This window comes from Petromyzon marinus, chromosome 10, assembly GCF_048934315.1.
Source record: "Petromyzon marinus isolate PM22_M1 ecotype Great Lakes invasive population chromosome 10, UKy_Petmar_22M1.pri1.0, whole genome shotgun sequence".
Classification (NCBI taxonomy): Eukaryota; Metazoa; Chordata; class Hyperoartia; order Petromyzontiformes; family Petromyzontidae; genus Petromyzon; species Petromyzon marinus.
In genome coordinates, this window is record NC_133676.1 from 11,471,812 (window position 1) to 11,615,990 (window position 144,179).

Consider the following 144,179-nt stretch of genomic DNA (forward strand, 5'->3'; position numbering starts at 1 on the left):
GACACAGGGAGATGGATGTGCTTTGTGAGGTTAAAGAGTGGCCCGGAGCTGCGACGCGTCGAGTTTATTGACAGAAGCGGGACTTCAGCTCCGCGGAGCAGCAGAAAGCGTCCCGGTTTCTGCGACGAGCGGAGACTTAACTTCAAGCCAGGGCTGTCCGAGTCGGCAACCTCTCACTGTGGGTGTGACGACTAGTCACGTGCCACCTACTGAGGTATACCAGCAGCCCGAAAAACTAGTTTTCGCACATGGCACACCACACCACATCGCATTACGGCAATGCCGGATTAAGCTCGTGCGGGGCCTGTAGCATATGCTGTAAAGGGGCCCTAAATAAATAAAAAACCCGCATTAATATTAAAACACAAATTGTTAACTTGCATAGTAAAGCAATTTTATTTTTCATTTTGCTTTACAGCCAGATAATACGACAAATCGTTAACCTTAAACACCCAGTCGTTCATAAAAGTTGAAGGCGGTATAGTACTATAGTAATAGAACAAGTGCAGAATCACTGAACCGAAATTGATAGCTTGAAAGCATTTAGCGCGGGGCCCTTGAAAGTGCGGGCCCGTAGCATCTGTAGCTACTTTTGCTACTAGGATAACACTATGTAACACATTTTTTGTTCCTGGGTAGTAAGTGTTATTTCGTAATTGCTTATGCCTAAAAAGTATAGAAAATGACTATTGTGGTAGTGTGACTTGGTGTCCCTGCTGTCCCAAAGGCAAAGATAGCAAGGGAAACTTGGTAAAACTGCCTTGGAGACCCATCAGGAAGTCTCCGATGACCTCCCAGCCATACTCATCATACTTTAAGGCGTCCAGCAAGGTCTTGGTGCTGTTGTAATCCTCTTTGAGATGCACCGAGTGAGCCAGGGGAAGAGACGGTCACTTGTTAGCATTATGGAGCAGCACGGCTTTGAGGCTCCTGGATGAGCTGTCAATGAAGAGGCGTCACTCATTCTGGTTACAGGCGATTCCGATTGCCCCCAACAGACTGCTCACATTGTGGCAGAAGCAGAACCCATCTTGACGGGTGAAGAAGCTGCAAAAAGGTTGGTGACGCTTCCTCTGATCTGCGATTTGCACACTTTCATCCAACAAGTTCCACTACTTGAGCCTAGACGTCAAAAGCTCGACATTGGACTTGGTGAGACCAAGATATCTGATCAAGTCGTTGAGGTCGTTTTGGTTGGAGTAGAATGGGTTTCTCTCCTCAGCTCCACCTCTGAAATTGTCATCTGGATCTACAACGTCTTCCTCGCTCTCTGACTTGCTGCTCTATTCTAAAGACGGCTACTCTCTCTCCGGAGGAGTGGGTATGGAGAGCTCATGGCAGCGTGGCACCGGGGCGATGGATGAAGGAAGGTCCGGATACGTGATAGCAGGTGCATTCTTGTCAGTCCGACGTTTTGGAAGGGTCCACCATGCAGAAGTAGCAGTTGCTTGAGTGGTCAGTGGGTTCCTGCCAAATTATTGGGATAGTGAACTTCATGGCTCTCTTTTCCCCTCTTTACCATCCTACAAAAATACATTTATTTCATCCATGACTAATGTGCAAGAAATTCTCGCAACATTTTTCATATATGATATATTTTTTCAATTACATTGAAAATTGTAAAACATTTTTAAATTATAAACTTTTACAATTTTAAAAATTGTAACACATTTTATAACATAAAATTCCGAGCAACAATTGTCCATCTTACCTTCCAGAGTTTTTTTGCATTGCTTGCAGGTGAAATGAGGTGTCCAGGGTTTCTCTTGATCTCCGACAGGCATGCCGAAATATGCCTTGTTGTAGGCCTCACACATCTTAGCAGATGCTCCCACAGAGTACTTTCTCGCTCTTGTCTTGATAAATTGGCCGCAGACATAGCAAAATGCGTCTGCCGGATGCTTGCAGCCTCTTGAAAATTGCAGATATGTAGCCACTTCGGCAGCTGTAACTAAACTGAACTGTTGGCCCCAGTATTTATACTACTATTTATATTCATGGAAAATCCTAGAATGTTCTTGAAGTTACTCCAAGTTTACTCAGCACTTAATCTATTTGGAATGTTCTGGAACATTTCTAAATATCACTGTCCTGATCACAAAAGCAAAGTTTGTGGGGAATAATAGGCATTCTCTGTACTTTTGAGGCATAAGCAATTAGGAAATAACACTTACCACCCAGGGACAAAAAAAAAATGTTACACAGTGTAATCCGGCACTGCATTACGGCTGTGGTGACTGGTCATGTGTCAAATGAGGATTACATCATGATGACGAGGATTCCAACTCCTCTCAAGTGCAGTTCTCCATCTTAAAGCAAGGCGCTATCCCACAATCACTTACATGGCAATGTACAGGTGTTAAGATGTCCATACACCAAATAGACATCTATTACAAGGCATCGTGTCTTCCAGCTCTGAGAATCATTGCTTATTATTATAATTATCATTTGATGAACAGTACTGGGTAGAGGCAGGTGGGGAATGTTGCCCCCTGCTGTGTAGAACAGAGGTCACTTAAAATTATTTCTTCGGTTACTCTGTGATATCCGATTCACAATGCGCTGGTCTATAACACGGACAGTTTTACCGCTCTACGAGAGATCTGAACGGATACTCCGTCGCACGGCAAGACGCCGACAGCGCTATCAGGATACAATTGGGGATATAAAAAAATTATTGTTGTCGCAAAAAATAAATTATTCTCATCTCACGAAGGAAGCGTCACACGCCTGTGTCATACACCTCAGGAAACCACAGATGAGACCGAACCTACATTTGTACAAGAGTTATTCGTCGCATTGGGTTGAATCATCATAACATCCTTTAGCCATTCTCACGATGATTGTATCTGCTGGAAGGATGCGGGGGCTTCACTCCATCAAACCCCAACGCAGTGCCCACACAATTACGCAGAGCAGCTTACAACCGTAAGATGTCAAAAACTACTTTTTCGTTATATGCATATTCTGCGAATAAACTGTACAATGCTTCTTTATCTTTTGAGTGGTTCATCATGCGTGCTGCACAAACAAGAAAAGCAGAACGTCATAGAACGAATCAGAGATCAAACATCAATTAAAGACATCACGTGGACTTGTGGAAAAGCTAAGAGGGTTTGGGCAGGACACGTCACGAGAAGGGATGATGGCCAAGGGTCGAGACTGACGATGGATTGGCAGCCTGAGGAGGCAACGTGCTCGAGATGGAGCTATGAGATGAGCTCGTGTGCTGGAGCAGGATGGATTCGTATACATCGCAGGCCCCTGCACGATGGGGATGCTTTGGAGCGACCTGCATTCAGCAGCGGATAGATCATGGCTGATGATATGATTCTTATTTTGAGAAATTATATGCAAATTTGCAATTCACTGCCGGTGTATTTAACATGCGGTTGTTGTCCGTGCTTTATTAATGATACAATGATTATCATGATGGTGGTGATTAAGACATGTGACACACATACATGATATGGTGTTTATGCTTCATACCGCAAGTGTTGCCCGAGTGCAATTTGGTGAGAAAGGGATTCAACCTTCAGTTGAGGACAAGGTGCGCAGGATGAGCGGAGGGAAATCTGGACAATTATTGAGGATAATTCTGGAAATTTGGTTGCCATGACACCGGCACATCGTAATCAAGTCTGGTTAACAATGATCATTATCGACATCCCACTGCTGGGATGAAGGCCTCCCCAAGCCGACACCATCTCGCACGGTCCCGTGATGCAACAATATATCAAGCGCCTACTGATGAGCTGATTTGCTAAAAATGTCATGTGTTTTTTTTCCTGTATCCATAATAACGCGTCCTCCGCAATGTCTTAAATTACAAACCTTTCTTTCAAGCGGCAATGCCCCCCCCCACATCAGTTTCAGTTTCATTCATTAGGTATAGCCGTGTGAGCCATGAGGCTCTTGACTTGGGTGCAACCGCAACAAACAAAAACACGAACAAAGAGCAGCTTAAAGTGACGACGCGCAACAGACAAATCCAGGAAAAAAACCAGTAAAATCTTCCAGAAAAAAGCACCGTATATCAACGCTGTGTGCAATAATCCTAGTGGGATGCAAGTCGAACAATAACAACCATAAGACAATTTAGATAAAGTGATCAACCCGCATTGACCTAGCATGGCGAAACACAGTCAACACACACCTGACTGCTACAGCTAACGAGACCCGACAAGTTGAAACCCATTGCAGAGTTTGCTCACTAGAACAAATGCTTCTACTTAACACAAGTCTGGAAGATCAATGAGCCAATCATCATCATCATAATCGGCCATGAGCAATCCACTGGTCAATGAAGGTATCTGCAAGCTGGAGGGACTAACATCTTCTACCATGTGGACATACGTAACAAAATGCAGGTGTATTTATTTGTTTATTATCAATTATTCCTGTTATATCTACCCATGCCCTCTTGCTGCTGTCGATATCCGTGACGCGCGGCGTGCGCGCGCGTGCTGATCGAGGGCGGCGCCGTCCATCGCTCGGAGCCGACAGCGAGCTCGAGGGCGATCTCCTCCTCCTCCCTCCTCCTCATCCTCATCCTCCATCTCTCAGCCACTGCACGGCACAGCGGGGTCACCGGATCGGCAGCAGCCAGGCAACTTAACAGCCGTCGTAATCCATTAGCGGCGAATGTCTCGAGTCGCGGGAGGTATTTCGTTTTTTTGCTCGGGAGCATCTCGCTCAGGATGATAGGCCAGTCAGTCGCTTTTTTTTGCGTAGGTTGTAACAGCTTGGCGTTACGCGGTGACGAAATAGCGCACTGCGCTACGAACCCGGTGCCTCGAGTACGATTCCCCGGCTCGCATCATTGGCGAGTGACATTTGAAGCAGTCCTATCCCTCCTCTCCATCAACCTGCATTGATCAGCGAGGTAAAATATTGCTACACACCACCAGCCTCGCAACCGACATGTGGCGTGGGGGGTTGGGAAGCCTCTGTCCAGCAGTGGATTTACAAAGGGTTGTAAATTATTAATATTATTATTCCACTATATATGTGTGTGTGTGTGCGCGCGGCTCGTTGAAGCGTTTTCCATTCTCGCTCCCGTACCCTTTGATGCGAACGCCACCCAAAGCTGCTCAAACGACCTCCCCGTGACCCTGAGGCCTCCAGAGTTAATAGCGTCATTAGTCTTGGCAAAATCGGGCTGAATTGGCCCGCGAATTGCCCACGCGGGCGACTAAAGAGCATGAAATGACACCCGGTAATCAAATTTGTTCAGGTCGGACGCAGGAGTGGGAGCGAGGGGCGCAATTTCACGGGCAGATTCACGCTGCACGGCTACGTTAAATGTCAGGGCAGCATAAGCCGGACTTATTTTATAAACAAGTCGATGGTGTTTTTACAAGTCTGGCGGCAGTTCTTTTTTTTAAGGGCTGTTAGCTAGGTATAGCCAGGGAATCTGTGGGTTGCGGAGGCTGAGTAGAGGCTAGATGTTACATACACATACCTGTGGGAAATGTCAAAGACTCGTTAGTACATGTGGCATACATTCATGCCAGACTTCCATTACTGCAATATCCCAACACAGGATCATCCTGAAAAAATGTACCTAACTATGGCTCCTCTGGATACAGGTCACTATGACTGAGATTAGATAAAAGGTTCGTGAAAATTTTATGAAAATAAGAAGTGACGCTTAATCCACAACTCAACATACCTGGGTTCTGATGATGACTTAAGATGAACACGATGTCACACAAAGGTTCGAGGATTTGCTCTGAAAGTCAAACACCGAGTGGCCGATGCTGAGATTCTAGGTTTGAATCTGGGTTATAGCAACCCATGATTATACCAGGCTGGGCAACCACACGATTTGTAAAACTCCTAAAACACACTGGGTTTGCGAGGAGACGAAAACATGACAGCACAGGAAATTTATTTGTGAACCTGTCTGTGCGGACCTTGGAGCATAACTCCCCCGTATGCCTGTCTTTTTCTTATAGCATTCCCGTTTCTTCCCACAGGGAATAAAACATTCCCGCAAAATGAATTTGCAAAGCATGTTAATGCATGCAGGCCTGTGTGGTAGGCAACAGAGGCGAACCAAAACATAATTATTGTGCTGTACTCTTATCATCCTGCATGGTCCTCCCCGCCAACCTGCACTGACTGACCTGGTGAAGTATGGCCGATACGACGTGGGAAGGGCTCCATGCAGCAGTTGATTAACAAAGAACTGTACGTGTAGGTTACTAAGAAAAAAGTTCTGATAGACTCAGGAAGGCTTTCCCGGATAAATAAATTACATTATTATTTTATTGCGGTGGGGCGCATCCCTGGAAGCCTAGCTACCCACACACATAAAACCGCACACACTTGTAGCCGCGTGCAACCCTTATGAGGCCACGGGGGTCCTATAAGTTTTGCAGAGTGCCCCCCACACCAAGCATCCGTCTCATCTCAGGACCCCCCCCCAGCAGAGGCAAGGTCTGAACACCTACCCTCTCATCCTCCACACATCTATTCCTCCCAGCACCCACGCAGGCGGTCCAGTCACAGTCCCTTTATAATGCAAAGACAAACTGCCGGCACTTGAAAAAGTCTACCCCTGAAAAACAAGACGTCTGCTGCAACCCTTTGGCAATCCACAGCCGACGAAGGTCTCCCGGGCCTGTTGTCGGTCGGTCACGGTAGATGTTTTACCAAATTTCACGTTGCTGGTCAGTGCAGGTTGATCAACGGAGAGCGCCCTGGACTGGTTCAGATATCATTCACCGCTGATGTTCACGCCGTTAACGGACAGCTCAAAATGTATTCAGACTGCCCGATAATTAATCTAGACCGCCTGAAAATGTCACACGGACCGGCTGACAATTCTGGCAGTCGCCATTCAGACTGCCTAATAATCTGAGCCGTCAATCTGAAATATTTTAATCATCTCTCAACCCATGAATCTTTATTTTGTTGAAAGAGTACATCACCTGATGAAGAGCAATGAGGTGGCTTCTCCGCTACAGGCGCTATACCACAACTAATGCGTGTGACTGGCAGTGGGTGGGTCGTCGCGACCTCTATGACATCCTATCACGCGCAGCTGATCATGCAACCTGGTGCACAACTGCCCAAGTCAGTACTGAACTGGTCAATAAATAACCAGGTGGCGTGGCTCAGACCACCGTTGGGCCTCTTCAAAGTTAGTGCTGGTCTGATTCCGTGGCACACTCCAATGGCCAGGCGAAGAACCAGGTCTGCTGCTACCCGATCATTCGTCCCGATGAACGAGTGACAACTACTCACAATCACAGTTCCAACGTCGGGAGGTGCTGCCCGCTTTGCCGTCGTTTCAATCACGATACGCACAAACCATCGCCATCCGAGGAATAATCGCTGACAACGCGCGTGGAAAGCGTGGAAGCTATCCAGTCTGTAGAGCATGAGCACGGCACGACAATATTTAATTATTACACTTCAACTGGCGTTTAATTGGCATTCGACGCAGGTGTGTGTTTGTGTAAACCAAGTTAAATTCCCCAACTGCGGATAACAACACTGGCTAATTGGGGATCAGGACGTGTCCTGGGCCTCCCCTCGGTTGAGTCAGCCTTAAGCGAGTACCTGATGCGTGGATCGCTGTGTGGGTGTGCGTTTTCAAAAAAGATATATTTGGTTCATGTAGTGTCGCGGTTATGGCGAAACCCACGATAATTATAGCAACTACGTTTGTATTAAAACGTCACGAGCATTCGGTTGGGAAAATCAGTGAGTGTCGTCTGTAGGGCGACTCGGTTGGAAAAATGAGCTCCCGGTGCGATGTCGCGAGTAGTGAGCCAGCACTCTCCACGGGGGAGACATCGTCAGCAAGGCACGGCGTGCTGTCGTTCCTAATAGGTGCTCGCACACGGCGTTCACTCTTGCCTACGACCGGGCCTAGAGAGGGTCACCGTTCCTAATTTGTGAGTGCCCACGCTTCACGTCTCCGGCTATATTTCTAATGCAGCGTTCACTTACGGCACTGCCTGCTTTGTGTCATTGAATGCGCCATTGAACGTTATAAGCGCCTTGCATAATAGACACGCGGCTGCACAATGTAGCCATTTGCATAGTTTACTCACTCAAAAGTGTGTGACAGCATTTTTTTGCAGCTGCTGCGTTGACATTTTCCCGTAGGTTTATGGAGAAAACAGCGAGCGGATTGAAAATTTGAGTGGGAATTGCAAATGAAATGCGGCCAGTGTCTTTTCGTCCACCGCCCAGCATGGTCAAAAAACAAAAAAACATTAAAACACGGCTCGTCTCACTCATCACGTCTCACCTTCCTTTCTTTCCAGAGACGTGAACTGTCCTACGCTGTAGCGAACACGTTGGACAAGGTCAGAGTACCCACACTTTACCCCGCCACGGGTAATGTCGCCGAACAGATTTGTTTCCGAGAAACATAACTTATTTAATGCTGCATTGGTCATCGACATCGGATGAAGAAAATTGGCCAATAAGCTTCGACTGCCATCACCAGAAAATTAACCCGGTACTTTTCAAGTCAGGTGCGTCGATTACAATCACTGCCCTTCACAAAATGGCTCTAGGGGAAAGGGACCAGACTAGATGGAATAAGTGAGATTGTATAAAAAGCAGGGTCACCTGTCAGATGTACGTATGTATGTTGAACTTCTGTCGCACCAATACATAGCCCATCGGAGGTGCGGAATCACAATTCGTGGAACTCTTTGCTAAATATAAACACAGAACTTAAACAGCTAAATCGGGGAATGTTGCCTACATCATTCTCCATTTCTAAGACGGAAGAGAAAACAAATTAGAATAATTACAGACCCGTTAGCTTCCTATCACATGTATGCTGTATAACCTTTTCGCGAAGACAGCGAGCTGGTATTAGAAAAAGGTTGTTGTCAACTCTGGCCACTCTTAATCATATTCTAGCAAAGATAAATGAATATCAGAAACCATCATGCCTGGCTTTTGTATTCCACCAAAAGGCATGCGATTCAGTGGTAACTTATCCAGTCACCAGAGGTCTCACAAACCGACAAACCGAGGCCTATACACAACCACACATACGTGGTTGTGTATAGGCAGCATATTAACGCCAACTGCCACGACAGAGATAATATCTAAAAGGTCCGACTGTCATCACCTAGAAACCGGTTTTGTCAAACCGGCTTTTTTCAGGTCAGGTGTTCTAACAGCGCCACATTTCACCACCGCAGTCGTTTCTCATCTTTACAGCATTTTGATTGAATTCGCTAGGTTAATTAATTATACAAATAAAACATTGCACATTATACCCCCAGTTCAACGGTCTATTTTTTAAATTTTAGTTTAAAAAAGGGCCGTCGGTTATTTAATTATAAAAAACCCCACTGTTGAATGATGTCCTCCCCCATGCCGTGTTTTTAACCTCGTGCCGTTTATCAATAATAAATCAAAATCAGCACTCTAATCCTCAACACTAGCCATTGGCTGGAACATCATCCTATGGTGCATTTGTTGTATTATAAGGCAGTGTTGATGACTCTTGTTTGTGAGCCACCGCCAACTCAGTGCCTTGATGTATGCATACCAATTATTTTGTTGCAGCGGAGCGGTGACGTGGTAATTAACATACTGGGCTATAAATCCTGCGACCATGATTTCGATTCCTGGCCACGACTAACATCAGTGGCGAAGTGACATCTGAACCTTTCCTGCCGACCACCCCCCATCCACCCCCAACTTCACCAACCCGCACTGAGCAGCTTGATGAAATATTGTCAAACGATCCCCATGATCAACGTGGCTTGGCGAGGCTTTCATCCAGCAGTGTAAATAATTAATCTAACTATCCACAACGCGCCGCTATAGCGCGCACTCGTTTTTGCCCAACAGATAATAACTACCTTCCCTTACATGTCACGCACAATTAACATGCCATTGTCCGGCAAATTTGCAGGCTCGCTTTGCCCTCTGGTGGGCTTATCAAGTTTGCGGCCAATTTACCAGAGCGGCAATTTGCACACCATTTAGATGCAAATGCGAGACCTTTAACTGCGCAAGTTCCCGTCAGTGGAAGTCGCCCAAGACATTGGAGCGAAGAAACCGCAGCTCCGCAAGGCTTCGTGGAGAAGTAATGCTGCGACGCAACAACAAAAAAAACATAATCTCGCGCTGCATCGGACTTGAGCGTCGACGGGTGACAGCGATGGAGAACGGGCATCAAGAGCGATGTACCCCGCTCGCTCTGCACACAGCGTAGCGTTGCTATGGATCTGTCATTTTGTCATCGCGTAAAATAGAACGGGGCTCGTAACGGTTTGTTTCGTACAATTCAATGACGGTTCTCTCTCTCTCTCTCTGGCGCATGCACTTTTCTCCCTTTTCGTTTCCGAGAGGTGCTGTTCTCCCTGTCATTGGTCTTCATCGATGACGACGATAATGGTGGTGATGGTGGTGCTGGTAGTGTTAGTGAATGTGATGCTGAAGATAAAGGCGGCCGGTGGTTGAGATGATGATTCTCACGTCGTGAGAATATTATTGTGTTATTTTATTTTATCAATTTATTATTTTATTATCATTCTACGTGACTTTACCGAAAGAACCAAAGAAGATGATGATAAGAATTGTGATGGTGGTGGTGGAGCAACTGGTTATGGTGTAATGATCATGGTAATGGTGGTAGTGTTGATATATATGAAGGTGGTGATGGTAATTATTGTGACAATAATGATAATGATGGATGTAGTACTGCATTGATAGTTGCGTTTTTAGCGATAATGATGTGACTTTACCGGAAGACCCAAATAATATGAATTTCTGCAGTCATGAATGCTTTAAGTCAAGACTACCATGTTATTTGTGAAATACAGATTTTCACGTGTGAAGAAGTCGAACGAATCACCTGCGATTTCTATTTGCGAACGTTTGTTCATCAGGCGGGTTTTGGTCATTCACAGGGCTTCGTTTCTGCCGTAACAGGTACATTGGATGCTCATTTATGACAGGGGGGGGGGTAGAAATGAGAGAATGGGGAGAGCAGGGAGCAGGAAGAATGACGATCGTTTACTCTCCTTAGCAGCATGCGCTTTCATGAGCCATGATTCCAAACGCATTAAGCAAACGGCTTGTTTGAAATTCCAAATCAGGCCACAGGGCTGCCTTACGTATGCCATCACCCATGCTTTGAAAAGAAGATGAATGTCGCGGTCAGGGATATGGCCGTGGGAGTCCAACGAAGGAACAGGAAATGTCCAACCTCAAAACCTGGCCACGTTAGCGAAGGTGAGCGCAGTGTGAATCACCTAGGCAGAGGGAGAACTGTAAAACCATCTACTCTGGCTCTCTCTTGAGAAGGAGAGTTCTAGTCTCCATGGGACCTCACACCTACCGACCTACTTCATTTCGTCCAGTGAAATATTTCCAATTGAAGGAATTATTTTTTGTCACTAAAAGCAACAACTAAAATATTACTTGACATTATATGGGTCTTTCGGTAAAGTCACGTAGATACAGTGAGGGAAAAAAGTATTTGATCCCATGCTGATTTTGTACGTTTGCCCACTGACAAAGAAATGATCAGTCTATAATTTTTATGGTAGGGTTATTTGAACAGTGAGAGACAGAATAACAACAAAAAAATCCAGAAAAACGCATGACAAAAATGTTATAAATTGATTTGCATTTTAATGAGGGAAATAAGTATTTGACCCCTCTGCAAAACATGACTTAGTACGTGGTGGCAAAACCCTTGTTTCTGAATGATTCAGAGGACAACTGGGTGAAAGTGTTGTGGTCAGATGAGACCAAAATGGAGCTCTTTGGCATCAACTCAACTCGCCGTGTTTGGAGGAGGAGGAATGCTGCCTATGACCCCAAGAACACCATCCCCACCGTCAAACATGGAGGTGGAAACATTATGCTTTGGGGGTGTTTTCTGCTAAGGGGACAGGACAACTTCACCGCATCAAAGGGACGATGGACGGGACCATGTACCGTCAAATCTTGGGTGAGAACCTCCTTCCCTCAGCCAGGGCATTGAAAATGGGTCGTGGATGGGTATTCCAGCATGACAATGACCCAAAACACACGGCCAAAGCAACAAAGGAGTCGTTCAAGAAGAAGCACATTAAGGTCCTGGAGTGGCCTAGCCAGTCTCCAGACCTTAATCCCATAGAAAATCTGTGGAGGGAGCTGAAGGTTCGAGTTGCTAAACGTCAGCCTCGAAACCTTAATAACTTGGAGAAGATCTGCAAAGAGGAGTGGGACAAAATCCCTCCTGAGATGTGTGCAAACCTGGTGGCCAACTACAAGAAACGTCTGACCTCTGTGATTGCCTTCACGGCGTAGTGTGTTACCAATTGTTCTCTTGGTGACTATGGTCCCAGCTGCCTTGAGATCACTGACAAGATCCTTCCGTGTAGTTCTGGGCTGATTCATCACCGTTCTCATGATCATTGCAACTCCACGAGGTGAGATCTTGCATAAAGCCCCAGGCCGAGGGAGATTGACAGTTATTTTGTGTTTCTTCCATTTGCGAATAATCGTACCAACTGTTGTCACCTTTTACATTATGAGACCTCCTTTGCCAGTAACAAGATATAGGAATATATCTTGGAATAGGTTTTACAAAAAAAACAACTCTGATAATAATATGCACTGTCCTTGAATTTGATTGGTCCACACCCGAGACGGCTTTTCTTAGAGCCTAGTCTCCATTGGTGTTGGACCAATCAAATTCAAGGACAGTGCATATTATTATCAGAGTTGTCTTTTTTGTTTGTCTTTTGACTGCTTGTGTTGTGGTTATTGCAAACATGATGCCTTGAATAAAGGTGTCAGTTTTTGTGCCAGTTAAAAGGGTAAAACCTATTCTTATATGTTGTCACCTTCTCACCAAGCTGCTTGACAATGGTCTTGTAGCCCATTCCAGCCTTGTGTAGGTCTACAATCTTGTCCCTGACATCCTTGGGGAGCTCTTTGGTCTTGGCCATGGTGGAGAGTTTGGAATCTGATTGATTGATTGCTTCTGTGGACAGGTGTCTTTTATACAGGTAACACGCTGAGATTAGGAGCACTCCCTTTAAGAGTGTGCTTCTAATCTCAGCTCGTTACCTGTATAAAAGACACCTGGGAGCCAGAAATATTTCTGATTGAGAGGGGGTCAAATACTTATTTCCCTCATTAAAATGCAAATAAATTTATAACATTTTTGACATGCGTTTTTCTGGATTTTTTTGTTGTTATTCTGTGTCTCACTGTTCCAATAAACCTACCATTAAAATTATAGACTGATCATTTCTTCGTCAGTGGGCAAACGTACGAAATCAGCAGGGGATCAAATACTTTTTTCCCTCACTGTAGGTTCAAAGAAAATAACAAACAAATGTTCGTGTCATTTTCTTTGAACCTATCTACGTGACTTTAAAATAAATTGATATTTTATTTGAACCTATCGACGTGACTTTACCGAAAGACCCATATAATATGAATTCCTGTAGTCACGAAAGCTTTAAGTCAAGATTTATTACTTGACATGTTGGTCACTTGCCTTCACCAAGTTCCTACGTAGTGTCTATTTTTTAACAATACGTAGGAACTTTGTACTTTATGCAAACATCATTATCATCATCAGCGACCCCACAATGCTCCAACCAGGATCTGACCTACCGAGGAAGATGTGGTCCTCCTTGAATCGGATCTGGACACTCCATGAAAGATGTGGACACTTTTTTTCCAGAAATGGAAAATGAACGAGAATCCAATGTGTGACTGTGGTGCTGCGATATCGCAGACCGTGCAACATCTCGTGAACGACTGCCCAATCGGATCATTCAACGGCGATCTGAAACAAATCCACGCAGCTACGCCTGAAGCAGTTGCATGGATATCGGATCTCGACATCAATTTGTAATCTGTTGCAATCGCCAAAAATGCCACACGAAAGAAGAATTAGACATGATCTATCTACTGCTGAATAAAGGCTTCATAACGCCGTTGTCATCGACGCATGGTCCGCGATGCCATGATCCATCACGTTCCTGCGAGATTTATGAAACATAACGTCCGACATGATGAATTACTGTAACAGCAAACCTTGGAGGTTGGGTGTCGACTTTGCAACTCCGGTGTCTAGTAGGATGAATGCCATGACGAGGTACGGTGGCATCAACGGCATTGGGCTTCTCGATAACCTCTTGTTTTTATTTTAAATAAAAGGTCCGACTGAGACTCAAAACTCATTTGCAGGAGAGTCTAGGGCCCTGGGGATATGTTGGCCAATCCTCCTATTGCGTATGATTGCACGTGTGGATATTGGAGCGGTCAGAATAAAAACACTTCTCGCAGACAAAAGGGAAAAAAATCACATTTTCTTTGTTACCGCCCGTTAGCAACCTCCCAGAGGCACCCTCGTTTCGCCTACAGGTGATCGTCCCACGCACTTAGCAGTTCCATCTCGGCATGACCCACCAACTTTATTTCCACACGTTGAACAGCAAAGTATTGATGTATGTTTTATTCAACGTCTTCACACATTTTCAGATAAGACATCAATCAGTGTGAGGACCGCCAAACATTTGAACCCATTGGGTCTGATAACACGACGACGATGATGATGGTGACGGGGTGTTTTCATATTTGTGCATTGTCGGGGGGGGGGGCGCACGTTAGGCGCCCGCACTAAAGGTCACCAGGGGTCGCCAATGACCCCGCGGGCCTTGCGATGAAGAACGCCGCTCTCTATGGATGCTGCCGTGGTCTAATGGTTAGCACACTGGACTTGTAATCCAGGGGGTCGATGGTTCGATATCCCAGCGCAGGAGTTGATACAATGGGGACAAGTTTTTCTTTTTTTCTTTTAAATCTCCCTACCGCCTCTGTCCACCCATCAGTATAAATGGGTCCACCCTATACTCTTTGGTTCTATTCGGTAAAGTCACGTAGGTAAAAAATAAAACAACAAAAAACACGACGTTTCGGCCAGACTGTGCTGGAGTTTTCACTCCAACGCAGTCTTCGAGACAGTCTGGTCCCTTCACCTGATGAAGGCCGCTTGTGTTGTGGCCGAAACGTCGTGTTTTTGTTGTTTTATTTTTTACCTACGTGACTTTACCGAATAGAACCAAAGAGTATGGATCTTTGCAGTCACGAAAGCTTCAAATCTAGGGTCCACGCCAGTTCGTCGATTGCCAGGTCGCATTTGGAGTGGGGATACGTTTGGGCACTCCCACCTCTTCCAAAGTATCTGAGCCAGTGTGGAAGAGTAGGCCAACTACTCTCTAGAGCTGCATCTAGTTGATTTTGTATATATATTTTATTTTTAAGGATAAAGCCACACGACGCAAGTTTTAGTGGGAAATAAGCACGCAAGTGACGTCATGTGCTTACGAATTTTTTCACGTGACGTCTTATTTTATGATGAATCCGAAACACATTTTTTTGTTTCCTTTGGACCCAAAATTTCGTATCTAGGCGAGTTTTTATTAACATTAATATTACATTTTCGGATTCATCTGAAAATTGGAACACACACCTCGAGTACATATATACTGCACACCGTGTATATGTATACAGTATATACATGCATATACAGTCTATATGTACCAGTTCCTGGAAGCCACTGAGCACACACTGCCCTGTAGCTAGCTCCCCTCTTTGCGCTCTGTACGCAGCAGACATCGATTTTTTTTTTCAAGAGCTCAAAGCCATTAGGGTCTCCGCGGACAATGCATCTCAGTGATGTAGCCGCGCTTCGCAGCGGGCTTAATGACGCAAGGCCGTTCCAACACGCTTCCACCGCCACGCCAGCGGCACACATTGATCCACGGCGTCCTCTCGAGTATTCTCCCGCGAAAGCACGTGGCCGCAAGGTCGATAGTTTCGTTGCTTAAAATATGTGGTCGAGGTTCGCCGCCACCGTCACAGCACCTCCCCCGCCCCCCCCCCCCCCGCTGGGTAGCAGCAGTATCAGCAGGAGTAGCAGTCGCCAACACCACCAGCACCGCTACTAGCCGCCGCGCCAGATTAAACCACGCGCAGTGATATTCCAAGTGCAGCGCTCATCCATCTGACCATAATATTGGGAGATGTGCAAATAAATAGTCACGTTAGAGAGGACAGGGTAGAGAGAGAGAGGAAAAGGCTTGGCCTCATTAACGACGTGATCTCATCACAAACTGCCAAGTTTAACTCAGCGGTTCTCAATCAATGCCATTTATTTAACCAGGTGACACACCCATTGTGGTTAATTATCTTTTTTTTCCTTCCAAAAGGGACTTGTGATGCCGTAGTTACAATGGGACCACGAGGCACCGATAGCAATTGTTTGTGCTAATTAGGTTGTGGTAATTTAGAAAATTGGGATTTGGGTCATGACATCAGGACACAATGATCTGCGCTTGTGAATGATGGCATGGGGATAATTTCGGCTGCCAATATGCTAATACCTGCGCTAGTTAAACACACATATATATGAAAATAATATTCGTCATCATCATCAGCTATGATCAATCTACTGCTGAATGAAGCTTTCTCCAACCTATTACAATCCCATATGGTCATGTGATGCCATCTTCCATCTCATTGCTCAGTCCCCACGATGGTCGCTCACTCGGGTCCCTTTCCCTCTTTGGCTGCCATTCCATCACCAGTCTCGTCCAATTCGTCACGATTATCCCTGCTAGCGACGCGTCCCGCCCAAAACCGCTTAATTTTATGAACAGTCAATGTGTCATATCGAATTTGGTATTTATTTTAAAGTATTTTTTTTGTGACGAGTTATTTTCTATTTTTGTGTTGCGTCTTCTTTAAATAGGGACCAGTTTGTATAAGCTGATCGATTTACTGCGTAGAGCATACATGTACTGAAATAAGGGCTTCCCCATGCCGTCTGCGTCGTAGGGGGTCGGGGGGGGGGGTAAAGAGAAGAGACATAGGATAATAGAAGTAGAATACGATACAACAATTGATTTGGCAGTATTGACCTCTGCTGCCCACCACATCGCCGCACATCATTTACTACTGGTTTGTGCTTACTGGTCACCGACATTCACACCATCCATGCTCAAAAACCCTGCTGAGCTTCTCAGTTCCGATGAAACGGGATGCATTCCAGGCGATTTAGTCACAGGTAGAGCATACTATTTCCTCTAGTACATCTCTCATACATCTTGTCAAGGCAGGAAAGAACACCCATATATGTGCACATTGATGCAGAGATGTCAACAAGTAAAACCTCTCATTTATATCTCTCCAGACAGATGACCTTTATTTATAACCTCGTAAGAGTTCAATTATTCCTGGCCACGGCTCATATCAGGGGTGAATGATATCCGAACCGGTCCAGAGCGCCCTCCAATTAATCAAACTGCACTGACCAGTGTGGTGAAGTATGGCCAATCAACTCCGATGACTGATAATGGTGGCATGGGGAGTCCATCTGGCAACAGATTGTCAAAGGGCTCTAAATGATATAATTAAGAGTCGTGTCCCCGTAAGTCTCTCTCCGAGGGATATATTTGTTAAAATTAACAAAACAGTGTAGATGTGAACAGACTTGAATAGCAATCCATGAACCTTTAGACTTAAAAAGAGACCCAAAAACATACATAGACTCGAATACTTACAAATAGAATTTTAAAAATATAATATAATCCCAGTCTTATACACCTATATAATTATGTAGAAACTCATGTACTTATGTCGTGTCAACGATTCAAAGACAGTTTCTAGGAGGCACCATCTTCATTAACAACTTTCACGGTCTCGTCCACACACTCTCCACAGTAGCTCAGCCTCGCCTGTACACAACACTGGCCGCCCAACACTGACGGCACTGACTGAGATCGCCAACTGCTCTCATTCGTAGCGCAATATCTAGCGGAGACGGCAGTGACGACGGCGACGAGTCCACTCAGAACCGGCAGCCCTGAGCCCCCCGCTCAGGGCTGAGCCTCCCCGCTCAGGGCTGAGCCCCCCCGCTCAGGGCTGAGCCCCCCGCTCAGGGCTGAGCCCCCCGCGCGGCTCTGGCTCCGCCCTGGCCGCGCCTCCATTCTCGAACCCGCTAGCAGGTTCCAGGGGCCTCCAGATGGGGTCCTCCATGACCCTTACCCCAGTTCCCCCCTCTGCCTACACCCCGCGCACGCCCTCACCGGCGTGTGTGCTGTCTGTCACTCACAGTTGCCGCTGCTGTCCACCAGCCGGCGCTATTACACTACACGTATACAAAACTCCCAAAACTCTAAGAAACCCATATACTTACATGTAGAAGCCCATAAACGGGCATATAAAGCCATATAATTGCGCGTAGACACATAGACTTACAGACGTACACAGATGGCACAGATATCCTTTACAACTAGCCTGCTGAGACCAGAAGTCTCTTTATTCAGGAAAGTTGTGTTTTTTTAAATAAAGTACGTACCCGCAAAACAGCGAGTACAAATGTAAACGTGCACACGAACGCTGAACGAATACACGCGTGTGTGCTTGATGAATGAATCCATGAATTAATTAATGAATAATTGAATTAATTAATGAATTAATACAAATGGATGTTTGAATTAATTAATGAATTAATTGCTCAACTCATTGTATAATTCACGAGAATTCCTTAATGAAGCGGCAAACCTCCCGCGCTTCAACGAAGAGAGAGAAAATAAGGGCCGGGCATACATGTAGTGCACAGGTGCGCACAAAGTTCACCGCGCCCGCCTTCATTCATCATTTGCACCATGCGTACGGAGCCACTTACACGAGACGTTAAAATGTTAATGTGACGTCGCGTGGCGTGGCGGCATTAACGGAATGGCATTTCGGCTGGAAAAGGTCCCCGTGTCTGCTTCACCATTACCGGCACATCCATCTTTCTAGAATTATTCCAGCAGTGAGTAACGTGTGTTTGGGCGACACGTGTTACGCGAGCCACGAATAAACGCGTCAAATACTGACCGCCGCACTAATATCTGAATACCCTAGTTGTAGTAATAATGGCAGTAACAATAACAGTGCATTAACACTGCAACATTCAGTCCTCGTATTTGAAGTTGAGCATCTGGAGATGTCAATCTCATCTTTTTTTACGGGCCTGAGATAATGGTGGAAATCACGAGTTCCTATGACAGGAAGCACGCTATCCTTAGCAGAGCCTCTTAAAATATTTTGGAAAATATTCCACGACCGAGTGCAAACTCACAGGTGGGGTCCAATGACACTGATTTGTTGTGCATGATGGATTGATGTAGGTGGCGATTAATGATGGATGGATGATGGATAGATGGAGGCGATGATGGATTATTATTGATGATGCGTTATGATGATGATGATGATGGTGACGATGACAATAAACTGAGCTGCATTACAACCATTATTATTCTTACAGCGAATGCACGAGAGGTACGCGTGTTCAGGACGGAGGAGGGGAAGGTTACCGTGACAAGCACTGAAGTTACACCAAGAGGTCAGTGGCCAAAGAAAGGGCGAAAAGTCAGATGGTGAGGATACAACTGTGAGACCTCACCCTGGAGCACAAGTCATTGGAATAGCAACTGTGCGTGCAGAGGGGAGGGAAATTATACACGTGTGTATGTAGAACTTATTTCACACCGTACGTAGCGAACCGTGCTATTCGGAGGTGCGAGGGGGGGGGAGAAACTAAACAAAATCAGTTCATTCCTGGCATCAGGGCCCCATGCAAAACCCACGGTGCCACCGAGCCAAGTGTCAACCGTGCACAATACCGTGCACAATACCGCGTGCACAATACCGTGCACAATACCGTGCACAATACCGTGCACAATACCGTGCACAATACCGTGCACAATGCAATTGTACGTGGAACGACGAAGGAAGGGCGCTAGTGACCCGTTCACCTTGACACTGACCTATCTATATACTACCTATTTACTGTAGGTCAACAGTGCTTCAGCTTACACATGCAGGTATGGGGGGGGGGGGGGGCTGTATACATGTGTCATGCCTTCAGCCCGTATTAGCACCCGGGCATCGGCCTTGAGCTGTAACGGCGGCGTGAAACAGCATTGACACGGTCTTGCCGAGCCATTGCGCTCAAGGGTGCCCCACTGGGGCTCATCGGGCCGAGAGGAGACAATCCCCTTAACCCCGGGCAGATGATGCAACTGCAACACCGCTCAAGGGCCGAGAGGAGACAATCCCCTTAACCCCGGGCAGATGATGCACCTGCAACACCGCTCAAGGACGCCGCGCGCATCGTTGAGAAAGCACTGGAATGAAAATAAATCCAAGTTGCGGTGTTTCAAGCCTCGGCGGTTCCCGATAAAAAAAAAAACACACACACACACAACGATGCCCACAAAGGCGTACAAACCGTTGCTGTATTTTGTTCATATATTTATGTTTGGAAGCCCTGGCTATGAGACTCATCTCGTTCTTTACCTTGGAGTGTCCAAGCCCAATGGTTACGGTGCTTGCTACTGCACAACTCGACAGTCAATCACCACTCTACACCCGCCAGCCACCTCGACTGCACGGCTCTCCTGCACAATAATTGCAGGCAACGGCAACACCACACACCGCTCTACAGCACCACTCTACAGCCAGATTGTCTCCATACACATACACAGTACTCAGACTCAATCTCTCCGGCAGAGCTTAGGAAGCCCTCACGGAACTAAAATGTTTCCTTTGATTACAAATTACCAATTCACATTGAGTACATTGTTCACAAATTAAGCATCCATTATTAATACACCTCTGTTTCTCATGTTTAACCTCTATAAATTGCTCCTTAATTGTGTCCTTGCTGGACCCCTTGTTTTGTTTTAGCAGACTGCTCAGGCAATGCAATAGAGTTTTGATTTGCACAGCTTTTAAATGTGAATGATTATTCAACCTTTGTTATGCCCCCAATGCATCTCGAGTAACACCAGCGTTGACGATGGCTCCGAAACACCTGCTTCTTTCGTATATTTTATTATATCTCTGTATATATATGTGTGTGTTTATATATGTGTGGGAACAGTCTGCATGTCTCCCTAGGTCAACTCAGTTTTAAACGAGTACCTGGTGTGATTTGTAAACATCACCACCGGGGAGACAAAGGCGGCCGGGCGTGGTGTTGGCCACCCACCCCCTCGTGTGCCGTGCCGGCCTTCATAGGTGCTCGCTAACAGCACTTGCCCCAACAGTTTATTTAGACTGTACAGCGGACCTTTGTCTTAGTTTGCCGATGATTAACTCACGAGAAAGCGACCAATCTAGTCAGATATCAGAAGCTAGCAAGCGTTCGTGAGCCTGGAGTGTGCTCGGATGGACGGACCTGCAGCGTGGTGAACTATGCTCAAATTTCCCCTACGGTGCCCAAGGCGTAAGGATCGAAGCCGTCATCAGCGGCCTAACAACACGGGCGGACCGCGTGAAAAGTACTCCACGTGTGTCTCCTCAGTAAAGCGGTCAGCGTGCAGACTGCACGGGGTAATATGCGGGTCGCAGAGCAACACAAGCACCACTCATCCCGGTCTCACTCCGCCGTTAGGTAAATCTCACGTTGTGCCCAAATCGAGCAGTGGCTGTTACACCTGCTCCACTCCCTCATCACCCTTCTCCCTCCCCTGCACACGAACAGCAGCAGGTCCATACACACGCCGACCCACCATGCCACCACCGCCATCCGAACCCCAAGACGCACAGGGCGAGAGATGCCCACATTGTGCTCACCATGCGCATGTGGGTGCTGGGTGAATTGCCGGTTACATCACTGGATCGCGAAGGATGGCAATTGGCTTGAGGGGGTCTTCATCCAGCAGTGGATTGATCATGGCTGATGATGGTAAAGTTGGGGGTTCCATCAGGGTAGTCCTCGCAACACGCCGCCACGGTACATCCGTTCATTTGCAAAATAGGTCATTACACGCTGCACCCAGGCACACACACACACATATATGTACATACTCTGGTCAAGTTAAAAGCCACTTCATAAACACGCTTATTGTAGCTACGTAAGAATAAATGTGCGTCCAAAATCGTTCAAATCTTTCCCTGTTGACAAATGTATCTCAATTCAAACACTGTAGTCATTACATCCAGCCCGCACCTGAGTATCGCTAAACAATAATCCCCGCGTGACAAACCGAACACCAGCCCAAGATAGTGAGGGAAAAATAATATTTGATCCCCTGCTGATTTTGTACGTTTGCCCACTGACAAAGAAATGATCAGTCTATAATTTTAATGGTAGGTTTATTTGAACAGTGAGAGACAGAATAACAACAACAAAATCCAGAAAAACGCATGTAAAAAATGTTATAAATTGATTTGCATTTTAATGAGGGAAATAAGTATTTGACCCCTCTGCAAAACATGACTTAGTATTTGGTGGCAAAACCCTTGTTGGTAATCACAGAGGTCAGACGTTTCTTGTAGTTGGCCACCAGGTTTACACACATCTCAGGGGGGATTTTGTCCCACACCTCTTTGCAGATCTTCTCCAAGTCATTAAGGTTTAGAGGCTGACGTTTGGCAACTCGAACCGTCAGCTCCTTCCACAGATTTTCTATGGGATTAAGGTCTGGAGACTGGCTAGGCCACTCCAGGACCTTAATGTGCTTCTTCTTGAGCCACTCCTTGTTGCTTTGGCCGTGTGTTTTGGGTCATTGTTATGCTGGAATACCCATCCACGTCCCATTTTCAATGCCCTGGCTGAGGGAAGGAGATTTGCGAATTATTGTTTTCTTGGTGACTATGGTCCCAGCTGCCTTGAGATCATTGACAATATCCTCCCGTGTAGTTCTGGGCTGATTCCTCGCCGTTTTCATGATCATTGCAACTCCACGAGGTGAGATCTTGCATGGAGCCTCAGGCCGAGGGAGATTGACAGTTCTTTTGTGTTTCTTCCATTCGCGCATAATCGCACCAACTGTTGTTACCTTCTCACCAAGCTGCTTGGCAATGGTCTTGTAGCCCATTCCAGCCTTGTGTAGGTCTACAATCTTGTCCCTGACATCCTTGGAGAGCTCTTTGGTCTTGGCCATGGTGGAGAGTTTGGAATCTGATTGATTGATTGATTGCTTCTGTGGACAGGTGTCTTTTTTACAGGTAACAAGCTGAGATTAGGAGCACTCCCTTTAAGAGTGTGTTCCTAATCTCACCTCGTTACCTGTATAAAAGACACCTGGGAGCCAGAAATCTTTCTGATTGAGAGGGGGTCAAATACTTATTTCCCTCATTAAAATGCAAATCAATTTATAACATTTTTGACATGCATTTTTCTGGATTTTGTTGTTGTTATTCTGTCTCTCACTGTTCAAATAAACCTATCATTAACATTATAGACTGATCATTTCTTTGTCAGTGGGCAAACGTACAAAATCAGCAGGGGATCAAATACTTTTTTCTCTCACTGTATCTTGGGCTGGTGTTCGGTTCGTCACGCGGGGATATTGTTTAGCGATAATCAGGTGCGGGCGGAATGTAATGACTACAGTGTCTGAATTGAGATACATTTGTCAATAGGGAAAGATTTGAACGATTTTGGACGTACATTTATTCTTACGTAGATATAATAATGAGCGTATTTATGAAGTGGCTTTTAACTTGACCAGAGTATGTCAATCAATTAGGGCCTAAATTGTGATGGAGATAATTCGTCCACTCTTCTTGGTTCGGGAAAAATGCACATTAAATAGGTGGTGTCGGCCGTATTCCGATGAAAGTTTTTTGTATGTATGTCGAACTCCTTTCACGCCGTAGATTCACGCTGTAGATTCACGCTGGGATAGTGATTGCGCCATTCAGTTTCGTGAATATCAATGGGTGAAGGCCTCCCCCACCACATCACGTCAAAAAAAGAAAATCCCAACACATTCGTCGACAACAATGTGGCCTTAAAAGGAATACTATATAATGGGCAACGTTTCACAGCACACCATGTCGGTTTTTGAAAGCTTTTCCCCATTACTTCACCACCCCGGTCAATGCGGGTTGCTGATGTCCCAGAACCGGTTCTGGTATCACTTGCCACCGCTTACAGTGACAGAGAATCTAACGCGGGTGGCAGGATGATCCATAGTGCATCGCGCTAATCGCCGTACCATAGCTCCATCGTATACAGGGCATATTTTCTAAAACTGATAAGTTGCCTGTATTTGTGAAAACAGCCCGTCTGTTTAACAGCTGCCCCAGGTGATTTGTTCAGCCGGATGGGAGTAGTGTGGGTATGTATAGTATATGGTGGGGACACAGGTGTGTGTGTGATCGGGGGTAAAAGATGGAGTGGCTTTCCGAGGTGATAGCTGGGTGATGAAGTATCATTACACGCCAAAAGTAATGTTCAAATGCACCTATGCATGACCAAAACTATGTCATGCAACCGTTCCGACAGACCTCACAACCAGACGCGATCCAGTACTGACTTAAAATACGTTGCACATAACTGTAAACAAAGCGTCACATCCATCTGCTTATTTTGCCTACCAGTAAAATACAAAACAGGCGACAGTGGATAGCGCCATTCAATTTGGATCCCGATCAATGTAATAATCGTTTCCCCCCCCCCCCCCATTATTTTGTATTGCCCATCTCGTTTGATCCCAATTATCCTGCAGAGTAACATTTGAATGTTATTATGAATAATAATTAGCAACATTGCGAGCAACACGTACGATTCGACGCGTTTGTCGCAAGAGTTAATAATCTGTTTAGCGCGGTACAATTATCGCTACTGCTTATTCGTTAAATAATGGAGAGAGTAGGGCTCCCTTTTCACGACTGCAGTACTTTCCTCCTTCACCAATATTCTGCAAACACAAATGGTATAGTCTTTACACACGCTGCACGTGCCTGATGATTGGGCAACATGCGATTATTTCATTTGTAGCTATAGTACCATTTTAACAGTATTGTCAGCATTGTTTGTCATATTCTTGGTTCTTTCGGTAAAGTCACGTAAAAGGGAAATAATAAAACATAATAAAATACAATTCTCACGACGTTTCGGCCACAACGTAAGCAGCCGTCCTCAGTGTCCTAATTAGGACACTGTTCTTCACCTGAAGACGGCTGCTTGCGTTGTGGCCGAAACGTCGTGAGAATTGTATTTTATAGCTTTATTTTTATTACTTTATTATTTCCCTTTTACGTGACTTTACCGAAAGAACCAAGAATATGAATCCCTGCAGTAATGAAAGCTTTAAATCGAAAAATCATTGTTTTGTCGTGCAATGCCTTTATTTGTATTCGAATGGAGGACCGCAGTAGGCTGCGAGGACTGTGATGTGGGGAGCCTTGGGATAGGAACAGAGATGTAGCGAAGTCTCAAATCCTCCAAACATTGAGCTGCACTTACCACCAGAAGCGTGTTTTCATGCTGCGCGCCGCAACTCTTCCGTGAGGCTTTCAAACCGCATTTTTACACCAAGCGGGAATCTCCTGACACCGCAAATTTGTGGTATCCACAGATTTTGAATTGCCCGATAAGTCGCCGCCTTAAATTGCCGTTTTCTCTGGATTAAAAATATAATCTGCTCCTTCAAGCAGGAGGAACCCAAAACGTGTGCTCTGCGTCAGTTAAGTTGTACAAAGTACGGTATCTTCTGTCTATATAATTAAATACCTTCATCTGTATGTCTCAAAAACCTCTATGGTCAGCTGAAATCTGGTACATAGGTAGCTTTTCGGACACAAACAACAGGAAAAATCAGAAAATCATAGCTTTTTTTATTTTAAGGCTCCAAAGTCTCGATTTGTATCTCCCATAAACATGTTTGTGTGTGTCATTCAGAAACCGTTAAAATAGACCATTGTGGTTTTTTTTAAACAGAAAATAACATTTAAACAAGAACTATTACTCTATCTTTTATTGTTTTTGAGATGTATCCGATTCACGTGGTTTTTAACGAAAAAAATACGCATTTTACTGTATGTTCAAATCTGAATAATTAGAAAACGGCGAAAGATAAGAGCTTCCCCTCAAAGAGAATTGAGTTCATTAATGTTTTGCTCTTTATAATAAAAACATAGAACGGAATCTTTAAATTCAGTGGTTTCCAATGGGTATATCTCTAAATAATACAAGTTGAATGAAGTCATCAACATTTCTTTTTTCCTGAAAAATACACATTTTTGGAGTAGTTATTATTGTATGATTGTAGATAAAAATTGTAAAAAAAAACCATATGAGGTTCATTAGACAAGCTTATGAACTAGTATGATATATGTGCGTGAGTGGCATGCCTTACGTCCAACGAGTGAGAGATCGAATCTATATCTACAGCCCAGGCTAATTTGCCTATGAAGTACTGTGCTGTGCATCAGCTGCATTGTTTAATGATTATACTGTGTTCGCGACCGTGGGCCGTGCCACGTCTCCTGTCCTGTCTGTAATTGGCGTTTGATTTAATGATCATTTTTTTTATGGAAATCAACCGCGAAATGTTAATTGCAATTTAACGATCAGAGCCTTCTGCAGACAGAGTAATGGAAGAAGCTGGATTTGGCAGCAGCCACTGTGTTTCACGTGTGGGTCGCGTTTCACAACAAAACACACACGTGGAGCAGCGTGCATGGCACGAGCCTTGCCTGCCGTGATGCAAGAATACAATTGTCCAAGTTCTCCCCTTGTGAAGGAATCAAGGAGTTGAAGTTTATGGAAATAGCAAATATGGTCGGAGAGAAAACTATGCCACTGGCCGATGATATATCTTATTCACAATGTGCCCTGCTACCCCGAACTCTGGTTTTCACTTCACGGTGGTGAGATCGTAGGTTCGATCCCGACCCCGATGTCTGTATATTTGGAGTTGCACGTTCTCGTGTGGACTTTTCTCTGGGTGCTGCGAGTTTTCCCTCCACGTTTATAAACATGCATTTAGAGTATTTGGCTGCGATACATTTCCACATAATACGCCACTGAAAAATAGTTATTTAGCTCAATGGGCCTTAACCGACAAAATAAAACAATTGGTTCCGTTTCCATTAACTTATTTTGCAGTTCAACGCAGTACAACATGCTTACACTGTGTGTGTAAAGGTGCATAATTGTTTAATAAAGTAATTCAGCAAATGTGCTTGCGTGTGCAGTGACATAGAATCGGTCACGTAGCAGCATAGCGCTGGCTGCTGGCTGGGAACGGGAACTGCAGCTTACAGAAACCCTGACTGACATCAGGTCACGTGATAGACCAGAGCGGGATGTAGGGGAAAGGTTACGGAAAGGGCACATCGAGAACCCGCTCGTAGGTTCCAGAAGGGGGCGTGGCCGGGGGTGGAGCCAGGCCACGCTGACCATATAAGACGGGCCCCGGGAGCAGACCTCGGGGCTGTCGTTTGGAGTGGGATCCCCGTCGTGCTGCTGCTGGAGTCTTCACCGTCGTCTTCGTCTTAACCCTCTCGGCATCGCCAGTCAGGCAGTCTACCAGCTGTCCTGACTGGGGACCGTAGTTACCAAGTGTTAACTGTTAAGGCCGTATAATAAATAGAGTGCCTCCTACTATTAGTGTCTCTGAGTCGGTCACTACGTGTGTATGCCCCGTGTAACGTATCGAACGTTTATTCGAATCTTCATTTTCATATTGTAGATGTAGACAGATAATTCCGCAGAAGTAGCGCTGTGTGTCGCGAATCGAATCGTGGTCTGTTCTGGGTGGTGACCAAAGTCGCACACTGACAGGGGATTTTTTTAAATTTATTTCCCATTTGTGAATCATCAATTATATTAATCCACATTTGCTGCCACGCTTTGTGCAGTGGATGCGGTGTATTGTTATGGCCCATTAACTTCGCGGAAGACCGAAGCCAAAGCATCTTTAGATTTAAAGCTTTCGTGACTGCAAGAGTACCAAAGCATCTTCTCCATTGTCGGGTTTCTCACGAGGAGGCGTTTGTTTGCAGCTTCTTGTGAACTCCAACTCGGCTTTCCAAGCATCAGCGGTAGTGTAGCGCTTCCTGCTCACGGCCAACACCAGTGACGATTATCTGAAACCGGTCCTGGCCCTCCCCTAGGACGACTCAGTCTCAAATGAGTACCTGGTGTGGTGTGCAAACATCGCCACTTGGGAGACAAAGGCGGCCGGCCGTGGTGTTGGCCACCCACCCCCTTGTGTGTCGTGCCGGCCTTCATAGGTGCTCGCTAATAACACTTGCCCCAAAAGTCTTTTAAGGCTAAATTGAGGATCTTGGGCTTTGTACATGTGTGTCCCATGTGACGAAAGAGCACCGATTCAAATACTACACTATAGAAGGACCTGTGTACGTTTGTCCCACGTGATGTAGTGAATACAGTGCTGCCAATGCTTAATATAAATTAGAGAACGGTTGGTGTATTTGTGTACGTGTGTCCCATGGGGCATAGGAGTGCTGATTATAATTAATTTCGAGAATGTGTGTATGTGTATGCGTTAGTGTCCCATGTGACGTGGAGAGCGCTGATTCAGTCAATGATAGCTCGTGCGCACGTGTCCCACGTGACACAACGTCGATTCAAATTAATCAGCACCCCTTCACGTCACGTGGGACGAGTTTGGCAATCGGGCACGTGGTACATTTAAGACTGCCTTGAATGAGAGTAAATTGTTGAAACTCAGAAATACGTACGTGATCAGGACAATAAAGTAACTATAAAACAGACACAAAGGTATTTTGTCATTTTATTCCATACCGTCCAAACTATAGGGTGCAACGGATCATTACAATAGCCCCGACGGAGAAAACACCAATTGATTACAGCTAAACCATATTTTAAAAAGTATATTTTTTATTTAATTATATGTCAACTACAGTACTGTCAGCCATGCTTTGAATTGGCCATTCAGTGTTAGCCTTGGCTAAGCTGATGTGGGGTCTATAATTAGGACATCCGTTTCTAAAGCAAAATTATACAGCGCACACCCAGTACACAGTAAGCTAATGCACTACTATATGGTTTGTCAACTCATGGCAATGATTTACAATCTACCACAGAGAGCTATAACCACTGGCTCAGCCGATAAGCACGATCAATAGCCTACTAAATAACTCCCGCCACAGAAAGAAAACAGCAAAAAAAACCTGCAGTGCTTGAGAACAAATTGACAACGCTGGTGCCGCTTTATATTTTAAGGGAACGACAGTCTCACAGAAAAAAAAATTACGAACGCTTTGTGCTATCCAGACATATCCATCCAGCCCCCCCCCCCTCCCCCGTCTACAGACCTGTCACGCATGCAGCTGATAACCACATCAGAGTTAAGACTGTCTTCAATGAGAGTAAATCCAGTGAATTGTTCAACATACAATGGGAAAAAAAGTGCACGGCTCACCAAGGAAGGTGAGATTATAAGAGGTGAGCAAGGCGCATCGTTAGATTTGGAATCTCACTTTTCTCTGTTAACCATTTGTATTTTTGTCCACTCACACAGATGTATTTTTTTTTACCAACAGCCTGCGTCCCAAAAGTGATCTGTGTCATTATTTAGGAATTTATAATCAGCATCATTGCCATGACATCAATATATAATGTACACCCCCGCCCTTACCAATTGACTGCTGGATGAAGGCCTCCCCATGTCATGTTGGTAATGGGAGTTGTTTGACCATATTTTGCCAAGGCGGTCAGTGCAGATTTGGGGAAAAAAAAGGAGTGCACCAGGCCCATTTCAATTACCACTTATCACTGATTTTAGCCATAGCTGGGAATCAAACTCAGGTGCTATGTTTATAGTGCAGTGCTGCAGCCACTTTGCCGTTACTCTGCCCACCATGCCATCACTAGTAAATATGTTTTAACTAAATCATGGATCCCCCTTCTGGCATGGAAGCAATACCTTGGTAAGGTCCCTTGCCGACAACCAGGGTCAAACCTCAAGCGACTGCTTGAAATGTACACAAAGGACCGATCACATAGTGCTGTAAACAGTATATTAAAGAGGTACAGCGTACACTTACACATTGGAAGCTTACAGTACATCTCACTACATTAGCCTGCGCGCACCAAGCCGCTAAATCTATTTTATGGTTCGTACGTAACAATGCGCCATCATAATAGCTTATTAGGCCGAACATTTTATGGATATACGATAAATAAAGTACAAGAACACACACCCTCTGCGACTTTTTCAGCATCGCCGTCATAAAACATTTTTTTTGTACCATCCCTCGTGCGCGTGCCGTTTCAGAAGAATACAAAATCAGGAGAGAAGAAAAAAAAATGTTTGCAAAGCGCTTTACACAAAGGGCACACATAAGGTGGCACGAAACAGACAGGTGGGCAGGGGTAAGTAGTACATCATCTCAGGTAACGAGTGGCACCCGGGCCTGCTGCGCTGTCTCGTTATTGCTGCCCCTGGGAGCCCAGCGATGGGGATTGCATCCCTCCGCTCCCCGTCAGGGATTGTTCCTAATTGTTGTTTGTTTCTCCACCCCACCCCCGCACCCGATTTCTACCACCTCGGCGATTACCCGAACGATGACAGTCTGTCACCATCATCTTGTTTGTTCAAATATTCATTTTCTCTCACCCCCTCGCTCTCGTCCCGTGGCAGGTTACGTCATTTCAGCGGGGTGGTCTCTCTTCGGGCGACTGCCAACAAGAAGGGCCGCAGTAAATTTTATTTGTCACGGAGAGGAGGCGAAGGGGGGGGGGATGGGGGAGGGGTATCAGAAGGGTTGGCTGAAGAAGCTCACCACGCGATTTCACTGCGACATCTCCCACGCAATCCATGGAGCTGGTGACACGGGTTACGCCTGTGCTGTGGTCCACTTGCAACGATTCGGAGTTCCGTGAACAATACCAAGCGATTCCCACTGAAGAAAACTGATCATATCTATTAGACAAGAAAATTGTATATGTTCGTTCTCACATACATTGTCACACTTGTGGGAATTTATTTACTATGATTTATTTAGATGTGTATACAAGCTACATGCTACATGCTAATTAGGCAAACGCAACTCTACAAACAAGATAGAAAGAAAGAGAAACAACACTAACAAGATGATTAAATGGAGACAAAAAAAAGTATTTTTGAAACGTGACCCTCAATCGTGGAAATGAATCAAACCGAAGTGGGGTTGTTAAATTAATGTGCCAACCAGTTGTTAATAATCTTCTTCTACTATTTGTAAAGCCGAACAAATGAGAGCCCATGAGACAGAGTAGTCAAGAGGATCGTTCGTTTTTCTTTGCAGGTCACCTCGCTTTGTCTGCAGGGAGGATTCTCCTTATAACAACTGGTGACCCACAATGCACACATTAGCTGTGATCTACCGGAAAGCACATGCCTTCACGCTCAGCTGCGGGCTCTTCACGCAGCCCTGGCCATCGATAGGCACGCCAGCCTTCCTGCCCCCAGTCTGAGGCATCACTGAACCGAGATGGCTGATCGCAGATCTCTTGTAGGGCTCCGCTTTAGACGTCCTGCGCGGACGGTGCAGGAGGGGGTGCGGAAGGAGGTGCAAGTCGCCGGACGGTCGGCCCGGCTGCAGGACCCTGGTCAGCGAACGCTTGCAGGGAGCCGCTCGGTGCGGACTCTGCTGCGGTAAACCACACGAGTCGTGGCCCGGATGCCGCCCGTACGCTCCGGCGGGAGCCGGTCGGACAAAAGTTCCCGCGGCGTCCGAATCTTTGAGGAGGCAATTGGCATCGCTGTGAGCTGGCAAACTTGTAAAACGGCGGCAGTAGCCGCTGCAGCCGCAGCAGCAGGAGGAGCAGCAGGGAGACTTTGTCGGGTTGACGTGGAGTTCCCCTGGAGGGCAGCTCCTGGGCTCCGTCCTCGCCGCACTCTGCGAGTTTTCGTCTCGATTGTCGGCGAACTCCGGCGGGCCGTCGTCGGCGAGGCCTCGCGCCGGGTCGCAGCAGCTCGGGTCCCAGGGGTCGCACGCGAAGTCCAAGCATGCCGGCAGGCTCGCGGCGGGGCCCATGGCGCGGTGAGCCTCGCACGCGTCCGGGAACTGCACGAAGGAGCGAAGCGCCCGCTCGGCCGCCCGACGCTTCGCTTCGCGCTTGCTCCCGCCGGCGCCGACGAAGGTGGTACCGTTGACCTCGACGGCGAGCGTGAAGCGCGGGGCATGGGGAGGACCCGTGTGCGATGCCAGCTGAAAGCTGAGTCCCGGCCTCAGCTCGTTGAGGTGCGACAGCGCCGACTTGGGTGGTGGGCAGAACGGAAGCGCGGACTGGAGCGCGTGACGCCTCCGTCTGCAGGTCCGCCGCAGCTTCCACCTCCTCCTCCTGCCGCTGGCCTTCCCAGCCACGCGGATCTTAGGCACCACTGTGGCAGCCGGTGCCTGCCTCGCGCCCCCCTTGTCCTTCGACGGAGAAGGAAGAGGAGGGGGAGGTGGAAGTGAAACGGTAGAACTTGAGGGCGAGGTGATGCTGGAACTTGGGTTGCTGACCGAATCGGCCGGCGCGACTTCTGCAGAAAGGGTGGACGGTGGAGGTGGGTGAGTCTCCTCGCCATCGGAGAGGGCGTAGTTTTCCTTGACGCTGCCCGAGCCTGGAGCGCACACAAACCAATACACGTGCGTACAAGTGTAATGACAAATAGAGCCTGCATGCGGTGTGAGGGGACTAGTGGCCACGGGAGGCAATGACAGCGGTGTCAGTTGAAAGTGAAGGGATTGGTGGCTACGGGAATGTTCGAGAAGGGAGCGTGGTTAGGTGACGAAAGAGGACGGTGGAGTCTGCCGGTAGAGGGAGCGTCCAGAGTCAGCGAGAAGGATCGAGAAGGGGGGCGTGGCCTCGTGTTGCTATAAAAGGGGGAGATGCGCAGGAGACTCGGAGCTCTTGCAGTGGGGGTCTCCGCCTGATGGCAAGTGAATGTGTCTTCAATAAAGTGCAATCTCAAGAGAAGTGTGTCAAGTCGTCATTACGAAAGGACAAAGGTGCCCCACGTAGCATTCACAGATTGTGGGGGGGGGGGGGGGCAATTATTGTAAGTGAGGACCTGTTAAGGCCGACATGGCGCACAAGGAGGCGGTGTTGTGAACACCACACTGAGATGCCTTTCCTTCCCAAGGGCTGAAGTTAACACGCCACGCCAGGTGCTTCACTTGAAGGACGATTCAATCCAAGGGATGCCCAGGGCTGTTGACGATATTCGTCACTGATGTTGGTCGCGACGGGAATCGAATTCGGATCGCCAATTTGTAACGCCGTGCGCTAACCACTACGCTACCGCTTCCCATAAAAAAATATATATACATGCACATCAACACACACACATGCGTGCACATATATGCGTACACACATGGATATACAACAACATCAACAAACGCCGTTCGCCACTAAGTAGCGGTGACGTCACAACGACCCCTGTGCCAGGCAATGTGCACCTCGCATGTACATAGAATCACAAAAAAGACAAAGACCCCCATATCGCCGGTAGGGGCAAGTGCTGTTAGCGAACACCTATGAAGGCCAGCACAGCACACGAGGGGGTTGGTGGCCAACACCACGCCCGGCCGCCTCTGTCTTCCCAGTGGCGATGTTTACTCATCACACCAGGTACAAATTTGAGGCTGAGTCGACCTAGGGGAGGCCCAGATAATCGTCACCGGTGTTGGCCGTGAGTGAGAATTGAACCTGGCTGGCCAGGTTTGTAGCACAGAGTGCTAACCGCTACACTACCACTCCCCATACATGGAATCACACAGACAAACACTTACATGCGCACGTAAATTCGCACGCATGCACTTGCACTCGAATGTAAAATCATCACAGGTCTGCAAGGGGAATAATCTGGCCATTAAGTTTCACAGCCTCATCTTGTCTAAATGACACGATTATACATCTTGTCAATTGACAAACATAATTAAATCAAAACAAACGTAACAAATACATTTATTCACATCACCAAGCAGGTGCCCATACGACCCCAATTACTGTGAAACGTAACGTTACATTTCTGGAAAATAAGTAAGGACGCACATATGTAGCCGGCAGATTGCATAAAGACTGGCGAAATACTTTTCTGAAAAGAAAGTGAAAATATTTCAATTGAGAATAGCACCGCGCACAATTCCCTATCCTCCACATGCATGCGTGGTCACTCAAGGCCCAATTGTGTTGAAGCGGTGGGATGTGGTGGTGGGGTGGGGAGCGGCATTTTAAATCCCCATGGCAGATCATTCGACAGGCTTCAATTTTTGAACCAGTCTTTTGTAACCATTCTTCAACCTGTATTTCCAAACGTCTGCTCTCTCCACCCCACTCCGCAGGGTGTCCTCTCCTTGCCCCCTCCCCCCACCCTGCCCTCCCCCCCTCCCGCTGTGGAGGTGAGAATTCAAACTAACTCGTGTCGTCTTCGTCATCACGGGGCACGGAGTGGATTATTCCGGTGAGTTTTATCTAAACAAAGAGCAACATTGCACTTAATTACGCCGCGCCGTGTGTGTGTGTCGCCCGCCTCCCCCACCGCGTGTATTATTGCAACGCAGAAACAAAATCACTCACAGTTATCGCAGATTGTCGAAAATTAATGTGGAGAGTAATGGACGTAAACCTTATTAACAAACACAGGACACTTCGCAACAATGCAAATGGCAAAGATAATGGACCGCATTCCTACTTGTCTGTGCGCAACAGTGCTCGGGTGTTTAGTCGAGACAAAGGCGATGTTAGTGTACATCTTTTTTTCCATGGTCTGGTGTCTATCGCGTGTTCATTTGACAACCTGTTGTATGGCGTGTTTGAATCACGTAATTCGCAAGATGGATATAAGCACACTCCTTGGGAGCACATGTGTGCTTATATATGAAGTAGTGTGCTGAGATGAGAAGTTGCCCTTTGCCCACCCCCCCAGCACCAAGGAGTGTAAAGTAAGCATGTGTTGCTTATATCAGAACTGTGCTTATATCAGGTGTGCCTACTTCCAGCCCCCGCTGTACCACATCGATGAGTTCTACAGACACTGCCGTCAGAGGGGTTATTGGTCGTTCTGCAGTAAAGTACATTAACATCTTGCCATAACATTTACTGTCTGGCATTTATGTATGTATATATAGACAAAGACTCCCCCCCCCCCCCGTGTAAACTGTCGCCACCTGGCCTGAGGGTGCCACCCAACAGCTGCAGGACTGCTTTGATAGGACCAACTGGGGGGTCTTCGAACATCAGGACCTGGAGGTGTTCACAGATAGTGTATTGTGCTACATTAAAAACTGCATGGACACTGTCACTGTGGACAAACGCATTCGGGTTTACTCCCACCAGAAGCCCTGGATGACCCGGGAGGTCCAGCAGCTGCTGAAGGAGAGGAACATCGCCTTCAAATCATCTCTACAGCACAGCTCGAGCTAACCTGAAAAGAGGCATCCGTGAGGCCAAAGCAGACTACAGGAGGAGGATTGAGGAACGCCTGGACAGTAACGACAGCAGGCAGGTGTGGCAGGGAGTTCAGCACCTCACCAACTACGGGGCCAACCTCGGAGCTGCTGATGGTGACACCGCTCTGGCAGAGAAGTTGAACCTCTTCTTTGCCCGCTTTGAGGTGACACCACCAGGGACAGCACCACCAAACCCCACTTTCCACAGCAGCTTGAACCTCACAGTAGAGGAGCATGAGGTGAGGCGTACGTTGCGGGCCGTCAACCCGAGGAAGGCTGCGGGACCTGATGGCGTCCCGGGACGTGTGCTGAGGGGCTGTGCTGACGAGCTGTCTGGAGCCTTCACAAGGATTTTCAACCTGTCTCTGGAACAGTCCACGGTACCACCCTGCCTAAAGTCCTCCACCATAGTCCCCCTGCCGAAAAAACCCCACATTTCCAGCCTCAACGACTATCGGCCAGTGGCACTGACGCCAGTGGTGATGAAGTGCTTTGAAAATCTAGTCCGGAGTCACATCATTGCAACATTGCTCCGAAGCCTTGACCCCCACCAGTTTGCCTACAGAGGCGAACCGATCCACGGAGGACGCCGTGGTCACAGCACTGCATGCTGCATTGTCACACCTGGAGCAGCAGGGGAGCTATGTGCGGATACTCTTCGTGGATTACAGTTCTGCGTTCAACACCATCCTCCCACACAAACTGGTGGTAAAACTGGGCGACCTGGGACTTCCACATTCCACCTGCATGTGGATACATAGCTTCCTCTCGGGCCGCAGACAAAGGGTCAGAGTGGGCCGTTATACATCCACAGCCCTGAGCCTCAGTACTGGCTCCCCCCAGGGCTGTGTACTGAGCCCCCTGCTCTACTCCCTCTACACACATGACTGTGCCTCCGTCCACCATAGTAACACCATTGTGAAGTTTTCTGATGACACCACAGTGGTGGGGCTCATCTCTGGGGGGGATGAGTCTGCCTACAGGGACGAGGTGGAGCGGCTGACAGCGTGGTGCAGGGGCAACAACCTGCTCCTTAACACCGCAAAGACCAAGGATCTCATAATAGACTGCAGGAGAAAGAAAACGGACACTCCACCACTAACCATCAACGGGGACTGTGTGGAGAGGGTGGCAGACTTCCGCTTCCTGGGAGTGCCACATTGGGGAGGGCCTGACCTGGAGCGCCAACACCTCCGAGCTACTGAAAAAGGCCCAGCAGAGACTTTACTTCCTGAGAATACTCAGGAAGAATAACATCACACAGAAACTGCTGGTGTCCTTCTACCAAGCTTCCATCGAGAGCATTCTTACATACTGCATCTGTGTATGGTACACCAGCTGCACAGTGGCTCAGAGGAAAGCGCTGCAGAGGGTCATCAACACGGCCCAAAAAAAATCGCCGGGTGCTCTCTCACCACATTGGAAGAACTACACAATTCCCGTTGCATCGAAAAAGCGAAGAACATTATAAAGGACTCTTCTCACCCTGGACACTCACTGTTTGAGCTGTTGCCATCAGGCAGACGATTCAGATCAGTCAAAACAAGGACAAACAGATTCCAACACAGCTGTTATCCTACAGCAATTACCACACTCAATACTGCTAATTCATTATTAAGTAATACTGTTTACAATTGACTGTAAAATAGGGATGTGCAATGATAAAATGTACTTGTATATGGGTATGTGGGTATACTTGGATTGTTTTTATATATAAAATTTATTGATTATCTTTTATTTTCTTTTTATATCTTGTTTTATATATTTAAATTTACGAATGATGTACTGACTGGTGAGCACTTTAAATTTCGTTGTACTGGTGACAATGACAATAAAGGATCTATCTATCTGTAGCCTGAACAGACTGTTGGGGCAAGTGCTGTTAGCGAGTACCTACACACGTGGAGGTGGGTGGCTAGCACCACGCCCGGCCGCCTTTGTCTTCCCATTGACGATGCTTACACACCGTACCAGGTACTCATTTGAGGCTGAGTCGACCTAGGGGAGGCCCAGGACCGGTTCAGATAATCGTCACTGGTGTTGGCCGTGAGCGGGTTCGTAGCACAGCGCGCTAACCGTTACACGACCGCTTCCCACACACATTTGTATATATATACAGTAACTTTAGTGGGAATGTTTAAACGACACAAGTATATAACAGCATTTAGCGATTCGCCCCACACACCGCCCCTCCCAGTAATTTGATTAATCGTCACAATTCCATGGTTGTGATCCAATTCAAGACTCAATTGCTCCTGTAATATTTATTTATCTCGTTTGCGCACGATTGTTCACCACGTGCGCTGAAATGCAACGGTTACCTTATATCGTTTGCAACAAGGCGTAAATAACACGTTCTCACACGCACCCAATTGTTAAGCTAGTGAATTGAAGCAGAATTACATGCCTCGTGGCCAGCTGATGTATTCATTACGCATGGGTGTGTGCGGAGCGTATATTTAGGTTTGTATGTACGCAGGTAGCTCAAGGCTGTTAACAAATCACCGTAGGCTTTCGCGACCAACATGGATGATATTGGTTGTGAAAGCCTACGTGTTAAACAAATCGCCCAGAATGATGCCCGATCTTGTCAGGCATTGGAAGCTAAGTAGAGTTGAGTCTGGATGGTGCCGAAGTGGGTGACCGCAATGCTTAACAGGTGTTTTAGGCTGCTGCGGTACTGTGTTGCCAGCCGTGGGCAGTGCAGAAAAAAAAAACATTGTTGTACTGAACTGGTCTATAACATATGTGCTTCCTGTCTTTACCAAGGTGCATGAAGCAGCGCGGTGAGGTATGGTCAAAAATAAAAACCCATGACCCTCACAGCGTCGGGAGACACTCATCCAGCAGTATTTTTTGGCAAAAGGGGGCTGTGTACGCACACGTGGGTAATAAGCAGGTACGTCTAGCACGTGCATACGTATGTGCGTGTAATGCCACAGAATGCCACAGTTTGCCACCCTGAGAATGTCAGTCAAGTCGGAGCTGCAGCCAAGTGCTCAATGTTAATGGCAAAATTTACTCACTCTTGGGGTTGTCACCCTGGCAAAAAGAAGGAAAGAAAGAGCCAAAGTGAATCGCAATGTCAGGTCTGTCGTGACGACCGACTCGGCGTTGCGAAGAACCCCTCCAAAATTGTCGCGGCCCCCCGCGCGGCACTGCATGGGTCCCCAATTGGCAGGTAGAGCCGGCGACAAGAGGCTGGCACTTTACGAGGCCGAGATCGACTTGCCTTTAGAGCTAAAGCTGAGCCGCACGTAATGGCAAATTGCCACCATTCACTTGGATGGAAAAATGCAATTAGGGCGAGGGATTCTTTTTTTTCTTACCCCCTTCTGCAAGTATGACCGGCTTTGAAATTTCATTTACAGCTTTGTAGATAGCCACGAGGGACCCCGCGAATTGCAGTAGTTACGTTTATGTACTACAAAGGAATCCATATAGTCCTTTCAGAGTTTTGAAAAAATTCTGAAAGGCAATTAAATCAAACTCCAAATTACGCATACAGGCACGTCTGAAGAAAATAAAATAAAAATCTTTTTGTGGCAGCAGTGCTTTGACCACAGCTCACATTTTCCATTTTTTTAACAGCAGCTTGAAAACAATTACCATCACAAGGGATTCTGTGTCTTAAATGAAAGCTTTCCAGCCGCCATTCGCAAGTTTTGATAATTACTCATCGATCTCCCCCCACCACCCGTCACCGTTTCCTTTTGTTAACCGCAATCATACGAAAAAATTGCACTAGAAAATAATGCCTCGCAAGGTCAGCCGGAGGTCAGCTACACTTGGAACTTATTGGGAGCCCAAGTGCACCTCACGACGTGAGTTTTTTTTTGAAGAGGAGATTTTTTTTCTCCCTCCATGAAGGTTATACTCTACTTAAAGCAAGTCGAAATAAAACGCAGCGAAAATCCGGCAATTCATCGGCAGCCATGCATGAGGGCGATCAACTGCACTCACGAGAGTGAATGAGTCTTACGGTCAAGACTAAATACATCGCGCAAAATATCCGACAATCTTAAAGTGTAGAATGTACAGTGAGAGAAAAAAGTATTTGATCCCCTGCTGATTTTGTACGTTTGCCCACTGACAAAGAAATGATCAGTCTATAATTTTAATGGTAGGTTGATTTGAACAGTGAGAGACAGAATAACAACAACAAAATCCAGAAAAAACGCATGTCAAAAATATTATAAATTGATTTGCATTTTAATGAGGGAAATAAGTATTTGATCCCCTCTCAATCAGAAAGATTTCTGGCTCCCAGGTGTCCTTTATACAGGTAACGAGCTGAGATTAAGAGCACACTCCTAAGGGGAGTGCTCCTAATCTCAGCTTGTTACCTGTATAAAAGACACCTGTCCACAGAAGCAATCAATCAATCAGATTCCAAACTCTCCACCATGGCCAAGACCAAAGAGCTCTCCAAGGATGTCAGGGACAAGATTGTAGACCTACACAAGGCTGGAATGGGCTACAAGAACATTGTCAAGCAGCTTGGTGAGAAGGTGACAACAGTTGGTGCGATTATTCGCAAATGGAAGAAACACAAAAGAACTGTCAATCTCCCTCGGCCTGGGGCTCCATGCAAGATCTCACCTCGTGGAGTTGCAATGATCATGAGAACGGTGAGGAATCAGCCCAGAACTACACGGGAGGATCTTGTCAATGATATCAAGGCAGCTGGGACCATAGTCACCAAGAAAACAATTGGTAACACACTACGCCGTGAAGGACTGAAATCCTGCAGCGCCTGCAAGGTCCCCCTGCTCAAGAAAGCACATATACATGCCCGTCTGAAGTTTGCCAATGAACATCTGAATGATTCAGAGGACAACTGGGTGAAAGTGTTGTGGTCAGATGAGACCAAAATGGAGCTCTTTGGCATCAACTCAATTCGCCGTGCTTGGAGCAGGAGGAATGCTGCCTATGACCCCAAGAACACCATCCCCACCGTCAAACATGGAGGTGCAAACATTATGCTTTGGGGGTGTTTTTCTGCTAAGGGGACAGGACAACTTAACCTCATCAAAGGGACGATGGACGGGGCCATGTACCGTCAAATCTTGGGTGAGAACCTCCTTCCCTCAGCCAGGGCATTGAAAATGGGTCGTGGATGGGTATTCCAGCATGACAATGACCCAAAACACACGGCCAAGGCAACAAAGGAACGGTTCAAGAAGAAGCACATTAAGGTCCTAGAGTGGCCTAGCCAGTCTCCAGACCTTAATCCCATAGAAAATCTGTGGAGGGAGCTGAAGGTTCGAGTTGCCAAACGTCAGCTTCGAAACCTTAATGACTTGGAGAAGATCTGCAAAGGGGAGTGGGACAAAATCCCTCCTGAGATGTGTGCAAACCTGGTGGCCAACTACAAGAAACGTCTGACCTCTGTGATTGCCAACAAGGGTTTTGCCACCAAGTACTAAGTCATGTTTTGCAGAGGGGTCAAATACTTATTTCCCTCATTAAAATGCAATTCAATTTATGACATTTTTTGACATGCGTTTTTCTGGATTTTGTTGTTATTCTGTCTCTCACTGTTCAAATAAACCTACCATTAAAATTATACACTGATCATTTCTTTGTCAGTGGGCAAACGTACAAAATCAGCAGGGGATCAAATACTTTTTTCCCTCACTGTATGTACTCGTCCTATCCGTTCATCAATCCGCCCACATCGCCACACCACTCCACCTTTAGTTATTTGCTGCACGTAGCCATTAGCAAGGCGCTTTCGCTCTCTGTGGGAAAAAAAATAATGAATGGGACTTCAAAGAATTGTAAATTGGCTGCAGGCATACATCAGGGCGCCTTAGTTTGGCTCTCTGAGCATTCGTGCACGCACGCTACATCTTGAGAATATTTAGCGTCGCGGGATGCGGACCCGTTTCGCGGAGAGTGATTTGCACCCGCCAGATGCATGCCCATCAATGTCACCGCCCGCGACAACAGATGTCAATTAGCCGCGTAACGCAAATAATTCATTGGTGCGACGGTCTCAAGCGGGCGATGGCACTTCACGTGCCGGGCTCAATCGCGGCCACCAGGCACCTCACGGAGCACGCCACTCGTGTCTACACTGCGCAGATCCCCCCTCCGCGACATTCACCTGATAAGAGCCCACCTCCTCCCATGCGAATGAAGCAAACGCTCTAATTCATCATGTGCTCCTGCACCCCTTCACCTGCAGTAAATGCGTGCGGTAATCAATTAATGACATCGTGCAAAACTTTTAAGCCAATAACGTGAGTATTAAATTTCGATTTAAAGCTTTCGTGACTGCAAGGATTCATCTTCTTTGGTTCTTTCGGTAAAGTCACGTAGAATGAGAATAAAATAAAATCAAATAAGACAATAAAATTCTCACGACGTTTCGGCCACAACACAAGTAGCCTTCATCAGGTGAAAGAACAGAACTGTCGTCCCACCAACAGAACTGTCGTCCCGACAGTTCTGTTGGCCGAAACGTCGTGAGAATTTTATTGTCTTATTTTATTTTATTATTTTATTCTCATTCTACGTGACTTTACCGAAAGAACCAAAGAAAACGTGAGTATTGTGTCCCAAGAAAGCGATTTGGCGAGTCTTGTAACTTGGTGTGGTGGCAGTGTGGACACGTGATCACTGGGGCCAATGCAATGGTTCATCCAATTGGCACTAAGAGACTGTTAATTAGGCTCCACAAATAATTACTGAATGGCAGAGCATGCATGGATAATTTAGGGGTTTGGCCAACTGTTGTACTCAATGCTGCTGATTGAACATAGCCATTCACTGCCACCTCTCCAGGCTTCTTTTGTTCAATGTTCTGTGTCTATATCCATGTTTCTGATTAACATGTCACAGCAGGGCATATACACAGTTTAAAAGCTTTCTTGTGCTTTTTTCATTATTAAGTTCATTTTTTTCTTGAAGGACACCAACCTGCTCTTGTCCACCCATTTATTTAATCAATTTCATCCTGACCTGTCTTCAACAGCTGCCCGCGGTATACATACAGTACTCTCATTTGTACAAATGGTGACGGCTTGGGAACACTTTCATCCAGCAGTGGATAAACCATGGCTGACAATGATGCCATGTGCACGAAAGTAATTGATTGCTTTATGATGTAAACATGTAAGGTTTAACAACGGAACCTTTTGATTAGTTGGAAACCGTGCGGTGTGTGTCTCTTGTTCTTGTTGTGTTCAGATTTGGTCCATGTAATTTTGTAGAAAAGTGTCTCTTATGAGCCGGGCAATTTTGACCTGATTAAATAAAGTTACCGTGACCTCGTACGGTGGGAGCTGGTGATGTGATGGCATCGTGATCACGTCAGGGACTCCTGATGGGGCACCTGATGGGGCTGACACTTTAATGATCACTCTTTCTCTCTCCTCCAGTCATACATTACGGTCATAACGTCACTTTACAGAAGCCGGTGAAAGCAGGAGGAAGAACACGGTTGAGGAGTGCCACTTTCCGCCCGTTGGACGTCTACCACATTTTACGTGTCCGTCGGTGAAAATTGCTTCTTGACCTCATTTCCCGGTGGTCGACACGCTATCCGTCATTCCGAGGGTCAAGCGTGCGGGGAGAGAAGGGGCGTGTGTCCCTAGCGAGCCACGCGCTAGTCAGCGGAGCGTTTCACAAGCGAAAAAAAAAACGTGGGAGCCAGCGTCCGGGCCAACAATGAGAACGAGTGGACGCAACTAATCTCTGCTCGTTTTCGTGCTGGCAATTGGAGCGAGCCGGGGGGGGGGGGGGGGGGGGGAAGAAAGCACAGGTCCGACGTGTTTTTTTCCCTCTCTCTTCCTAATATTATTCCTCCTGAACCAGCACGTTTGAACAAATCTGTCTCTTCTCTGAAAAAAGTAATCAGATATTGCCAGTGGAAGGTGTCTACCTTGATCTGAAGCCCATTTTTTTTGCAGGCCCCGTTAATTGATTGAACTACGTGGTTTCCTCTTACTCACGAAGCGCCACAGCTCTCATCGGTCTCGTCCCACAGCCGCTTTCGCGCATGCTGGAATGCAGGGTTACAATAAACTTAAAACTATTTTTTATTTTACCAGGTAAGGCCACAAATGATAGCTCAACGAAGTAGCTTATCACGTAGAAATGTATAGCAGCCAAATACTTTAAACGCATGTTTCTAAATGTGGAGGGAAAAAAACCGGAGGATCTGGAGAAAGATCCACGCGACCACGGGGAGAAGATGCAAACTCCAAATATACAGACATGAGGGTCTGCATCGAACCCACGACCCCTGTATACCAGGCGAGGTTGTTAACATCTCACCACCATGGCACCCACTTGGGGCGAAGTGCACATATATATTTTTTACGTACGCCCACTTCGCCCGAGTTTTGCCGATGTCATCTCAACAATGGAACAAATCATAAAAGCCGGTTAATTTTTTTCGCCTGCTTCGTCAACATATGAATTCGACCCCTAAGATGCGAGCCCTTTGTTTTTCAACAGGGCCTGTGAACATTCTGGGGGCGGAGTGGTGGCGCTGTGCTTAGAACACCGAACCATGAATCTGCCAACCTGAGATGGATTTTCAGCCACGGCGAACATTGGTTGGGAGTGATACCTGATCTGGTCCTCGCCTCCCCAAATGGCCAACCCACACTGAGCAGCATAACTAAGTATGATCAAACAGCCCCCCCCCATAACTGACATAGTGTGGGGGATGCCCTCATCCAGTAGTTGGTTGGCAATGGGCGAGGAATCATTATTCACAACCACATTCCTATGCACCTCCACAGTGTTAATTAAACCTCAACATTCAACCAACTGTGAGCTGCCCCCCCCCCCCCCAATGCATTTATTCTCCACTGAAAGCTCATTACACTTCAGTGATGCAATCGTATACTTCACTTCTGAAACGCAACCGGATATATTCAATCGGTGATAACTAATTGCACCTCAATCGAGTCAAATCTGACATCTCCCCCACCGCAAACCCACCAATTACCTCTCCAATAAAAGTTAAGACTTCATAAACTGCAATGTTTCCTGAAGGCCAGTCATCATACAATTTGAGATATTTCTAGCCTGTCAGTGACAGAGGAACACACTAATATATCTTATTTTAATTAACCTGGGTCTTGTGTAAGACTTGAAGGAAGCGGCAACTTTATTCTCATTTTATCGCTGGGTTTAATTGGCTCATGTAAAGAGCTTTCGTGGTGTTTAATTTTACCCACTGGCACAACTTTGTGATGTCTTAGTCTGAATTACCCCAGATATGCAGAAATTAAAACTATTTGCAGCAACATCATAAGACATATCACACTGATAATTATATGATCAAGAGAACAACTTGTAACAAAGTCTAACAGACTGTTACTGGCAGTGGTGTCGACGTCCAGAGTGACAATGACTGTCGTCATCATCATCATCAACAACAAACTCGTCCCTGTATCAAATCAAAAGCCAAAGATTGTGGAGCGACGCTCATCCCTTGTTTACAGTTCCGAAACATTGGTTCAAAATTCCACAACCTCATGTTAGGGGCGAGTCCAAACAAACATTCATTTTGCCTGGGTAGTAAGTGTTATTTTCTAGTTGCTTATGCCTCAAAAGTACAGAAAATGGCTATTATTCCCCATAAACTTTCCTTTTGTGACCAGAACAGTGATTCATCTTCTTGGTTCTTTCGGTAAAGTCACGTAGAATGGAAATATAATAATAAAAATAAAACATTTTTTTCCATTCTACGTGACTTTACCGAAAGAACCAAGAAGATGAATCCCTACAGTCACGAAAGCTTTAAATCGAAAAATCAGGACAGTGATGTTTCGTAATGTACCTATTTTCAATGAGAAAACGTGTGCATTGTGTCATTCCCCTCACATAAAGTGAAAATATAATCAGTGTAGGACAAAGTGGTGCTCCTTTTATTGCGTCGATCCCTGGAGATGTGAAGAGGCCGAGTCAAATTCCCGAGCAGGATTTCAACTCCGTGTATGACCTGCAGACTTGAAGCTGCACACTCTATCCGACTGACATGACCCACGAAGCGAACAAAAATGTACAATAAACACGAAGAAGTAGAATGAATAACTCTAAGCTCATTCAAATAAAACGTAGTGTTCGCACACGTTGAGTGAACTCACCGTTTCCTAAAATATACTTGTGTCTTTGTGGTCACCGGTGCTATTTTCATAGTAGCATCTTGATCACAACTGTCTGTGGCTGGATACAATCCATGAGGTGGAGTTTTATTTGAACTTTAAACTTATTGACTCTGCCCAAAATGCATTTATTCGCTTAAATATAACAAAACATGTGCATTTGTAAGTGTACATTTATATACCGTCCATCCAAAAAAATTTGGATTTCATTGATCGTCACTTATGATATGAATAAAAAAAATGTATAGAAAAAAACCTTGGCTATTGTGTCATTCACAGGACACAATAATTTAGTGCATGTCAGGACACAATACAATTATGCGTTTCAGATCTTCACAGATATTCATTACATGTCAAAAATATCCTGACCAGGGAGCTTGCATTGTGATGCGTCTGTAGAGGAACGAACATACATATGCAAGAGCAGATGGTTTAAAAAAAATTACATTAAAAAATGCAAGGCACGTCGAGAGCCTATATTTTGTTTTGACATTTATATTCGTTTACCAAGCATATCGCACGACGAACCAAAAAAGTTATAATAATAAAAAATAGAAGGGAAGGGGGGGGGGGGTGCTCAATTAGCAACGTAATAATGAGCGCAGAAATGAATTGGCGGTCGCGATGAAATTATTTGCTAATTAATGTGAAAAATGAATGCCGCGGCTATGAAAACAGATGATAATTACTTTGGCTAAAAATATTCTCCATTTTATACCGTGTCATTATTCTGCATCGTTGGCAGCGGCCATTTGTCAATTTGCATCGAGACGAAACAAGGACGGGGGACGCGTCGCTCGCGCGCGCGGACGCGGACGCACGCGCGAACGCACGTGGCTCGTGGCCAGGGCACGCGGCCGCTGGGCACGTAACGACGCCTCGTCGATCCATCACCGACTGCTCCGCTCACGCTGTGTTGTAGGTATTGGGCTCGTGTAACTTCCCGGCAGTCGCTAGAGGCCGCTACAATCCATCGCAATGTGAAAAATGAAAAGTAGATTTTTCAAGCGAATCCCTGGCCGTGAATCGCGACTTCACCGACTTCACTCTCCTGGGATTATCGGCGCGGTGAAGTATGGTCCAACAACCCCAAATGGTCCACATCGCTTTGGCTCGGGGATGCCTTCGCTCAGTTTTTAGGATTTTCAAAGAGATATTGACGCCGAATATTCCTCGGCACAAAGTTGAGGCATCAACGAGGAAGCTGTGCAACCCGACAAATGAAATACACATTGCTTTTACCAATACCTATTTGATGGACATGACTGCATGGCGCCGTACTCTTTTACACAAACAGAAAACTTATTTCAAACAAGCAAACAAACAGAAAGCCTCTGTCATGGAATTCTGCGAAGTGATTTGAGTGGCCATTCGGCTGCCCAATTACTCGGAAGTCATGCGGGTAAAGTGTAACACTTGCTGAAATTACACACGATTGTACAGAACAAGAGCAGAACAGCACTAGTTATTTTTAAACAATCCTTTGTAGTCTTTTCCTGAGACCAACTTACAAAAGTTTTCTAAGAGACCGCTGGGCACAGAATCGGTGGAAATCTGCAAACAACAGCTATCAATTCCAGTATATTAATCAAACGGCACATCAACGACATGTGAAAGGCAAAATTCATCATCACTCTATAAACACACGGGCATTTTAATTTTGTGTTTATCATGCCGTTTGTGCGAAAGTAAAGGGAATCAAAGTGGAAACATTGTCGGGACACGTCCTGAGAACTGACGAGAGACAAAATGAATTACACAGTGGCTACTGAGAGAGAGAGAGGCAAAACATGGAAGACCGTGGAAGAGTTGGCAAGATGAAGTCAAATTGATCGGCTCTTGGAGTTTCTCGGCACTGTTAGCCGCATATACCAGCCTCTGTAATAATCTAGACAATTGGAGTTGTTTTGGTGCACTATCACAGGGGGACGCCGAGCAGCAGAGAATTATGTCTTGTATTTATTTTTAATTAATGGGGCGACATTGGCTAAACAATATTTCAACATTTCTTTTTTGCAAAGTGCGTTATTAACATGGGGGATCAGCGGCGCTATGGATCCTGTGACCCTATTTCTATTCCTAGTCATGGCTAACAGATATCAGAAACCGGTCCTGGTCTCAATTTTCACCAACCCACACTAACCAGAATTATGAAGTGTGGTCAGAATTTCCCATGACCTACAGGTCATTGGGGGGTCTTCATCCAGCAGGAAATCACGCTTTTGATTCCTTTATTATTAACGCAGCATTAAACCTGGTCTTTTGATATGCGCTGTATAGAGAGGACTTGGAAGTCTGAAACTATGGCTCTGAACCAAGATTTATGGGCATTCTTTTTGGAGCACAGTACATTGCCTCGTCACTCCAATCTTCATTGCTGTATTCCAGGCAAGAATTACATATTTGACCAAGAGGCACGTAAATGAGTATTCTACGGTAGTTCACAAACAAATTCAAATGGGGGAAAAATAGGAAAGTATGACAAGCTGAGATGGGTACCACACTCAAGGAATGGCATCCAAAGGGTCCCTCCTGTACGTAGTTCGCTCCGACGTGGCGGTCTCCAGGTCGGGTTTTTCCAGTAGACCAGCGTAAAGCCAAAGAGTTCAGCCTCGTGCAGCAGTTGAGTACTCAAGTGCAGGCGAGTGAAGGTGGCACCATTGTGATTCCATGTAAAAAAAATCCAAAGTGCTTGACCATAACTTTATATATATGTTTTTAATTAAGTCATTGTTAGCAGACAATGATGGTCCAGATTTATAATTAAAATGTCATCATACCACACATTTCTTAAAATTAATTACCGTTTGCACAAGAACCGTAACATTTTAATTACATGGCAACTAAGCTAAGCTCAATCACACTTAACAACAAAAACAAAATCACAGTCGTAGGTAGAGAGGTGGGTGGGGTGAGGAACTCTTTGTTTGGTGGTGGAAATTCACGGCGAATTTTGAGGCGCAGGTAATCGAGCTCCACACTCTTGAGTGGCACTATGAGGGACGTGTGGACAACACCTCCCCATCAACGCGTTCACTCTCCCGAGACGAGCCAACATTTGTCAGGAAAAGCACAGGTTGTCAAACCTGGCCCAGCTTAATTTAATAGTTAATTAATTATCTGTCTCTCGTTAATTGCTTCCGGTTTAGGGTACAAACGCAAAACTCGATGGGAGCACAACAACAATTTGCATTGTATCCCAGGTGTCCCTTGAAAGTGACCTCTATTAATCAATGAGCTCCTACTTGGTTATACATGAAGATAATCTTCCTATCTAGATACGAATCTTCTGCAGCATGAACACTCTCATAAAGCCATGCTTTCTGACAAGACAATGTGAATGTTTTTTGGCACGTACACATCGCTTGAGGAAACCCATAAGAGATAATATAACCAACGTTTCCTCATTAATCTTCATTGGTTAAACCCAATGAATGCAATGGTATTAGGGGCTGCAAGCCCCGTGCTTTGGATATTTAGGTTAAGAATGGTTCAAACACATCACTGTAGTGCTATGGTAGGTAATTGGATCATTAAAGCCACATTATCACTACCAGTTACGTGCCAAAATAAAAAATATTGGCAAATAACTTTTCATTTTAACATTGATTTACCTTTACAATTTAATATATCACATTTGAAAATACTAGAACTGAAAGAGGCAAGGTAAATAACAATAGAGCATTTTGCATAGGGCATGGGTGGTGGTAACATGATCGAGGGAAGGAAATGGACAGAGAAAGAGGGGCCTTCCAAAAGTAGAACAGCCCTGGGACGCCTCAAACTGAATGTGGCTCTAATCATCACCATATTCACGATGTCCTCATATTTTCTCAAAGTCCAGTAGCATGCCACAATCCAGGCAGGTATTGAGCCACTTTGAAGGTTTCCTCCTTTCCAACATCACTGACGAATTTTATTTTATACGCAAGTATAACACAACCAATACAGGCTAACAAAACTTGGGCCAAAAGGTCTTAGCGCTGCCCTGAGCCTTAAATGTCAAAGAACATTCCCAAAGGCAGGTAGGCGGTCAACTTTTAACCATCGGTGTCTCAAGGGATAAAAAAACTCCCCACACCAGACGTGGTCATTAGAGGCAATTAAAGAGTGGCTGTTTAGCAGAGCACTAACCTTGAATAGTGGTGTGAATTTTAATTGCTCCATTGTGGATTGCGGGTCCAGGTCACGTTGGAAGGGAAGCTGAGCCTCTGAGTGCCGCGCGCGTGAAGCCCGGCGCTGCGCGTCTGTGTGTGTGTGTCTGTCAAGACGTGACTCTCCATTATGATTTAAAGGGTTGGCTCCGACATCATTGATCTTTCGAAAGGGACATTTCCATTTTCCCAGACGTCAAAATCCAACGACGCACGAACAAATCAAGTGTCGTTTTCAGAGCTTTTGAAAATACGGGTTACATTTTAAAATTTCACGAAAAAGTATTTTTTAAAGTCTCAGAAAGGCCCTTTTTTGCACAACGAGTACATTTGTCCGTTGACTACGGTACAAGCAACTATCATAACTGTATAATTATTTTAACGTATGTATTCACTGCAATCCAGAGGGCTTGCAATCTGTAGGTCGTGGATTCGAAACATTGGGGCAAGTTTCTTAAATCCTCCCCTTCTCTGTCCACACAACAGTATTAATAGGTAGACCACAGGTCAGGTGTAGTAAAGTGAGGGTACTCTTACCCCTTACAAGACATCTGACCAGTGTGGAAGAGTAGGCCAACTACCCTATAGGAGGGGCGTTCTGAAGCTCCTTTAACTTATTCCTTTGCTGCATTAAAATAATATTAAAAATACCCAATAAACCAACTAGCACAAAAAATAAATCGTATTTTTTTTGCTACTGAACTTTCACAAATATGTAATTTTTTCATCTGTTCAATAAAAATATAATTGTAGGATTCCAGTATTTGTGACGAGTAGACGGAGTGCAGCACAAATCATTGTTGTACCGAACTCCTATGCTACCCACCATCATTAACTTGCGCTGACCTGCATGGTGAAAGATGGTAAAATAACGCCCACAACCCACACAAGTGCGGGGAGGCCATCTAGCAGTGGATTGACAAAAATAGCTGTACATTTGCCCTTAGTTTTACCACTGGAACTTTTTATGCATAATCTTGCACTTTTTTGATAGCTCAATTAGCGCAAACGTTTTTAAGATACACTTTATATCTTAAATATGATTTCTTACATTTTCATTCATTTGTATGAGTCATTTATTTTTCTCCGATGTGTTATGACTGTCATGGAAACGGTGTGTGTGTTTTATTGATGCATCCCGACTTAAGAGCTTCTTAGCTCACAGGGTACTTTAGAATAAATTAAAATCTGACTCGCGTTACTGCATTGTCTTCCGTTCCACATTGGAAGTTATTATAATGGTATCAATGGGCTCTTCCATGATTATAAATGCAGATCATCTAAACGTGTAGTGAGCACATTTAATGAGTACATGCCTCGGCTTTCTTTACTCAACCATGCCATTGTGAGGAACGTAAAAAAAGAATAACATAACAGTGTCATACAATGTATGAAAAAAATAAGAATAGGTTTTACCCTTTCTGGCAATAAAGATTGGCACCCCTTTCAAATGTTTACAAGTGTCTGGGACGACGAGTGAACTCGAAACAGTATGTGATAATACATACCGAGATGCATATCATCACAACCAGTCATTGTCTATCGACTGTTGTATGAAGACCCTTCTATGCCGTTACCATCGCTCATAGCCCTGCACTGCCACAAGCCTTCTTGCTGTTTCATGCTGCAAACTCTTCTCATCGCTCCATCTCCACGGTGGCCGTACTCTCGGGCACGTTCTCTTCCTCGTCTGTCATGCCAACAGCTATCATCGCGTCTCGAAATGTGTTCGTTCTGCCCAAGTGTACTTACTATGCTTAACGGGTCGACATGAAGACCGAGTTGCGTTTGCTCCACGGTGCACACGTGTTCCTCCGTCAGTGTAATTCAAAGCGTGCAGCACTCCGCGCTTCTTTGCAAACTTTTAATGCTTTCGTTCCATATTAGTTACGTTTTCTTTGTCGTCATCCTTCAATGGTCATTTACGTATGCGACTTTGCAGACGTGCACGGGCATTTGTCAGTCCACTAAAACTAAACAATGTTTTATTTTACCAGGTAAGGTCCACTGAGCTTTTTTGCTCTATGTTTTTTAGAAAGGACCAGGCCACAAGTGATGGCTCAACAAAGTCGCATGTCGCGTAGACATTTATAGCAGTAGAATACTCTAAACGCACGTTTCTAAACGTGGACGTGGGAAACAACAACCCGGAGGACCTTGAGAAAAATCCGCGCCACCACGGGGAGAACACGCAAACTCCATATGTGCAGCCGTCAGGGTCTGCATTGAACCCACGACATCCTTCATACCAGCTGAGGTAGTTAACATCTCGCCACCGTGGCGCTCTACCGCTGGATGATGGCCTCTACACATGGACACGTATACAGTAACCGCGAACGATTCATTGTCAAGAAATGTACCGACCACCCCCTCAAGCATATGCGCACGCACAGAGTAAATATGTTTTGCGCGTAATATATGGTGGTCAATAGACTAAATGCACGATGCTATGTACAGATGTGGTTTAATTAACCGTAATTGCCCACACCTGGTCTCTGCACAAATTGGAGTTGGAAAGTCATTGCCGCCCACAGGATTATGTAAAGCAAGCCTCACGCTTGCGACGGGGCGGACTTTCCCCACAAGTGATTTCAACAGCCACGTCTCAAGCCCCACTCGCGCCACCACTTCATTGGGTGCCCTAATATATAGTCTATTTAAATTAAATACAAAAAATAACATTAATTGTGTTTCCAATTGGGTTGTTTACCCCCGTTCAAATAAATTATGTTTACGGGAGTAAAAAGGAGGTTAAAACAATCATTGAGATGGCAAGAATGCTAACAACAATAGCTTAAAGCTACCTCAGTAATGCAATGAATGTTAGAGCCCTCAATCAATACAATGCTGAACTAAGGCATTTCCCACACCGTGCCAATCATGCGGGTTGTTTGACAATACTTTGTCACGCTGGTCTGTGGACAAAGAGGAGGCAGGACCGGCTCAGATAATACTCGCCATTGATGTTGGCCGTGGCGCGAAGCTTATCGTGCAGTCCGATAACCATTGCACCACCTCTCCACCTCCTTCCTACATTTATATATCCGATTTTTTTTCTTAGAATAAATGCATGTAGGGCACGGTGAATGATGACAAGCGATAGTTATATTTATTTATTTTTCTAAGAGTGGAGCAATTTCTTCTGGATGCAAACAAGAACCCTGGCCACCTGCTTTCATCCAAACTTGTCTAGAATTCGTTACGACAAAGCATGCACGGGGAAGTGTCCTTTCTTAACCTTGTGCTGCATATCCATTGTCCAACAACAATGGTCTGCCAGAACAGTCCGCACAGCACACGAGCATCTCGATGGCTTTGATCAAATCCCAGTCTTTGCTGCAAAACGTACTTTTGTTATTACCTTTTCAAAAGATCCAGTTAACATAGTAGGTTCATCTTTTGTAGCGAATCGTCTTTACTGCAATGCGTGCAGTTCAAGATTTAGTTTCATTTTAATAATTTATGATTGAACACTCTTGTTTTTCAAGTCGTTTACTAATACATCGCTCTTGCCAAAGTCAACGTGCACAGGCAGGAAGCCCTATTACCAATGCACACACATATAAACGTGTTTACAAAGAGCTCCCGTAGAGTTATATAGATTGTTGCGGAAAATGCTGTTAGTGATCGCCTATTGAGGCAAGCACAGCGCATGATGAGGCAGTGTGACCAGCGCTAAGCCTAACTGCCTTTATCTCCCCATTGCGGATGGTTTTTATACACCACACCAGGTACTCATTTGAAGCCGAGTCAACAGAATACTTTCTGACACGACCTGGAATTGGTGTTAGTCATGGCAAAGAATATAACTCATGTTGCATGGGTTAAAAGCACAGTGCCATCGCTTCACACACAGGCGTACACGTAAAAATACAAATACCCCCCGTGTAGCATTTTATAGACGGTTAGGACAAGAGACCCCTTAGCGAGCACTTTATAAGGTCGGCATGGTACGGCCAGCATCACGCCCAACGATCTTTGTATGCCCAGTGATGATGTTATTACAACCAGTACCAGTTCACCAGCTTGGACATACACTGCCGATGTTAGCCATGGCCGGGAATCAAACTCAAGTGGTCGGTTTCGGAGTATCGATGTGCGCCAACCACTAACTACAACACTGCTCCCCAGACACACACACACACACACGTACACTATGTTGTATACAGACCGTGCATATCAATGCATTATAGGTGTATGCTATATTTACATTTATCATAACGTACATATGTAGACACAGCACTGCGTGCACTTACTTATCTTACTTGTGCAACAATGTTCCACGCGGGAAGCCAATTTGGAGCCAGGCTGCTGAATAGCGTGTGCATGCATCTGGCCATCACAAGCGCACGTACATCATTTTGAGCATTGCAGCAGCACCTAATGAAAGGAAAATCCCGGTAAGAACGGTGACTCATGTGCGGAATGGTAGCAGCCTCTTTAGCATTCCCTTTCTGGGGAAGAAGGTTATTATAGTCAGCGTTAACACACCGTATTTATTATCCATGTGTTCATACAATAATAATTTAACGTATGACTGTTGCTCGCAGGGAAATGAGCGATGCATTGCCCCGTTTGAAACATTCGCCATGCAGAGATTTTTCCTCATTATGCGACATCCATCAAACGGCGGCATTAAAAATTCACCGTCACTTTTAGATAAATGGCCGAAATGCACGTGTCTATTTTGCGCAGCGCTGAGAGTCGGAGGAATGGCCACATTAGAGGACGTGCATGTTTCCCGATCTAAGTTTTTTTTTGAGAACCGCTATTTATTCTCCGAATTTTAATGTTTCATCTTTTATTTGCCTGTACTCGGCCCCCTTTTTTATTTTGCGTGTGCAATCGAGCCGAGAAATTGGAAACAGGGTTCGTTTTTTGAAGAACAGCTCTCGGCTCTTTTGCCTTTTTTATTGTTTTTCTCTGCTAGGACACTTCGTGTCAGCGAGGAGAGGCTGACGCTCACGCGGGGTCACGTCTTCCCTTCCTTCACCTGGCCTCGTCGCTTAAAGCTTATGACGTGGCTCAATTCCAGTTGAAGGTGCTCAGCCAAGCCTGGCCTTCATATCTTGCCAATGCTTAACTTGCACACAGATGGAACCATAATTACAGTTAACCTAACACACGTATGTCGAAGTCTCGTCGTTTTTTTCTGCGTGCAGAATAATAGTGTTCATGCTGAAAGGTCAGCGTATTTTCAAAAAATAAAACTGTTCAGACATCTACGTTAATTTACAGTCCTTTGTCAATCCACGTCTTCTTCGTCTGGCTGATGTTGTCCTCGAGTAGCAGCTATAATCTAACTTCGAGGCAGTTGAGCCAGGTTATTGCATCATGAGTAGTGAAATGTACTGCCGCGATGCCTCCTTTGTATTTGTGAATCAGGCACTGAGTCGTTCTCCACTCCAGCGCTGTCCTACCAGACAGTCTCGCTCCCTTCACCTGATGAAGGCCGCTTGTGTTGTGGCCGAAACGTCGTGAGAATATTATTGTGTTATTTTATTTTATCAATTTATTATTTTATTATCATTCTACGTGACTTTACCGAAAGAACCAAAGAAGTCACGAAAGCTTTAAATCGAAATTTGAGTCGTTCTTTGTTCTACGGTGGGCTTCTCCCCACACCACGTCAGTCTTGGGGGGTTGTTCACCATACTTCACCACACACTGGTCGGTGCGGGTTGCTGACGAGGGATGCAACGGCACCAGTTCAGGTTCTAGTCTCCATCGGTGTGAGGGGTGGTCGTGAACTGTACGCAGGTTTCCGAGTTCATAGCACCAATCACTGCGCCACCACTCGCCACCCAGACATCTCTATCACGAGGCAGCTGACGTAGAAATTTTATTTTTGTTTTATCCTATAACATATCTAGAATGTGCAAATGCGTCTATCTACATATCTATAAATTATCTCAACAATTATATTGTTCGGCTCAGAGATGTCACGATGATGCTTTGGTTGTGGGAGGTTAAGAGATCGATTGTGTTATGGGAATCCTCAATACTAAATTTTCAGTTTTGCTCAAAGCCTCCAGCAGTTATTTTGTTGCCATCCATTAAGAAATACTTGGGTGATGCTTGTTACATAAATATCAGCCATCAGCATGCTCCCTCGATTCGCACGCTTTCGTCGTGTTTTAGCAGTGGGGGTGACTCAGAACCATAAATATTATTGCGAAAAGTTGACAGAAAATAAAGTTTCGGAAATAATGTTAATGCCACGAGAGAATGTTAATGCATTTTGTACGCCCTGCCCTGCGCGCACAATGACGTCGAAAAGTGAAGGTGTAATGTTTTAACAAGCCAAAGGAAATTAATATGGAGCGGCTACCCTAATTAAACCTGCGCCTCCTTTGTGCTCACGTTGGTGTGAAGAACACGCTCCCTCCGTTTTTATTGTTATTTTCCCTGCAGCGCGTTTGTCTATCAGAGCCGTTGCACGGTCCCAATTAGAGTGAGCTATTGCTCAGAGTATCGCCTTCTTGCTTTCTCTTTTTTTCTTCCCCCCCCCCCACCGGCCAATTTATTCCCCCCGTCAAAACCTGTGCGTGGCGGGGATTGTCTGCTTGAGTACACAAAAGAAAAGATCCCCCGTATAGCCTAAACAGACTGTTGGGGCAAGTGCTGTTAGCGATGGTGAACTACCGGTAGTGTAGCGGTTAGCGCTACGCTGCGCTACGAACCCGGCGACCCGAGTTCGATTCCCGCTCACGGCCAACACCGTTGACGACTATCTGAACCGGTCCCGGGCCTCCCCTAGGTCGACTCAGCCTCAAATGAGCACCTGGTGCGGTGTGTAAACATCGCCACTTGGGGAGACGAAGGCGGCCGGGCGTGGTGCTGGCCACCCACCACCGTCGTGTTGCCGTACCGGCCTTTATAGGTGCTCGCTAACAGCACTTGCCCCTACACTCTGTTAAGGCTACACGGGGGATCTTTGTCTTTGCACACACACACACGCGTGCGAGTCGGGGACCCTTTGCGTGTCTGCGCGTACCGCGGTCTGCCAGTGCTCTCCTGCCAGCGGCTTGTGCCACGGCGAAATAACGGACCGGTCTGAGCGCGGACAAAAAGAAGACGTTCTTTAAATCCAAAAGGACATTGTCGCGTTATGGAGATGCGTAGAGCGCACGCACGCACGCACGCAAACACACTTCCATCTCCCTACGATAACCGCAGCGCAGGTGGAGATCCAGCAGATTCAGCCGTGCAGAGCTGCACGATTGCGAGCCGCTTGCCGAGCCGCTACTAAGGGATTCGGTGCGTTCAAGATGAATTGCAACAAATCCAACAGTGTGGCGGGGGGGGGGGGGGGGGGCTTAAGATCCGAAATTCAGAGTTAAAAGTGCAACGTCGCGGTGAAGATGCGTCGCTTAGGCTGCATCACTTATGCGCTTTTCCCGCCAAAAGTCGTGTCGCGTGGTACCTCAGGCGACTTCGGTGTCGTCGAGCACGAAGAGATATTGAAATTATTACGTCACGTAAAAGATCCGAAAATCCGACAAAGTTTTCGAGATTCACCTTGGAAATACACAACCGAGTTGCCGCGTATTTGGGTCATGCCCAACAGACGAGTCAATGGCTGAATCGCTCACAACTGCACAAGCCTGCCAACCCCTTATCAGTGCCCTACTTTATCACAGACCAATTCAGATCTTATTGGTCACCCCGTGCCCTTCTAAATGTCAACGTTCATCCAAAAGTCTCATCACAAAGGAGAAACACAAACAAATAAACGCATTGTTTTTTTTTTGTTGTTGCCCGCATTGAAACGGAATGTAGGCCGTATGGACCTAAAAAAAAAAGCTCAATTTCCCCTGTTCAAGAATACTGCTGAACCGTACGGGTTGACAGGTATGACTGCATCGCTGATAATTGCTGCTCATTGGCCACAGGGCAAGGAAAGGTTAGATTCGGGTCGCCGTGTGCTCCACGGGGCTCTGCTACACCATGGGGGGTGGGGGTCTCACTGTGCGCTCACGCATTTCGTTTTGTACGAATCGCCCAAGCCGAGCCTGGAAGGCGAAGGTCGCAAGCCATCAACCGCCACCACCCCCCTCCACTCCGGAGCCACGTGTTTCTACGGTAGCTCGGGCCCAAAATTCAAAGGGTTGTCGTTATTGTTTCTGTAAAAAAAAGAAAGAAAAAAACTCACAACAAATGTAATGGAGAAAAAAAACACATTTTTATTTTATTTTTGCCACTGGATTTACTTCGGACATTCTGCGGCTTTAGCGCCTGACGTGTGGATTCTGTCCAAGTCACTTAAGAAGCGGAATGGATTCACGGTAGACGTGTGGAGCCAGTAGTGCGTGGCTTTGTTTGGCCATATATCCTTCCCGATTAGCAGCCATTATCATCTTTAGAAAGCAGTGGTGAAATACGAATCTCTTTTGCGAGAGAGAGACCTGTGTAACTTACAGTTTTGACTGTGATTTATATGTGTTTTTATGATGACTATTGCAGTAAATATTGTGATTTATCTTTGACACCAGCATTCAAAGACCTGCTTTGCAAATTATGCACTAAAGTCGCTAATTATTTACCCGGGGCGGCATTTCTGCGTCTTGAACATCTTTTTGTTAGGAGGGTCCTCCACTGGGATGTTTGTCCAAGTCCATTAATGTGCCTTTGCCTTCACGTGGGAGGAGACTGGGGTACACCTTGTAAACCCACGCATATTTTGACGAATATCAACCCTGTGAAAAATAGCTTAATGGCAAGCATTCCAAATACATTTGTTTACAGCTTCCTAAATAATACAGCACTTCGTCAATCCACTGCTGGCAGACGAACACCCCTTGCCTCCCTGTGTAGGTCATGAGAGTTGTTTGACTTTTACCACGCTGGTGAGTGTAGGTTGCTGAAGTTGCCTCCCAGGATGAGTTCAGATATCACTCGCCATTGATGTTAGCCAGTGTGCTAACCAGTGCGCCACCACTCCACCCCAGCAACTTAAATAATACTCTGTATATTCACCACAATGATAAGACTGTTCTCCAAAATGTTTTAAACACGGCATTGTCTATAACATCAACCGTATTTCTCATTCACTCGTCTGTTAATACACACGCTCTGTGCAATGCATCTTATTTTGCTAAAGCAATGAAGGAAATGGTGAACAAACAAAAAACTACTTAAATTCCCCAAACACAAACGTCCAACCTGCGGAACCATAAAGCCGGTAATTGTGAACGTTTACGAGATTTCCAAAAAGAAATTATCAAGTTATGTGGAGCCCGGAGGCAGATTTTTTGTTCGATAGTGGGGACGGTATGCTAATTATACACCCTCGTGAATTAACAACTAATTGTAATCTAATTTTACCCCAAGTTAGGCGCACCGACAACTCGAGCCCGGGTGAATTGGCGCTGTCTCGCGGTTTCTGAGCAGCGCACGGGGATGAGACTCGAGCGGCAAAAAAGAAACACGGCGGAGCCGCAGGCTGATTGGGGAGCGACACGGGACAAGGGGTACCATGTGGCACGGCTCTCGGCTTCCTGATAGCTCACTGACAGGATGAATGAAACGGCTATTGGATGATGATGATGATGTTAGCATCATGTTCATGATGTATGCATGTTGCATTAAGTATGCTGAACTTCTTTCGCACCGTACGTTGCCAACCGTGCTAATCGGAGACGAGGGGGAAAGACAACAAACTAAACACAAAAAGCTGTGTTCAAGAAATTCGTTTTCAAGTTTGATGATGTCAGGGTGACTGGATGATCATTGGCTGACTAGAAAATGCTTGGATTATGATGATAATGGTGTTATTGTTATTCTAAAAATAATGAATGATTATGATGATAATAATTGGATGATTGTAAGATGCTTGGATGATTTTGACGTGATAAATATTGATTGGAGGACAACCATTAGATTGGGCGATGACTGGATGATAGTTGGGTTATTTTATTATGATTTACGATGGTGATTGTCAATGCATATGTCCAAGACGCTGTTATAAAGTTCAATGCACACATTCATTACAGAACACATAGCTACGCACAGACGTACATACCTACAGACTTGTAGTCGACAATAATGTGACCCCATGCTCGAGCAAATTTGAGGCGTTGCGCATCTCTGTTGATAACCAAAAGCCATTGGTAGTGGAAATTCTGCATGTAGATGACAGGGTCAGGTCTCACCATATGACAGTCGCTCGCTCTCGTCATCTGACAAAGTGGCACTCGGAGGAATTAAACACTGAGTTTGACCCCTAACATGCATTTGAACTCGCAATCATTTGCAAATCGTGCACTCTAACCGCAGTGCCACCCAGCCGACACATCCGTATACAGTACAGTTATTGTTGCAGTGCTGTTTCTACTTTAGAGGAGTTATCCTTCAAAATATTGGAATGGAAAGAATCCCCTGAGGGAATAGGACCTCTCGTCCATTGGTGAGCTAAATGGCGCGTGTTGACTATGGTTATATAGTTTAAGTGCAGGGAACAAAATGTTTATGCTTTTTATTTGTGTCATTTAAATAATTGAATTGGGAAGATCACCGCTGAGAATAACACATACATTTCACAATGGACTGCAGTTCCATTTAAAAAAAGTGGAATTCCAAGGAGGACAAATGAAGGGCTGGCAATAGATGGAATGGGGAGGTGGTGAAACTGGCTGGGTTTTTTTGTGCAGAAAGTTTGCAAAAGCAACGATGTGGACCGAGGGTCCCATAAGGAGCCCAACACCAAATAAAACACCATCTAGACAACGAGAGAGAGAGAAAGAGACAGAAGAACACACACAGACAAAACAGAAAACCCAGCAACTATCGTAATTCTCTCATAGACAACGCCGTTACATTATGGTAGTCATCATCCTTCGGCCTGGGGTTACTAACGACATTACAAATCTTATTAGGACCCCGATGCCGATGGTGTCCTGGGGTTCCGTAGTTAGCCTGTTATATACGCCGCTATAGCAAGCGTGCACAGGTTAAACATGCCACAGGAGCCACCTGGTCTACATCGGTCTCTCCGGGGGGGGGGGGGGGGGGCTGCGCCAGCCGCTGCTGGACCCTGCATGACCGCGGTGACCTCCAGCGGCCGAGGGTTTTTGTGTGCCGAAGGGAGATGGCTGCTGCTGCAGCCTCCAGCAGGGAGTCAACCCCCACATTAACCCCACGCTGGTCTCGGCGTATGCGTGGAAGGGACGAGCCGGTTTCACTAAGGCGACCGGAGTCACGCGGAGAGAGTAAACCTGCCATGGCACACCAGCATGGGTGTCACTTAAACGTACCCACTGGAGCAAATAAACACCAATTTTGGTGTTCCCTTGCAGCAGTCCGCGAGCTATTTTACACTGCATGACTTTGCTTAAAACGTATTTACCAAAAAAAAAATGCTCCCCCCCCCCTCCCCCCAAAATAACACAAAACCAAAATAAATCAACAATTTGACGCCTAATAGCGTGGGCTAAAATTGGAAAGCCTCTTCTCACTCTCTTACCCTCCACTGGGTCCAGACAATATGTTTATAATCAAAGTTCGTTCTCAATCTGCGAGTTCTCATTTCTCAATGTGACCTGAACAAAATGAGCACAGCGACCAGACACGGTGTGGAGATCCCTGCTTGCCATGCACCCTGGGCTGGCTAAAAAATATTTTAGTTTTAGCGCGCAACACTTTGTACGTTTTTTTTATTCTTCCTCCGAGCCCGAGGGTAGACGTTGAAGGTATAAAAAAAACATCGATTTTAATCTCACCTGAATGCGTTCATTTACTCCGATACACGTGTTTTCTACACCGCTGCCCTGCATTATTTGTAGATATAATAACGTTGATGGAGGGGGATTTTTTTTTTTACAATTTGCATTTTAATACAGTTAGTCCCCACAGATTACTTTTAACTTGTAAAACGCCTCTACGCACAATTACAACTCCATGCCAATGCCGCCATTGATTTTCTTCACCCTAAATTCGCTCCATACTATAAAGAGGCATTATTTCATAAAAATCCATAGAATTAATTAGCCTTTGGCACGGGCACTGATTACTTTACACGGCTTCACCGCAGCTCAGCGCCCCCAGCTCCCCGCTCGCACCAAACATTATCCTCCCGGCACCTTTCCTAATACTCACGTTTAATAGGCACGCTGCAAAATGCAGTGCACACACTTTTGGTGCGTAAACGTGTTTACACGTAGCAAGAGATAAATACAAAGATCTTCTCGTGTAGCCTTTAGCAAAGTGCTGTTAGCGAGCACCACGGCGGAACAGTACACGAGGGCGTGGGTGGCCAAAACCACGCCTGGCCGCATTTGTCTCCCCAGTGGCGATGTTTACACACCACACTATGTACTTATTTGAGGCTGAGAAGACCTAGGGGAGGCCCATGACCGGTTCAAATAATCGTCACTGGTGTTGGCCATGAGTTGTAATCGAACTCGGGTCGCAGGGTTCGTATCGCAGCTCGCTAACCACTAAACTACCGCTCCCTCGTAACACGCAACACACACGCACACACCTGATCACATGTCGGTATGCACTTAAAATTTTCCCATCATCATCATCATCGTGAAGAATCGAGGAATAACAACATTTTGCAGTATGATGCTACGTTTTAATATCCAGTCAGGAGCTTTGGGAGATGGGGGAGTGAATTCCCGGAGATGTTTCTGGAGAATGAGTAAGAGTTGTTCACCAGCTGTTCCATGGTGTGAAGTCGTTCACTTGATTCGCATTGTGGAGTGCCCTTGGGTCTCCGTTTGTGCATAACGTATCAGCAGCGTTCGTGCGATGTTGCAATGCGATCATCATCATCTCTTAACGTGTATGCCACGTACTGCCTTGTGGACTTCGGACGAGATTAATTCCTCCAACAGAACACATTGGCGTTTAATTATTATAGTCTGTGTAGTGATAATAATTTTCAGCCAACAATCTCAACCCACTGGTGGATGAAGGACTCAACAATCCGTGATGATTATGGGAATTTGTTTGACCATACTTCACCATACTGGTCATTAGCGGTTGGAGAAAGGAGGGGGGGATCCAGAACAGGTTCTAATATCACCACTGATGTTAGCCGTGACCAGGACTCAAACTCAAGTGGCCGGATTTATAGCGCGCTGCGCTGACTCCTACACCTGTGCTCCACCCCACGCGGGGAATTCCACCGTACGTGCAACTGCACAAGATTACTTACATTACTTACATTTCAGTGCCTTCCCATTTACACCTTCTTGCTGAGCTGCCACAGAGCTTTGTGTGCGAAACAGCTGCAATACCACACTGGGCAATACGAGGCCGTTCTTTAGTGAGCGTTATTTATCCCACGAGACATATCACGAGGCAAAACAGAAAACAGCCCACAAAAGTGGATATCACAGAGCTACATCTGAGATCCCTTCAAGTGACATCATATCCACATGCTATGGGGGGGGGGGGGGGGGGCAGCACTTTCCCATCTGCCCTGCCAACCGGGAGTATTGTTCATCACTTGCCAGGCAAACATTTTTTTTGTATATTCTCAGAGCTGGAATTTGCCAAATTAGGTGCAGAACCAAATGTAACGTTACGTTTTTTTATTATGTATTTGGTGACCAATCAGGGCCACCATCAACTCACTGCCCTCGATAATCCGGTTTAATCACTTGAAGCTCCACGGATTCACACCTAGGATTGTCGTGGTGCAAACTCAGTGCTCTGACCTCTGAGCCACCCGACTGGTTCATTTAGAGCATTTCCTATCGTTTAGAGATGAACACTGAACTTTCTCTTGAAACCGTACAAAATCTATCAACTCAATCACAAGCGCTCTTTAAGACCTCGCTTCTAAAATGTCCCACACAGGACCCTTTATCTCCCATCCAGCAATCTGCAAAGCACTGCAAGCGGTGGCCTACATTACACACACACACATCACCATGAGTATCATCATCACCATCAGTGGTGGCGTCCTAAAACTTCCTCAGTCTACTGACAGATGAGATCCTCTTTGCAAATGCCACCATAAACACCATATGGCCCACGAAGCGTGGAAATTACGAGCAGCGGAATTATTCAGAATATAACCAAATATGAACGCTGTACATTGAAGCATAGTGTACACACACACACTCCTACAGACATGTATTATATGATGCGGTGCATATGTACGAATGTATATTATTCATCCCAAAACTGAAATGTTTACTGGATATTTAAATTGGAAGGTGCAGAGGCAGCCTCGTCAATTACCGCGTGCTGTTGCCACACATCGGGTCCGTGGTGCCGCTGCGGTTTAACGGGCCACGTAAAATTTACATATCGCTTGAGAAAAGCCGCGCGCTGGATCTCATCACAACGCTAACAGCTACACGCGCTCATGGGTGGCATGGGGCATGGGGTGCGGGCGGTGGGCGGTGGGCGGTGAAGGGGGGGCTGTTGGGGAGACGGCAAGGTGGAGGTGGATGTTACCCCAGCCGCGCAGACCCAGTACCCTCACGACGCCGTGGTATTGCCCCCGGGTCTTCAGAAGCAGCGCAATATCTGAATTAGCGAACGCATCCACGCAGGTTAAGCCCGAATCAGAAAGCGTTTTCTGCCTTCACATTTGAGTCTATTACCATAATACTTACGATAATATTGTTTGCGTCCCTTTGTCAAGCCGCTGCCAAATGCATGTTGTGTAGTTATGAGATAATAATAGTTTTTTAGCCTTTTATCTGGCAGCAAAACTGATACCTTTTTTTTACAAGGGATCATGTTTGCATTAACCACAATACCTGCGGTCAAAATGCAAACAAAAAACAACTCTGATGACCGTTTGAGTTATGGTCGAAACGTCGTGAGAATTTTTTATTGTTTTATATATATTTTGTTATTTTGTTGTTTCTCTTCAACGTGACTTTACCGAAAAAACTAAGAATATGAATTACTGCAGTCACGAAAGCTTTAAATCAAAATGTAATGTATGCATTGTCCTTGAAATGTATTGGTCCACACCCGAGACAGCTTTTCTTAGAGCCCAGTCTCACATGGTGTTGGACCAGATGACGCCAAGTTATGAGATGTTATTTGGCCATACTTTACCATGTTGGCAAGCGTGGATTGTGGATGTGAGAGCTTCAGGCCAGATCAATGTTTTATTTTATTTTATTTCTACCTACGTGACTTTACCGAAATAACCAAAGAGTATGGATTCCTGCAGTCACGGAAGCTTAAAATCAAGACTAGATCAAATATCATTCGCCACTAATGTTGGTTGTGGTTGGAAATCCAACTCAGGTTGCCTGGTTCACATCGCAGTGTATTAACCACTGCGTCGCTGCTCCCCGCAACCAATCATAATGCTAGTTTACCACGTAGGCCTTCACGACCAATATCCATTATAGAGGGTTTTTTTGGGTTAGATCGCGTAAATATAATATTATTATTTTTATTATTTTATCTCCATTCTACGTGACTTTACCGAAAGAACCCAGAATATAAATGTGTCGTTAAACCGACCACCACTCAACACAGCCAATAAGTAAGGTTTGTCACGTAAACAAAACGTGCCAATTTGTATACATTCATATTTAAACAATCTAACCCAAAAGAACTATATTATGAATCATAATTAGATTTATTAATGTAGGAAAGGCTGACTGGGTCTCAGGCCTTTTCAGCATTGTTCCTGCGTTTTAATGTTTAGCCAAATACTTTTTGGTTTTGTGTGAAAGGAAAATGTAACACTTGGGAGAAAACTCACCCCATACAAGGGGTTAACATTGAGATACCTGCACGAATATATGCACGAACCCGCTTGCCGTACTGCAATCTCCTGGCCATGTCGTAGCCTGGTGGGTGAGTGATGTTCGCAGATCTTTGCGATCCACCATTCCTCACCTTCCATTGTGCTGGGCCACAGGCATGGTCTCAAAATAGAGGAATTCCATTGAGATGCATGTTCATAGCAATGACCATAAGTTTGATAGTCACCACTGTGAGTAAAGCTTGGGGAATGACATTAAGGAGTTAGACTTTATTTTTATATTGAGTTTAACGCATTTGCCTCTCTTCGGTTTTCGTGTGCAAATGCAGTGGAACGTTTATTGTCTACAGTGAATTTGGGAAAGACATTAAGGACAAGACAATGTGTGAATAAGTTTGATGTATGTATATTGAACTTATTTCGCACCTTGCGTACCCAACCGTGCAACTTGACCATGGCTAACATCAGTGGTGAATAATACTTGAACGGGACTAAGGCACCACCTTCATCAAACCGCACTGACCAGCGTGGTGAGGTATGGTGAAACAAGGCCGATGAGTTGAAAGACATGGAGTGGATAGATGAAGGGCTACAGGGCTAGACGCATTGCAGTCCCTTATCACTCCAGCAGCATGGGGTTGACTCCCGAGTCCTGCCTCACTTCTCAACTAACTATACCCACAAACAACATTTAGACGACAACGATGAGCTCTGTATTTTGTTTCTGGGGATCATTCATCTGTTCTGAAAACACCTCATGTGTACAGACTAGGGGGCAGATACATACACCAGAACGGCTACACAGACGGCATCTTCTCCCATCCAGCAATGAGCAGCTGTTGGCAAATGTGCTTGGACAGACGCACGATGGCTATTTAGTCTGGATATCTTTATGCTCACGCATTAGCATGTATATATATAAACAATATATGATTATGTTGCGTGCACAATTTAGTTCCACAGTGCACATCTGTCGCCCCAAGACAAAGATCCCCCGCATAGCCTTGGCAGACTTTTGGGGTAAGTGTTCTTAGTGAGCACTTATAAAATCTGGGATTGAGGGGGGGGGGGGGTAATACAGCAGCACCACGCCTGGTCGCCTTTGTCTTCCGAGTGGCAATGTTCACGCACCACGTCAGGTACTTATTTGAGGTTAAGTCGATCGTGGGGAGGCACAGGATGGGTTCAGATAATCATCACCTGTGTTGGCCATGAGCAGGAATCGAACTCGGGTTGCCGGGTTCTTAGCCCAACAAGCTAACAACTACACGACTGCTCCCCAGGGTGTGCACACACACACGCTGCAGTGGGATAGTGAACACTGCGTTCAGCAATGCTGAGCATGAATATTACGGGTCAAATTATCGACGTACAGGTCCTTTTGGATTGATTTCTGTCACGTTCTAATGGACTACTACACATTAAAGTGCATATAATAGCTTCGTGTGTTGTATGAATGGTTGTATGCATGTATGTTTGCCAAGGACCAAATCACCAGGTATGCACCCGATACTGTCAAATATTGGAAACTAAGCAGGTTTGAGCCTGGATAGTGTGTGGACGGGCAACCACAATGCACAGGTTGTTACACACCGCGACACTATATCGCCAGCCGTGTGCAGTTCAGAAAAATCCATTGTTGTGCTGTACGATGCTCCAGCGTCTATGCTGTCTGCCTTCACCAACCCTCACTGACCAGCATTGTCAGGTATGGTTATGTAACACGTCCTACCCAGGCCAGCGCTAGGGAGTTGCTGGGTTGGGCCCTGTTCCACCAAATTTCCCTTTGGCCCACCGAAGTTGATCCTCGCTCGCGATTCATCGCGATTCATCGCGAGTGAGGGTGAACATTTCGGTCCCTATTTAAGACCGAAAGAGGAGAATTTATCCACAACTCTGGCTGTCGCCTGATGAGGCTGGTTGTAATTACCGGCGAAACGTACACGAATTGTAAATGTTGTGGGTTTACTCTCCAACACACCGGTGTGCAGTACTGGTAACTCATTGGCACGTTTTATTGACGTGGCACACCATACTAATTGGCTGTGTCGGGCGGTGGCGGGTTGAACGACACATTTATAGTCACGTGATCTAACCCAAACAAAGCCTCTATTACGGTGAATCACTGTCGAGGTGCACCCCCCCCCCCACACAACAACTCCGAAGCTGAAGCCGCGGCCTGCTTCTGACCCACGTGGTGTGCAGAGGGCCCTCGCCCAGGGGTGGATTGACAGGAGGAGTGTGCGGTGTGCGCTTACGTGACTGAGAAACAACCTTTTTTAAAATTGACCTTCTGCAATAAAACGACGTATAACATCGTGCCAGAGCCTTGAAACAATCCAGCCTTGAATACATCTGAGCGAACATTGTGCCTGTTTGTGTATTTTTTTCTCCCTTGTTCTCTTTCCCCCCCTCCTCCTCTTCGCCCCACCAATGTATGCTTCATGATGGAGTACACTGCTGAAGTCTATCAGAAACGCTCCGGGGCACAGTCTCGCCTCGTATCCATACGCCGCCGCAAACGAGGTGGAGGGCGACGGACGGTCGGAGCGCTGGCAGCTTTGAGTGATGGGAGTTGGGGGGTCTAGGACGTGGGAAGGACATTGCGTTGGGCGACGTGGCACCAAGGTGCACTGCGGGACGTCTCCCAAAAGCAAAACATGCCGGGGTAATCACGGGGCAAACGTCACACGTCTTTTCTCGACAAACATTTCAACTGAAGGCGGGGGAAAAGCTTTAAAATATTAAGTTATTTTGCGAAGCCTATTTATTATTAATGACTAATTGTACAATACGTCTTGTCAAACGGCAGACAATGAGCTTGTGCGTTAGAGAATGGGAGGGGTGGCGCGTGGGGGTTGGCGGGGGTAGAGGAGATAGTGGTTCTTCAAGCTTCTTTGCCACTGCATTGCTGGATAAAGGCCTCTCCACATTGTCTTAATCGTGAGGAGTTGATGGGCCACAATTCACCACGGTGGTCAGTGCGGATTGGCGAAGTTCTGGCCCAGGACCGGTTTGGATATCACTCGCCTCTGACATTAGCCGTGGCTGGTAATAAAATCACGGTGGCCAGATTCAAAGCGGAGTGTGCTAACCAGTGCGCCACTGCTCGACCCCAGCGGGGACACTTCCCCCAAAAATCTTGGATGCAGAAGAGGGTATTAGTATTATCTCCCCTCCCCCCGCCCACCTCTTGGCTACTGTGGACTGTGGCGATTATTGGTGCTCGCTGCAGGGCAGTACCGACAGGCAAGGGGACTCGTTTGACAATACTTCACCACGCTGGTCAGTGTGGCTGATGTTAGCCGTGGCTGGGAAAAGGAACTCAGGTGGCTGGGTTGTGCTAACAAATGCGCCGCCGCTCCCCCCATACCACAGTAGATATTTTGCATGCGAATGCCTCATCGAAACTATTCAGTTTATACTCTAGTTTTTTTCGGTAAAGTCACGTAGGTAAAACAAAATTAAAATAAAAGAAAATAAAACAACTAAATCAAATCACGACGTTTCATTGGCTAACATTGTCTCAACACAGCGGGTTCTCATGACATGGTTCTCTCCGATACCAAAGTACTATGCACACCTCCCGGTTATTACCAAAGATTTGTCCATGAAGCCATCCAGATATACAAACATAGACACAACTTCAACCGAGAGGATGGTTTTAAATTAAGCAACCACTGGAAAGATGTCATAAACCAAGTCAAAACTTCAGCTACCTTATAAGCGCACAGACTTTTTTTTAAACCATTTTTTCATTGCCCCCGTGCAGTGAACCACCGCTTCCCCCGAACCCTCAACATAACAAAAGACGGATTAACTTAGCCTCGTCGTCGTCCCCTGCTTGGCTCCTCCCCCCCACCTTAACCTTAGCCCCGCACGCCGTCGTCGTCCCCTGCTTGGCTTCTCCCCCCCACCTTAACCTTAGCCCCGCACGCCGTCGTCGCTCCCTGCTTGGCTCCTCCCCCCCACCTTAACCTTAGCCCCGCACACCGTCGTGGCTCCCTGCTTGGCTCCTGCCCCCCACCTTAACCTCGCTCCCTGCTTGGCTCCTCCCCCCCACCTTAACCTCGCTCCCTGCTTGGCTCCTCCCCCCCACCTTAGCCTGTATATAAGCTCGAGGGTCTCAGAGCTCACCACGTGATGCAGCTATCTTGCTGTGACTGTTCCACCTGAAGACGGAAGCTTGTGATTTGATTTAGTTGTTTTCTTTTCTTTTATTTTAATTTTGTTTTACCTACGTGACTTTACCGAAAAAACCAAAGAGTATGAATCCTTTGCAGTCACGAAAGCTTCAAATCTAGAATTATATTCAGTTTATACTGAACAATACACCCGAGGGAGTTACTAAAGTAGGGCTTGTGCTCAAATCTTCTTTGTTGTGGTTTCCCCGCACCTCCGACGAGCACGGTTGGATACATACGGTGCGAAAGAAGTTCAACATACATACTGAAAATCATACCTGAGTAAAAAAAAATACTTTAAAAAGTAAAGATTACGGTCACTAGGGAAAGCTTAATGACAATGATGATGATGATGCAGAATGTTTGTAAGAAGGAAGACGTCATGGCAACATCTTTTTCAGTGGCATCTTGAGGTTGGCATCGGCCCTGTTTAACCCCCCCCGCCCCCCGTGTCGCTCATCACCTAAGCCCCTCTGATGGGGTGAGCCCCAGTACAGCTGCACTTCCTGCACTGGTGGCCGCTACATCACTGACCCGTTTAAATGTGATATTTGTATCAGGGTGAATATGCTCCAAGCATACAATTAAAACGTACACAATGTAACGTTGATGTTATAGTTTGAAATGCGTTCTTAATTCGATTTTAACACACCGCTCTAAAAATAGATTTTATAGATCAACTATCAGACCAAGGTTATTTATTTAAGCCAAGTGACAACCCATTGTAATGAGAGATTCTTACAAAACAAATAGTGAAAATGCAGTCGCAATAAATGTAGATTCGAAATTGATATCTTTGAGACGTGAGATGTTATAAAAGGCACACATCAACATGTGAATAATTTTATTATCGAGATATTTATTGCAAAGCACGCTTGCCTCAATGGGCTCCCTCGCTTTTCATTTCCATGAAAATCACAAAATTATTCTGCCCTTGCTTCGGTAGTTTTTCTTTTAAATTATACGGGGGTGCACCACAAAGACAAAATCCCCTGTATAGCCTTAACGGACTTTTGGGGCAAGTGCTGTTACCGAGCACCTCCCACACACGCAACACAGTGGCGTGTCTATCGAGTGTGCAGGCGGTGCAATTGCACCAAGGCCCACGGACCAGAGGAGCCCAGGCGCACTGCTACAAAGAAGCGATTTGGGGTGCAGTGGGCGAGGGGGGGAGGAGAGGAGGGGGTGGATTATTCAGGCAGTGGTCCTATTGCATGCTGTGCACCAGGGCCCTTGCCAACCACGCTACTCCACTGGACACACACTTAGTATTGTACGCATTACGCGTATACAAATCGTAACAATGGATTTACAAGTTTTGGAATATTTAACGGTTAAGGCAGTGGACGCACGAGCAGTTTTGAAGGAGAGCAGTTCTTGGCTTTTGCACGAATACGCATCGTCCACTGACCGTGAGGACAGTCGAGTCGAATCAAAGCCCGTTGTACAGACCGCAAAATTTGAATCTTTATTATGACTGGAGGAATCCCATGAGCAATAAAGACTATTTTTCATAAATGTCCAGCCGGGGGGGGGGTCAGCAAGTATTCACCTCTGACGCTTTCTCTCACTCGAGCGCACGTGCTGTGGATAGAGCCTGCGCCAAGTGGAGCGAGCAGCGCTTTCCCAAACAACGAACAACGCAGAGACGACAGCAAACTCATTCAAGTTCTCGAGGTTGTTCAGTATAGCTTCTCTGACGTTTTCGCGTGGTGCCGCTCGTCGTTCAGCATGATGTCCGACGTTTCGGTCCACGTGCGTGGCGCAAATATACGGGAGAGCCGTGCGGAGAGCTGTTTTGACGCCTCTGCTATCCTCGCTGGTGTTACGACACAGACGTTCATCACAACGCTTCAAAGCACATCGTCGCAATCATCGTCATCGTGAACTTTAATATTAACCAACAGCTCATCAAAAGGGACGTCCGACTACACCCCAAACACACACCGGGTGACAGACGTCCGACTACACCCCAAACACACACACCGGGTGACAGACGTCCGACTACACCCCAAACACACACACCGGGTGACAGACGTCCGACTACACCCCAAACACACACACCGGGTGACAGACGTCCGACTACACCCCAAACACACACACCGGGTGACAGACGTCCGACTACACCCCAAACACACACACCGGGTGACAGACGTCCGACTACACCCCAAACACACACACCGGGTGACAGACGTCCGACTACACCCCAAACACACACACCGGGTGACAGACGTCCGACTACACCCCAAACACACACACCGGGTGACAGACGTCCGACTACACCCCAAACACACACACCGGGTGACAGACGTCCGACTACACCCCAAACACACACCGGGTGACAGCGCCAGCCGCGTGATGCCCCATTTGGGGGGAGCTCTACCGGCGCAATGCTATCGAGATCAAGATGACAGCATGGCTGGCGAACCCATAGAGACGAATGCTTATTTCGCAAGGGAGACCTGGAAAAGTTACGCGGCAATTGTATAGAGCGGCGAGGGGAGACGGATGTGAAGGCTTGGATAAACCGCTCCACAATTAGTTGCCTCGAGAAGACTGAGCAGCCGCCTCTTCAAACACCCCCCACCCCACGCCGTAAACAAAGGCACCAGTGCGAGAGGCGTTAGCGAAGCACTCAAGGTCGTCACGGCACACACGATGGGGGTGGTTGTGGTCACAACTACCCCAGTACTGGTGGTTCACACACCGCTCCAGGTGCTCATTTTGAACAAAGGCGGTCTCACTGCATCGCGCGCTTACAGATGCGCTTCTCCGGCCGTCTGGAACGCTCTTCCTTGCGATATTACGAATCCACTTGGAGCTGTGCACTTTGAAATAATTTAGATTTAAGCTAATTTCTTTAGAACTGCCTTTTGTGTTCAAATTTGTCGTCCTTTCTCCACACCTCCGATTAGCACGGTCGGCTACGTACTGTGAGAAAGAAGTTCAACATACATAGAAGTTCTACATACATCCAAACAATCACGAAGATCGCCCCATTTAGCCTCCTTGGGGTTCGGGGGACAAGGGCTGTCAGCGAGCACACACAGGACCCACACACAGGACTCGAATCGATGACTCAACCCCCACAGGACCCACACACCTTTCCTTCGCGAGCGTCTCCGTCTTCGTCGCTTCATCTTGGGCCGCCGGGAAGACACGTCCTGCTCGGCGACTGTGCCCAGCACCAAGGGACAAGGCGGCCAGGAGGCCATGTCCCCTGGCTTGCTACTCTGCCGCGTCTACGAGACGACTACTACTAGCCCGAGTCACGTGGAGCCAATGTGATCAGCTTCTTCCCCTCGCTCACTGCGTACACTCCGCTGCCTCACTCACCCACCCTCCCCTAGCGCTCACTCACTCATCCGATGTTAACTCTGCTGGCTCTCACCTTTCCCCTCCTTACCGCTCACTCGCTTCACATTCCCTTCCTACTGCTCACTCCTCCGCCGACGCACTCCGCTCCTTCGCCTTCCCTCCACCACCGCTCACTCGACTCACTCCACTCCCTGACTGACCTTCCCCCCCCCCCTCTCTCACCGACTCCACTTACCCTCACTACTCGATACTCCTCCTCCGACGCACTCCACTCACTCGCTATATCTCACAGAATGCTCACTCAACTCAACTCCCTCGATGTTCCTCCCTGCCGCTCGCTCGCACTCCTTCTGTCCCTCCTCCTCCTCCTCACTGCCCACTCCCCTGCCTACGCCATGCGAGGAGTGTTCTAGACCCGCTGTACCGTGAGTGCTGGTTGAGTGAACCCAGTGGGCTGCTTGTCACCGCTCCGTGTCCACCTCCTGGCTGAGGAGGGCAGCCACCACCGGCGTGTGTGGCGCTTTCTGCCCCAAATATATTCACTCTGGCGGCGAGGTGGGGAGGAGGGTGCGGGTAGTGGGCGGCGGGGGGTCTCCCCCTGCACGGCGCGGGTGATGTCAGCGAGCTGTGGTGAATGGAGCGGAGAGTGTGACACGTATGACACACACAGATGCGCGCACGCACGCGCGCGAGCACACACTTTTACACACACACACCACACACTCGTACATTCACACACCTTTGCCCAAAGACGCCTTCGATATCCCAGTCAGACTGTTGGGGCGAGTACGGCACGGCACACGAGGGGATGGGTAACACGGCACACCGGCACCACGCCCGGTTGCCTTTGTCTCTCCCTCGCGGCGTCGTTTACACATCGCACCAGGTATTCAATTGAGGCTGAGTAGATCTAGGGGTAGGCTCAGGAGAGCGGTTCAAATAATCGTCACTGGTATTGAGTCGTGAGCGAGAATCGAACTCTGGTCGCCGGGTTCCGTAGCGGAGTGCGCTAACCGCTGAGCCACCGCTCCCAACACAAATACATTCAAAGACGCATACTACATATTCACCAACACATTCGCAAATATCCTATATGCATGTATCCACTTGTGTTAACACACCCATACGTACACACATTCAGACATGCATATGCTTACATTCTGTATATATATACATTCTGAGAGCGGTAACCGTTTTCAGAATCTATTACCGGTTTTGGAAAGTTAGGAACCCGGTAATGGTTTTCCAAGCCACAACATTTACAATCTGAGTACGACGTTTCGCCAGTAATTGCATCTAGCTTCATCAGGCGACAGCCACGTCGTACTCAGATTGTAAATGTTGTGGCTTGGCTCTCCAACACACTGGTGTGCTGTACTAGTGACGAATAGGCACGTTCTGTTTACGTGACAACTATAGTTGGCTGTGTCGGCTGGTGGCGGGTTTAACGACACATATACTTACGCGATCTAACCCAAAACACCTCTACTCAGGAATAGGTATACGCACCCACACTTTATCCCACCGATTGGTGAGACGGCGATGGGGAGGGCGGGGGTGCAATTTAGGGAAGGCAGAGACATTGGTTTCAACCGCTGCGGCGGGCTATGGAATCGAACCAGGTGACCCCCCCCCCCCCCCCTGGATTGCAAGCCCCAGTGTCCACTGGCCATTACAACGACCCTCTTAAAAAATGCGTTCCTGCAATCGCTTACTCAAGCCAATGCTGTGGTGGAAGGACTACTTCGACTTCGGCGGAGCTCTCGAGAGCCCCCTCTGGGAGGTTATTTTGGCCTACTCCTCCACGCTGGGCAGACTCCCTAGAAGAGATGGGTTACCCATGCTTCATCCCACCACATCCAATCTGCCGATGGAATGTGGTGTACATGTTTTGTAACTGCTGGGTGGACACAGGCGGGCGAGGTTAAAGAAACTTGCCCCATAGTTGCATCTGCTCCAATCGGCAGTCTATTATTTTCCAACAATTCGGAGTGCGACTACTAATTTTATTGTATTTGACTTCATTCAGACAGAGCGCGCGCGTGCGCATACACACACACGGCCTGTGTCGTTCAAGGTATTCGTTAATCAGCGCCTGCCGCCCGTCCTAATTAATAGGATGACGCGCGACTATCTATATTTCTTTTCACGTGAAAGGAAATATCCAGACACGTCTGATGAGGATTTTTTGAAATTCAAATTCATTAATTGCCTTTTCACACGTTCGGTCACAATTAACGGCGAAGCCTTTTCGTCAACGCGTCGTCAAATTTTGACAGCCGTCTCTACCCAGGTAGAACAATAATTACACAATTATACTCGTGTTTACTACCCCCTTTGTGTCACTCCACTGTTGGATGAAGGTTATCCCCGATGCCGTGTTGGTCATGGTGGTAGGACCAGTTTACTTGTCACTGGCCACTGATGTTAGGCGTGCATGTATGGAACAAGTATCAAGACTAAACATCACATAGCGATATGATGCCCTGTATTGTTTCAGGTCATGGTGGCTATGCACGCGTGTGATCCAGTGCTTTGGAGAGAAGGGTTGGTGGATCGCGTGAGTCATTTGTGAAACTCCCAATTTCCGCCACGGCTTCAAGCAAAGGTGGGGTTTTTGAATGCGTGTGCGTAGATATTTGAGTGTTACTCCATCATGTGCTTGGGTTTTCTCCAAGTGCACTGCTTTCCACACACATGCACAATACTATTTAAAACGGAATTGGCCAGACATCCCAGTTCAGGACACTCGTGAAAAAGCCTTGAGATTCATCGAGGCTCTCTTGGCATTTTGGGCAACGTCCCTTCTTCAAGCGCATGAAATAATTGACAGTCCTTAGATGTTTGATCAATCCTATATTTAGTTCATCAACACGTATAGTCTATTTTTCCATGTGCTAAGAAGAAGGGCTATTTCCAGAAACGTCGACCAATTTATTTATTTATTTATTTATTCCGATTGAGGCCCGAGTGTTATTGACGGGTGCTTTGAGTCTGTTTTTGTTAAGAGGAAGCAGTTCGTTTGAGTTTGCCTAGAAGGCATACGGCACGTGTAATTGACACGTTGACGACGTTTTCTGCAATTTACACTACTTTGTCGTTCAGACATTAAACAGTGTTGCTTCTTATACAAGGGCAACCTGGATTAACGTCTATACCGATGTAAAAACAAATACAAAAAAATGTAACAGATGTGGACTAAAACATTTTTAACAATAAATGAATGTCACAACTTCACTGAAGACGAATACTGTAGTAGTGATAGATCGGTATCCTTAATGTGTACCACGTGGCACCCCAATAAGGCAGCATAGACTCTCTTTCTCTCTTGCAAGGCAGACTTGGGTTATCTAAACGATTATCATATCAAAGCAGTAAACCCTTTTGCAATATATGCTATGGTAAATTGTGATAGTTTTTTGGTCTATATCTTCTATATATATATTCGTTTGCAAGTATTATTTGTGCCAGTTGGCTGTCACCTAATTATAAAGTGTATATGCGTACATCCCTTTGTAAATCCACTGGCTAAGATGGGCCTCCACATGCCGAGGGTGTAATTTGACCATACTTCACCACGCTGGTCAGCACTGGTTGCAGAAGATGGGTACGTTAACATAAACGATGGAGTGTGGTACAGTACATGAATTGATGTTTCTGCACTGCCCTCTGCTGACAATGTGGCCCACAGCCTATAGCACCTGTTATGCATGGTGTTCGCCCATCCAACCATTTCCCTGGCTCAACCTGCTGTGCTTAGCTTTCGAGATCTGACGAGATTTGGGACATTGTGTGTTAATTAGTCATGGGCAGCTGGGTAAGTAAATACATACATTGGAAATTAAAAGACAGACGTAAAATATATTTAGTCTTATCAGCATATTGGCCAATGGTATCCAGCATGTCCAGAGTTTGCTTGTTTAAACAAATTCCGCCAAGTAACATTTATTCACAAGGTCAATCGGACGATGGACTAAACATTATTTTAATTTGGAGAAAGTGAAGCATGCATGTCTATGTTCTTTACAAAGTTGGTGGCTTGGACAGGACACGTCGCTAGAAAAGATAATTGCTGGGGGGTCGAGACTAACATTGGAGCGGCAGTCAACGGAGAGAACACACGCTTGTGCAGTGCTGTGAGGAGACGGAGTAACGAAAATCAGCTCATGCGGTGCATTGTTGCCAAATGTATTGTTACGTCTCAGAATAACGGTGAGAGATGGAGGCATGGGGAGGCCTTCAAATGGCAGTGGATAGATCATGTCTGATTAAATGCAGTAAATTGCCAGAACATTCTTCAACTGAAGCACAACCCACGTGCAATGAATGGCAAAGGAGATATAAACGAAAGACACATAAATAATCGGCCGTTAATTTATGTAATATTTGTTTGCATGGCGTTTTACCACGCCATCACTCACAAACGTTTCCCAATCCCCAAGTTATTCCTCTAATTACTGTGGATAAACGAGGAAGGTCTCTATGGTCCGAGTGCGTGTGTGCTTGCGTGTGTGTGGGGGTGGTACGGTAGTGTCGCGGTTAGCGCTATGCTGCGCTACGAACCTGGCCAACCGGGTTCGATTCCCGTTCACGGCCAACACCAGTGACGATGATCTGAACCGGTACTGGGCCTCCCCTAAGTCGACTCAGCCTCAGATGAGTACCTGGTGTGATGTGTGAGCATCGCCACTAGGGAGACAAAGGCGGCCGGGCGTGGTGTTGGCCACACACCCCCTCGTGTGCCGTGACGGGCTTCATAGGTGCTCGCTAACAGCACTTGCCCCTACAGTCTGTTAAGGCAAGACGGGGGATCTTTGATCGTTGTGTGTGTCATACAACAAGGTCCTCATCCAACAGTGGATTCACACAGGGGTTGTTAAATGTGTAATGACATGGAATGAGTCACTGCAGCGCGTGCCGCTAGGAGATTGGTAGACAATAGATTTAGGGGTAGCAGCCCGTTCTACCAGTTGCACCTGTGGGCACGGCACGGAGCCCCCTTGGGGTGTGGGGGGGGCCGAGGGCGGAGCCTGGCCACGCTGGGCAGGATAAAAGGCGAGCTCCGACTCACAGTCGGGGCTGCTGCGATTTGGAGTGGAACTTCTTGTGCCGTAGTCGTGATCGGCACCCTCTGTGGGTCTGGCAGCATGTTGGCTGTCCCGACCTGGTATAAAGTTATCCCCGAAGGCTGTGAAGGCCGGAATAAAACAGAGAGTACCTCCTGAATTAGCACACTACAAGCAGTGGATTCCCCCAGGGCTGGTACGTGCGTACTTGCATACAGATGAACTTACAAACGAACTTGCTCTCTCTCACACGCCAAACAAGTGTTCATGTTCAGTCGGCGTTTAATGTAAATATTGAGGCTCGTTAGCATCTTTACCTGCAGGGCTTTTCAACTGTCGATCCACTGGGGGCCTGGGAAGAACATTTCACAAATGCAACCTCCCAAGGGTGCTGCCTCCAAATCCACATGGCACAGAGTACAACGTTGTCGTTTTGTCTTTGTCTTCCGCCAACTTTATTCCAATTGTGCCAACGGCGACGTCTCGCGAGATGAAGACGTCTCCACCTGGAACTCTCGCAGAAAGCAATGCACCACCCCAGGTTGGAGAGAACGGTCCTCTGGAAGGCAACGTCACAGAACGCCGTCTGAGGTCCGCTCTTTTCGGCATTTCTCTACACAACGGCACTTGGTGGTGCATCTTCTCACGTGGTCCGCAGAGCCGGTTTGTTGCATGGCGATCAAAATGTATACGTTTAGTACCAAGAGAGGGAATTTGTGGAAACTAATTTAAAACCAAATTTGATGTGATGGGGGTTTTTGCATGCAGTCTTTTGGTGACTGGACTGAAGCTATCAATTCAGTCCAATGTACAGGGCGGTCCAGATGTCTTGTGACCCCCGTTTCATTCTCGAAAATGAAAATTTTTTCAAGTAAGCTTTATTTAAAACGCAAATGAATATGCAAAGGAAAAACTGAAATGGAATCTCAGCAGTGCTGGCTCAAATTCTTCTCTGGTTGAGCACTACTGTGTCCGAGACACAGCATTGTTTCAGACTTACTCTGTCAGATATATTGTCACATTAATAAGGTAACGTGCCTCTGACACAGAATTACACATCTGACCACCTCAAGTACAACACATTTTAAGATATACACGTGCACACACAAATAAGGCACAAAGGGATATAAGTAGTATAATAAAGATGGGCAGATAGACTTATTGATAATGATGTGTAAATAAAAACTTAAACGTGCCGTAAAAAATGTTGAATTTATACCACTGGCTCAAAGCCAACATTGGACCAGCGATACAGACTTTTGAATTTTCGCTTTCAAAATGTTGACCTAAGAGCATCTTTGACACCAGATGATGCGAGTGTTTATTAGTCCATTTTTCTTGATGATCCCACGCGTCCAGATTTAATGTGGGTCCTCATGAGTGTAATTCTCACATGGCGAGTGCCACTGATAGATTTACTTTTTAAGCAGCGATCAATTTTAATGGCGACGTGACCTATTGGTTGGGGAGGTCGTGCATAGTGGGCTGCCTACACTGCATTACCTGCGCGTGGACTCTGATGTTATTGCCTTAGCAGCTGTTTCATCCTGCAGTCCACACGATGTGGAGCATACATTAACACTTGTTTCTTTATTTTTTCTTTCTTCGGCTGGTGACATCCCAACTGCTATGCAAATGCCTCCCCCAGTGTCTCTTACCACTGCTCGCGATCGCTTGCGACTCATATGAAGCAAGCTCCTCCACATCTTATAAACTCATTTCGACAGCATTCGCGTCAACACGTTGATAACATGCACTTGTTCGAGGCGTGCTGGCCATGCATGCCTGCGGCTCAGCGCTTCAAATGCTAGCGTTAGTGGATCATGCAGTTAAATACGCGAAACCCGTACACCCGCTGGAGAGAGCCGAGTGCTCTGTCCGTATTTACGCGAGGTTATCTCTCACATGTGGAAAACTCAAACTTGATTTGGCGCTTTCGTGACTGCAGGAATTACTCTCTCAAATTTAGCAATCTTTGGAAGAACGTAATCAACCAGGTAGGGTGTTGATTGTTATGTTAGCCGGCTCTGTGTTGTATTGCATTATATTTCCAAGTTTACGAGGTTTGTTTTCTTTCATTTGTACCTGATGATGATTGCGTGTGTTGCAATCGAAACGTCGTATGCTTTTATTAATTTTATTATTTTCTCTTTCTACGTGACTTTACTGTGGAAAACTCGTGAAAACAAAATCGGCCAAATATCCCAAGGCAGGACCCTCCTGAAACAAGAGCGTTGAGAACTCAGTGGAACTTTTCTGCGTAAATAGATGGCCGAATCATAACGAAGCCGATTACCAAATCACCCAGAATTCCTCTGATTGCAAAAGCGAAGCAGGCTTGAAACTTGAGAGTGCTGTGATGGGTGACCACCATGCACAAACAGGTTGATATAAGCTGCTGGGGGTCTACATGGTGAGCATTAGAAGGCAGTGCATCAAAATAAATAGTTGTAATGTATTTCTATGCTTCCTGCTTTCACTGACCCGCAAGGTCAAATGACACCCACATCCCATACGGGATGGAGATGCTCTCATGCAGCAGCAGATTAACAAAAGGACTGTGCATGCGCAATATTATGGGAACTACATGGAGAGACCAGATACGTGCATCATGTTGAACTTCTTTTGCGCCGCACATAGCCAATCGTGCTACTCGGAGGTGCTGACCTAGTTTCACCAGGACCCCACGTGTTTAAGTCGTGCAGTGAAAATAAACAACAGCCGTTTAAATAGATAAATCTATGAAAGGGAGCGCATATCAATTGGAACATGGGCAAACACGTTGGACCCGGTAAAATGCCACTGCGTTTACCTTAGCTCCAGTCTCGCCGGAGTCGGAGAACGCGATTTGACCGGCCCTGTGGGTTGTGTGTACTATAAGAGCTGCTCACCGCACAATAAATCCGACGCTGACAGGGCGTGTGCGACCGACGTTATTTCCACCCTCTATTGCTGAATTCTTGTCACCGTGCTGCTGTGCCCTATATAACCCAGGGGTCCAAATTTAATTGATTAATTAGGTTTTTTTTGAAGGCATGGGCCCATGCCATGGGGTTATTACGTGCCCCGCTTTGCTTTTTTATTTTATATTATTTCTCCAAAGCCTGCTTAGTCCCTCGCGGCCCGGAGAGCAATGATATTTCACGAGAACGCCCTTGGGCAGGCGTACACGGGGAGCGAGGCAGTATTATTAATAAATCAATGATCATTTTCAGTTAGGAAAATCAGTAACATTAGCACAAGGTTGGTCTCGTTTTATGTGTTTTAAAGGGGGCAGCAATGTGAGCAGGGTTTTCTAGTTCATCGGTTAGACTGTAATGTGGACTAGGGAGATTGGAAGTCAACGCCAAAGAAATACGAGGTACTGCCAAACCATTGGGGATGTTGCAAAAGTAAAAAAAAAAACTTGTGTATACCGTACACTGAAAACATTGTGGGAGGTCATTTTGGGATGGAGATGCAGAATGGCACTAAATGAAAGTGCTGTTTGACGACTTGATTTTCTTTGCAGAAAAATGTTAGTTCTCAAAAGCGTCCTTTGTCATTGTGGGCATATAACCTTTGTCTGCGGCCCTTATCATTTGATAACTTCTGTTATTTTAATAGTTCCCATTTATATATATGTATTTCTTTATCATGTAGAGCCCTTTGTCAAGCCACTACAGCTAGATGAAGGCAGATCTGTGTCGTGTCAGTCAAGGGGAGTTGTTGGACCGTACTTCACCACGCTGGTCAGGGCTGGATGATAAAGGCATTGCGGTTCAGATATCGCTTGCCACTCACGTTAGCAGTGGCCACTTATCGAACTTCGCACACCGATCTATCCCCGTCAATTTGTAAATCGGTCCATCAAAACCCAATTGTAAAAACAGCGACTCCAGGTGAAACGGGTAACCACGCTGGCCAGGCCAACCACAGAACGGCAAAACGTGAATTGCCTGCACATGATTTAGTAGCCAGAGCAGCGTTATGGAGACGGAGCTAGTCTGGATTTTGCACGGTTGATTTTACGTCCCTGCTGGCCTTGCCTCTGGTGGCTCGTGTTGCTAATGAAGTGATTCATAGTAAGCGGTTTGCATGGAAATCGTTGCAAAGTTACAGGCTGTACTGCCTGCATGGGAGAAGTAAACACAACATGCGATTGCTGAGTCGGTCTTAATGAAAGGACGCGTTGTGTATTTTGCTTTATATTAGCACCCGTTAAAATGCATGCTATTTCATGCCTTTTACCCAGAAATGTATCACTGAGTTTTAGATCTCTTTTTTTCGGGGTCCTGCACGGAGTATTTTGGCCAGGTCCACAAATAGGTGTTTGGTTGGCTCGTTGGTTCGGGAAGCGTTGGTATTCTAAACTAAACGAAAAAAATGTTTTTATTTTACCAGGTAAGCCCCACTGACCTGCATAGATTATTTTCAGAAGCAACCTGGCCACAAATTAGCTCTCCGAAGAAGCGCATTGTGTGGAAAATTATTGCAGCCAAATACTCGAAACGCCTGTTTCTAAATGTGGAGGGAAAAACCAGAGGAGCCCGAGAAACATCCACGCGACCACAGGGAGAGAGACACGCAAACTCCAAATATACAGCAGGCGTCAGGGTCGGGATCGAACCCACAACCTCCTGCATACCAGGCGAGGTAGTTAACATCTCGCCACCGTGTTCTCCTTTGCCTTCTCAGCGTTCGGCTCTTTTCCTTGGCGGTGTTCACAGCATGACACCAAGTGAGCATAATCACCGTTTGGCACCCTCCATCCATTCGCGGACGTCTCTTGTTGCCGGGCAAAGTTTCGCAGGATGCTACTTGCACCCGCGTGAGACAGATGGGCACTTTCCGTTTGAACCTAGAGGGTTCAGCCGCCGCGCGTCATTCATGGGGGTCAGGCGAGACACCATCACGGAGAGATGCTCAAAACCCTTAGCCGATCACTCCGCTGGGTCAAAACGCAGTCCATAAAAGACCTCGCTAGGGCGGTAATGTGGCCATCCATTTATGTGTGATGTTGACCGTTATCATCGCCCTTTTTTGTTGAGGTTCCGGGGTCCCCGTAGGACGATGCAGCGTAAGCTCGGAAGAGGGATGAGTGCACTCGAAGCCGAGCGGGCCCACGAGAAGCGTCTTCATTCCTTCCATCACTCCACCACGTGCTCCAGGCCGTGTAATGCGCGGTCACATTAGTTGAACGTTTACGCGGACGTTAGAATGTCGCACGTCCATAAAGGTCCTTGAAGACAAAACAAATCGATTCTTTCGGGGATTCAGTTGAGCTGGAACTGCCCGGGGCTGGGCTGCGGAAAATATCCCCCCTCCCCTCACTCCCCCACCAGCAGTTGGGGTTAGGCATTTGGGATTGGCGGGCCCAGGAAAAAATATAACGCCGATTTAATTTGTGCATTTCAATGTTCGGCCACTGTGGACAGTTAACACGGAAGCAGCATTTCCATTCCTTCTACGGGCTCTCTGTATTTGAATTGAATGACGAATATTATGAGGTGAATGTTAAAGAGCCTGTGACATTTGACATGGAATTTGATTTGTGGCAATCCAGCGCTGGACGAGAGCCTCCACGTGCCGTGTGAACGCGTATGGGGGCGTTATTTCACTGCGAGCTTGTTTGCCCGTCCTTGGACGGAAGCTGTAATATTTCCAAAATAGTTTGAGCAGAGTAATAATTGTATCTTGTGTAAATTTAATGGCAGTGAATCTTGAACAAAAAAAAAATGTGTCATCAATCCACTTTGTTGCTGCGTAGAATTATGTATTAGATTCACTTTCAATAAAGAAACGTAAAACTTAAAGCGAATTTGCAAAATAATTTTTTTCCGCTCGAACTCCTTCTTTCGTGAGTGTAAAAATCCACCCGCTCATGAATATTCATGACGGGGGGGGTGGGGGGTGCGGCATGTGGAGTGACGTCACGCGCGTTACACACAAACAGACATTCTCGGCTCATTATCGTAATAATGGTGATCAGTGCGAATTGGTGAAGGCAGAAAGTAATGTACCCTGGAGTATAGTCAAGTACAATAATCGATTTTACTGCACTGCCCTCTGTGGACAACGTGAGTTCATCATGGAGAATATTTTCACGATTGTAAAACAGTTATTGCAAAAGGGACATTTAAAACACTCAATTGAATCGCAAGTGTTTCTCGAATGCTTCTCATGAAAAGCGGATTCACGTAAATAATAAAAATGGACACGGTCCTGTTCATTACAACAACAAAAAAACTCATTTCTTTTTGCAAAGTCAGCACGTTATTCGAAATGCACTTTCGCGCAATTTATTCACGAATATAGAAACACTCCTCCTCCGTCTGCTGACACATTTGTAGAGTATGCCGCAGGCACCGTTATTCACAAGCACTAAACTACAGAATGCACACCGGCGCGTTTGCGCTCAACAGAACAAGGGGCCTGATGCTCATCTCCTGTGTACAGCTCAGAGAGACGGTGGTGGAAATTGCACATTCCTATGGCGGGGTTGAATCAATGTACGCGACATTGACTTCTAAACACAGCCAATGTAAGCGAGCAACGGCTTGTTTACCAAGTACGCGTTATGGAGTGTGCTGAAATGGAAGTTGCGGGGGAGGAGTGCAGTGCGAGATGCGGGCTGGAGGGGTGTGAGCGTAGTGTGACACAAAGGCTGGCTGAAGCCACGAGCGGCAGGTGATGAAAAGGGTCATAAAATACTTGACGCATGGGTGTCTCAACGGCGTGGTAATTACCGGGGGAAAAAAAACCAACCCCACTTTGTTGATCACGTTCATTGTTGTGCTCTCGTCGCTCCCAGCACCCCTTTGCCCCCTCTGTCGCCCCACCACCCTCGTCTTTATGCGACTCTGATTACGTCTAGCCTGCTGTCCATAATAGTAAATTATAACGCACCCCCCCATCCCTCCTCGTATCTCTTCTTTCTCCTGCTTCTCACATCCCATCCCTCCACGGCCGCAAGACAATACCCCAAATCCCATTGTTTCTATGGGCGAGAGAATAAATCGGTACCACGGGGTGGTGATTATCAATACCAGTCTTTCAATATGGCTGATAAACGTGATTATGTGAACATGCTTCTTGAACGTGATGATTGCGTCATTCACTTTCATTGGTGATTTAAAGATTTTGGTGCAACTCAATTTTGCCATCTTAGGTGGTACCAACGAGTACAATAACGTATTGGGTTTGTGCCCTTGGACTAACCTCTCCCAAGACGTGGGACTAGCGTGGAAGAGTAGGCCAAATCATCTCGAAGAGGGGTTCTCCTATTGGAGGCCCTTTCACCAGCAGTGGCGTTACCAAGCAATTGGATGGATGTACCAGCGTCAGCTGCAATGCGTAGAATCTGAGCTTCAGATAGAGGATTCGTGCTCGAATGTCCACGTGCTGCGCCCTGCTCGAGACTGTGGTGTTTCATTGAGTTAGGAATTGGCAGGGGCTCGGCAAAACCTGCGTCTTCTGGAGCGGCATGCGGCTGTTCAAGGACCGCTTCGTGACGTTCTTTATTAATGACTCACCGTCTCGTATTCACCACGTGCATTGCGCCTCTTTAAATATTGCGTTTTTACAGAATTCGAACCAAAAAAAATCGCTTGTTATTTTGGTTACCGACCCTTATGTTATTGGTGTAGAGGCTGATACCGATGAACTATATGTACCTGACACACTGGCGTAATCACGAGCGGCTGAAACCCGGATTCGAACACGTTCCCGAATGATGGCGAATCAACAGGTCTGACAACACTGGGATGAAATCTGAAAATGTCAGTGGCTGGAGATACAAAAAAAAGAATCCGTATTCCGATAGCAGGGACTCGTACACCATAGATACAAACAATTGAGACTTGCAGAACATTATTGAGGCTTCAGCGAGTGTTCATGTACATGTACAGCCCTTTGTCAGTCCACTGTCTAATGAGGATTGCCCCACGCCATGCGGGTCGTGGATGTTACTCGACCATACTTCACCACGCTGATCAGTGCGGGTTGAAAGAAGGCGGCGAAGAGAGACGCGTGAGCACAACAGCACATGACAATAATGCATGTTGCTGCCACTGTTTCTCTACTGATGCAGGTCGCCCCGCAGTCTATAACGACCCTGTGCTGCGTTGTGATTACCCACCCACGCGTTATCCAGGACCAAACCTACTTCGCGGCCATGATCAGACGAGATCGGATCGCAATCCGGGTTGATTTGGTCATACGCTCAGGAGCAATCGCTAGGCGTTTAAACGTTCACAGAATAAAACTTTAGTTTCACGTTCTCACCGATAGCGGTGGCCTGTAAATCCCTTCGCTGTATGGAGGCGAGGGTCGGTGGATCACTGCACAACATTTTGTAAAACTCCCTTCCCGTGGGCGCCAAGGTGCCCATAAATCCCCTGGCTCGCCAAGAGAAGGCAGTACAGAAGGCAGTACTAGAAGTTGACCCGTCGCCACGTTGCTTCCGTCAAAACGCACGGGTTTGCTCTCACTTTGTATAAACACTCATTAAGCTCGGCTGAAAAATGTACGCATACACGAAGAAGAGGGAGAAGAAAACATGCGGCATCCTCACACTGCAAGTCGCGAAGGTGCAAACCCACGGGAGAGCGATAGACACACATTCAAAGCCGGACGCGTCTCGCTGCAAAGTTGACACAATAGACGACCCACGCGCATAGCGAACGCGGCCGCGTCGAACTGTCACGCTTGCTCGTCATTAGACTGCCGGAGAAGGTTGCAGCCGAGACACTCGAGATGACGACTCAACGGCAGGCGGCGTCGCTATTCATCTGCGCACCGGCGAACGGAGGGGGGGCAACAGCGGAGGAGGGGAGCTAGGAATTGGATCGGGGGGTGGGGGCTATTTCATGCGTTCATTGCACAGCGGCAGACGATGCCAACCACGCTACGATGGAACTGAGCTCAGGGATTGCGACCTTGTGAAGAAGGAGCCAGATTGGACCAGGCAACCGCAAGAAGAGGAGTTTGATGATGATGATGATAATAAGCTGCGCGTGTCAATTCATTCACCGGCGATTCGACGTCACAATCCTGGGTAACGATCGATTACAAAATTGGTCAATATCGTAGCGTTTGCAGTTTCGTCTGCACTGCCTTATACATCTTCTGTACCGTTGCGTGCTGGCTGTCATCTGTAAGTTTGCCTTGGTTATCCACTCTCGTTGGTCGCCTCGCATGTGACGTCTCCATCGTCTCGTTTGTACAATCTCAATCCAGTTTCCAGAACACTGCTCCCTCGACAGAAGCTTGCTTCTTCACTCTGCTGTCCGAATACGGAACTCCAGCCCTGGACACTTTGTCGACGAAATCACCGATTCTGGTCTTCAGGCCTTCAAATTCCGAGCACGTGGACATCTCCGAACTTTATACCACACACCTCGGTGGACTGTTTCAGCTGCAGTGAACCAATGATTGTTCCCATTAGATGTACTAATGTCTGATATGGCTGTTCACAATTGTACCAAACAGATAAAATCCAGCTCGGTATTCTCAATCTGCAAAACACACAATCCTAGCAGCATGGCGTCGACACGCATGGCGTCAACACGCGGTCATAACTCATCATGCAGTCGACTGAGATCGGCTTCTGTTCACGGCATAGCGGTGGCATTTGTGAGGTTTTTGCAGGGGGCAGGCGTAACATTTGGGGAAGCACTGCCCTCTGCTGCCCATGAGTTGCTGCTGCTCAGGATGAGCCCGTGCGTTAGTCGCAGCTCACGCCACGTGGCGTTCGTGGTTCATTGGCGGAAGTTACAATCCGAGAGGCGTTTGTAAAGCGTCTCCGTGCAACTCAGATCAGCTCGCACTGCAGGAGCGAGATGAGATTGTTGCATTGAGATTTCGCGAGGCAGAGCGATGGCCTGTGGAGGCATTCATCTAGCAGTGGATTGATCATGGCCTATGATGATGCCCGTAATTAACGACGAGTGATGAATGAGCTTGTGGCCAGGAAACCCGGCGGAGGGAGCAGTCGGTGTGAGGCGCTCGCTGAGCCCGGGTCCCAATGGGCTCCTCCTGGTGGAGATGCCCGGAGACTTCACGTGGTCCCTCAGCCCTGATCCCCGGGTGTCACTCTGCGCCACGAACCACGCGAGACGCTACGAGACCGAGCCACTGGGCACAGAGCCTCGCTCACTACCCACGACAGCAGCCTCAGCGATGTTTGCGTCCGCAGCAGCAGTGGCGTAGCCATCGAGTGCGCAGGCGGTGCAACTGCACCGGGGCACACGAACGGGAATGGCCCAGACACCAGGATATGAAAAAGGGAGAAATTGGACAGGAGACCCCATTTAACCCCCCCCCCCATCACTGTGGCCCATGCCAACCACGCTCCACGCCCAGTCCCCAGCATGAGGAACGAATGGGCCCCCACAGTAACCCTTGCACTGCGTGGTTGCCCGGCAGCTTGGCATTTAATTAAGGGCCGTTCTTGTGGCTGCAGATTTTGCTGAGGTTGTGAAAGCGTCCTCATACTCATTACTGTGAGAGACGTTCTGCGCTTTGAGATATTTGTATTGGAACAAAAGACCGGTCGTACTAAATAACACTTTGGAACATTGCCTTTTGTGATTACCTTTCTCTACACGTAGTTAGACAAAGTGTATTAGCCATTTAACTAGCAATTGCCCAAACATATATTCTTACATTATGTATGCATCAAATCAGTATTTTATATTCCTAAATACATGGGAGGATAAAGCAGTAAAAACTGCATTGGCCATTGGGGAAATCACAAATGGGAGTTCCCGAGAGAGCAAAATGGTGCCATAACGTGATAGACAAAGAGTCTTGATAATAGTGGTGGTATGTTATGCTCTGTACATCAAGGCAATTCAAATTCCATGGGTGACACAGAATGTCTCAGATAATGATGATGAATCTTGATTTGAAGCTCTCGTGACTGCAGGAATCCATACTCTTTGGTTCTTACCGAAAGAACCAAAGAGTAATGATGATGAGATGATGTTAAATGGCAACTTAAAGAGAACACGCATCAATAAAGGGGCAACCATGGTGGAGATGGAGCGGTAAGATCAGTCCAAGTGGGATGGATGGTACCAGCAGTGAACTGTTTGGGTTGACGACTCCGTGGGGAAGCTTTCATCCAGTAGTGGATAGACAACGACTTAATGACGATTGGTTCACATGAAGACTCTCATCACGATACATTCTGCATGTGTCGCAATGATAATACAATAATCGATGTATGCATTGATGTACGTCCCACATTCATGGCAATGTAGTGATTTATGAGGAAGAATAATTACATTAATTAAGTCAATGGCCCTTCAAGTTTTTTTATATATCTTATAACTATTTGCAAAGGGATCCCTGGCACTCGTGCAGATGGTGCTTGTTTGTGCATGTGTTTATTTGTAATTGTACTTCGCTGTGTGCTATGCTCACAATTCCTGCAAGGATTCTGTTTTTGAAATCGCAGGCATTGGGCACAAATAGATGACGCTAATACATGCAGCGTTTATTTTCATACGGTTAACCCAAGGGGATTTTTAAAGATACATTTGTTGGCTAATTAGCAAATAGCAATGCCTCGAGGCACCACTACTAACAGCGGACTCCCAGGGGGCCATGTGGCTAATAAAATGTGCACAAAAACGAATTTTTTTTACACATTCCATTGTAAAAGTGGCTTATTGTTGGCTTATTTTGTTATGAGCGATGTTATTCTCCATAACAAAGTTAATCATTGTTCTGCTCATACATATGCAGTGTCTACTGAATATTTATTCACGACATTATTTTTCCCAGTTACATTTTTCAGAAAACAACAATTGAGTTAACATTTCAGGTGGTCCCCAAAAAACCCGAAAACGGTACTGAACAACAGCTTTCTTGGCGTTCCACATTTGAGGATGGCATAAGCAATACTCCTGGACCAAAATGATACCATTGATTGAATCACCGCCTCGCTCACTGTGACGTGAGAGACGCGATGATTCGCAACTTCCCGCAAAGGACGAGGTGTCCGTGTCGGCCCTCGCCAGTTAATGATGAAAATCAGATTATGATCCTTGTCTAGAGCATCGTTCCACCATGTCAATGGCTCTTCCACAGGGATACCGGCACCCAATCACATGCAAAGTGGTGGACTCGGTGCACGAGGCGGTGAGGCTATGATGTCAGGGAAGACGCCGTTCGTTATTTGGCTGCGGCTGCAAAGATCGGCATTGCAGCAATGCAGCGCATTGCTCTGCCACCCTGATCTGCCAGCAGCATTCCGACATTGGGAGCATCTATAGAGCTGCCGCGGAGCCCTTTTCGCAGACGTGGTGGTGATGATCGTGGTGACAAGTATAGAGACGCAGTGTATTTTGACAGTTGAACTCACGGCAACAATGTTTTTGTTTTATTTGTAGATGCGGTTGTTTCATTGTTATTACAATTGTGACTCCCCAAGTGGTTGGTAATAGTCGTGTTTGATTGCAACATATTTTTTTTTAAATTATCTTTGCGATCCCATTTTCTAGTTGTACATTTTCTAGTTTTAAATCCACACTGAAAATCCTCATTAAAAAAAAACCTTAACCCTAAACATTCAACTTGCTCTTGGTTCCAGACACTTAACATGAGTCATGAGAAGCAGGCGAGGACAATGGGATATTGCCTGCACCTAATCAGCATCGATCCACAGCGCCAAACTCATGCCGGCTTTGTTTGGTCATCTGAAATGCCTTTCAATCACGAAGAGACGACCTGTCACGAGCCCCGTTGGTAAATGTCGTCAGCAGAGGGCATTGCACCAACATCAATTGTACTCCCACGTGTATGTTTCCCACCTTCACCAACCTGCAACTAACCAGCATGGTGAAGGATTGTAAACAATTACCATCATACTCTTGGGTTCTTTCGGTAAAGCCACGGAGGCAGAAAAATAATAGATTACGAAACGTCGTGATCTATTATTTTCCCTGCCAAAGAGTATGGATTCCTGCAGTCACGAAAGCTTAAAATCGAGATTGAATTACCATCATGACCAGCACGGCGCGGTAGGCCCACGTCCAGCAGTGGATACAGAACAAAACGGGTTCTCAACGTGCACGCATGTTGCCGTTTCGTTTCGAAGTCAGCGTGGTATAACACATTCCTGCGAAGGGAGCTGGTAGGAACGTTGGGTTGCTCGGTCAATGGCCAGGGTCAAAGGCGGCACCACGTGGTGTATTCCGCAAATATGCCCGACTGTGAGGGCGGGCACCCGGCGTGAGTAGGTTAAACGTTGAGTTTTATAAGGGCACCACGGGGTGACCAGCCCCTCCCCACCCAGCCCCACCCCACCCAGCCCCACCCTCCCCACCCAGCCCCTCCCCACCCTCCCTCCCCACCCTCCTCTCCCCACCCAGCCCCACCCTCCCCACTCAGCCCCTCCCCACCTTCCCCTCTCCACCCAGCCCCGCCCCTCCCATTTTTGGATGCACGACGGACGGACGGACACAATAATCCCCTGTGGGCTGGTGTAACCAGGAGGTTCCTACCAGTATTAGCTCTGTCGATGACGCTCTCTTACAACCTGAGCCGTATTCTCGTGGACTTTGCCCGCGGTGGAGCTGGGCTACCTGGACACGCTCTGGCAGGTGTAGATCTCACGTCGTCTGTCTCGCAGTGCACAGGGGACAAAGTTGCAATATTTGATCTTATCTTACATTTATATAGTGCCTTAAACAAGGCGCTGTGCGGTGAACTATGGTACGAGATGGTTGGCGAGATGAATGGAGATGGGTGGGTGGGATATGTGTAGTGAGCGACTTCTGAGACACCTCGTGTAGAAGGCTTCTTATTTATTAAGAGCACACTGGGCGATACATTTATATAACGCAGCTACACATAGCCGACCCTAACACACAACCCCCATCGTAGGAGTCCAACTACGCAGCTGCCCGTCTAGCGCAGTGACGGCGACGGTGAGAGCCTTGCAGGAGATCGGCCACGTGGTCGGACGACGGAGAGAGATGAAAATGGATTGATGATGGGTGACCACGGGGAGATGGGTACAGGAAAGGCGTTTGAGTGTGAGTGGGGAGGACAACAAAGTCGGACTGCCCCTGCAACAGTTCTCGAGTTTGAATGTCGCCTTGGCGGAGGTTGCTCGGTGAGATTAACCCGCAGCACTTCATGCAACGTGAACATTATTGTCGTTCCCGTTGTCATGGTGTAGCGGAATTAGTATCCTCCGACTCAGAAGAAGCCGTGTTTAAAATGTTCTTCCACAGATGTGTCTGCTTCCCTCACGTGTACTATCTCAGGTGCACTGGTTATCAATGTCTGAAACGATTTATCTTTTTTTTTGTCCCGTTCTCTCCTGACCAGCGGCTTTGATGTCCATCAGTGTCATCACAAAAGCAGGTGTCCGGTTCACGTTCTAGTTTGAGTATAAATTAGCCAACGCTTTATCACAATCCGACCGGGTGGTTCAATGCAAGCAATGAGCAGCTTTCAAACATAACATTGTACGTTCAAATTCTGGTTTGGGGAGTTGATTCCGACCCATCATCCATCTGGGGTCGATAAATAAGTACCACTTCGTGAGGAATTCAACAGCAGTTGTTCTATGAATATACTCACCCCGTCATGGGAATATGGAATATCTGCCACTAGCTCAGGGCGGTAAGCAGGAGATGAGCACTGCCTAAATTAAACTCGAAGCAGGAAATCAAATTGACAATCAAGGTGCTTTGGGCACACGGATTAGAGTAGCTAATGTCACTCTACATCCCTCCACACACTCTCCACTCGAGAGACCGAGGCTTCTGTCGAAGCAACCAGTCAACCTTTTGCTCAATGCACTCATTCTATTTTGCTGCAACTCAATAGCCCCAGTAATCCATGCCCCTGGTTCACGTCCAGACTTAAGACCGTCCCTTGTCACTCTGCGTATGATTGACTGGCTACCTTCCTTTTATAAAAATGAACATGCCCACCCTCTGTTGTTGAGCGTCGTCTTGAGATGTGGTCATGTCGAGGAAATATAAACCACAATTAGTAATGTATTCAGTTTTTCAGATTTCATCAGCCGTTTCAACGCGTTCATCACGGTCCCCTCCTCGGTCCCCTCCTCGGTCACCTCCTTAAGAAAAAGCCACGACCATGTTGTGTTATGCCAGCCATGACAGTCTGCATTCGTGTCTCGTGGTTTGGGTGGTGTCAATTATGTCGCAAAATCCTTTTTCCAAACACAGTTGTTGGCACCGTGACATATTTGAGCAGCTGTCAGATCAGCTACATCAAATGAATGTTTTACCCATTATTCTCTTTCTGCAGTCAAAACGGTGGTCGGGTGCCCAAAAACTGAGACGGATTCGTTGCTTCTTACGCGCGATTTGAATTAATTCGACATCAAACAGACTTTTCACTAAAACTTCTGATTGTACATCACCCCCAACTGCTGCGACTAATAGTGGTCGATTAACCAAAACGGGAGAAGGTTGGTTCACTCTTTGATGTGCATTCAAATCCAGAGTTGATGTGACACAGGTTTTCACGTGATCTCGTGAAGATTGAGGAGTTTGTTGGGCACCCACCCCCCTCTTTAACGCTCCACTAATTCTTGATTACCAAAAGCCTGGGACGCCTAATTCTGATGTGCAATATCTCTGTTGGACCCTAAGGCCGGATCCCGGCAGCCTACCTCAATACTGATGCCGTTGACATCCTCCTCCTTGATATTCAAGGAAATATGAGCATCCCACGCAACACCTTGGATGGTGAGTTTAATTCAAATGCGTCTTCTTCTAGTGCACCATGTGCGTGGCTATTTGTTGTGTTGGGTTGCCCTAGTTGGAGGCACGCTTGCGCTTTGAAGAAGCTGTGCATGCAGTGATACGTCATCAGCCTTATTACTGAGACTCGTGCTTCTACTTTTCTGCGTTCTTGTGCCTTTTCTTTGATTTGCATCCCAATCATACGCAGTATTGACTCTCAAACTACTCTGATCTACGACAATGCCGAGTGCATTCATCTTTAAGTTCAAAGCTCGGTCCCTTCCGTAGGCATGGCAGGCCTCCTCTCTCTGCTGTGAAGCTTCGTTCACACGACTTGCATCGCGTGGTTGACTTATGCCCCGGTTCAATGAATGAAATGGGGCCGCCTGCCCATCTGCACCCCCCCCCCCCCCTTCTGCGTAGCATGGCGCCTAGGCCCCTCTGGCTCGTGGGCCCCAGTGCAGTTGCACCGCCTGCACACTCGATAGCTACGTCATTGGTTCACACCACCGTGAAACATTTTCATTAAATTCAGAGAACAGACCACCGATCGATTTTCTCAGCTGCTACGGCAAAACCCTTAGACTATTGCCCAGAGCCCTTTTTAACGAGCAAGCCGAATGGTGACTACTGGGTATTTACCACGGACGGGTGTGCGCTTGAGAATTCATTGTGGTCGAGAGCCTCTCAAATTTGAGTCATTTTTTTTGGCAAGGGTTCCCTGTTACTCTCATTAGCGCCCTCAACAATGCGGTTACCCTCATCCTTGGGGGGTTGCCGCGTGAGTCGGAGAGTTTTCTGTCTGCCGACGCACCTCCCATGGGTGAGTGACGTCCGGTTGCTGCAATACTTGTTTCCCGATTACACTCAATTTCCTTTCTCTGTCGGGGACGCCTGACTTCACGAAGGAGGGCAATTATGAAGTCCCTCGAGTCTCCGAGATGTTTTGGCTGTAAATCTTTTTTTTCTCTCTTCTAAGGCGAGACATTTGGACAGGTCCATTATGTTGCCCATTAGCTTCTTCAAAGAAGAGATTATGGTAGATTATTTTTTCAGGAGCAAATGTTTCCCTTGTTGGGGAATCGACTGGTGAAGAATGTTTTATTCCACACCGCAATTGAAGGGCGGCTCTGATCTAAAAAGAAAATGTAAATTCCCTTCATCAACAACCATCCCGAATGTGTTTTCGGTTTTGCTGAGTTATTCAGCATGGCGTCTCACGTTTCACTCCATGCGTGGGGAGTTTCTTCAAGAACTGAATTGCAAGATGATTTCAGGACTTCCTAAAGAGATAGTAGCCCTGTGCATATGCACATTTTATATTTGGAGAAAATATGGTACTGCTGGGATCTAACGCTTGACAGGATTAATAGCTGTGTGAGGCTCCCGTTAGCTTCACATGGGATGTCCTGCAGTTGACTGAGATTCGGGTGGAAAATCAAACGGGTTGCTCAGTGCATACCAGCAGCCAAGATATGGCCTCTCATATTCCTTCATCCTCAAATCCCGCATCTCCAAACTCCAGATGATCCAAAATGCAACTTGACAGACTTCTCAGCCGCACCTGTAAACAAGAACACATCACCCCAAAACTCCATTGACTCCAAATCCAATCCCTGATCAATTTCAAGATGGCACTGACGTTTCTTGAAGATGGTCCCCTCTCATCTCACTCGACTTCCCACCAAGCACTCTCCACTCCCGCAACCAGGAATCTCATGAGACAAAGAAACAACGTACAGTAATGTAGAACCGTTGTATCAATATACTGCTGGATGAGAAGCCTCCTCATTCTGAGGGTTTATTTGACCATAATTTATCACGATGGTGAGTGCAGGTTGGTGAATGTGGGAAGCATAGATGTTGGAGCATTGGACAGTAGTACAATGGATTTTGCTTCATTGCCCTATGCTGCTTACCACGTCGCCCCACAACGTATATTACCTGATATTAATGATGGTCACCCATTCAAGCACTATCAAGGCTCAATCTTGTTTAACTTTGTAGATCTGATGAAAATTGTGCACATTTCGGGTGATTTTATCACAAGAATACAAATAGACAAACAGGCATGAGAGAAGGATACCTCACAAGACAAAGAAACAGGCGCTAGAGTAGAAAAGGACACACAGAAGCAGACCGATTAAATAAACGTTTTCCAAATCAGGATATGTGTTCGTCATAGGCTTACTAAGAGGAAGTTGTTTGCAAGCAGATGTTCTAATGAGAAGCGTGTTAGTGTAGGGGCGCACAATGCGACTTGAGAACAAGGTGTGATGCACACTACAAAAGAAACTCGTAGCACACAGAGTTCGTCACATTTACTTGAGATTGTTAAAGAGCTTTATACGGAACTCTTGAAATCCGGGAGACCTCATTACCGCTCACGTCCCCGAGAAACAGCCACAAGCGGAGCGAGATGCTCATCACCGAATCGGCCTCACCCATTAATTGGCGTACCCGCACCTGTGGATGTCACAGTGCATTGCAACGAGACACATCTGTTGCCGAGGCGCATCGTGCAATGCACATATACATGCTATTCAATCGTGTAAACATGTAGCTTAAAACATTCGTGACTGCAGGAATTCATATTCTATGGTTCTTTCGGTAAAATCACGTAGATAGTTTAAAAAAAAATTGTAACATATTTTTTTCTTATTTTCTTTTCTATCGATTTGACTTTACCGAAAGAACCATATAATATAAACATGTAACATCGGAAATGTCAAGTATGTGGCCAATGCGATTTGAACTTGCACACCCAGCTGACCGTGACAGTACAGCGATGAAGTATTGAATCCATCTGTGTGCAGCTTTGTCATGGGTTTGTGCTGGGTACAGTCCTCCACTTTCCACCCACATGTCAAGCTCTCGTTAATGGAAAGATGCCCCAACGCAGAAACCTAATCAAGTTTTCAGTGAGGCATTATTGATACTGTAAAATAAGCCTTGCACACGGTATATTATAAGTAGTGGCACATATACCCAGCAGAATAGGACCGCAGTGAAGCATGCATTGGGTGATAACCACTACTTGCCCAAAGCTCTTAAAATAAAGTTTCAACGAAAAAAAATGGTTTTCGATGTCCCCATCCTCTATCAAGCATACATTATTTTCAACTTCCCAACGGCATTTCTAGGACAGTGAAAATTCCACATTCTTAGGACTGGAGTCAAGTGTGCCCTTAATACGAAAACCACTTTCTCACCAAAGCAACATTTCACCAGTCAGTAATCATCTTACTGACATTAGATGGGTTGAGCCGACCCTTCACGAGATTCCAAATCACACATTTAAATAAAGGCTCCACTTCCGCAGACCGAACTATTTTCAGCCGTTGTCAGCGTGAATGCGTGTGGGCTACTCACAGCGGACAGGCACAGATGGCCGTGCCGTGTTGAAAAAAACGCTTCGTCCGTTATCTCCTTCCAATTACGATGATCGATGATCCTGCCACACAACTCGTGACAATTATTGCACCACCTGTCGAAGATGTACATTCATTCGGTTGTACAAATAGCAGAAGAGTTTATTGCCCTTCGAGGAGCATTATACAGAGGTACTAAAGTGGCTGCGTGGAGCAGTACAAAAAGTAGGTTTGAAAGTATGGGTCAGATTTACATGTTTACAAAACAGCCAATGCACATTACTTTAGGTGATTGGCCTCGTAGTTGGCAGTGTAGACAATGACATGTTTTGCTATTAATTTGATTAAATGACACAGCCAATACACTACTTGACAACACACAACGTTTGAATTGATGACATGATACAATTAAGGGTGAAACATCGTAGTTTGTTACTTTTTTAGAACATTTCTACGTGACTTTACCGAAAAACCCAAAGCATAAGGGTGAAATACTTTAAAAAACCCAGAACAAATGTTTAACTTCTTTAACACCGTACATAGCCAACCACGCTATTGATAAACCACAATTCATAGCTCAAGCAGAGAGGAGTGTTATCCAATTTCCCCTTCATTTAATGTATGTAATTGTTGCACAAGGGAAACCAGCAATGCAGTGATAGCTACATCTAATTTAATGACAAAATGACAATTAACACGTTGCGTTTCCTCCGCGCATTATCATGTATACCAAACGTGGCAGTGTTGTCAACAACAACAATACGGAATTTCACACAATCACACCATTTCTGTCCAGGCTGTGATTGTTAAATATAATTAAGGGGCCCGCACACCATCACATTACCGTGTATGGCTACCACTCTCCTTAAATACACGATTATAACAATAATATTGGACCGAGATGTTAGATCTAAATTAAACATGAAAGCAAACATCTCCATATATAGAAAAGGTAAAGTTGTGATTATGTGTCTGTTCAAAATGTTTAGCGTACTTCCCGACATGCAACAAACTTGAAATTTGCCATGTGGGTACTTTCCAGACTGTACACCATGCAAAAATGATTTAAGAAATACTTTTTTTGGGGGGGAGCTCAATAATGCATTTATTTTTTGCACGGCAAGTGAGCTGTGACGTCAAATCTGTTATGTGACCCGCGCATGTGTAAGAGTAACGCATTGTAGTCTAGTGGTTCGCGCGCTGCGCTACGAACCCGGCGACCCCAGTTCGATTCCCGCTCACGGCCATCACCGCTGACGATTATTTCAACCGGTCCTGGGCCTCCCCTAGGTCGACTCAGCCTCAAACGAGTAACTGGTGTGGTGTGAACATCGCCACTGGGGAGACAAAGGCGGCCGGGCATGGTGAATCCAAGTCTCGGGCGAAGCTGGGTAGTGAAGCTAGTTAACTTATAAAAATCGACTAGTAAAAAATCAGGGGTTATGAATGAGTGTATTATTAACTTTACATGCTGATATCTCCTGTGCATGCTAGCGTGGGCTTCCCACTTCACTGGGGCCAGCACCAGTGGGTGGGGGAATTTCACGACCGTGGGTAGGTAGGCTTTCAACGTAATTAACACGTGGATTAATGCATTGTCCCAACCTGGACAAACCAGAAGGGGACAGACACCTAGAATCGGATGGCTACAACCCGAGTGGAAATTTACTTATGTTTCCTATACTAAATACATAGATACCAAGGGACATTTTCTGAAAATATATTTGCTACCAACTTGTGGTGCAGTCCTCGCCAAACTGATGCGTATGTGCGTATCAGGCGGTTGTGCTGTATAGCTCCCCAATGTGTTTTCCGGTTTTAAAAAGCTACCAGCATATGCAGCAAAACGTCCGGCGGAAAAAACACGCCGTATATAACATGAACACATAACGGAGAGCTCATGAAACTGTAAAAAAAAGAAATCAAGAGGAAATAAAAACAAATGCCACACTCTTGTCTCTAGTTGTCTATTTATTGTTTTTGTTGTTGTTGCTATTTACACATTGTACAGGCACGATAAGCATTCTCCACAAATGCGCAGCCGAATCTGAATCAAAACGAACACCATTTTGTTGATACATTTTTCATTAGAAAACCAAATACGTAAGTGAGAAGTTCTTTATGCAAACATCCAGCGCGATTATATACACAATTATTCTTGGAATTACTGCGGATCAAGCCGGTGCCATTCTGTGCAAGAGATTAGTACATTATGACCTCTATGCTAACATAAAAGTATTTCCAGAGTTGCCACGATACCCCCTTTTTCACAAATACAATAAGGTGCGATATTACACTTCATGATGGCAGTTATTACAAAATAATGTAAATTGTATATTTGTGATTGTATCTCACATCTTAAGTTCATTTGTTGTGCTTAGATGTACTTTAAATATTGATGTCCACTCGACATAGGCCTGCCCAAGTATTCCAATTATTGTAAAATAATAATAATCTCCCACGGATCGTTGTAAAATGACGTTGATAAATCGACAAATTGCCAATTCCTCCAGAAAACATTTGCAAATCTCCCATTTAATGTGTAATAGCATTTATTTCACTTTAATTACTACTGAAAACTTAAATTATACCAGATTTTTTTAACAAAGAAAATGTGTATTTAAGAAACAATGAGTAACCATAAGGACAGTATTTCGAAAAAAAGTACTATTATCGCGGATCTTGTCTCGTACAACACATTTTAATATCACCATATCGCTGCAACCCGATTGATTGTTTACCAATAATTAAACTAATGATGGACGTACACCTCCTGCACAGAAGAGCCATGTTGAAAGGTATTCAGGGTTCACAACACGTACGTGCGCGACAACGCCAAAATACTTGGCGACCCACAACGTGAATACCACAGTAACGTATACAATTGCAGGCTAAAAGGTCTACATTGAGACGAAAGTTGGCCGTGGCTATGAGCGTGCTTTGCTATGTTAAATAGTACACAGAATCGGTTTTCCAATGAAAATTGCGTGAAGTAATTATAGGAAGAGGTGTGAGGAATGCACGGATTCGAGCGGCTCATTCTCATGTTATACTCCAACCTGAATACAGCACCCTGTGATTCTTGAAACCACGTTTCCGCAGGCAGACACTTGAATGGCCTGGCGTCTATGACCACTGCATTTCAATTCAAGAACATATTTGTGTAGGGCTCAAATCCTTTTTGTGTATATAACTGTTTGTGTAATACCCGGAATATTTTGCACGACAGATTTTAATTTATCTTCATGAAGATTGGGGCACACATTTTTAAATAACATTTTCAGATCTGCAAAATCTAATCAAATTTGCCGAACAATCGTCAACCCGAATCATCGATATTTCAAAGACCAAATTTCAGGATGGTCCCTGCTTGGCTAATTCTATTTGCAGGATAAATGTAGGTGCGGGACGAAACCAGCAATGCTGGAGAAAACGATTTGATTGCAGTGATAAAACACTTCAAGACGGAAAGGGGACCTTTCCGATCAGCAGTCGTGCGTGGTGCTTGTTGACTCTTTCTAAGCAAATCAAGATCATGAATAGGTTACCAACATACATAAAGATGAATTCCTAGTCCTCCAAGACGGAGGCCACCCTTATCCATCTCAACGCGCTCAGATTCCGTGCATTCAACGTGCATTCCGCCTCCCTCAACACCACACACGGCCACACCTTTATAGCGTCATGCATGAAGTTACACTGACCAGGCGTGATATTACAGTGTGTGTATATATGTGCGCATCGCTACCACACGTCGCTCGCGAGAGGAACACGTAAGGACGAATGAAGGGAAGTGCAAAACCAACCCAGACGCGGGTTCTGCCCGGATCCTCGCGAGTTTTGTAAACAAACCAAACGCACACCGGGACCAAAAAAAAACATAAGATTCGCCACTGCCCATCACTGAATCTTGACTTAAAGCTTTCGTGACTGCAGGAATTCATATTCTTTGGGTCTAGTCACGGAGATAGGTTCAAAGAAAATAACAAAAAAAACTACGTTTCGATCACAACACAAACGATCGTAATCACGATGTTGTGATCGTAATCACGATGTTGTGATCGTAATCACGATGTTGTGATCGAAACGTCGTAGTTTTTTGTAAATTTCTTTGAACCTATCTACGTGACTTTACCGAAAGACCCAAAGAATATGCCCGTCATTGGTTTATATACTCCGACTGAACACTCGCGTCTGATTGGCTGGCCCTTAATCACACCCCCATGACCCCGTCTCCATGACACACACGAGGAGCAGTCACAAAGGTTCTGCAATAAGATATTAATGTCAGAATGGGATCGTATTAAGCACCTTGCAATAGGTTCCTTGTTTTATAAGCCGAGAACCACGTGATTGCAAGGAGTACACGTGTCTCCTTTAGAAAGCGCATAGGCGTGTAACGATTCATCTCCCAGATTCAATTGTCACGATTTGGCGTCGTGATTCAATTCAGGGAATCGCTTTGTCAATTTAAAAATCTTATGTATGCTCATGTTTCACTTGATTGTACAGGTATGGCCCTCGGCGTAACATTAATAACCATGATCTTCGCATTTATATGGCGCTTAAAATGCCTCGGCAACTGAAAGCGCCGACAATCTAAACTGAAACGTATGCAGAGCGCCGCCTCCCTCCCCCCCAGTGGCAAATGCCAAAGTGTGGCGCAAGGCAACTGGGTAGCGCCGTGCAAGTGGACAAGTTTGCCAGTCTCGGGCGATGGTTGCCACGTATCATCCTACCCGAGCCATTTGCAGCACACAATTCCCTATGCGTTTCTAATTACATTACGATAAGTTTAACGTCCACTGTTGAAGCAGAAAAAAACATATCTGCAATAATAATTAGGGCGGTCTGCTCAATTCCAACCACAAACCTCAGCAACAAGTGGCAAACGCGTTACTATTCGGCTACGTAATGGCCTCTGTATGCAAGTCACAAATCGTTAAATAATCGATACGGACACTCGTAATTTGATATCTGTACAGATAAGGATTAGAATAATTTCATGTTATGAATTGATGCATCGTTACACACCCAAAGATATCGCCCTTGTAAAATTGATTTCTCAATTTGGCTCGTAATTAGTGGTAAAAAGGGCTGCTATAGCGGAAATTATGCAGACAATACATCCATTCTTCTCCAGGCCTCCGAGCCGCATCTCGTTTGTGTACATGCAGAGGTGACACTGCCCTGTCGATGGCTTTGTGTGCGGGTACACGACGTACAAAAGTTAAGGCAGGGAAACAAAAACGATCACTGTGTAAATATATCTATACTGTACATATTCAAGTCTTTGTTTGCAAACAATGCTTATCCGTTCATCGGCTCTGAACAAAACAATATCAACCTGATGTTTCATTGGCGTCATCCAACAATTGGCGCAAAAAAAAAGGAATTTAACCGGAAAAGACAAAAAATAACCCACACCCGACCTCCCGAACATTCCCATCTTCCCCCCACCCACCCACTCATTACAATCATTGTAAAATGTACAACTCCATTGCCATTCTGGCAGATAAAACAAATGCACAACAGATTAAAAAAATATCACTGCACTGCCTTAACGCAATCAAAACGCCTATATATTCTACAGGGCCCCAAACGTCGCTATGTATACCACAGCTAAAATTGGGATTACGTATTTATAGATACGGTGTAAATATATTTTGTTATCACTAATTTATGTTCAACAGCACATTTAAAAACGCTCACAGCAATTTGCCCTAAACGCGTAGCCGTATACGACTGTATATCCACGCCTCCACGACATGAACGTATACGCAAAGTTCCCGCCTTGGCAGAACACGGTGAAGTCACCACGTCCAGCTCTCAGCCACACACCAACATCGTTGCAGTGATTGACCTCAATGTGGAAGCACCGTCTGCGACAAGCCGCTGACGTTATTATACTGACCCGCCCATACTGGACATCTGTGGTAAAAGAGCTTCAAAGCTCATCGAATTCCTGGTCTAAAAGATTGATCAGTGGGGACTGCTGCAGAAATTGGTGACGGTAGGTAAAAAAACAAGGATCTATCGGAGAAAGAAATGCATTTCAGTGCAATTACATTACATTGGCTAAGTGTTCATCACCTGACATACACATGATAGTCAATACTCCACTATTTCATTAATTAATCGCGCAAAATGGAGTTAAACAGGCTATCTCTGTCATGGTGTTTCGGTCAGGAAAGTGTCGAGGCAAAACCCTTTGGCGAGGCGAGTTTTGGAGAATCCTAATCATGTTTACCTTTGCAAGGAAACCGCCGTGCCTTTAAAAAAACACATAATTGAGAACTGTCCAATATGGAGCATGCACCCACACACAAGAGCAACAGCTCTGTATGGAACCATCGGTCGATGCTTAATGTGTCATACTGGCGAATATGCAATTAAAATGGGTTTCACTCCTGTGTTAAAGCGCAGCAGCAGTGCCCTCTACTGACAGAGGGAAAACATCTCCCAACTCCGTACCACAGAGAATTATCGAAGAGAGCCGCTTGTGCTAAAGAACGGCACGAGCAAACATTGGTGATGAAAATGGGGGTCCGAGTCAATTCCCGGATTCAAAGAAAGCACAGGGCAGCATCTACAATGGATTTTTTTAAATCGCTCAGAATCTAATATCTTGGCCACAATTCAAGATGCATGAGTGCAGTGCTGTGGCACCACATTTGCAGGATAAGAAAAGAATGGTGTATGTAGAACGCTTATATGGAACAATGTCAAATCGTGGGTATGTATGGAGAACTTGTATCGAACGGTACGCAGCTAACCGTGCTAATCGGAGATGTTTACTGTGGTAGTTTGATTCTGGTGAACCAATAAAGGTTAGACATGCCATTAATTCACCAACGTACTTTAAGATAAACATGTAATAAAGTACGGACATTATTATTATTCGTTTCTGCTGCTGTAGGAGTTGACGCATAATTAACGGTTGTAAGCAAACTACGAATCGTATTGAAACGAATCCTTTCCGAGGTATAACCGTGTTGTATATGTATGCATGTATTTGCCAATCATCTTTATAGCAAGGACTTGAAACCACCAACAAAACAATATATAAATAAATGTAAAATTAAGTATAATTCAAAATAATGCTTCGAACGAAATTATTTTTCAGCCAAAACATTTACATTGATTTCTTCAATGTTATTGGTATACATTTAATTAATTACACTTGTTAATTTTAACAAATTATAATCACGGAAATTCCACCTTAAATAGTAATAGTTCACACCTCCGACCCCCCCACCACCCCTAAGCACATCCAATATTGGTTAATTAAAAAAATCCATCAAGTCTCCAAAATTCGGGAAGCAGAATTCTTTTGTGAAAATAAGATTTTTAAAATTAATAAAAACCAGTGTGGCTAACAAGCATGAAGGTGGTATGATGTAATTCAGTGGTGTTAGCTGGCAAACCGTGTAGAGTGGGTACTCGCACTGTAAGGATGTACTTCACTCAAATTTGAGATGCGGAATTCCTGTAGATTCATGAGAAAAGCTCACTAAAAACATACAGCAATGGCACGCAGGCTTTGCTCAACCTCCTCAGCTGCTTGAGAGACGTCTTGAAGACACGGAGATACAAAGAGCCACGTGACGAGGGTCAGAAGTGGTGGTTACTGTGTCGATTGAAGCTGGATCTCACGAGTTACCCGCAGCCGACTGTGCATGTGATCTCTGTGCAAGGGTGTGTGTCATTTAAATGTTGGTCTTGTTAGTCACAAGCGAACTCACAGCAACCAAACATAATAACCGTAAAAGATGCCGAAGGGACACCGACTCCAAGTGCCGCATGATGATACAGGATTCCCCCGAAATAAGCTGCCGCGTCATGATTTGCTTTGCATATATACGTTGCCGATGCATTTTCGGGAGCATATTGCCTTCGAAGTTTAACGTTTTGCATGTGTTCTCAAAAAAAAGAAAGTGTAGTATAGCACGTGGAGGGAAATCCCTTTTCCACGATGTCGTGGTATGCGCTACCCAAGTAATGTACAGTATTACATAGCAAACATAGCTGGACTTGTAAATGTGACGTGGTGGAGTTGATATAATAATGATTTGTATTGAGTGAAAATGTATGTAAATGTATGTCGACTTATAATGCACTTCACGACGTTTAGTCACATTTCTCTCCCAGGAATGTCAGAGAGGATATACCACTCTGATTTTAATGCCAAAGCAATGGGAAATTAGTTTCCGTGAAGTAATTTAGAGTTAAGCTGCATTTCCCAGGAAATGCTGCATTTCCCAGGAACTGCTGCTCCTTATGTATAGTGGGGGGATTCCTGTATAAGTGGTGGTAGACCAAAGCATCCCCAAATTAGAGGTGGACACTTTCTATTGAGGTGCTGAAATCTGCCATATTTGCCGTTTAGTCATTATTGAAAATAAAAAGCATGCTTGCAGTCTTGAGAAATAACCTTCCTGTAGGTGAACTGTTTTGACAAAACAGTGGCTTCTTCCTTTGAACAACACCACAATGAATTGTTAAAGAAACATTAAAATACCCCCCCTTTAATTCAACATAACTGCTGCCAATTACACACATCCCACATAATTACCTCCAAAAATGAGCATTCCACAATACGAGAAGCATAAACATAGCAGAATGACAAACAAAACAATTATCAAGACCCTTTTTTAAACACCCAAAAGAAATCATGTATTTCCAAGCAACATCTAAGTGTTAGGGTTACCCAAACAAAAAAAACATACCGGCTATTAGTATATGTACACGTGTTTGTCAGTTGTAAATGTTAATTGCTTTACAAGTCTTGCAACAGCCTCGTTTTTTACTCTGCAACCTGAGGCAGTGCAGTTTAACAAAGGACAACAAAAGCCACCACACAATAAATCAAAACAACCGATTTTTTTAGATACCCTGGACTTGCTACTAGTTTTAAAACAAGTCATTTCATATTACCTTTTTCAACACTAACTTTTTCCTTGCATTTTACACCAAGCATTAGCATTTTACCGATCAAACCACAACTTCTATCATGTTAACTCTGCTTCTGAGTCTGTCAATGCTCAAGCTTATTCCAGTGTCCTATGTACAACGAAAACGCTGAGAGGATACGGAGACGGTGCAACATCAGTCATTCACTGCTGCTGTGCCAGTGCCCGTCTGATTTTATGTAGAAGGGAATTAGTGCACTTGATTTGCCTTCATGTGATGCCTGCAACAGTGAAGCAGCAGTCCAGCCTCTCTCCAGTCAGTCCTGGTTTCCTGTTCTCTCTGGCTGGGTTGTGGTCTCTCCAGCACTCAAGTCCATGAATCCGGCCTCCAAATCCCAAATATCATGTTGCACATGACAGGGCTTCACTATGCATGTATGTAGAACGTCTTTCGCGCCTATCAACACCTCTTGTATTTTTTTCAGTCGCTTTGTGTTTTCTCCCATTGCCAAGGACCGTAGCTCAAGATTTTGGCAAATTCGAAATGGATCAATTCCATCTTAAAAATTAAAAAGGAAAAAATTAAATATTCACGAATTTTTTAAAGCAAGAGAAAACAAAAACATCAGCCCGACACACGGTTCCCGAATTCCAGGTTGGCCAAGCTGCAGTCGGTGGTCATTGTGTTTCTTTGGCCACCATTGCTACCCGAGGCCTGGCCATGCCATTCTGAACCCCAAGTGGCTTTCGGGCGACTGCATGCGCGTGTGTGGAGATGCCGAACTGCTTGCGCTGATCCCTCGGAGGCCCTTCGACAGGCTTGCTGGCCACCTCCGCCTCCCGAGAGTCATCTGCCGTGTCCCTGTCTGCATCGCCCATGTCTCCGGCCGTCCCAGCTACTGCGGAGCCGTTGGCCACCGGCTGGCATGTGGGAGGCATTGGGGGCCGCTGGCAGATCTGTGCGTAACTCAGCTTCTTTGGTTCCTGTTGTTAATTGGAAGTTGCGCAAATCATTAGGTTATAGCTTGAACACATGCTTCTGTTGAAAAATTACGTTTCTTTCCTGATAAGTAAAAGTTTCATGACTCCTCATGTTAATTAAACAACTTTAATTTATAGTGTCTAAATATGATTTATTCCTAAGACACATTAACTATTTCATGCTGTACTATATAACAGACGAGCACAAAAAACAGGAAATAGCCAACTCTTGAATACCTCGGTTTTTTTTAACGTAAAACGGGGTGTGGGGACACTGTAATTTTTATTGCACCTTAAATCGGATTGCTTGCTCACACGTTTGCAGTCACATGGGGATCGAGTTACTGACCATAAACAAGTGAGCAGCAGCAGATAATAATAATAAAGCCAGTCTGTGCATAAATGTCTTATTTATTCACAAGCACAGGTAATCCACAACCCAGATAGTACACCAATAGATAACTGAGAGTTAACAGTAGAGGAGAGGTCTTGGCCAAGATGATGCGACAGCACGAGACTGGATAGGCAGGAGGTGTTGCAGGTTCTCACCGTGGCATGGACCTCAGCGGGTCCAGGCGTGACAGTGGGAGCTGGGGCACGGCTTTCGCTCGGTTCATCCGTACATGTGCCAGCCGCCTCCGTGGTACTGCGCCCGTACACACAGAGGATCCTAAAATTCTGTCTCACTTTGGTAGGTGCTTATAGTCACTCCATCTGTCATCCTCATAGTTTCAGGGTTGATGTCGACGAGAGACAGTTTCCAACGTTTGTGATCTTCAGCATCTCAGGGATAGCACTGTCCAATTGCTCACATTATCCCAGCAACTGATCCGTTTCTTTATATATCGACAAGTGTGTAGTACAATGAAAAAACATGAACCACTAAAGAAAACGAGGACTGCTGTGATTTAACTGCTACGTTTCATCACCATCACTTAATATTTATACCACGCCTCCCATGCAGTACATCTCGAGGCGACCCCTGGTGGCAGTTGTCCAGTTGAATGCAGCACCGCCAGCAGGTGGAGATTAGTCTGCCAGTAGGGGGACATGTTGCGATGTGGCTTCCCAATTAAGTAAAGTACGAGTAATTTATCAAATTTGGAATATTGTTTTATACAACAGAGCTTGAAGTGGGGAAGCTAAAACCATGCACAGTGGGAGAGAGGTGTGAAGTTGTGGCTCACCTGCTGACAGTGGCTTGAGGTGTGGGGCAAGGGTTTGTGGGCTCAGGGCTGGACAGAGGCATAGGTGTGGGCTTGCTCTTGTTCAATGCGCTCGGGGGCACTGCCGTGCTGCCATTTGTACTCCCAGTTTGCGAGGCCTGCGTTATAAAAATATCGAGTCTTTTTACAAACCTATTTTACGTACTTTTCCAACAATTAACTGTATAAAAACAGGTATATACATGTATAGGTACATAAAAACACAAGGAAATTTATTATTAGCTAGGGAAAAAAATACCAGCTTTCAGTACAACAGACCTTTATTTTTATGTGAAGGGCAGTTGTCAAAAACTTGGCCAACTATTTTCCTAACCATATTTTTGAAAACCAACCTAACACGGTGACATTGGTCACAAATCTCTTACAACTGTCACCATAAATATCTATTTTTGGATGAGTGTTTGTGTGAACACACATATATAAAATAAATACATGATATTTCATGGGAGCCAGGTATTTAATCATTATTTAGCACATTTGGTATTTACACCATTTTTATAGCGCAAGGCCATTACGAAGGCACTATGTTTCCCAATGTTGCTGTGTGTAATCCCAATTGAGTAATTTTGCATATTTGGACAATGAGCCTGGCACACATTGACCTAATCTTTTTGGAATGAAGTCACAGGATCTTTAATGTCCACTGAAGCAGAAGTCGTGTACTTTAACGGTTAATATGCTTGTGGTAATAACCAGGGCAGCCAGCTGGATTCAAACCATGACCTGCAATAAATCGGAGAACACACAACCGCTGGGCCTTATTTAAAATGCCATTGGTATTAAGGCATGGTTAAAGTGATAAATATGTATATGTACAGCCCTTGTGTCAACCCACTGTAAGATGAGAGCCTCTCCATGCCACGCAGGTTGTGGGGGTTATTTAACCATACTTCACCACATTAATCAGTGTGGGTTGGATGGGAGCATAGAAGTACAGTACAGTGTGTTTGCAGCACTGATTTCCGATGTCCTCCACATTTTTATGTTTATCTGTTACGCTTTTAAATTAATAAGTTATATACAATAGCATTAATAGTAAGTTTTCAATAACTTTGCACTGAGTAAGCTAGCTCTCATTAGAAATAACTAATGCTACAGTGGTTTTCGTCCAAGTGACCTTGGCACATGAGCTGATATTGCCCTCAGATCTCATAATCTTTGGGGTCATCGGGACCTGTCCCAGAGCGGAACAGCAAGGACTCGGGGGAAAGGAGATGGAAAATGGCAAGAGCAGTAAATACAGGAGGGACAGATGCAAAGGACAGGTTTGGAAGAGTAAAAGCGTAGCGCAGAGACACAGAACGCAAAAGGAAGCAAAGTTTGAGGTGAGGGACAGCACAGGGACAGGACAGAGAAGAACAGCAGAGTCCAGCTATCCGCCTGGCGGTAACCCTCTCAGAAAATGACGTCATCATCGGGCAATGAGATCGACGGTTCCACCAAACCGGCCTTTTTTAATAAACTTTTCCTGTCAATGACAAAAAAAATCATTCTACTCTAATTTCTATGCAACAACAGCCGTAGCTTTATACATTATTAATAGCCCTAAACACTCAGCGACTGGAGAAAGTGTAATCGGTAAATGGCTGCCAGAGACTCCAATCCGCCAAACAATGGATGGAAGCAATGAACGAATGGACCACACAGATGGTTCTCGCATGGCAGCGGGTGCAAGAGATGGTGATCACGACGCTGCTGACCTTGCCGATCCCTCGCACCACGTCGGCGAGGCGGTTCTCGTGCCGCGTGGGGACACTGTCCTCGCGGACGCTGGTCGACGCCCCTGGCAGGGGGGGGAACTCGGACGCGGCCAACTCGAGCCGCGGGGACTCGGGGGGCACAAGGGGCACTGGCGGCTGCGGACATTTCTGTTCCGAGCACAAAAAATGAACGGCAAAATATGTGGATTTTTTAACATTGTAAGTCTTCACAGCCGCTCGTAATCAAAGTGTCGTCTCTCTTCACGGTTTGGGAATGTGTTGAGAGAACATCTTCAAATCCTGAAGGTGCCCCGCAGTAGCGCGTGGAAAAGGTTAATAGAAGAAATGCAGCTTAACCCAGACGACCACACTTTGAAGACCAGTAGCTGCAACTCTGCACTCGACAGCATTTAATCATGATGTTCTAAGCAGGAAAGCTACGTTAAGGTTTTTCATGAGCTTATTAAGTAATATTTTTATTTTAATGTTTTTTAAAAATAAAATGATAACTGTAGTTTGCACTAATATTGATCTATTTTAAATAACCAAGCCAAATTAAATCCCCCAACACCACAAACACAATGTTTAATTGGGCTATACACACTAAGGAAAGGCACTTATTTCTACAGATATTGTTATTTACACCTACGAATATCCATGTTCACATTAACGCCAAGGTTATGTGTGCCAAGGTAACCCAAGGGTTCAGAGAGGACCACATACCACGGTCCGCTCATCGTCTCTTCTCCTCCTCCCTCGGAACCCTTTCCTGCGTGTGGAACACAAACACTCCAGTCAACAAAGGCATGCACACACGCGCAAGCACGCCCAAGCAATGCGCAAGAGCTTAAAACACGTTAGTGTGCAGAACCTTTAAGGAGAAAATATTTCCATTGCCCTCAGATCTCATAATCATTGTGGTCATCGGGACCAGACCCAGGAGGATACAGTAAGAGCCCAGAGAAATGGTGAAAAGGACAGAAAAGAAAACAAGGCAGGATAGTTGAGACAACATGAAAAAGGAAAGCATGAGACATAAGGAAAAGGGAATATGGAAGAGAATAAAGGTAGAAAAGGCACAGGAAAGGATAGCAACGTACGAAGGGGACAGAAGGGAAGATGAGCTAAACTGTCCTCCTGGCGAAATCCCTCCAGGAAAATGTTCTCATCATTGGGCAAATATACAGGTTCATTTTACATTTGAAGTTGTTTTTTTTTAATACAAAAACGCTTACATATATTTTAAAAGTGTTGAATGGAAACAATGACATTAGATAAGGCATGTAATGACTCACACCCCCAGCAAACTGATGAACTGTCACAATTCGGGGTGACAATTTTAGTTCAGAAATGTCTTTTATGTTACAGTTTTAGTTGTAGCGTTACATTTTTTCACCGTCTCATTTCCATAGCTTAAAGGCCCATTTGTCGATCAATTAGTGGTGAAGCGCTCTGCATGTGTTGTCAGTTACAGGGGTTGATTGTCCCATACTTCACTGGTCACTGTAGGTTGATGAAGGAATGCCCAGGACAAGTTTCAAATATCACTCACCACTGATGTTAACCGTGGTTGGAAATGTAACTCAAATCACCATGTTTGAAGTGTAGTGTGCTAACCGCTACACTGCCTCCACAACCACTATTTCTTTAGATTTGCATATATCGTACACTAGCATTTTCACACGTACAATTAAACACACATTGTGAACGTAATAAGCGATTTTAGAAAGCATCTTTTAGCTAGATACCGTTTACTTAATGAGGTCTGTTTTCCGAAACCCCGGGGGGGGGGGGGGTTATTTTTGGCTATACGGAGTTTGACGTTGTAAAGATTCATATTCTTTGGTTCTTTCGGTAAAGTCACGTAGAATGAGAATAAAATAATAAAATAAAACAATAAAATTCTCACGACGTTTCGGCCACAACACAAGTGGCCTTCTTCAGGTGAAAGGAACAAACCTGTCGGGACGACAGAGCTACCATTGTAGCTCTTGTGTTGTGGCCGAAACGTCGTGAGAATTTTATTGTTTTATTTTATAATTTTATTCTCATTCTACGTGACTTTACCGAAAGAACCTTGCAGTCACGAAAGCTTTAAATCGAAGTTGTCAAGATTGTTGTTAGATAGGCTTGCGAGAGGTGAGCCCAACGCGTAATTTTCTAGAAACGTAACCCACACGTTCGGCAAGGATATCCTGCACTAGCATGTTCAAAATTCAAGCTGTGAAACTGAAAAAAGGCAAAACAAAACGAACAAACCTTCCTCTGGAGGCGAGGAGTGCTGGGTCTCCGCCGTTTACTTCGACATCTCGCCTCACAAAGGGGGCATCCGACGGCTGCGTTCGACTGCCCAGGAACGGCTGCTCTGGCGCATGAGGCCTGTAGCTGCTGCCCCCACCACTCACACCACTGGTGATGCTACTGCTGCTGCTGCCGCCACCCACACCACTGCCCACAGTGCTGCCCGTAGGCCGGCGCTGCCCGGCATTAGCCCCTCCTCGTGGGCCACCATTGGTTGCCGGCCTGTCAACGAGGTGCACGCTGTTCATCGGCACGAAGGAAATTGCGTCCGGGATCACCTTGTCGTGTTGGCTAGGGTGGCTCCTTCCTTGGGACTTTCCTCCTCCCCTAGTGGAGTGACAAAATGTGCACATACTTTTTTAATGAAAATAAATTTGCTTAAGCTTTTATTGTTTCACTCTGCACTCCAATATTATGTTACTTATTCCAAATTATACTAGATTTTATATGGCACTAAATGACAAAAACAAATTGGCATTGAATTCAATGCAAGTGATATGTGAGATGTAATATCTTCCAAATTTCAAGGAAGATGGAACCCAAAAAATATTGCAGTTATGTACTTAGGCCTTGTATCCAACAAAAGCTTGAAACTTTCTTACAGTGGGGGAAAATACTTTCCAATCATAGCCAGGCACACTGGCCCTAGCACTCTTGTGACATCACTACATCGTTGTATTAAAACACATGGAGGGCATCAGTGCCTGCACCAATGAGTAATGCAGTTATCATAACGTTAACATATTTTTTTTTGTTCATGAACAAAGCTTCAAACTTGTGTCAGAAGCCTTGGACATAGGAGCCTCAGTGTTTACTTACAAAAGCTATTACTCTCTTTTGGTTATGCCTTTTTTCAAAAGCCTTTGTTGGGGGGGCGTGTGCATTACCTGCTCCTGCCTGTGTATGGCCGATGCTGCAGTGCCTGCATGTGCTTGTAGTGGCCAGTGGCAGGGAAGCTACTCAGGAAGGCAGTGCTTGGAAAAGTGCCCTGTCAGCATGACACAGCACACAGACAAGTCAACTCAGCACACTAGACTTGTGATCTGCAAAATGCCCATTTTCTCAAAAAGAATAAGCAAAGTACCTTGATTAATGCTGGTTTTCCAAACAAGTAAACACATAATAAATCAGTGCTCACTAAAAAAACAATGTGCTAACATTTTTTTTTCACATGGGGTATTAATAATAATTGTAGTGTTGTGTAAAAGTTAAGTTCGATGCCGATTTTGGATCAAGATGTGGCAGCCCACCGTTACGAGCTGCGTGCCATCATAGTAGCCAAGTGATGAGGACCAGGGTTGGGACAGCATGCTGTAGAAGGGGTATGGTGGCTGCTGCTGTTGTGCCGGGCTGTAATGCACAGGCTGCATGTAGACGGCGGCAGGCTGGAACTGCTGGTGAAAGCCGCCCACTTCCAGTGGTTGCTGACCATTCTTGGGGATGAATGCAGTGATGCCCATCGACTTGGCCTTAATGCGTGCCTGAGCACAAAACACATGAAAGAGCACAAATAGACATACATGTAAAAACAAAAACACTACCTCTAGACTTTTTGCGAAATAAAGTATCATAGTGCAGGTTTGCTTAACTATTTAAGATGTTTGGAAGGCTAGCATTTGAATCAACATCAAATATACATGCTGTGGCAGTCATGGGATTTTTATTTAACGATACTTCACAGCAGATGCTAGTCAGTATAGTTTGATATAGGAGAGCATGGCCAGTTTAGATAATAACTCGCTACTGATGGTAGTTATCTAACCACTACGTCATTCCTCCATTGCTCCATGTTAGGAGGCCAGCACTCAACCGATAAAACACCTATGGTTAGATTACTTAATGGGAAGGGCTCATCACATAACACACACCAAAAGATGGATCTTAAAGCAATGTTCTCATTCTATTTAATTTATCAAATTAAGATAATCATGTTGTCAAATCCATATTGGCTATATAATACAATGAAAAATTCCAGTAACAAGAACACATTTACGCACCATGATAGGCTTTCCCAAGAATGTCTTGGCTTCCTCTCTTAAGTACTTGTAAGCCTGTAACGGAAAATGTAAATTCAATCATACGAGCACTGCCTTGTGCATGCAATGTCAATGTTACACAAGGCAGGTGTAGTAACATTTAAATTGAAAACCCAATGGCATCATTCATTCTGGCCATCATGCACCAGCATCACAGCCTTATACTCAAAGAACAAAATACAACCAAGTTATCATAACAATGCGATTAGAGTTGAGGCATGCTAATTTCACACACCTCTTTGTTCTCATAGTATATGTTGCCAACTAGGGCGACCCAAACTAAGACCTGTAGTGTTATGCTAAATGGTTGAACTATTCTGATGTAATCAAGTATTTGGCAGTGGAAGTGGGACACTGAAAAGGAGGAGTGTGGAGAGGGCACATTAGCTCAGTGGGAGCCCTCACCTGCTGCGCATCTGCATCCGATTCAAATGTAACGTACCAACTGTCATTGTGAGCAAACTCGCAGCTCACAAACCTGGGACAGTTCTCGCTCTTAAAGAGACTTTCCACCTCCTGAAAAGGCATCCCAAGAGTCAAGACATAAAACAACAGGGCTAATCAGATCCTCATTAACACTGCATAAGGAATGACACGTTTCAAACAGTAATTAATTTCATGAATTTGCCAAGTAAACTCGAATGAAAAAATAGATTTCGGCTTTTGAAAAACTAATTGATCATGTGGGTAAAAATAACAATATATTTATTAAAAACAATGTACAAACACTTTGTGTTCCGAAGATAAACAATGTTACCATAACACACACGCACAAAAAAATACAAGCATCGCCAACAGAAAACTGTGAACCACAAGGTGAATTATTAACCATTCCATTAACTAAAAGCAACCTGAAATATGCCAAATCAGGAGCAGGTGCTCTGCAAAAGCCTCTTCCATCTAAATCATGTCAAGGTGCCAGAGAAAAGATCAGCGTGGTCGCCTACCTCTATGGGCGTGCTCTCCGGGACCTCTCGCAGGATCACGATGCAACGCTTGTGGTTGGGTCGCACTTTCTCCCCTTTCTCGTCCACTTGCACCAGTGGCGAGGCTGAGCAATGCAAAAAAAACCACAACAATCATGTAAACGAAAATCTATACATTATAAGCTAATATTGCTCAAGCCAAATTAGAAAATGGGTGATATTTTGTTTGTAGTGTTGACATGCTCCTCATCTGGTTAAACATGACTACTTGCGGCAGAGGAGAAAACTGAGCAGAATAGAGCAACTATTAGAATTAGGAAATAGCTAGACCTAAGCAGTGGTGATTTTTTGTGAAAAATTCTGTACAAGTATTCAATAGCGATTGCTCTTTACCACATTCCCACGTTTCCTGCAGACTGTTAAATTAAAATAACAAAGAATTTTAAAGGGCAAGAATAAAAAAAATCAATCCAGAAAAAGCCTTTGAATTTGTTCCAAAAGCGTTTGGGAGTGCTGCCCTGCTGTTAAAATGTCACACAAGCTTTTTGCAATGCAGTGTTTTGTGGAAGATTTGTGGATCCAGATTATCACTCTGAAAACTTAGCAGCATTTCCACACTTCATTCCAACAAAATGCAAATCTTAGCAGTGTTATATCAACATTTAATGAGTTTAGCAATTTTGTTTTATCAACTGTTTATACAGCTTACATATTCAGAGTCCTATACATTTTAATCTGTGTATTAAAATTGTGCATTATTTCACAACCTATTGGCATATTATCCAAAGATGTAAAGTTAATATGCTTGCAACAATGGTGAATAGTTTAGTAGACTGATTATATAATAGCAGCAATTAAAAATGTTTTGTAAATGATCTATGGACCCCTTTGCCAGTATAAAAATGATGGAAAAACAAAATGTGCCTATTTGGTGTTCAAAATCTTAAGTATTATTGCCGGAAAGGGTAAAGCCTATTCTATTTGTATTGTTTTGTAAAAGGACATCAGTGTTCTTGATATAAACATTTTTAAACATTTCAAAAACCACCTTTTTGTAAGAGCAGTAGATGTCAAAAATGTTTTAAAAATAATATAACAAAATTTGAATGTATATAGTGCACAAATGCCACCACAGTCCAAGATACAGAACAGAAACGGTGACAAAGACAGGCACGTAACAAGATGTGAAAAAAAACACGGTCTTAAGCCTGGATTTTTTGCACAGTACTTCATTATCAATGAAACAATGGCTCAACTATCCTTCCAAAAGGCATTATTTACTACTAGCCTTTTGCCCGTCCATGGATGTAAGCTGTAATATTTGCGAAAAAATTTAGCAGAGTATACTTGTGTAAATTTAATGGCAGTGAATCTTGCACAAAAGTATGTAAAACACTTCACTGCATTTCACTGTAGCACTGCATTAATGCCATTGATCAATGCATGAAACTATGTCACCGCGGGGAGAATGAACATGCAAACTCCAAATATACAGCAGGCATCAGTCGGGATCGAACCCACAACCTCCTGTTTCCCAGGAACGGTAGTTAACATCTAGCTGGGGAGAGCAGGGCCATCAGTTGCATTGACACCACTTCCCAAATGTAATATTTTCCAGCAGGTCGCACAGTTTGACAGTCGCAGCAGCCAAGTCAACATTAGTGCCTTTCAATTGTAAAGGAAAACACGAGGGGGGGGGAGGTTACAACCAGTGCCGTGCTAGGTTGGAAGACGCATAAGGAAAACTTACACTTGAGCACTTCCACGATGAGATCTGTGTCAGCAGTTAGCCTCTTGACCTGGTTGAAGTTGGCGATTGTCCAGATGGGCACATAGTGGTCACTGTCCATCTGGGACACTAGGTACATGTCGTTGGCCAGGTTCTCTCTGCAAGCACAGATGCACGTTGAAAATCCCTTGAACTTCACCGGTGGCATTAAAATTTTAAAATTGCAAGTGCTGATGCCGGTGTCATTCGCGAAGGCACAAAGGCAGAAATCAGACACTCAATGGATACATCAGCAAGTTTGGAAGGCATAGCTGTGCCCCTCTGTTACTACAATCTATTAAACTTCAACATTTTGAAGTACTTTTAAGCAGTTAAAACAATCACCTTGAGAAGTAGTATTCCAGCTGTTTTCTCAAAATTTCCTTCAGTTCTTCGGGCTTCATTGTTTGTGTTTCTGATTGCCCTACATCACCTGCACACAACCATGCATAAATACACAACCATGTTTTGATCTTATTCACATTAAACACACGAAAACAGTTGAGTATTTATGGGTGCATGTTACCAAAAAAATAAAGACATCCTGACACTTTACTTAAACTTGATTAAGATTAAAATGACTAATTTGATTGAGATATTTACCGTGCACGATTTTAATGAAAGTAAACCAAGGCAACAATGAGTGGCATAAGGGAGTGTTGCATTGGTAAACACATGCACGACCAACCTCGTGTGTTACTATGTAACTGTTCAGTCAAGTGATCGGAAACAGCCATTCATGAGCATTGAAAACCTTTGCATTGTAGGAGCAGTAACAAGGTAATTCTTAAAACTCGCTGCAATGACTAAAAATCCACTTAGCACTCGAGCAGACTGAGACAGTATTACCAATGAGCAAAACCCATCCATGACTGCAGGGAAACCTAGCGGCTCTGGGGGTCCTCCGAGTGACACGTGGCAGGCATAACATACAGGCAATCCTTTCAGCATTATTCAGCTTGTGCAAGGGTCAATGAATCAGCCAAGAGCAATTTTGGCTCAAGAAACATTTACGACTGAATAAGCAGTGCGAACAAGCTCAAAGGTGTCTGTGGTCTCAACATGATGCTTCCACTCGGGACCACAAAGACCCAAGATCAATACTGTGTGATGGAGGATGTTAGGTGTTCTGGCATGGGTTCACATACCAGTGAGGGGACATGTGGGGTTTTCCGCAACCAGGCTGGGTGGTTCCTTGCCAGCACCGTTGACCACAGGGACCTGAAGCCCATCCTCAGCCTCTGGAGCTTCCCCATCACCGCTGGCACTCTCCATCACGACATACGGCTTGCCCTCGGGGATGTGTTCGTCTTGGGGCGTCGGTGAGGTTGGGGTCAGCGGCTCAGGGGGCAGCACAGGCTCTATCTCGGTCAAAGCGCCGAACGTGGCTTCACCCTCTTCACCGTTGCTCCCGGAGTAAACTACAATGGGCGCGCACATCGTTACAACACTTTACGCATTTGCTTAACGAGAACGTTTGCTACCAAGTGCAGTGTGATGTTTAGCCATCAATGTCTAGTCATTATGCGCATATGCAAAGTGTGTAACTATTTCATTTGTAATGAGGGATAACTAAATATGTAGAGCAGTAGGCATATAATGATGTATCGGATTTATTGATTAAAACTAATCCTGATGATCGTATAACATGCATCAAATCATCGCTGGGCAACCATCAATGGGGTGATATAGGCTGCTGTGGTGCCATGTGGTAGGCAAGTGGAGGAGTCCAGCAAAAGCCATCATTGTACTACTGCATTGAATAGCTCCCAGGTCTATGCTCTGCATCTTCATCAACCCACACCGACCTCCGTGAAGCAAGGTAAAATAACCCCTCGACCCACTTGACATTGAAGGGCGCTCATCCAATGGTGGATTGGCAAAAGGTTATTGTTATTTTCATGTTCAACCAGCACCTGAAGCTGTGGCATTGTTATCATCATGTTCAACTAAACTGTACACACGAGTATCAGCGAATCATATTGTATATCCATTCAGTGCACAGTACACCCAGGCATGTGTGTGTGTGTGTGCGCGCATACGTGCATGTGTACGAGTGTGCGTGCCTTCAGAGTAGGGTCGAGGCTCTGGGTCGGGCCAGTCCCCATTCACGGCTCTGCCTGGAGCAAAGGCGATGTCAGCGCTGGGCGCCGGGCTCTTCCAGGATGCAGCATTAGGGTTCAGGACAGCGCCCTCCACCATGAGCTGTGTTGCCACATTGGGAGCAGTGTTTATTTCCTATAAAAAAATATGACAACTCAGCAGTTTTCTTGTATTCTAGTCAACGATGACTATGAGTGTATGACAATGACTACCAGCAAAGACCAAAGCATGACCGACTATAATGAGTTAAGAATAACGAGTCTGAATGACAAAAATAACTTAGTAGCATTATTAAAGATGGCAGCCTCCTGCCGAGTTGACTGGTTGGCTGACAAGATAATATCAACACCAACAGTTAATAACTATGGATTGACAAAATGCTTGACTGCTTTAGTCGACTAGCAAAGAGAATGACTAAATGAAATCCACAAAGACGTTGCTAAACACCTCTAGGTTTTCAGACTAGACTATGACTACATTTAAAAAGACGCCGACTAAATTAGCATTGGTTGGTATACGGCAAAGCCCGAGTAAGCATAAGCAGCGTAACTATTTCACGGCTTTTCAATTAGGCTAGCTTGGTGGTATTGTGAAGCACAGCCACTCTTCACTTTTCTAGCAGCACCCCATGATTAATCAAATCTCATGAGGCAAGACAACAGATAATGCTCCCCAAATATACTGACAAAGACTACAAGTAAACTACAACATTTAGTTTCATTTATGTGGAGAAAACTTGACGCTTAAGAATGTGTAAAACAGCACATGTTCTAAGACACCCCATCAACCCCACTAACAAGCAGTTTCTACACATGAAAACAAAATCCATTCTTTACCGCAAATGGTATGACGCCAACTTAAAACCCCTAATTGCACAATAAAGTAAAGCAACACCCTTTATAACAGCACACTGGATCGTCACACTGGTTTACAAATGCATCCATAAATTACTAAAAATAGTGGAATTCTAAGAAGCTTAACGGTACAACGCGACGTACATTTTACGTAAAGCACACAAGCACTCACCGTAACAGTCCCCCCACAGACATGGACACAAGAGAAAAATAAACACGTAAGTTATCCAAACATAATCAATTAACTATTCATGTGCCAAGCCGCTCCCTCAACTAGCGTTCAGGCATAAACCACACCTAATGTGTTACAACATGTCCTGACAAATACTTATTTACCGTATATGGACAGGCCATAGCTAGCAGAAGCGAGACTGTCTGGCAGCCAAGGAACCCCACTTATAAATATACAAGTCCCCCTTTTCTTTCAGATGCAATTAAAACTAATTATCCTGACACCGAATTAGACCCTCAAGAGTGCATTAACTTCTCCAAGTACTTTGAAACAGCAGAGGACAAAACATATACTCCGTTCCGGGTCTGTGGTTGGGTACTCGGTGTAGACACAGGCAGCCATGGAGCCAGTGTGAACAACACATGGACATGGCAAGTGTCTAAATAAAGCCACTTTCTCATGGTAGCCCGAGTATAAATATAGCAAGCGGCGTCAGGAAATTCTGCACGGATTGCGAGTACGGTTGTACTTTTATGGGGCGCACAGGCATGGGGGAGATGTGCGTCTATTCAGCACTTTGCTGTCATCAGGTTGTCCTCAGAAATAAAATAAAACATCTGTACGTGGAACTGTAATCTCACAAAATGACAACCCGCATTCAAACGAATGCTTTCACTAGCACTTTGATGCTGCAGCTTGCAATGTATGTACGTTGAACTTATTTTGCACTGTATATTGCCAACCTTGCTAATAGGTGTGGGAAAGCACATAATAAAGACTTGATACCCAAACGTAAAAAAAAACTAAATCTACGTATTACTACCACTGTTTCAGAATTACATTTTTGTTAATGCAAGTCGTCTAAAAAGTAAGCATTGATTTAAACCTTAAAAAACACCTACGGCTCTAAAAGAATACATAAATCAACCTTAAGATACGAAATAATAACAATTTTCACCGTACAAAATATTGCATAAAACAGTTGAGGTGCAAAACACTGAAAAAATACTAACAGCATCAACTTGAAGAGGTGGGACGTTGGAATACATCCAGCTCCACATTCCCGATTCAGGAATACTGCCGCTATATGCCAGAGGCCCATGCATGCCGCTGGGCACGGTGATGGTCTCCGACTGGCCCATTGGAGAGCCGGCAGCCATGTAGAACATAGGGGACATTTGAAGCAGACTGCTGGCTAAGTCACCAGGCAGCCCACCTGCAGGAATGTACTCGGTTTCTGAAACCTCCACGATCACTTGGCCCTCAGGTGTGGACTGGATGATCGACGGGAAGCTTGCTTCCCCTACGGGCATTGTGTCAAACAGTTTGAACATGTTGGAGAAGTGTGGGTCGTCGCTGTCAGTCGGAGTTGGTTTGTCAAATGTGGGCATAGGAATTACAGTGTTGCTGCCTTCTGGGAATACTGGCACTTCAAAGCAAGCAGCGTCTGTGTTATGATCTTTACTTTCACAGCTGAATGTATCATGGTAATAGGCAGCACAATGCTGTCTGCTGGGTTGACCAACTTTGCGGGAGTCTGCAGACAATTTAATGGAAGAAATGCCTGATATCTCATAAGATGGAGTCGCAGCATACTTATCAATTTGATTTTGCTCCACAAATTGATCCACATGTTTCTCGGCAAAGACTGGCATGCATGTCACAAGATTAATGGTCTCTGATGTAACACTGGCATCTATTGAATGCAGTTCACTCCCATTCAAATAATTATCATCTTGTAAATGCTGTACAGGCTCCAACCACTGCTTGGCTGTTTCTTCAGATGAGTTGGCAACAGCAGCTACGGACTTCAGTTTCCAGTCAACATGTGGCTTTTCATCCAATACAACTTCTGCATTACCATCTGACCATTGAACACTGTTTGGAGATGTTGAAGATGAGCATACTCTGTACTCCTGTGCTGCATCAAAATTTGCTGGAATATTTTCAGGATGTTCCAGACAATCAGCTTCTAGTTGCTGTTCATCACAATATAATGTACGATTAGGAGAATCCAGAACATTTGCTGGCACTGTCCCAACACACACAGTCTCATGATCCGCTTTCAACTCTTCAGACAATTCCAGGCTGCACAAGTTAATTTCATCAGCTTTCAATGTTAAAATGTTGTCCGATGGCACCTTCGGAATATTTTCTTCTATATTAGTTACTCCGCGTAATTTTCCATTGCTGGAATAATTTACTGCATCACAGTTAAGAACAGAACACATGTCTTCCTGGATAGGTTCACTACAGAGCACCAACGATATGCGCCGAGATGACAGCAGTTCACAGTCTTTGGGAGAAACAAACTGATAAGCCAGCTCACCACAATGCAACAGGGACCCATCATCACCATTTATCAGGCTCTCTGAAGAGAAAGGCAACTCTGTCATGGCAGCTGCACTCGGAATTATGCAAACACTCTCGCCAACGTCAGTACTCATTTGCAAAGAATCGCAAGAATAACCGACCACCAGTTGTTGCTCTCCTACCTCACTGCAGCTTCGGTCTTCAATCGTAACCTTCACCAATGGATCACCATGCACTGCTTCTACAGGAGAGGCATCGCAGCCGACTTCTTCACACCGTAATCCCCCTGCGGCTAATGGATTTTCGTCCGAGAGCACCGGCATGCAGCTTGCATTGTCGGGGCACTGCGCCGCTTCCACGTTGCAGTAAAAGGATGAATGGCTGACGTGTTCCGCCGTCACCTCGGCAACGGGCTTGACATCACGGTGTGTGGTGCTGATGCAGTCCTGCTCTGCTGAACCGCCGTCTGGATGCAATGCACTACCGTCACTGCTGACGTCCCTCTGTTTTGGAATCGCGACGCCGCTTCGTTCATTCATCTCGTCTTCCTGCACCATGGCAACCGGGCATGAAGGTGCAGTAGCCCATTTATTACATTTTCTGTCGAGATATGCGTGCGTGGGTAGCGTGTCTTGGCAACCGAAATCAAAGTCCAGGCAATCAGTGCCAACTTGATTAGCAACACCGTTGCCAATGGAAAACAAAGATAATTCACCATGCTGACCATCAGAGCTATTACAATGCGACTGAGTTAATAGTTTTGTAATGCAGCTCTCTTCCAATGTATGCTGTTCAGATGCCACCTCTTGGGTCGGGCATTTTGTCTCAGTTGCTTTTGTAGAAATGTCACAATCTGAATAATGCAAGTCACGACAGCATTTCTGCATTAGATTAAGAGGCATGGACAACCGGGTTGCCTCACTTAAAAATGCATTAGCATTTATATCTTCTTCAACTGTATCTTCATCGCTTTTTAAATGACCAACAGCACTAGTGTTGTCAACATTACATAATACTCTCTCCATTGAGTTTCCGTGGAGTGCATCGAACTCTTGAAAATCACAATGAGGTTCACTAGCTTTAATAGTCTCGTCACATATGCATAACATTTGTGAATCACTCAACAATGGAGATGACCCACATTCAGCTGGTGAAACAAAGACTCCAGTCATTAGCGTAGAATTTCTAGAACGGGACACATGCCGCTCCTGCTCAAAAACATATTCAAGGGATCCATTTACATTCCCTTTGGCCTCAGTCAAGTGGAGGCCATTTAACATATTTGCATCACAGGAATGCCCTACAGGTAATTCTGAAGAGGCATCAGGTCCATCTTTACCGAGAATCAACTTACTGTTGATGCAGAACTGGTCAGTTTCCAGTATTTCCATAGGCTTGGTTTGCGTTTCTCGTGACCGCTCGTTATCGGCAAGCACTGTACAACACGGAGGCTCAACGACAACAAGCTGTGTGCACGTTGGAGAACACCGCCGTATGTCTGCATTGTTGACAGTCTTCCGCTTTTTAAACAGAGTTTTCTTTTTTTTCTCTACGAATGACAATGGCATGATCTTCCACAGCCGATCACGGAGCACAAACAGGCAGTGCCACTCGCTGAGAAACAGCTGCACCTGTTTCCCATCCAATACGTGGCCTTCGGCGCCTGTCTGGAACTTGGGCCACAGCACATCCAGGGGCCGTGCCAGCAGCAGCGTCCTCGTCTCCTTCAGCCACGATGCGAGGGTGACATCGGCGCAACTGCGGCTGGCGTTACGCAAGCCGCGTACAACCGTGGAGGGCGCCTTGGGCCGGCCGGTGGACTCACCCGTCGATGGCGACGTGTTAAGCCCTCTCCGTCCAATTCCGTCGAGTTCGCTGTCCGCAGCGCGACTTTCTTCCTCCACCTCGCACCACTTGGCCAAAGCGAGAGTCAGGTTTGACCTGACACCATCTTCCAAGGCCTCAGCCAGGCTCGACATCGGGTTAATGACCCCTGATGTGACTGCACGGGTGTCGTATTTCCCTTCATTTTCAAGAAGTGGTTTTGTTTCATTAACATCCTGACGTTTCTCTTTACTGAAACAGCAGCCCATATCTGCCTCGTTGCATTAACTCCACAACGTCCAAACTAACAAGCCCCACCACGAGACAGTGAATACTGTTTCAGACAACCACGTGGTGTAGGACACTTGACACCAAATCCCAAAATAGTGTGGAGCAGAAACAGCTGCAATCTCACACGTGCCCATATCAGTCACTTTAAAAGATTCTGGAAACATTTTCTTTGAAAATAAAATTATGATCATATGCACGTCCCATATACCTACAATTTAAATGTTTGACTGCTCAAGGTCATTTGTGTGATGTTTGTCAACCAATAGTCACGTATTGTTCATAGTTACAAAGCATGTGCATATATCTTCTTTGGTTCTTTCGGTAAAGTCACGTAGGATGAGAATAAAATAATAAAATAAAATAAGACAATTAAATTCTCACGACATTTCGGCCACAACACAAGTAGCCTTCTTCAGGTGAAGGAACAAAAACTGTCGGGACGACAGAGCTTCAATGAACGCTGCTAAGATTCGAAGCGTCTTTTAAGCTGGTTGAGAGAAGTGAGGCACCTTGACAAAGGGGTTTACATATCAAACAGGATAATTTAGCATTGAAATAGCTGAGGGATTAGCTTGTGACTGGTCACAGAAATAGCTATGTTAAAGTCAATTCCTACACATCCACAGAGGCACCTAGTGCATGGATGCCAAAGGGGGCTGTAACAACTCAACTATCATACAGTAAACCGATGTGAAAAACCTAAGTCTAAATTACATCAATATAATAAATGTACTCAATATATTCTTCACAGATATAGCTATGTTAAAGTCAAAGCCTACACATCCACAGAGGCACCTAGTACATGGACGCCAAAGGGGGCTGTAACAACTCAACTATCATACAGTAAACCGATGTGAAAACCTTTAAATCGAAACATGTGCATATAATTTAAAAATAAATATCACAATAGATAAAATAGAAACGCATGCATCTCTTTCAAATTTGGACATACAAATTAATTAATGGTAACCTCGAACGCTCATAAAAACTTCTAAACCTCAAGACGCTTCAGTCTGTGGGTAGGAATGTGATGAGTGTAACCTTTGTAATAATCAATTAAGTTCACACTTTAACATTACTATCAGAAAGAAAACTACATGACTGTAAAATTAGAATGCTACTCTCTAATTATAAAAATCAAGCTTCAATAACATGGTTCCATTTTTACTGAAAACCTGCTACTTACATTGCGTATCAGATACACTTTTCACAAAAACACATGTAAAAAAAACCTTTTCAACGGTCACATGCCAGTGCTAGATTCTGCTACTCGAAAAAAATATTTCCCTAAGCCACCAGCTGAGCATGCAGTTGTTGCACTCTGCCAACAGCAGACAGGTGTGACCTAAAGTTAATTAAGCAAACAGTCCAAGTGTAATTTCAGTGAAGCCAATATACAAAGTAAATACATTAAATTAAATCGAATACACTTGTAAAAATCTATGCGTAATCAATTACTTTGCCAAACACACAAAAGCAACCATCACAGTAAACCATGAATCCCTGAATGTGGTTTCATATTTTACCAAAACGAGTCGAACAATATCAGGTTATTAAACTTGGCAGTGTGCAATTACACCTTATTGGATAAGGGGAAATAAATATGGATCAGGTGTGCCATTCATTGTATAAACAGTAATACGAGAGATTTCCAACTTGAGCAGACAAACTCAGACAGATATCCACCATATAGCCATATAGATTGTTTGGGCAAGTGGTGTGATAGAAGTGGCTCTTAAAACGAGCCAAGTGCACTCATGGATGGTATAAAGAGATCCACGTCTGGCTCCTTTCTGCTGACCAGGTAATCATTGACAGTGGGGAAGGGTCCTGAACAGGATTAACTACTATATACCACTGATATTATCCAGTACAAGAAATTCAACCTAGGTTCATAATAAAATTACTCTTGCGACAACCACCCACAAGTGTCGACACCTCAATAAAACTACATTTACACATCTCCACACCCACGCACGGTCCTTGGGGAGCTCAACAAATCCCAACAATAATGCACGAATATTAAACACCACCAAAACCATGTTTCACTAGGTCCCACAATTATGTATTAAATACATTTTTATAAAATGTGTCCTAAAGGTTTGAGGAAATAAACAATATTACTGTCATGCAATTTCCCAAGCACAAACACAAAAATCCATGTTTAAATAATTTTAAATGTATTATGGAACTTTTCCAGAGATGGTGTTGTTAAAGCTGCCTGCTAAAAGGAATGGAATGACGCGTCTTTTTATTTTTGTGACACACAGCAACACCATTATAGTATCTGGAAAAATAATAAAGTGCAAATGCATGGTGTGTTATGTCAAGTGAACATTGTAAAAGTTCTCTTCTCCCTCCCCAAAGGCAAAAATCACACCTGTAGAAAACATTTGGCTATTTATCCCATATAACACCAACTTACAGAAAAGCCTTTGGGCATATCAAATGTAATGTTTATAGCAAAAAATATATATAAAACGAAAATATACATTGATGTTATCACGTTTTTATTAAGTATATAAAGTATAATCTGAGTATCACAGTAGAATGTTAATTTAAACATCAATAAGGTTGGAACCACATTCACATCACCTATGCCTCATTACCATGGTGACTGAAAACTAGACTCTACTGGCCCAGGAATGAGCCAGTATCAGCCCTGAAAACATACCAGGGCCCAGGTCTGTGAACCCATGCTTCCTTAGATTTCTAGGGCTCGTCTCCTCCCACTTCCTTTATCCCCCACCCTAAATGGCTGAGGTAGTGGAGGTCAGGAAGCCATCTTTGGAAAAGTTGCTTTTAAGTTTAAACTTGCCATTGGTTAAGTTTAAAATAACAAGTTTGTTTTCAATTTTTCCATAATTTGAAATAAATTAAAATGGGAAATGTAACTATTGATTGCACAATTTAACTATTGATTTATACATTGAATCCATGATGGCAAGGCTGGTTCTGGTTTTGGCACAGCTGTAAGTGTGAGGCACGGGTCATGTGAGCATAGGATCAGGGTCAGTGCAAATTTAAGAATGTGTGCACTCTGATGTCAACACTGCACCAACAACGAGTTAGAATGTTTCCCAAAGGTTGTAGAGATAAGGAATAAAACAAGTGTATTGGGTTGGAAAGTGACTTGGTAAGTTGAAGGTGGGACTTAACAGAACTGCATAAGACCAGCCAGGGTGCAATGGAAATGTGGGCTGAGAAACTGCTAATATGCAAATTCAGTTTACTGTTTTTGTCTGCATGTCACCAAGATAACCTTTAACCAAGAATAGTCAATTAAAACATGTTTTTTGTTAATAAAAGAAACCCACCAAGTAGCCTTACCCATTAACTGGAATAGGCAGTATGTATAGCCAACAAGTTCCAATATTCTCTATGTTGAGAAGTGAACAATACAATTACAGTGCATGCACTCTGACGAGTGTGGTGGCAACGGGGCTTAGTCATTCAAACATCCTCAAAGATCACCCAGCATTAGTTGGCAGGTTCCTTGCAGAGAAAGAACACATGCCGGTTAAACACAAATAGAACAATTTAGATATAACTCGAATCTAGTTTAATTTAGATATAAACCTGTACATACCAGCGAGGCAGAATCCTGGGACATTTCATTTTTGGCCACAGCATCACCGTCACGGTCTGAAGTCATGGGATCTCCTTTACAACTTTCCTCTTCCGTGGCCACAGGGCATTTACTGTAAATGCCAAAGGAAAGGTCAACAAGGTCATTAGCAGTACCTTACCAATTGTGACTCAAAACAAACACTGGTAGTTGAAACATGAATGGAATGGATTATTATCACATGCTGGTAAGAAGAAAATATAAAACCAAGTTAACGGAGCTAACACAATATGCATTACCATCTGCGAGGTTCGACTTTTTTCAAAAGCAATATACACAATCTACAAGGAAAGACAGATGTACTGTATGCACGACTGATAATTGTGTTTATTTGGCTTTTATTAATCAAAACTATATTCTAAAAGTTTTGGAGCTTTCAATCTTATATATTTTATTTGGCGGTTTCCCAATTTTATTTCAAGTGCCCTAATGGCATCTTATCATGATACCACGTGATAAAGAATCCATTCTGAATCACAAAGCAGTGTGATCCTGTATGTCTGACCAAAAGCTGCACAAGCGTTTTCATATTACTTGTTTTATATTTATACAATAAATAGGGGGCACATTTTCCCACTCGTTTTCTTTGAGATTGGTGTTTTTACGCAATGGCCAAATCCAGAATTTGAATATTCAAGTTGGGATTATGACAGATTACGTGAATCTCAAATTTCATGATGCATTTTTGTGCAGTTATTAGCGACTAACAAGTTACACTTGATAACCCGGTTTAATCACAGGGGGCTGACTTCATGCAACACCATGATAAATGCAATACTAGCTCAGAACTTTGACCTCTAATCAAACCCAGCCACCTCAAGGGACTTTCTACATTTTAAAGGATTTGTATACTGTACTTTCGGTAGTGCAGTTTTATACGATAATTGTGTAATGTACTATGATGTGATTGGTGCGTGTTAGAAATTACAGTCGCTAAAAGATTATCCTGTACAGCACTGCAGAATTATGTAGAAACTGGTCACGACAAAACAGCATTATTATTGGGGGAAGGAAAATGTATTACAGAAGTTTAAATAAAAAATGCACGTTAGGAATATAAGCAAGGGTGATAAAATACCCCTAGTTGCTTTGATAACCTATGAAGATAAATCACTGGCTTTATCAATGCGTTTGACATTTTAATATCCAAACATGTAAAAGTGCTTAATATATACGTACAAAGAAAGTCCAATGTATGAATGGTTAAATAGTGAACACAAATAAACATTCTGCAAAAACATTTCCTTTCAGCATTTTGTAAAGAAAAGCAAATTCCTAAATAAAAAACGCAATAAATAACATTAACCTTGCAGAATGTACAGTACATTACATTTAAGTATAATGTTATAATAACATGCTTATAGAATAGAATTGCTTTAGTTAGTCCACTCCTCCTGCTGTAGAGAAAAGATCACAGTGCTGTAGAGGGCAACGGAGGAAATGATATACTATTACACAATTACATGATACAAGTACAACAGAGTACACTGCACTATAACCGTATACAGTTACACTACAATGACACTACATTAACACGAGGGCATTACATAACACAACAGTTTGTTATTCGGCAATCCCCCACCTTTGCCGATCCACACTCACCATGGTGGTGAAGTATGGTCACATATCCCACACGGCCCGCAAGGGGAGAAAAGGCCCTCATCTAGCAGTGAATTGACTAAGAAAAAGCGCCGTCCGTGTGCGTGACATTCAAGTTTCAAGTTTCATTTATTAGGTATAGCCCTGTGACATCACAGGACAATACAGTTTCACAATTATACCACCGGAGAGAATAACACTGCAGCACAATAATACATCGCTACAATATACTACACACACACTGCAATATTACTGCACAACGCACCAAATACACTTCAATTCGGTACATTATTGTACAGTACTGCACACACCTGCAATTCCTGAAATAAGTACACTGGAACGCGTGCTATTTTAAGTATCGATTTAAATAAGCACTTTAAATACCAACGAGTGAGATCACATTACTATGTACCTGAAATAATAATAGTGACAATAAGAGGAAAGTACAGTCACAGGCGAAAAGCTCCTTTGACATTGACTGGGTGCAGCCTGGGCCTTTGTCACCAAACCATTTCATTCATTCTCCTCGCTCAGTTAAACCCAGATGAACATTGCTCACGTTAATAAATCTGCCTTCTCCCAACATCCCAGAGCCATGGCGAGACGATACTCACTTATAATTTGCAACAACAGTACAGCTGAAAGTGTCTCAAAACATCACCGCAACGCGCGCTGCACGAACCACCGCGCCCGTACAGTGTGCACGCACAAATTGTCACATTTCAAATTCACTAAAACAGCGTTCACGGTCTCTCGTCTCAACGAACGACAACGATTTGAACGACACGCCCAGTCGTAAGCAGCACGATTCGAGAGCATACCATCCGATGCGTAAAAAAAATACATTGAACAAATGCGATAACCTTTGAAGTAGCGCGGGCCATTTATAAATTAAATTACTTACAAAGTTGGCGAGGACAACATGTGCTCGACGGGACTAGCGCACGGCCTAGGCCTTTGGCATGTGCTCGCTCGCTCGCTCGCACGCTCAACACGCACGAAACCACCTCGATTCTACAACGCCGTTTTGCGTCCCGCGTTTGCGAGCAACATCCTTACGAAGTGCACGGGGCCCAGTGGCCGCACGCCGTTAACGAATAGATCATTTTCAATGGGCGAAAGTGCGATGGCGGTGGTTGCTTTGGTTGGTGGCGGCGGCGGTGTCCGAGCGAGGCCTTATGGCCGAACACGGCGAGACCGGGGCTCCCCCAACACCCCAGATCCGCCAATTCACGAACACACACACACACAAAATAAAGCACACGGACGGAGACAAGAATCGTCTCTCCGTTCCGACAGAAGAAGTGCGGCACGCTGCGACTCACCTCCACACGGATTTCATGAACGCGAACACAATTCAGCCTCCCCCCCACCCCGGTATTGTGGTGTTGTGGGGGGAGTCTCAGCGGGCTCGGCTCACCTGGCACAGGCGGGCACCAAACTGCAGGCGGCGCCCGTTAGCCCCGGCCACAGCTGGTGGGCCCTGTCGAAATCCAGATTGGGGAATGATTGTGGTGGGTTTTTTGTTGTTGTAATATTTAAATCACCAACTCCCCCCCCCCCCCCGCATTTTTGTGATATTTATTGGTATATTAAGGAGGCTAAGTTAAAATGCGAGGGTGACATTTTTGGGTTGGATTTTGCTTTGGGGTTTATCGCTTTAACAAAAAAAAAAGTGCCCGCAGCGATGTCTGGTTTCGCGGTCTGGTTGGTAAGGGTGGCCGATTTTTTGTTTGTTAGCTAGAACTCTCTTAAAGAATGTATTTATAACAAACGTTATACTGCTGAGGAACCCATTAAGGTGGTTTTGTAAGTTCATTAGATTCTCTGGCTTTGGGTACTCCGAATCCAAGCTGACATGAGAACTGTAGCTGCCTGACTTGCACCCTACTACTCAACCCAGCAAAACAATCTATTTTTTTTAATGCCATGCCAATCCTGCAAGAGGATAAGGTCTAGGTTGCTGGTTGCATTCGGGGTTCCACAATTTTGAACTTTGGCCTGCTTGCTCAATGAACAGAAGCGCGTTTTGAATATTCCACCTGCATGCGGAATTAACAATCCGATGGGTGGCGACCACACCTCGTGTTAATGTAGCATTGTTAATCCCTTTAAACACCGATAAGAGCTGTCATTACCGAGATGTGCATTATCATGCACAGTTTGGAAAGTATCTATGTATCCAATTCACCAAAATATCAGCAGTCGTTTCAAATGACTCAACTTCAACAATGGTACGTGATATACTCAATTATTAAATTACCCTACGTGACTTACCAGTATGATAAGACACGTGTACGCTTTATCGTATTAATTGTGCAATACTGTGCAGGGACGTCTGTAGAAATTCGTATGCAGCTCAGATTAATATTTTGAAGCTCACAATTTTTGTTGTTGTTGATCTTCCATTCCACACGAGCAACAATAAACCATCCCGACGCACGCTTCTGCAACAACATGCTTGAATGCAGCTGTGAATTTGCACGAGCGGACAAGCTTCGCTTCCCACCCTTTTACCGCAGTGCGGGGGGCCCACCCGTGATGTCAACACGCACGGAGGAATCCCCTCCCCACCCCCCGCACCCCTACGTGAGTGACGTAGGTGGAGGTGCCCCTTACTTGTCTGCGTGATGGCGTCACGCATTGGAATCTCCAGCTTCTGTAAAAAAAAGCATCTCGGCCGATTATAGCGTGTGCTGTGCCTTTAAATGGGGTTTTTTTTCTTGCTTTCAATCACCCGCCTCTTTGAGGCTGAAATTTACCGTTCCAAGCCGACGACAAATTTCACTTTTGTCTGGGTGCCTTGGGTGAATTTTTAACCTTAGGAATGTCCACTTAATACCAAATTAACGAAAAATGACGTCTGTCGCACAAAGTTCCATCCAGATTACTCTTGAATGTAGCCTGTGTCCGCTCACCACTGAAAGGAGAGGTTATATTGGAAGTGCGTGGCATGTTAAATTATGTGTGGTTTGACCTAATTAAAGTCCACCTGGTGTGTACACAGGCTGCATGGGATGCATTCTGGGCACTGGTTTTGGCATAAGCATGCCATCTCAAATACTACCGATGAATGTTGTAGTTTGTTTCAATAACTTTTATATTATACCCTTCCAGCATTGTAAATGGGAATTATTTTCATGGAGACACAAAACCTGTTTTGGAATCTAGCACATTTTATTTATGTAAATTTATCTGTGGAATTTTAAACATGGTTTCAAGATTGAATTCCTTTGGATGTTATTCAGTCATCTGTTACATGTAAAAAGCTTTCCTTCAACCATTAAATTGTTTCAAGTCTACATCGCAGTGAATTCATGTAATTACACTAGAGCAAGCAAACATAATTTGCTAGAATGTCAGAACAAGCTGCATTGAAGATAGAACTCGTGCAGTTCGGAGATTTTTAACCACACCTATTTTAAAATAACCGTCGAGACAGATGTTGATACAAGTGAAACCAGGCAAGTTATCATCATTATTTACCATTATCTTCATGTCACCTTTAGGAGGAAAATCGGAATATAAACAAGGGAATATTGCACCACAAAATTTATAATTGTTTTGTGGTTGAAGTCTTCATAATGACGTAAGAAAATTGCTCACATGTTGCTCCACACAAAAAGTATCAGGAGCTTTAAGATTGAGGACTCAAACCTAAACATAGGTATGCCAATGTGTAACAAATTTTATTCAAACTTCACACAAGAAATGTACAGCATTGTCACACATATGCTTTACATCCTTTACAAGTTGAAGTAGTTATCATGTTTGTATCAATAATAATTGGCTGAAAGTAACATTGAATGTGAAAATGCCTTCACAACCTGTAATACACAAATAAAAATAGTATATTCATTCTATCCAACATCAAACACAAACGGAGCTCTGCATTAGACTTCAGGCCCCTCTCCTCCAGGAATTAACTGCAAAGAAGAAAACACGATTTTGAAATTTAATAACAATTAAATCATTTCACTGCAAATCACAAGTATAGACGAGGCATATCTGAGTATAAATGGAATTACCATATTTTATGATTTAATGAGCACTGCACCAAACTGCACATTGATTTTTTGAACAGTAATTTTCTATAGCTTGGAAATTAAAATAAAAGGAGTAACAATGTGGGATTACATTCATCAGCCACTAATTTAATACAATTAAGTATGTATGTAAATCTTGCCTACAAACTACATGTGAATTACGCAATGACTAATTTTGATCCTTTGCACTCTTTTTAGTAGTGTAGATCTTTTGATTTAAAGCTTTCGTGACTGCAGTAATTCATATTCTTAGTTCTTTCGGTAATATATATTTTTTTATTTTGTTGTTTCCCTTCAACGTGACTTTACCGAAAGAACTAAGAATAGTGTAGATCTTATATTATACACAGCTTTGCTAGTGGAAGTTTAGAATTTAAAATATAAAACATAAAGGCAGCATATTTAGTTTCTACAAAAATACTTGTTGGATTACATACAGAATGTTTGTGGTTGGTCTATTTTTATGCTTAAGACTGAGACACAAGAACATCTGCACTTTTTGAAATACTCACCATCGTGATATTGTTCCCATTGAGAAGAATTTGATCCAGTTTAGTTATTCGTCTGCCTTCTGTTGTTGTCTCACTGAATTTAGAATACAAATGGAAATTAAAATGTTAAAAAAGCATGGTTTTAAAATTGAAGAAAATATTTTAACTGATAATTCAGAAACTCTTAACAAAGTATTCTTGCAATGAAAATATGCATTTAAATAAGTGGTAAATAAGTGAAATATCAATACTTACAACTCCGTAACATCTTCCAGCACCATATCTTAAAGGTGTGTGTTAAAGGCGAACTGTAATGCAGGATGTATCATATGCTGGCTAAACATTTCAATTCGGCAGCCACGTTTCCTTAACTACAAATACACAGGCAGATGCATCAAGCCTCCTATTGCCACTGCTATGTCATGCACAAAAACTGAAACTATTTTGTGAGGCAGAGCTCAGTGGTTAGGGAAATGATGTCCGACAGCTCCACCAATCACATTTTAATGAAGTCAGTATGGGAAATGTGTGGTAGTATGGGAAGTGTGGTACTACATATTCAATTCCTGTGCTTTAACCAGTATACTGACAATTACATTTGGCTTAGGTATGACTACGTAAACAAATTCACGCAATTATATTACTCATCCAGCGATTACAATTAAATTATAATGTTCAAGTAAATTAATAATGGAAAACCGATTTTTCGTACCAAGACTCCCTCGGTTATCACTATCTGACAAATATTGTAGCAGCGCTGAAAAAGGATACTGACAAAGTCATCAAAACCCAGCAAGGTGCCAACGATCTCCTTGTCATTCTTCATGACAATGTGGATGCGGGATCCAATGCACTTGTCCACCAGCTCTGCAAAAATAGTTAAGAGGACAATTACATTTGAACCTTATGGTGGTACTCCGGGGTAACCATAGTACCCCAGCTCTCGCATAATGTCCGTGATGCAGTAATTTTTAGTCTGTTGATGGTCGGCGACACGGCAATCGACTCATCTCGACGAGCTGTACACTACGATGCGTACGCGAGCGTTCAGCGTTTCAGCGCAATCGTCCTCTCAGCGTTTCGACATCGCGGAGTGTGGCACTGATGTCGGATTGATTTGTTACCCCAGTCGCGGAGTGAAGTACACCCCTGAAAAAAATAAGTGTCCCAGAAATAAAATATTTAATTGCCTCGGCCATTTCTATTATTTGGTACCCCGGGGTACCGTCATGAGGATCATTTGTTGGAGCATGGCTCTGGTATAAAAAAACTGTACAGGGTGTACTGTATTTAAGATTAACCCTCTATAAACCTTAAAAAACAGGTCTCTGTCCGGTTTGCAACTGGCTTGTCTAAAGACAGTGAAAAAAAATCCAGAAAAACCTCCATGATACTCAGGATTATTTTGAGGATGGTTCTGCATCCGAATGTTTGGATAATTGCAGAGCATTTTGCGTGTGGGTGGAAACCGGAATACATGTATGCACATGACTCCTCTGCATACGAGGGTATAACACTTAAAGGTCCCCAAAATGCCATTCACGTGCCCAATAGGTTTACAGGTACAACAGTACGTACATTACTGCAATTTGCTATCCACCTCGTAAGTTTCAGAAATCTGTTACCATCACGTTGGTCAGTGCGGGTTGAAGGCGGGGGGGCCCAGGACTGGTTCAAACATCACACGCCACCGATGCGGCGTAGAGCCAAATGTATATGTCCAGATTCACAGGGCAGTGAGTTAACTATATATTTTTCTCTACCGCTCCTATCCAATTAATATTTAAGCCGGTAAAAAAAACTCATTCAGCGTTAACACGTCATTCGTTGCATGTTTTTTCTAGTTCACATTTGGGCCTTACAGACTAATGGTTCATATAAAAAAAAGTTACGCAGACATATTCTGGGATTCATCAGCAGTCAGACCTGTTGCACAAATGCCGTTATTGTCCCCATGTTACAATATTGTCCTGCTCTTTTAAATGCCGCAATTAAATCATAGTCCGGAAGGGCCATAGGCCGATCGTTCAACAATTAAGCCGCAGTGTGCATTCACTGTACACAGTGAATGCACACTACGGCTTAATTGCACAGGGCACAGTGAATGTTAAGAAATGAAACGATGTACACACTTTAACACGTGTAATCCTATCACAATCCACAACAAGAGCACCCTGAAGGCCATTAACACACGTGCGAATGAATGAAGAAAAGCAAGGCCCTCTACTCAAAGCGCGCGTGGCCACATCAGAAACACTGCAAACCAGCGACCCTTTTCACACAATACAGCAAGCATGACACGTAACATCATGCAGCACAACAGAGCGAAGACGCTCGAGTTCAACGTTTTAATGTAAACAAAGCCTGCATTGTACAGGACTATCCCCTCGTTACCTAGAGGCAGCAGCTGGGATGGGTTGGTTGTGCTCATGTTGAAAGCCGATACGGCCACTCCGGTTTCTACTCCTTAAGCTTGGGAGTGTTACTGCCTGCAGTATTAAATTATAGCTAGCCGTGGGTAATTTTCAATTTAACGAAAACAATATTAAGTAGTGCAATACAAAATTATAGCGTTCGGAATCTTACGAGCCCGCCTTCCGACAAAATAACGCACGGACACCCCAAATTCAATTATCGGCGTAGGCGTGCGGCGCGCGCGATCTGTCTCGGCCTCGTCGTCGTCGCCGCCGCCATCTTAGGTAGGGAAGCGAGTGGCCTTCTCGCAATTCTATTGGTTGTTGGTGTCCTTGTCCTCACGTCACAGGCATACACCGCCTGGCTGATGACGCGCGCAGCTTTCCTCCCCCACCCCCACGTAAGATGGCCATCGACGCACGAAGTCACGTGGATCTTCAACGACCTGTCGTCATGGGTGGGGGGGTGGGGTCACGGAGAGCGCTTCCGGGGTGAAGGCGCGGGGAGCTTTGTTGACATCATGAGCGGCGCGGGCCCTGTCTTGGCCGTGCTGGTGGTGGGCTTCCACCACAAAAAAGGCTGCCAGGTAATAATTGCACATCGCTTTACACACTCACACTGGTGACGGTGGTGGTTGCTGCCAGAGGTGATGGTAGCAGTGGGGCAATGATGGTGCTGGTGGTGGGCTTCCACAAATAAAGAGCGAGCAGGTAATCATTGCACCTGGCTTTACACACTGACTGGTTGTTCAGCTGCTGCTGGTAGTGATAGTGGAAATGATTGTGGTGTTGGTGGTTATGATGGTAGTGGTGGTAATGATAGTGGCAATGTTGATTGTGATACTGGTAATGATAGTGGTAGGAATCATGTGGAGACAAGGTAAAGCGCCGGGCAGAGATGACCTCTGAAGTGAACTGCTGAGGGAGGGTGGTGTTTGTGTGCAGACTGCCCTATGTAACATCATTCCAACCGATTGGTCCACAGGACGGGTTCTGCAGGATTTTAAGGATGCCCTGGTGGTCCGCATTTTTAATAGGGGGAACCGGTTACAACTGCCATCAATAGGCCAAGGATATGGGTTATTGTTTATGCTTTTCAGTCCCTTCCCTTCTGCTTATAATCATAAAGGACCTTCAGAGATGGTGGACAGGCCCGGGTAATGCTTATTGGCCAGGAGTCAGAGCCATTTTCTGTTCAGCTTGTGTTGCGAAAGAAATGTCTTCTGGTACATAAACTATTTAACATATTTGACCATGTAGTTCGAGAAGCTTACCATGGCTGTAACGGTGGAATTTCAATTTGGTACAGATACAATGGGAAAGCTGATCGATGCCCGGGTGTGGTAAAGGGATGGGCTCCCTATTGGTCAGTCATGTTATGTATGCTGATGATCTGGTAATTGCTGCTCTGTGAATGAGTTGGAGATGCTACTTCTGAACCTAGAGCCTGCTACTAAGAGATTGGACCTCATCATCAGCCCCAAATATTCACCCCCCCCCCCCTCCAGTCCCCAGGAGTGATGGGGCAATTGTGGATAATTTTCCGTACCTTATTAGTGTGCTGATGACCAGCTTTGGTTAGGCAGCAAATGTCTCCAAATCAGTCAAGCGACATTGCCTTTTCATCAGCTGCATAACGCGGTGTAGACGCTACCTGGTCTGTCGCACCACACGAAGTTCCATGTTTTGGCCACAGCTATATCCTTGCTTCTCGATGCTTATGAAACGTGTAGCCCTTTGAAAGAACACCTGCGCCGGATTAAAACATTCAGGCTGCCCTGCCTACGATCCATCCTGGGTTTACCCAGGATCGATAGTGGGCATGCAGTATAAGCAAGTTAGGCTGCTGTGGCAGCTGCACTGCCTTTGCATGTGTCGACAATGGGATATTTATTTAAATTCGATTAACTTTTAAGAATGACTACAGTGCGACACTGGATCTAAAGAGAATTTGAAAAACGCCCCATATAAAGGGATAACACGTATAAGGATAAACTATACAGTAATGTGTGTTGCCGATGAGTCCTACACGAATGAAATCTTTATAAATACCTTGTGTGGAACATTTTTTTTAATGAAAACATATTTACAAGGGTTAGTGTTATGTTTTGTCTCTATTGGAACACGAGCATTATCAGCTGCACCTTCCACACATGCTCTGTGCCTTGGAGGCTTCAATTCTGTTTGCGTTTTTTGAAGGTTGGAAAGTGGAGGTAGTAGAGAGGTGAGGTCAAACCGTCAATTTCTGAAGGGCAAAAATAATTCACCACTATGGTCATTACCACAGCTATACACTGGGTGTATATAAAAAGCTACCATTTAAAACCAGAGAAAAGGCAGACATACATTCACAATGTGTTGCTTTGCAAAGCTGACATTTGGAGGAATGTATGTATGTTGAATTTCTTTTGCACCATACAAAGCCATTTGTGCTAATCGGAGGTGCGGGGGAAGGACAATAGGAGGTGATATATGAATGGTGTTTATTTAGCAGTTGATACATAAAATTTTACTAATGAATTAATACCTATCGGTGAGTGGAAAAAATAAGCCCTATTCCCCTGTCATTGAATGAGCCGTTTTAAACATAACAAATGGCCACCTCTCCCAGGTGGAGTTTTCTCATCCTCAGATTAAAGATGATAATGGAGGCCGTTCACTGCCAGAGGAATGGCAGCACCTGCCTTACCTGGCCTTGCCTGACGGTGCACACAACTACCTTGAAGGTGAGTCTAAATATACTCAAGGGGCGGCACGATCATGCCTCCAAATGGTGTTCACTCGCTTTGTTGTAGGAACTTGAATGAGAGAGACTTGTGTATGAACTTGTTTCATAGAGCCAGGGTTACAAAATTGTGAGTGGCAGGAACTCCTTTCCAGCGGCCATCCACACTCGACTCCCTGCCCCTGTTCAAACCCAGGCTCAATACCTTTTTTTCTCTTCTGCCTATGACTATTTTGCCAAAACAAGTACACATACCTTCTTTTGGCCAGTGATGCACATGTATGTTTTAACACAGCATCTTGAGATGCAGCTATATTTAGACACTATATTAATCCAAATTGCAATTCATCCATTTTATGTATAAAAATCTTTTGTGATTTGCATTCCTCTCCTGTACTTTGCACTACATTGTTTTTTTTTGTATTGTTATAACTTTCTGCCCTGTCCCTGTTGGACATCTGTGAAAAAGGGCTTCACAGCTCATCGCATTTCTCAAGGATGAATAAAGATTCTGATTCTGAATTTTTTGTGGCTTGGCCTCCACGATCGGCCGACACTGGCGCACGTGTGCTTCTTTCCCTGCAGATTGTGTTTACTTCCACCTCCCTCCACGAGATGGGGACAGAGGCATCGTGTACGGAGTGTCTTGCTACCAGCAGATGGATTCGGAGGTGAGTGCTTGGATAGGCCGTTGAAAATACCATGCAAGAACAACCTGTAAGTTCATCGTCTTTGGTTCTTTCGGTAAAGTCACGTAGAATGAGAATAAAATAATAAATTTTATTTTATCAATTTATTATTTTATTCTCATTCTACGTGACTTTACCGAAAGAACCAAAGAAGATGAATCATTGCAGTCACGAAAGCTTTAAATCGAAATTTAACCTGTAAGTTACTTAGCTGTTGTATTTTATTTACAGTGCAAACATTGATATACTTTGGTATGCTATGATTAATACACCTCTTGTTTCAAATTAAAGATTCTGCCTTAACATGTGAGCATCAAGCTCTGTTTGACGAAGATTACAGTTGTGGAGTTGTCAAGCCCAGTGTTGAAAATGCTGATACAGGCACATTCTTATACTTAACATGTTCTTTCCATAACATTTATCTTGAAAACATCAACGTGACTGTGCTTGCCATTTTTGCAATGTAGTGGCGGCATAGCGCTTTGAACTCGGTGATCTGCGTTCTATTCCTGGCCATCGTGAACATCAGTGGAGAGTAATATCTGAACGAAACAGGAGGACTTCTTGACAATTATGGCTAATCGCCTGATGGAGCTGGTTATAATCTCCAGTGAAACGTTATACTCGAATTGTAATTGTTGTGGGTTTAGTCTCCAACACACCGGTGTACTTAATTAGTAACTCATTGGCACGTTTTGATTTTACGTGACAAACCTTACTGATTGGCTGTATCGGGTGGTGGCAGGTTTAACGACACATTTATGTTCACACGATCGAACTCAAAAAAACCTTCATTGATAATATCTGAACCATTCCTGGTGCCTGGATACAGAAAATATGCTTGTAGAATCTGGCAGGCTTCAGTAAGCGCAAACAATTTCGAAGGAATTGTTTGCGTTAGAGGAATTGTCCACGTTAGAGGGCAAAGCCAGCAGTGTGGCAGTGATTTCTAGGGGTTAGATTATGACTTGCACTGCACCAGCCAGTCACCTGCCAGGAAGACCCATGCTACATTGCCATCATCACTGCATATCCTTCAGCTTGTCTGTGGCTGAGATAGCTATATATTTTTGTTGTTGATTATATTTGTATATAATGGTATTAATATTATCAGTCGTGTTATTAATATTGATTAATTGTTTTTTTCGTATTATCGTTTACTTTGTTTTTGAAAATCAACGCTTTGAACACTCCCGAGTTCTTTCCTAACTTTACAATGCTTTGTCTTTACTTTCTTATGGAATTGGTGTTGACAAGCCTGAGTAGATGCTTACTCCGAGCCCTCATTACTTTAATAGTGCATTGTCTTTGAGCTGTATGACTTTTGGCGTCCTCTGGTCTAGCACCATTTGAGACGAGGCTCAAAAGAATGCTGTCTCCGGTGTGGACCAATCAGTTTCAAGGACAATGCATATATTATCAGAATGTGTTTTTTGTTTGCATCCTGACCACAAGTATTGTGGTTAATGCAGACATGATTCCTTGTAGAAAGGTTTCAGTTTTGTTGCCAGAAAAAAGGGGAAAAACCTGTTCTTATAAGTCTTAGCTTATTACATTTCTAGAACTGCACAAGTCGTTCTGTACTCAGACCCCTGGGTTCCCCCCTAACTTCACCAGTCTGCACTGACTGGTATGGTGAGGTGTGGTCAACAACCCCCATGACTGAAAGGTGCAGGGAGGTAGTGGATTGACAAAGGGCTGCAAATGCTATTTTTTTATACTTTTAACCAACACCTGAGTTGCTGTGTTATTTTTACTGTGTGCATATAAACTGTACAAATGAGGACGAGTACGTCATGCTTGGCGTCTAAGCACTGTATAAGAGACTATGGTAGCACAGCGTGAAACGTGGCTGCGATGTCTTTCTCCCCAGGCTCTCAAGGTGCGCGACTCCGAGGTGACACGTGGTACGGTGCAGAAGAGCGTGTGTGTGCTCAGCCGACTGGTGAGTTACCGAGAATGCTGAGGTAGAGGGGTAAATGATGCATTGATTCTTATTTATTCTTATGCTCGCAATAAATGCAGAACATCATGCATTTGAGAATAAATTAATTATGATTTAGATATAAATACCGGGAAGAGTAGAGGCATCATGTTGACCGTTCAGAAAAATAAGTGGTCTTAGCCTAGACATGGCCTGGGAAGGGATGGAGTGGTGAAATTTGATCTTGAGCAGGAGCTAAATGGACTTGTATCACAAGACTGAGAGATAGTAATGGCTCCGATAAACTTTCACCAGTAGGTAGATCAAGGCTGGTAATATGCTGTGTGCAATTCGTTGACGTGACCCCTGCAGCAATCAGAGATGCTGCAGTGCATCACGATGTTAAAGATCGATTTCAGAATGGAATCCCAACCCAGAACCATGCATTGCATGAACTCACGAAGGGGGTGAATCATTATAGGGCTGCTGTAAGTGCACTCCTGCACTCTAAATGAAACAAACAACAATCACGCGCCTATAAACCACTTAATTAACTTAGAAAAGCATTCTTTTTTCGAATTTTTCTCTAAAGTTTGTATTTGTGTGTTTTGCTTGTGTTTTTTTGTGTAGCCCCTTTACGGGTTGTTGCAAGCCAAGCTACAGATGATCACTCAGGTCTACTTCCAAGAGAAAGACTTCTCCAAAACCGATGTTTTAAAAGTAAATATTTAAACAATGCAAGCTTCGTATTATATTAGGTAGTGTTTTTGTTATCAAAGGAAACAAGTCCCATTAATAATTTTGTCTGACACATGCAATTTCTCATCTTACCAGGAGCTGTATGAACAACTCAATAGCACCTTGGGTACAAATCATCTGGAACCTTCTCATCTGTACATAGGTAAATGCAAGTTAAGTTCTAGTGGATAAGTGGATAATACATTCCTTTAAAAACCTCCATACATCTATCTCTTTCTCCTCAGCCAATTTAATATAGTTGTACCATTGCAGTTAAATATTATCACATTGGTACTTGAACAATTTGTGTAGCTTTAATGTTGTCAGTTAGTGTACCCATTGTTTTTATTTGGGTGTATATAATACACATCTAAATATATACCACACATTGCAAGCAAGACTGATGAAACTCTAATTCAGCATAATAAGTGTATTCTACTGATGCCAGATTTTTATACGTGAGCCTTTTTAATCGCTATGTTGATTTCTTCATTTTCTCCTGCAAGTCTTTATTTACTTGGGGTCAGCAATGCACCACTACATGAAATTAACAGTGTTGCCATAAAATAATCACCATTGGCTTTATTAAGAATACTTAAATATTACACTCCTGGAAATTTACCCGACTGAAGGTGGAGCATTTGTAGTAACTGTACGTGATGGATATCACCTGGAATGTACCATTGCCAAGCTGATGCTTTGTGCCTCGTGTGTTGGCAGGCTTATCCGTCAGAGAGCTGCTTCTGCATTTTGGACACAAGGTATTAAAAGCGACATTAAAACATACCACATTGCTGAATGATATCTCCAGTGAGTTGTGGCAGGCATGCGTACAAACAAAATGTAGCCGCGAGAGATTCTGCCTGAGAGCCTTTAATGAGATGGCAACGCCAATTATTTTGTAACCAATTATGAGCGTAATCTGACGTTAAATCTGCTGAACTCGAAAAAATACTTCCACTTTGGCCATTTGTAAAGCATTGTTGAAAATGTATATGTTTAAGTACAAGGTGTTTACATTCACCTTTGACACTTATTGGAAGACGGAGTGGCCCGCTACATTTGTTGATGTTTCTCCATTACGAGTGTCTGACAAATGAAAAAAAACATTCAATAATTCAGAATTATATTCATTTTAAGAGGCACTACCATTTGATTTTGGAGAGCTCTATTGTTGTGCATGGATTGTGTTGTGTGCATTATAACAAGCAGTGCAATTACTGATTAATTAGTTTTTTTGTCTTTTACAGGCACTTATGCTCTTCAAATTAATTCTGCTGGAAAAGAGGGTAAGATATGAAACCACATTGTAAATCACAAGCCTCATATTGGGAATCAGTTGGTGCATATCTTGGATGTTGAAAACTAAATTTCTTATTTTAATTTAGTGGACAAATAAAATATTTTTTCTGAGTTGGAAATTAAATCATAACATTAACAGAGAAATGGAAACAATTGAGTGGACATGTTTAACTAATTTTTAAGGCTATATTTGAAAATGGATGCATCATTCAATGTGTTGCAGGTGTTATTTTTCATTGCACCCGTCCACACATTGGTTGGAACAATAATGGCACTACTCTCCCTTTTTCCAGGTTCGTGAAAACTGCACGTGACTTATGCTTTATACATTCAAGTCTGGAGTTCAATTCAAATAAACGCTTATATAAT

General features: G+C 45.0%; 4 protein-coding genes and 3 long non-coding RNA genes across 21 annotated transcripts in view; 4 read left to right on the forward strand and 3 right to left on the reverse strand.

Annotated features, from left to right (window-relative positions):
• The first annotated feature begins 3,476 nt into the window (after positions 1-3,476).
• LOC116940904 (uncharacterized) lies at positions 3,477-30,524 on the forward strand. The gene is made up of 4 exons (XR_004402617.2): positions 3,477-4,885; positions 8,286-8,498; positions 19,325-19,402; positions 30,435-30,524. It is a non-coding gene; the product is annotated as an uncharacterized LOC116940904 (long non-coding RNA).
• On the reverse strand, positions 28,550-73,215 carry LOC116940903 (uncharacterized). Its single transcript, XM_032951260.2, has 2 exons — positions 72,480-73,215; positions 28,550-32,384 (listed from the first exon to the last, which is right to left on the reverse strand). The coding sequence occupies exons 1-2, from the start codon at positions 72,589-72,591 to the stop codon at positions 31,156-31,158; spliced, it is 1,341 nt and encodes a 446-aa protein (XP_032807151.1). The 5' UTR covers positions 72,592-73,215; the 3' UTR covers positions 28,550-31,155.
• Positions 73,216-73,263: 48 nt separating this feature from the next.
• LOC142924232 (uncharacterized) lies at positions 73,264-83,498 on the forward strand. The gene is made up of 2 exons (XR_012941423.1): positions 73,264-73,349; positions 75,195-83,498. It is a non-coding gene; the product is annotated as an uncharacterized LOC142924232 (long non-coding RNA).
• A 15,302-nt stretch (positions 83,499-98,800) lies between these two features.
• Positions 98,801-132,646, reverse strand: LOC116940899 (la-related protein 4-like). 13 transcript variants are annotated; one of them, XM_076066162.1, is made up of 18 exons: positions 131,865-132,646; positions 130,902-130,964; positions 127,844-127,955; positions 118,764-118,902; positions 117,846-118,118; positions 117,043-117,130; positions 116,680-116,816; positions 114,951-115,054; positions 114,409-114,519; positions 113,965-114,018; positions 113,218-113,448; positions 112,855-112,955; positions 111,926-112,294; positions 110,390-110,435; positions 109,667-109,834; positions 107,928-108,064; positions 107,290-107,410; positions 98,801-106,743 (listed from the first exon to the last, which is right to left on the reverse strand). In XM_076066162.1, exons 1-18 carry the CDS (start codon positions 131,912-131,914, stop codon positions 106,438-106,440), a joined length of 2,610 nt encoding a protein of 869 aa, XP_075922277.1. In that variant the 5' UTR covers positions 131,915-132,646; the 3' UTR covers positions 98,801-106,437. The 13 variants fall into 13 exon arrangements, with proteins under 13 accessions (XP_075922277.1, XP_075922276.1, XP_075922281.1 ...); XM_076066161.1 differs by having other exon boundaries at positions 118,764-118,935; XM_076066166.1 differs by lacking the exon at positions 131,865-132,646 and having other exon boundaries at positions 130,807-130,945.
• Positions 122,576-124,455, forward strand: LOC142924233 (uncharacterized). The gene is made up of 2 exons (XR_012941424.1): positions 122,576-122,713; positions 123,720-124,455. It is a non-coding gene; the product is annotated as an uncharacterized LOC142924233 (long non-coding RNA).
• Positions 132,647-133,149: 503 nt separating the features above from the next.
• On the reverse strand, positions 133,150-136,740 carry LSM5 (LSM5 homolog, U6 small nuclear RNA and mRNA degradation associated). The gene is made up of 5 exons (XM_032951259.2): positions 136,413-136,740; positions 134,790-134,885; positions 134,274-134,301; positions 134,040-134,112; positions 133,150-133,407 (listed from the first exon to the last, which is right to left on the reverse strand). The coding sequence occupies exons 1-5, from the start codon at positions 136,447-136,449 to the stop codon at positions 133,375-133,377; spliced, it is 267 nt and encodes an 88-aa protein (XP_032807150.1). The 5' UTR covers positions 136,450-136,740; the 3' UTR covers positions 133,150-133,374.
• A 149-nt stretch (positions 136,741-136,889) lies between these two features.
• The window catches only part of LOC116940901 (late secretory pathway protein AVL9 homolog), a 15,922-nt gene continuing 8,632 nt past the window's right edge, over positions 136,890-144,179 (forward strand). For 2 of the 3 annotated variants that reach the window (XM_032951257.2, XM_076066171.1), the window contains exons 1-9: positions 136,890-137,019; positions 139,044-139,158; positions 139,743-139,828; positions 141,720-141,791; positions 142,401-142,490; positions 142,605-142,671; positions 143,229-143,269; positions 143,759-143,797; positions 144,034-144,103. In XM_032951257.2, the coding sequence (XP_032807148.2) occupies positions 136,954-137,019; positions 139,044-139,158; positions 139,743-139,828; positions 141,720-141,791; positions 142,401-142,490; positions 142,605-142,671; positions 143,229-143,269; positions 143,759-143,797; positions 144,034-144,103 (646 nt within the window). In that variant the 5' untranslated portion in view covers positions 136,890-136,953. Of the gene's footprint in view, positions 137,144-139,043; positions 139,159-139,742; positions 139,829-141,719; positions 141,792-142,400; positions 142,491-142,604; positions 142,672-143,228; positions 143,270-143,758; positions 143,798-144,033; positions 144,104-144,179 lie in introns of all 3 variants that reach the window. The other variant, XM_076066172.1, reaches the window with a different exon arrangement.

Bases quoted from the DNA above. Each gene is read 5' to 3' on its own strand.
- LOC116940903 (XM_032951260.2), bottom strand. From the start codon at position 72,591: ATGGCCTCCTGGCCGCCTTGTCCCTTGGTGCTGGGCACAGTCGCCGAG. The intron at 32,385-72,479 runs GTGTGTGGGTCC...TGTGCGCTCCAG, and splicing joins GAGACGCTCGCGAAGGAAAG to GCTCGGGCAGCGTCAAGGAA.
- LSM5 (XM_032951259.2), bottom strand. From the start codon at position 136,449: ATGAGCACAACCAACCCATCCCAGCTGCTGCCTCTAG. The intron at 134,886-136,412 runs GTAACGAGGGGA...CTATTTTTGCAG, and splicing joins ATCCCAGCTGCTGCCTCTAG to AGCTGGTGGACAAGTGCATT. The intron at 134,302-134,789 runs GTATCCTTTTTC...CACACCTTTAAG, and splicing joins GGGTTTTGATGACTTTGTCA to ATATGGTGCTGGAAGATGTT.
- LOC116940899 (XM_076066159.1), bottom strand. From the start codon at position 124,232: ATGGGCTGCTGTTTCAGTAAAGAGAAACGTCAGGATGTTAATGAAACA. The intron at 117,131-117,845 runs GTATGTGAACCC...GGTTGTGTGCAG, and splicing joins CCCCACATGTCCCCTCACTG to GTGATGTAGGGCAATCAGAA. The intron at 114,520-114,950 runs GTAGGCGACCAC...ATGCCTTTTCAG, and splicing joins CGGAGAGCACGCCCATAGAG to GAGGTGGAAAGTCTCTTTAA.